Source organism: Hemicordylus capensis, chromosome 7 (genome assembly GCF_027244095.1).
Source record: "Hemicordylus capensis ecotype Gifberg chromosome 7, rHemCap1.1.pri, whole genome shotgun sequence".
NCBI lineage: Eukaryota > Metazoa > Chordata > Lepidosauria > Squamata > Cordylidae > Hemicordylus > Hemicordylus capensis.
The window spans coordinates 37,511,883-37,640,345 of record NC_069663.1 but is presented as its reverse complement, the minus strand read 5'-3'; the positions used below and the strand labels follow the sequence as shown (position 1 = coordinate 37,640,345).

The window sequence follows — 128,463 nt, the reverse complement described above, 5'->3', positions numbered from 1 at the left end:
GCCAGGGAGGGAACTTGGAACCTTCCGCATGCAAGCAGGCAGGTGCTCTTCCCAGAACAGCCCCATTTCCTAAGAGGAATAACTTACAGTGCTCGCATGTGTAGTCTCCCATTCTGATGCAAACCAGGGTGGGCCCTGTTTAGCACAGGTGACCATTCAAGTTTGCTACCACAAGGTGTACCCAAGTAAATTTGTTGTACAGTAGGCAGAGCAAAACAGCTCTTCAGGACACACAGGGATTGTGAAACTCATGGGAGTCCCTAACAAAGGAAGCAACTGCTTTTCGCAATGCGGCTGGCGAGCTTTTACATAGGGCATGCTATATTTTAAATCTAGAACATTATAGCCACAGAGCGGAGAGGTTCTCAAACTGTGGTCCTTGGACTCCCATGGTCTGCAGGCTCCATCTAGGTGATAGGAAGCTGCCTAATTATACAAGCAGGAGTCCTTCCCAGTCTTAGGAATTGAATCTGGGACTTTCTGCCTGCACATCAGATGCTCTGAGCTCTGGTCCAATCCCCTAAAGAGAATGCTGAACAGTGTTCATATATAGTTGCCCAACCAAATGCAAACCAGCACAGATCCTGCTTAGCAAAGGGGACAATTCATACCCACTACTACAAGACCAGGTCTCTATGCCCAAGACTGGCAGAAAGGTTGCAGAGCAACTGAAAATATCTGGAATTTGCCCTGCACTTAATTTTTTAAAAATTTTTTATGAGTTGTGTCCTTTGATTTGTAGAACAAAAAATTGTTATTAAGAGTTCCACTGAAAGATTGCAAGCAATGTTCAAGTTGTCCATTACAAAAAGTTTGAAAATCTCTGCCCTTGAGGAAGAAACAACAACAATATTAAGTTGTGGTATGCAAGCTTTTGAGTTACACAGAATTATTTCTCAGGTTGAATGTTTGGCTAACAAACATTTCAGAGGGGGAAAATTATTTTTGAGTGAGAGCATGGTATTTAATCCTCACCTGCAGACGGTTTTCAGTCATGGAACCAGATCCTATGCATATTACTTGGAAGTAGGTCTCATAGATTTCAGAGGGACATGAGTGATTAATTGATCAATTGATTAAGTGCTGTCAAGTCGGTGACTCTTAGCGACCACATAGATAGATTCTCTCCAGGACGTTATTTCTTCAGCTTGGCCTTTAAGGTCTCTTAGTGGTGGTGCATTCATTGCTGTCGTAATCGAGTCCATCCACCTTGCTGCTGGTCGTCCCCTTCTTCTCTTTCCTTCAACTTTTCCCAGCATTATGGGCTTCTCAAGAGAGCTGGGTCTTCACATAATGTGTCCAAAGTAGGATAGTTTGAGCCTGGTCATTTGTGCCTTGAGTGAAAATTCTGGACTGATTTGTTCTATGATCTATTTGTTTGTTTTCCTGGCTGTCCACGGTCTCCTCAAAAGCCTTGACTGATTCTTCTTCTGTTGCCTGCCATATTTTTCTAGCTATTCCATCAATTCCTGTAGCCTTTCCACGTGGTAATAACCAGAGTGCTGATCTAACTTCATCTTCCCGTACTAGAGGTTCTTGGATGTTGGCATCCCTGCTGTACAGATTTTCAGTATACTCCTCCCACCTCTGTTTATCTTCTCTGAATCAGTTACTGTCTGTCCGTTGGCATCCCTTAAGATATCAATTTGAGGTTGGAACCTCCTTCTGAGTTCAGGGATTTTTTTGAAAACCTTCCTTGTTTTTCCATGTGTATTTCCATCTTCAAGATCTTGACATTGTAGTACTGCTCCTTGTCTCTTCTAACAGCTTTCTGAAATTCCCTATTAAGTTCCTTCTTGAGGTCTTTATCTTTCTTGACTTTGGCTTCTCTCCTCTTCTTGGCAATTTCTACCATCTGTTCTGACATCCATTTTGCTTTCTTCTGTTTCTTGGTCTTTGGTAGTCTCTTTTCACATTCATCCTTAACAAATACTTTGATTTCATTCCACAACTTCTCTGGCTCCCTATCAATGAGGTTCAGAACTTCAAAGCGGTTCCTGATGTTCTTCTTGAAAATGGTGAGTACATTCTCAAGATCATATCATGGAAGCTGGATAGCTTTGTTTTTCTGCTTTAGCTTGACTTGGAACTTGCACATGAGCAGTTCATGATTGGTTCCACAATCGCCCCCTGGCCACGTCTTTGCTGTTTTAACTGAGCTCTTCCACCTCCTTGCACCAATAATGTGATCAATTTGATTTCTGTTTACTCCTTCTGGTGAAATCCATGTGTATAGGCACCGCTTTGGTTGTTTGAAGAATGTATTAGCATGAAGAGATCATTGGCTTGGCAGAAACTTCTGCTTCATTTCATTTTCCTAGGCCATATAGGCCGACTGTGTTTTCCTCCTTACCTTTTCCAACTTTGGCATTCCAGTCTCCAACCACCAGCATCACATCTTGCTTGCATGTTTTGTCAATTTCAGACTGAACTTGAGCATAAACTTATCAGCTTCATTTTCCTCTGCATCAGTTGTTGGGGCGTAGAAAAACTGTTATGTTAAAGAGTTGTCCACAAAGTGTAATTGATATTAGTCGGTTACTGACCGCATTGTACCCAAGTGCTGTCATTGCTATATCCTTCATGACTATGAAAGCAACACAGTTCTTTCTTTGTTTTTCTTGTCCTGAGTAGTAATCAGTATGATTTTCTGACTGAAAGTGCCCCATTCCAGTCCATTTTAATTTGCTGATGCCCAAGATGTCAATCTGTAGTCAATTCATTTCATCTTTCACTGTGTCGAGATTCCCCATATTCATGCTTCTTACGTTCCCACTGTAATTATGTCTTTGCAGCTTTGGATTTCCTTTTCCCACATGGCAATATCAACCACTAGAAGTCCAAAAGGGAACCTGCTCCCAAATAAATGTGCTGAAGATAGCAGCCTTGAGTGTTAGATGTTTTGTTGTGCAATGTCTATATTAATCCACAATAGCAATAATTATCAACAATAAACAAGCTTATACTTGGCTAAACTTAACCAAACTAAGATAGCAGGCCTCTTCTCCTCAAGAGTGACCTTACAGATGCTTCAGAGCCGGACGCCATTTAGATGGGGAAGTTAAAATATGCAGATGCTACGAATATTAGCAGGGTTTTAACAGAGGGCAGAAGAAAAACAGGAAAACAGCTACACCGTAAACATCATGTGGGTATAACTCATAGGGTTTTCATGATCATGGTGGCATGTGTGGTCATAACATGCACGAGCTGTGTGGCGCTGCCAATCGAATTTTGGAAAAAAACCCACAACCGTTGTCCTCGAATTGTAGACGGTATAAAGTGATTGTATTATGTTTGTTCTGTGTCTGACTGGATCTCGAATAAGATCTGTCAGTCCTAAATGGCTGGTTGCTTCTATACTTCTATACTTCTATAGGTGGTGGTAAGACCAAATAAAGCCTTGCAGAACTTTTACCTAAGTTTCTCCCTTACTTTACTGGGGTTGGTGGTAGCTACTCGGAACAGGTTGCCAAGCCGGGGAGTAGCTAGGGGAGAGGTGGCCCGCGTTCGCCCCTCTCCTCGGAGGCCCATTGGAGGGAGGGAGATGCTGATGGAAATAAGGAGGGGTGAAGCTGAGGGGCCCTCGGGAGCTGGGCCCCCCGAATTCTTTGAACCCATCTGCTCAATTATAGCTACACCCCTGTTGCCAAGGTCTTATTCATTACTGGAGGATCACTCAGGAGAAGACTACTCAGAAGACCCTAAATTTTTGGACTGAATGCTTCATTTGGATAATCATTTGGATAATACGTTAGTAGGATTCTCTGCTAACTAAGCAAAGAGGCACCTTTTGAAAGTGGCAATTCTCTTTATTTGGCAGGGGGAGAGCAACTGACCCTATCCACCCCCAGCACAGCATCCCTCCAGTGGCTGTTGCTGGTGTCTATCTTATGTTTCTTTTTTAGAATGTGAGCCTTTGAGGGGCAGGGAACCATTTTATTTATTTCTCTACTTATATCTATGTAAACCGCTTTGGAACTTTTTGTTGAAAAGTGGTATATAAATATTTATATCATGTCATATCATAAGACCAAATTCATTTGAACCATTTCTTACATGTGATTAAGTTAAAATCCTTTTTACTGCTATTTCTCAAATCTAAAACTGGTATGGCACAAAGCCCTATCTCCTGCGCCCACAGAAACTGTACAATATTCCAATATACATTCTGTCATCGTGTGGACTAGAACTGGGGTTCTTAACCTGAGGTGCATGGAGGTAGATCCTGGTGATTTGGGAAAAACTGAATGTATAATTAAAGGTAGCTCCCCCAAATGATCATTTATAATCAAATATGGTACATCCTCTAATTTTCTTGAATTTTAATTATACCTTCAGTGTTGACTAGAGACACCAGAGTGTAAGAAGCTCCAGTTCTCACCCTCTATGCCCAGCAATGTATATGCAAAGGGCCCTACTCCTCAGTCAAGAACAGCCCTGCTGGATCAGGCCCAAGGAGTCCTTTCTATTCCAGCGTCCTGTTTCACACAGTGGCCCACCAGATGCCTCTGAGAACCCCACAGGCAAGAGCTGAGAGCTTGCCTTCTCTCCTGCAACTGGTATTCAGAGGCATCTTGCCTTGGAGGCTGGTGGTGGTGGTGGTGGTGCCACACGGGGGCGGCCTGTGCCAGACTGATGCCCAGCTTGCTGCACCCCTACCCCTCTTTCCCCCTCCATCCTTTTCCTAGCCCCCAATCAGAATTCTCAGCCAGGAAGTTGGCTCAGAGCACAATATTTTCCTGTCTCACCCAGAAGTTCATTGGGTTTCGCTCTCATGAGTTTTCACTTGGCTTGTGGAACTTTGGGCAGAAAGTTGGGTTGGGCACGTTTCTCTCATTAAGTGGGAGCAATCTCCATGGACCATCTGAGGATCCACATTTTGCTGTGGGCCTGTCATGGTTGTCTGGCATTTCACCCCCACTCCCCTCATTTGAACGACCTGAATTAAAGGTAGCTCCCCCAAAGCATAATTCATAATCAAATATGGTACATCCTTTAATTTTCTTGAATTTTAATTATACCTTCACTAGAGATATCAGAGTGTAGCTGCCTATCTGTCATTTCCTGCTTTGCTGTCAGTGCCCTCCAGCTCACAGGCTCTTCTCCAACTTCTTCAGTCTTCTTCCCTCTCACCTGGGCGTTTTTCATACCTGGCTTTTAGTTTGCAACTCCTCGAAGTTTTTCACACAGGGATTTTACAGCCCTTTAGCTCGCATCTCCTCTGGAATGGAGCGGGTGGGAGGGATCCATATATCAGCCAGATTTACTCTGAAGTCCCCGTGAGCTGTTGGGGAGCACTTCACACACAATTTCATTGCGTGTTAGAGTGTAGCCCAGTTTATATCCAGGGTAAAAAATCCACTTTTTGCATCAGTATCTTGGGGCAAATTTGAGTTTGCTGTAAACTTGCGGTAAAGCCTGCTGTGTGAAGAATGCCCAGGTTTCCCCCCAGCCATGTAGAGATAATATGGGGGAACAGATGTCCATGAAAGACCATTAGAAATGTCATGGATGCTGGGGAAAAGTTGAAAGCATTTCTGGACAGGTTGTCCCTCTGGAAAAGGCAGCTGGAGAAGGAAATTACGCAGATGTCTCAAGCATGGAAGGTCTTCTTCTGACACATGAAGAAGCTGAAGAAGCATGGATGGAGTTTTGAGTCATTTGAACTGGCAACCCCTGAAAAATTCACTTCAAAATTATCATGGCTCAGAAGAACTATGCTCAAGAACTTTATAGGTCAGCATCCTGAATTGTGTGTCCAGAAACAAGCTAGGAATGCAGCTCATTCTCACAATGAAAAGCTGGGTTGGAGTGTGGGAGTTGGAGAGCTTAGATTACTTATCTACCCCAACTGTAGTGGATTGTGCACAGGGTGTTTTCCAGATTAGGAGCTTTGCACCAGTAAAAGTATTGCAAAATACAACAGTGTGAGGCAACGGCTTGAAGCTGTGAGTACAGCATTTTTCAATGTGTTTTTCATTGCATTGTGACAGGGTTGTGGCCGTTCATATTGCCCACCACTGCAGTGGGTTTTCCAGGCAGGGGCTGTCCATATTCCACCTGAACTGCATTAACTGCTTCCGCCTCCTCCTTCATTTTGGGCCAGTGGGGTCGCAGAGGGGGCGGGGAACTGCTGATGCGATGAACTCTTAAAAAAAAATGTTGGTGCCTTTGTACAAAGCCACCAGCAGGGAGAAGTGCAGCAGGGAGAAGTGTAGCTCAATCTTTCCTGCTTTGTGCACCAGCAATATGTGGGCCATGATGACGGCAGATGGACCAAAGGTCTGATGGGCATGCCCTAAGAAATGGGGCGATAATATATTTTTTAAAAACATATGCGGCTTTACATATCAAATTGCAGAGACAAATGTGACCAAAAGCTAGGGCCGAAAGCTGAAATGGAATTGAGAGGAGACTGCAGCCTTGTGCAAGAAATTGAGATATATATCTGCTTTAAAAACCAACAACACTGGCCTCCACTATTAAGACAGATTTGCTCACCTAGCACCCTGTACCCTGCATTCGAAGAGCCTGCATCCAGGTTCAATTTTAAAATCAACACAGGTACAGTCATTCACACAAACACATGTATGAGTGTACAGATATTTGTAAACTTGTTCAGCATAATGTCTGAATTAGGCTCATGTCTCTTCTTATTTCTCTTCCTGCCGGTAACCTCCACCAATATAAAACATCTGCCATGATATCACTGTCCTCCAAGTTTCCCTGGGCTTCCACGCCTTCATTGATGGTTGTTTGGGAGCTGTAAGAATTTGGAGAGTAATGAAATCCAATTTCCCACCAGACCAATGCAAATCTCAAGACTAACTGGTGAATGTCAGAATTCCCCACTTTTCTGAGAACACACACAACACAGACCCGGTAGACAGAGTGCCAGTTGGGAAGCAGCGGGAGCAGGTCTGTGTGGTCCCCCCCCTTCCAGATGCTGGCCACACCCTCTGTGTTGGTGTGCTGATGCCAATGCCGGAGGTGTGGCCAGCAGCCAGAAGGGGGCCACACAGCCCATCTTGCACTCCTTCTCAACTGGGCGCTTTCCAGATTACCTGCTACAACCGTGGTAAAATGTTTCGGCTTTGCAGGATCGTATTCACAATGATCCCCAGAATTAAAAAATCCTACAACGGGAAAATACAGCAACTTTTTTGCAATGCACATACAATGTTATAGCACTAAATTGCAGTGATAAAATCCGAAACAAGACATCCGAAATGTGAATGGCACCCTGTTGACAGCGTAGGGACTGCGGTGTCACAACACAGGAAGTACGGAAGCACACTTAGCAGATATGCCATGACCTCATTGTAGGGTCTAATCTTGAAAGTGTCCAGGTGAACCAAGTGCTGGCTGAGTGCATCCTTCCTCGTTTCTAATGAGGGAGAGAAAGAAAGCACCTAGTGGGTGCTTTGTTTGCTGGCTGGGAAGGAGTGGATGAGGCCCGCCTTGTGCTCTCAGACAGTGAGCACTTGGTTCACCAACTGGGTGCAGGAGGAGGACAAGGGGAGTTCTGGGGGAGGGGAGAAGGGGCTCCAAGGTGGCCCCTTGCAGACCTGGTGGCCCAGGGACATTTGTCCCTCCTTGTCCAGTGGTGACTATGCCACAGGCAGGGAATGATACATACATCATGATGCATCTGCATGCCTGCCCAGACAAGCAGGCATGATAGTGCTGGAAGGAATTTTTGACACTTTTCACAAGGCCACGGTCTGCTGGGAAACCTTCCTAGTTTAAGCAGATCTTAATTACCTTAAGGAGCATGATAATCATGCCAGCAGCAACTTTAAGTCAGCAGAAACTTTGTTCCTTCGAAGCAGCAGGAAACCTGACCTTGTGAGAACTCATGAACCTCCATGTGATGCAGGAGGACATGGTGCCCTGAGCCAACTTCCCGGCAGAGAATTTGAAAGAGGCCATGATTTGGAGGTTGGAAAAAGGATGGAGGGGGAAACCTGGTGAGCAGGAAGAAGACTGAAGAAGGAGTTGCAGAAGGCCTGCGAGACTTCAGTGGGATCCCAGTAACTGGAGCAGGAGAGCATGGCAGCAAAGCAGCAAAAGCTTGAGAGGCAGCTCTGGGCCTTTTGCATATGCATTGCTGGGAAAGATTGGGAGCTAGGGAGTTGGGAAGGTTACTGGTGGCAAAGTACCAAATTACCAGGGCTGTTCTTCTGCTCGGTAAAAGGGTACAAGGTTTCCCTTATCCTAATTTGGGATCCATGTATGCTCCCGATTGACTATCATGAGAAATCTAGAAGCAATGGAGGAGGGGTGTAAAGGCTCATTTGCAAGCTGGGTACGGAGGTGGACAGTAGAGACGTGCAAATCAATTTGACTCAAATCTATCTGAGCTCGAATCGGGGTGATTTAAATGATTCAAATTTGAACTGTGTTGCCCCTAAAATAAAGGGCTGATTTGAGTTTGAATTGAATCACCACCCCATTCGAGCTCGAATTGATTTGAGTGATTCAAGCACCATTTTGTTTCCACGTCTTCCCCTTGCTGATTGGTTTTCTGGAACTGGCTTCCGATCGGCTTGAGCTCTCCTTGCTTCTTGGTTGGCTTGTTGTCATTCAAATCAAGTGTTGGCATGGGCAATTGTGCCCCCATTGGCAGTGGGGAGGGAGCAGGGAGGGAGGAGGCTAAAGGATGGATTTTCAAAATGTATTTAAGGGACTGTTTGGAGGCAAAGAGACAGACAGCCATTTTGTGCCTCAAGAGAGAAAGATCAGAGAGAAGAGAGGAGAGACTGGTGGTGGAGGTTCGGGCCTACATGCCTGCCTGGCCCAGTGAATGGATGGCGATGGTGAGAGGAACCTACTCCCCTAGTCATCCCCACTGCTGTGGTGCTGTGCAGGCTCCCCTTTCTGGAGGACCCTGGTCCCGCAGCACCCTGGTCCCGCAGCAGTGGGGAGGTCCTCCCCTGTCAGGGAAGAAGCTCTTCTTCCTGTGGCAGCAGAGAAGGAGGTGTCGCCAGCTGCTAGCCCAGACAGATCGCTCTCTCCATCCTTCCCATTCCCAGTTGGCAGTGCAACCCACCCCCCATCTGAGACTGAAGAAGAGCAGGAAGTACCTCCGCTTCCTGGACCTTCTCTCAGCCTCGGACAGAGGGTGGTGGCAGCCCCCAGAAAGAACCAGCAGCCCCAGTACCACCACCACTAAAACCTTGGTCCTGGACCAATAGCAGCCTGGTGTGGGACCACTTTGAGCTCTGCCATGGTGTCCTGTACCATGCTGCCTGCATCCCACTGCAGGACACAGGAGGAGGAAGGACCCCAAGCATCTTGGGATGCAGCAGCCCCTGCAACAGCATCACTTGGGGGTCCCTACTCTTGCTGGCAGCAGTAAGCCTGTGGTGTCCCCGGGTAGCGGCAAGGCACCTACTCTTGCTCCCAAGCAGGGGATGTAGTCAGTGGGCAAGCGACGTGACTGCCTAGAGTCTCATCTCATCATGCGGGCCATTGGGGAGATGATTGCTTTGGACGACAAGCCATTCCAGGTGGTGAACACCAGTTTCCACCAGCTGCTCCGACTGCTTGCCCCCAGCCATAACATCCCCTCTCGCACCACCTTCAGCAGGCGGGTGGTGCCCTCCCTGTACCCGGCACGCAGGGCGGCCGTGTCGGGGCAGCAGCGCCACCTGACACCAGTGTGGACTTCACTGCGGATCTGTGGACCAGTCTCAGTGGGAGGCACACTGCTTTCTTGTCCCTCATGGCCCACTGGTTGGGGCAGGAGAGCGAGGGGAGATCTGCTGCTGGTCCTGTGGCCAGCCCCTCCCATGCAGTGAAGCTCAGGTGGGCTGTGCTGCATTTGGAGGTGCTGGACCCGACCACATGGCCGGCGAGCCATCAGAGGTCATGGAGTGACAGGTGTTGGAGATGGCTGTCCAGGCAGCCACGCCTCCACCGAGGGTTCGTGGTCACCAACAATGCTGCCGACATAATGAAGGCAGCTGAGCAGAGTCAGTTTGTGTCCATCCACTGGGTGTGTGGCACACACTCTGAACCTGGTTGTGCGGCAAGGCTGTAGCTATGGGAGAGGGGGCCTGTGTTTGCCCCTCTCCCCAGTGGCCCCTCGGAGTGAGGGAGATCATGAAGAAAATGACTCATGCCCTTGTTATCTCCACTTAGATTATCGTAATGTGCTTTATCTAGGGTTACCTTTGAAGACAATCGAGAAGCTTCAGTGGGTCCAGAATGCAGCGGCTCGCCTACTTATGGGTGCCAGAAAATATGACAGGGTAACATCTCTCCTGCAGTCGCTGCACTGGTTACCCATTCACTTCCAAATCCAATTTAAAGTCCTGGTTCTTACCTTTAAAGCCTTGAGGGGCTTGGAGCCTGTTTACCTACAGAACCGCCTCTTTCTTACATCTCATCCTGTTAGATCATCTCAGATGGCCCTTTTGTCGGCCCCTGATTTTCAAGAGGTTCGGAGTTCTAGGACCCGTGAAAGGGCCTTTTCAGTTGCTGCCCCACTTCTTTGGAACTCTCTTCCCCTTCAGATTCGTTTGGCCCCTTCCTTACTGATCTTCAAATCTCTATTGAAGACTTTTTCTTTTTCACCAGGATTTTGCCCTGTAGTTTACTTTGTTTTCCGTTATCTACTTTAGTTTTTAATTTAGAATGCAATCTTTAATGTTGCCTTGTTTACGTGTTTTTGTGCACCGCCCGGAGTCTTTGGCGTGGATGGTATATTCAATGTTTCTAATAAAATAAATAAAATAGAAAATAGGGAGGGGTGGAACTGTAGACCCCACAGGAGCTGGGGGTGGTGGTGGTGGGGTGGCCCAGGTTCTTTGAATCCATTAACTCAATTATATCTACACCCCTGTCGTGTGGGATGTGCTCTGTCCTTCTGGGGCTGAGGCCAGGAGAGACAGCCCTGCTGCAGGCACTGGGCACCATCCTGCTGCTGGAACGACTGCTCCTGTGGAGGAATGCTGCAAAATAGCAGCTTTCTTTCACCGTTGGGAAAAGGTGTCTGCTCAGGGAGAGGCAGCTGGAGTTCCCGCAGCCCTACCCCTCCCTATTTTCTTCATTATCTCCTTCACTCTAGGGGGCTTCCAGGGAGAGGGGCGAACATGGCCCCCTCTCCCCTCGCTAAGCCCCTGTGTGAAGCAAAACTTTGGCTCCAGTGCTTGGCTTAAAATCCTGCTGGTGTTATTGATGAAGGTGGAAGCCAAAACATCATCATCTAAACCATTTTAAGCGTAGCTCTGTTTTGCAGACACTTATTTACATGTCGTGTTTTGTGGCTGACTGAAAATAAGTTGGCCAGGATCATAATGCCTTAATAGAACTCTCTGGTGCGGCTGCAATTTGGAACACAGTGTACAGTTCTGGTCACCCCCATCCCAAAAAAGGATATCATAAAACTGGAAACGGTACAGACAAGGGAAGCCAAGATGGTCCACGAGAGCTCCTTCCCTACAAGGCTAAAGCTTTTGGAGTTTTTCAAGTTCAGAAAAACGACAATTAAGATAAAGCATGACCAAATCGTGAGCTAAGTATCATTATAATAAGTAAATTATGTATGATTTTGACTGACTTAGATTCCTTGAAAGATACAGCGATGGCAATATTGCTAGCCTGTAAGAACTATTCTAATCAATGTGTATATGCCCCTGCAAACTAGATATGATCAGATCAAGGGACAATCGTCTGCCCTGGAAAGATAAGTTTATAATTTAAAAAAAAATGTTTATAAACACACTCGCAACATTTGTCTTTGGTGGACAGCAAGAATCAAGGTAATGTTTTCTGGGACACTGTGGGATGGAGGCATTTATCAGCAATGTGACGACCAGTTTGCTTATTTGTATAATTTATTCCGCTTCTGGGAGTGGAACCATTTTGCTGCATAGAGCACTGAAGATGCACTGCTTGAGTCTGGCAGTCCCGCTCACCTCCTCCTCCAGCATCTGAGCATTTGGCAGGTATTACCCAGGCATTTCCGAGCTCATCTTTGCAGGCACACACATGCTAAAAACTCACCACCACCAGTTTCTTCCAATGCTTTTAAATCTTTGAGTGCTGACTTCTGTGGGAGAAGAGACGAAAATACAGAGTGCTACTGCCCCCTGTGGTCTCCAGCAGGAACTTCAGTGACGATGCTTGGTTTGTCCCAAGAGACGGCCCACAGTTGTCTGCCTAGTTAGCAAAAGTCCAAAGGAGCCGCAGTGCTGCATTTTGGGTTTCGGCTCAGCGTGTTGCTGCCTCTCATTTGGTCTGCCCATCTCAGCCATACGGCAAGCCATGGTGACCTCAATTACTCTTCTCTGAAATCTACAGGACGGATCATCATGGCGGTCATCTTGAGATTATGGCTGGGACCTTTCCAATAGTGCCACTTTATGCCGTTGTATCTGATCATGGTGGGGCTAGGTGGGTAATACATGCCGTTCAAGTTGGAGGGGCCACAAGCATCATACCACCAGCCTGAGAAATGGCAGAGGAGGGGGGAAGAGAAGGAAAAAGGAACAGTTAGGGTATTCTGCTCCAGCCCCCATCACGATTGCTTCCCAACTTACTTTCAGAATTATTAGGCTTGTTCTCATGACTGACAGCTGGGTAGGAGGAGCATCCAGCCAAGCTCCAAGCATTGTGTGCGCTCCCGAAAAACGGTAAAAATCGAGGCGGGAGGCAGGGGAAGTGATCGTGTGTGAGCTGTGATCTGGGTCATCCAGTGGCAGCCAACCTGTACCATTTACTCAGCACTGTACTGAGGGTGGAGGAAAAGCATGCCCCATGCTGTCCTAATCAGATTGCAGTTTGCATATGATCACTTCCCCTGCCTCCAACCTCGATTTTCCCCGAGACGTAACCGTTTCTCAGGCACACACACAGTGCTTGGAGCCTGGCTGCACGCTCCTCCCACCCAGCTGTTGGTCATGAGAATATTTCACTCTTGTTGCTGATGTCTTGACAATCCTGGGATTGCAGTAAAGTGCCAAACGAGACAATCAAAATCCCCACGTTTTGAGAACTAGGACATGCAAATACGATAGTGGACCCTTGGAGGTTCACTTGAAGAGGGTTGCAGCTGAGATCAAAGCTGAGATCAACAGAGATCAAAGTCCAGGAGATACATTCTTGAAGGCCGTGAATTGTGGAAAGAGGGTTGCTGGGTGCAAGCACCTGTGGCTTCACTAACCATGAAACCGTTCAGAGAGAGCCATCATGTTGCTCTCGGTAAGTCTGGGATACTGACTAAAAAACAAAGGGCAGAGCTGCTTACTCCACCCATAGTTTTTGGATTGGCTGAGGGAGAGGAAGCTCCCCAGGAGGTTTTACACACAGTAGTTTTACCGCGAGGTTTTTGCTTTTAGCTCGCATCTCCTCCGGAATGGAGGGTGCAAGTACACATATGGGCCAGATTTCCCCCGAAGTCCTTGCAAGTTATCAGGGAGCAGTCCACACATACAATTCGGGTTTTCCACGGCACCCGAGTGTAGCCCGATTTATCTCCGGACTATCTCCACAATTTCCAGTGGTTCGCAGTAAAGCCTCCTAGTAAACCCGTGGTAAAATCTGCTGTGTGTAAAACCTCTAGGTAAATTCCTGTTCACACAACTAGGTGTTCTTGGCTAATTCAATGTTTTATGGTCTAAAGCAAGCCTACTCAACTTTGGCCCTCCTGCGGATTTTGGCCTACAGCTCCCAAAATCCCTGGCTATTGGCCACTATGGCTGAGGATTATAGGAGCTGTAGTCCAAAAACAGCGGGGGTGGTGGTGGTGGCAAAGTTGAGCAGGCCTGATAAACCACACAGGTTTGTGGCCAAACCACACAGCAATAGTGCATTGTGTTCTAAAAGGATAATATATAACAGCCGTGCTCCCTCTAACAGGGATTCCCAGATGTTGTTGACTACAACTCCCATAATCCCCAAGCAAAAGTCATTGTCATTGGGGATTCTGGGAGTTGTAGTCAACAACATCTGGGAGTCCCTGTTAGAGGGAACACTGATAGCAACTTGAATCCCTAGTCTGCATGCATTCTAAAACCCACAATGCTCTTGTGGCAAAATAGCGACAGCTGCCACTCATTCCACCCACATCAGCCAAACGTTGTGTCCCAGGTTTCTGTGGCAGAGCCCAGAGCAGCCACCCAGCTGGGCAACTCACAGGGCCTGATCCTCTGCGTTTGGGCATAGTGCCCCCAGGCCATTCTCTGGTCCGCACACATCTGCAGCGCACCCCTGGGGTTGGGGCACATGCTCCCCCCCCTTTCAGCTCACGATTACCTCCTGCTGCCATCTGGGCACAGTTGCAGGTGCAGCGATCATTGTCAACGTCTTTCGTGCTGAAGTCTGTTCCCGAGGGACTGAGACTGCTCATGCGTCCGGCCGTGCCGCTGTACCTCCTCACGTAAAGCCTTTGGGGGGGGGGGAGTGCAAACATAGAGCTGTCAACAGCCCTCGTGTGTAGTCCGGAAACTACAGCCGGTCCAGAATGCGGCAGCCAGGTTGGTCTCTGGGTCATCTTGGAGAAACCCTATTACTCCTGTATTGAAAGACCTACACTGGCTGCTGATAAGTTTCCGGGCAAAATACAAGGTGCTGTTTATAACCTATAAAGCCCTAAAGAGCTTTGGAATGCACTCCCTGCTGAAATAAGAGCCTCCCCATCTCTGACAACTTTTAAAAAGTCTTTAAAGAGTCATGCACCTATTCACCCAGGCTTTTAATTAAATATTGTTCTAACAGTTTTATCATCGTTTTAAAATGTTGTTTTGAAAATGTAAATTGTTGTAAAGTTTTAACTTTTACTATGTCATTTATTTTGTTTTAACTACTGTTTTGAATTTTGTTGTCGTCATTTATTTTAACTAATGCTTTAGCTTTTTGTTTGTTTGTTGTAAACCACTTGGAGACGTGAGTTTTGGGTGGTATAGAAGTGTGTTAAATAAAATAAATAAAATAAACATAAAGCCAGTGTATTGCAGTGGTTAGGGTATTGGACTAGGACTGGGGAGACCTAAGTTCAAATCCCCACTTACCCATGGACCTCACTGGGTGATTCTGGGTCAGCCACTTCTCTCTCTCAGCCTAATCCACCTCACAGGGTTATTGTGAGGATACACATAACCTTGAACTCCTGGTCTCCTTGTAGGAAGAGTGGGATATAAAAGTAAAAATGAGTGCTGGACTAGGACCGGGAAGACCCGAGTTCAAATCCCCATTCAGCCATGAGACTTGCTGGGTGACTCTGGGCTAGTCACTTCTCTCTCAGCCTAACCTACTTCACAGGGTTGTTGTGAGGAGAAATTTAAGTATGTAGTACACCGCTCTGGGCTCCTTGGAGGAAGAGAGGAATATAAATGCAAAACAACAACAACAACAACCAAAAACAAAAACAAAAACAACAACTGTATCCTCAGGGAGTTATTCGCACTTGGCTTATGGCTTCGGGGTAAATGTTGAGCGAAGCCACTCCAAAGTACACTCGCGGCATTGAGGGAAGCAGCCCCTCCCCTCTGCTCTCGGTTTTCTTTTGAAACAAGTCCACATGGCAGGCGTCAGTGTTTTCCTTCTAGCCAATGGGAGGGGAGGGGAGAGACAGAGATCTCCCTGTAGAGCTACACCTGCATTTCTGAAGAGAACATCTCTCTTATCATGCTAATGATTCTACGTCAGTGCGTCTCCCATTTGCTCCGCCATTTTCAGAAAAAGTAGCTTAAAACCAGCATTTTAAAAACCTGGACATACATTGAGATAAGCTAGAATTGGCATCACAAAGGGATGAGCAGAGTTATAGATCCGGTGTGTGTGTGTGTGTGTGTGTGTGTGTGTGTGTGTGTGTGTGTGTGTATCTGCCTGAACAAGGAAACAGCTCATCCAAAACAAAGGCTCACCGGTAGTTCTGCTCTTCAGGGCCCAGCTGGAAATGCTCATACAAGGAATAGGCCTCGTTGTTTTCCCAGTCCCGGAGCTTGATATGGAGGGAGGAGGCACTCTGGGTGGTGAGCAAGTGGATGAAGTCATTGCCCAACCAGTATTCGCCAGGTGGGGACCCAAAGCCCTGTGAGGGAAACAGAGGAATATCAGAGGAAGTGCAGGTGAGTGCAGGAAGTGCAGCTCTTCCCCTCTGTGATGAATAAGGAACTGGGGATTAGGAACCAATTTCAGCATTCCATTAGAAGCATCCCGTGTGATTTAGCGTGTCCCTACAATATGTCTGCTGATGCTATTGGAGATGCAATATGTGCAGCCTCCCCACAATTCTGCCGGGAAAGCAGAGGCAGGGCAAAAGTCTTATGCCAAGGCACCACGTCCTGATTTCCCTCCTCCCCTCCTCCTTCCTTCCCCTCACATGTCTCTTTATTTAGTTAGCAAGCCTACAGGCTGGATCTTGTGAACATTAATTTTATGTCTGTACAGGACACCAACTCAACGGCACAACTTGACTCTACAGGGCATTGTTTAGACACTTTAACAGAATAATAAATATTATTATTATTTTGCTTTATTTATTCACAGTGACCAGATTGACTCTTTGTGGAATGGAATGTACATATTTTCAGGCAGCTCACTCTGTTGTGTGTTGCAGAGTCTGACAAATGGAGTGCGATTCTTGAAACCCAGCTGGAGCAGGATTACAGTTAACTGAGCGGGAGCCGGATTATGTCTTGGCCTGATGCTCTGGAATCCATCCAGCATCTGGCATGTTCATTCTTGGGCACCTTGTTGTTTGTGGACTACAACTCCCATCACCCCCAGTCATCAGCCACTGTGGCCAGGGATGATGGGAGTTGTATTCCCAAACAAACAATTTACCCAAGACTGGGCTGTTAACTTAGGACAGCTACCCAAGATGGTAGAACTTATGTGTCGCCAAATGTGAGTTTACCCCAATCATATCTAAGTTATAGGGCAGGGCTAGGCAATGCTACCCTTGCTCACTGAGCTAAGAGGCACCTTTTAAAAGTGGTGATTCTCTTGATTTAGCAGGGGGAAGAACAACTGTGCCTATCCAACCCCAGCATAGCATCCCACCAGTGGCTGTTGCTGGTGTCTATCTTATGTTTCTTTTTTAGATTGTGAGCCCTTTGGGGACAGGGAGCCACTTTTATTTATTTATATCTATGTAGACGGCTTTGAGAACTTTTGTTAAAAAGCAGTATATAAATATGCATCATCATCAATGCACACTTCTCATAGGAACCTAGGAAGCTGCCATATACTGAGTCAGACCCTTGGTCCATCTAGCTCAGCATTGTCTACCCAGACTGGCAGCAGTTTCTCCAAGGTTGCAGGCAGGAGTCTCTCTCAGCCCTATCTTGGAGACACTGCCAGGGAGGGAACTTGGAACCTTCTGCATGCAAGCACGCAGGTGCTCTTCTCAGTCCCTCAGGGGAATATCTTACAGTGCTCACATGTAGTCTCTCATTCAAATGCAAACCAGGCTGGACCCTACTTAGCAAAGGGGACAACTCATGCTTGCTACCACAAGACTCCAGCTTTTGTTGGACAGCCGGGCATTGCCTACTCACCTCTGCCCTATGCTTTAGATGTGATTGGGGTAAACGTGCATTTGAAGACTCCCTGGTATTGGGAGTGCAGTTTAAAGTGGGCATCCTGAATCCACTCTCCCAGCATGCTTCTGAAGTGTTTGCTATCCACCCGCTGCAGCTCTGTGTCATCTGTGCTCCCCCCCCCGCCAATACAAGCTATTCCAGGGTCTTTATAGCAATCTTTACTACCTTGCATGGTGTCTGGATTTCTGGCCCTCTCCATCTGGCCATGGCTCACTTGAGACTTTTAGTCTGTCTTCTCCTCTCATGTGTGCTAACCTCGGTCCAGGGCATGCTGACTTCCTGGTAGGGTTGCCAACATTGCGATGGCTGAAATCAGGACACTGGAGGAGGGCGAGAGCTCTGCTCACCTCCCAAACTATGAGAGGTGAAGTCGGGGCTGGCATGCTGGAGACAGGCGGGCTGGAGGAAGGCAGGAGAGAAGGCGGCAAAAGAGCTCCTCACTCGGGCCCGCCTCCCTTCTGAATGAGGCTGATTGGGCCGATTTCAGTGTGCGCAGAGGCCTGAAATTGGCCCAATCTGCCTCATTTGGGAGGTAGGCAGGTCCGGGGGAGGAGCTCTTTCTCTGCCTTCTATCCCGCCTGCCCCCAGCGCGCCCACCCCACCCCGACCTCACCTGTCGTAGTTTGGGAGGTGGGCAGAGCTCTCTCCTCCATCCCGCTCTGCCACTGCAGCTGTAAAAGGTTGTTGTTGTTTTTTTAAAGTCAGAAGTCAAAAAGCGGGAGAAATTGAGTCCCAAACGGGATGAGCATTTCCACACAGGAAATAGGGGACATCCTGCCCAATGCAGGACAGTTGGCAACCCTCCTTCCTGGCTTCCTACCATCCTTGGTTTCTGCCCAGGACCAAGACGCCAGCTCATTGGAGCAACATGGCAGCCAGCTTGAGTGTGACCGCCTCCTCCACAGCCAGGCTATTCTTGGCTCTCGCTGTACTCTTCCTGCCCGGGCTTGGGTAGGGACTCCTCCCAGCACTCCTCCTCAGGGGACTCCAGGAAGAGCAGGGGACACCTGAGGGATTCCGGCCCCCTCACCTGTTTATATTCCTTCCAGGTGCGTTGGAAATCCACAGAGCCATCCTTCCGGTGCTGGATTAACGTCCAGCCTCCCCCGCTGGTCTCCATGTCACAAAACACCTAGAAGGATGGAGGGACCCAAGGTCAGCAGGCAGTGCAGGCAGCTCCGTCCTTAAGTGCTCTACAACTATTACTCCACACTGTTCTACAACTATTAGCAGTCCACATTCACAGCCCAGCCCAGCCCAAACCTTACCGGTTCCCGAGGTAGCTTGGTGAGCCGCCACCTCCCCGCATCATAGGAACATAGGAAGCTGCCATATACTGAGTCAGACCATAAGTCCATCTCACTCAGTACTGTCTACTCAGACTGGCAGCAGCTTCTCCAAAGTTGCAGGCAGGAGTCTCTCCCAGCCCTGTCTGGAGATGCCAGGGAGGGAACGTGCAACCTTCTGCATGCAAGCAGGCAGGTGCTCTTCCCAGAGCAGCCCCATACCCCTGAGGGGAATGTAGTTCCCCATTCAAATGCAAGCCAGGTGGAGCCTGCTTAGCAAAGGGGATAATTCATGCTTGCTACTACAAGACCGTCACCTTAAGTGGTGCAACGGGGAAATGCTTGACTAACCAGCAGAAGGTTGCCGGTTCGAATCCCCACTGGTACTATATCGGGCAGCAGCGCTATAGGAAGGTGCTGAAAGGCATCATCTCAGACTGTGCGGGAGGAGGCAATGGTCAACCCCTCCTGTATTCTACCAAAGACAACCACAGGGCTCTGTGGGCGCCCGGAGTCGAAATCGACTTGACAGCACATTTTTCCTTACCACAAGACCAGCTCTCCTCCTCATACTTGTGGCATACAAAGCATACCATGGAGGAACGTTCTCCCTGCAGCCACAGAGACCCTTCTCTTCCCCCTACAAAATTCCTTTCCTGAAGAATATTCCTCCTCTCCATCCACAAGAACATCTCTCCTCCCTCCTGCCCTTAGGAACCCATTCCCTATGGTGTACAAAGCATACCATATGGCCCTCCTTCTCCTTTTTCTCCCCCGCCGCCGCACCCCCAATCTGGACACAGGAACATACGAAGCTGTCATATACTGAGTCAGACTATTGGTCCATCTACCTCAGTATTGTCTACCCAGACTGGCAGCAGCTTCTCCAAGGTTGCAGGCGGGGTTCTCTCTCCGCCCTATCTTGGAGATGCTGCCAAGGAGGGAACTGGAATCTTCAGCATTCAAGCAGGCAGGAGCTCTTCCCAGAGTGGCCTCGTCCCTTAAGAGGAATATCTTACAGTGCTCACATGGTGTGCCCAAAACGGTCAATTTTAGTCGCTCCCCCCTTTCTTTCTCTTTAATTTTGTTTTATGCAATACTATTTTATCTCAATTTTCTATGTAATAGATTCTACATGTGGATATGCACATATGTGTTTATATAGATGTCTACCTTCAAGGTTTCTTTTATTTGATTTGGATTGCATATTTGATCAAAGATCGCAATAAAACTGGACTGAACCATGCTCTCATGTAGTCTCCCCGTCAGATGCAAACCAAGGCAGACCCTGCTTAGCAAAGAGGCCAATTCATGCTTGCTACCACAAGACCTCTCTCCTCATCCCCTACAGCATCTTCTCTCAGCCCTTTCTCCCTGCTATGACTTTCCTCCTCCAACATCCTGTTCCTCTCCGTCTTACCTTGTGGTGGCAGTAGGTGCCGCTGCAGCTCCTTGGTGGCTGAACTCCCTGCTCTCCCTGTGGTGGGGAAATGAGGAGCAGGAAGTGTGGCCTCACACTTCCTTCTCCTCCAACCCCTCTTCCAAAAGCAAGGAGAGTGGAGTGATTAGCAGTGCAGGGCCAGCAGTGGGGCAGCAGAGGCTGGGGGGTGCCACCTCCACCTTGACCAGCCTGCCACTGGAGGCTGCCACCTCACCACGACTCATTGGTGGAGCGGTTCATACTTCATGTTTCATATTGATTGTTCATAAAACAAAATATTGTTTTAAAAATTTTAAATGGTTGTAATGTTTTAAACTTTTCATTTTTCTTTTAACGAATGTTTTACTTTTTTTTTATTTTGTTGTAAACTGCCCGGAGACGGAAGTTTGGGGCAGTATAAAAATATGTTAAAAAATAAAAAAATAAAAAAAATATTATGCTTCATACTGGAGCATAGAACCCAGGAGGTCTGACTACCATGAGAGCCAGACCAACTACTACCTGAAACATGTTATCTGGCCTTGGCATGCTTGGGCAGTTTTGCTGTATCAGTCCCAAGGCCTATCTAGACCAGCATCCTGTTTCCCACCGTGGCCCGCTCTGGGAAGCCCACCGGCAAGAGATGAAGGCTTGCCCTCTCTCGTGCTTTTGATCCCCTGCAACTGGTATTCAGAGGCATCTTGCTTCTGAGGTTGAAGGTGGCCTATAGCTAGGGTTGATATATGCAAGCTCCCCAAATTTGGCTGTCCTAATCTGCATATTATGCAAATTATGCAACAACTAATTTGCATTTTTAAAAATTTATTTGACAGATTTGTATACTGCCTGCCACCACCCAAGTCTCTAAGTGGTTTAGAACAATAAAACAGACCAATGACTGTGGAGAAACTGTGGAGCCAATGGCAGTAGGCATAGCCGCAGACCCTTCCTTCCTTCCCCCTCCTTCTCTTTCCTCCCATGTGATCAGGTCCAGGGTAAAATCCAGGCAAACTGGGTGGCGCATTTGAAATCTGGGTTAATCCGGGTGGAATTTAGCAGCCAGGTGGAGGAGCCAAATTCTGGGGGCTGCCCTAAATTCCGGGGGACATGGCAAGGCCACCTATAGCCCTTGGACTAGTAGCCATTGATAGACCTGTCCTCCATGGATTTATTTAAACCTTCCTTAAAGCCGTTGCAACAGTCTGGTCCCGGGCCCCAGATCCTTTGGAGGCGTAGCAATGCTCCTGACCCAGGGCTGCCCCAGACCAGGGGTTTCCACCTTGGGTCCCTAGATGATGGACTGCAATTCCCATCATGCCCAGCTGCAAAGGCCTTTGGCCATCTGGGGAACCAAGGTGGGGAACCCTTGGCCCCTAGACGATGTGTATCAGCCTGCCCAAGAAGAGAAAGAACATGGGTGCTCACACTCACTTCAGCAGTGGCTGTGATATTGGGGAAGCGCAGTGTGTAGACCCCACTAGCCGTGAACCCTGCTTTGTAGGCGGCTGCACAGTCTTTGAATGTCTTCTGCTCTTCAGGAAGGACGAGGGGGATTTCTGTGTGGGTCAGACAAAGAGACCTTGTGCGTAAGAGGTGTGAGTTTTCAGCCTATGCCGTATTTTTGTTCTTCTGAACCAGGCCTGCTCAACTTTGGCTCTAAGAACATAAGAAGAGCTCTGCTGGATCAGGCCCAAAGGCCCATCTAGTCCAGCATCCTGCTTCCCACAGTGGCCCACCAGATGCCTCTGGGGAGCCCACAGGCAAAAGTTGAGGGCATGCCCTCTCTCCTGCTGATGCTCCCCTGCAACTGGTATTGAGAGGCATCATGCCTCTGAGGCTGGAGGTGACCCACAGTAGCCATTGATGGACCTGTCCTCCATGAATCTGTCTAAGCCCCTTATAAAGCCATACAAGCTGGTGGCCATCACAACATCCCATGGCAAAGAATTCCATAGATTAATTATGCACTCTCCTGTAGATGTTGGCCTACAACTCTCATAATCCCTGGCTATTAGTGACTGTGGCTGGGGATTATGGGAGTTGTAGTCCAATAAACAGCTAGGCAGGGGGCAAGGTTGAGCAGGTGTGCTCTAAACTCCAGCCCTTAACAGATCATTACACTTAGTTGAAGCAGGATCTCTCTATCCCCTCCCTGGCCCCAATGAAGTCTTTGGAGCACAGGCAAAGTGGTCTGAGATATATAGACCTCGCCTGCAGTGGCCTCGTGCAGTGGTGCACTCGCCTTCGCTGGAGGTTTTCAAACAGAGGCTAGACAGGCATCTGCAAGGGACGCTATAGCAGTTTCCTCCAAGGTCCCTCTCAACTCTCACATCCTATCCTCTATAATAAAGCCCTTGAGTGTAATCCCGTGTCCCTGCCCGTGTCTTTCTCGGCTGTTCTGGGCATGCGCAGAGCGCATGCCCAGAACGTCCGAGAAAGATACGGCTGCAGGGACACAGGTGGCCATGTTGGAAAGAACGGCGGAGAACGAACGGGCTAAGGGGAGGACAGAGTAGCAGCGTGGAGAACGGGATGGCAGAGGCGGCTGCGAGGGGACCAGGAGGGCAGCGGGGGCAACGGAAAACAGCCGCAAAGACTTAGAGAGCGGCGGGCGCAGAACGGACAACGGAGAAGGCAGAGACGGCAGCAGGGGGATCAGGAGGGCAGAGGCGGCTACGAGGGGACCAGGAGGACAGAGCCGGCAGCAGCGGAAACAAAAAAACTAAAAATAAAAACAGCACTGGCGGAGAGATTAAAAAGAAGAGACGAGAAGCGGCAGAAACAAAAAAGCTAAAAATAAAAACAGCAGTGGCGGAGAGATTAAAAAGAGGAGACGAGACCGACTGCACCCCAACAAGGAACACAAAATGGCGGCCATAGCGGGTCAGAGATAGCTCCTCTTACCCTGATTGGCCACGCGGTTCCTGAAAAATCGCTGCTTGCCACGCCAGCCCTTTCTAGGGCAAGCCCCACCTTTTCTGTCAAAGGCAGCGAACCGCCCGCCCCACTTTGGTGTTTGAAGGCAGCCTATGAAAAAGCTAAGCGTCGCCAGCCAGAAGCTTGGCGAATCGGACGCATCACGTGAGACATCCTTCTCTCCTCTCCACCGCTCCCCCTCCCATCTTATAGGAGACGCGTCACTACTTTGACGTAGACAGAGGAGTTACTAGGAAGGCGGGGCGAACCGAGGAGAGCGAGATTCCAGCATTGCCTCCCCCACCTCTCCTCCCCTAGGAAGGCTTGGAATGTTCTTAGCGGAGCTTCCGCTTAAAGTATGCACGTGGAAGGAGCGCGCGGCGGCGGAGCTGACGGCGACTCCTCCGACAATGCAATGGCGGTCACTGGTGCTGGCGCTGCTGGCGACGAGAGAAACCGGAGAAAGCACTGGGCCCAGCCAAAAGGAGGAGGACGCGGTGCAGCCAGAGGAGGCGGAAATAGGCGGCACCAAAGGTCTACTAGCTACCATGGGCCAGGGACTGAGGGAGGAAGGCAAAGACAGAGAGAGAGAAAGAGAGAGAGAGAGAGGAAGGAGTGAGGGAGGGAGACAGGACAATAGAAAGATGGAAAGAAGGAAAGAAGGAAGGAGAGAAAAGAGAGAGAAAGGAAGGAAAAGGACAAAAGAAAAAAGGAGGGAGGGAAAGTAGGAAAGAGAGAAGTAAGGAAGGAAGGAAGAAGAAAGAAAAAGGAGAAAGGAGTGAGGGAGAAGGAAAAAAAAAACAGAAGGGAGGAAGGAGCAGCCAGCCCCAAAGAACGAGCCCGTTAAAGAAAGAAAAGAGGAAAAGAAAAAGAAAACAGAAAGATGGGAGTGAGAAGAGGTGGAAGAAAGGAAAGAAAGGAGAGAGAGGGAGAGAGAGAGAGAGAGAAGAAAGGAAGGAAAGGAAAGAGAGGAAGAGGGAGAGAAAAGGAAGGAATGAAAGAGAGAGAGAAAAAAAGAAAAAAGAAAAGGAAAGAAAGGATGGCGAGAGAGAGGGAGAAGGAATAAAGGAAACAAACAAACAAACAAAGGTACTAGCGCCCGTTATTTTAACGGGCTTAAAAATACTAGTGGTTATCTCAAATATCACTGGTATCTCAAATATCATCATGATTGGTATTATTATTACTTAATAGACACTTGAGGGTCAAACTACATGTTAAGCTAAGAGACTGTTCTCACATGCACCGTAAGCCAGGCTAGGGAAGCCCGGCTTGCGTTAGGCTTCACATGAGAACCGCTGGAATTGGGCCTGATCCCGGCAGAGCGCCCCCACCGAGCCCTGCTTTGAAACCCAGCTCTTAGCCAGGGTTAAGGGCTTGAGTGAGCCCTTAACCTTGCTTCAGCTAAGCGTAATGATCTGTAACGGGCTAGAGTTTAGAGCACGCCTGCTCAACTTTGCCCCCCGCCCAGCTGTTTTTGGACTACAGTTCCCATAATCCCCAACCACAGTGGCCAATAGCCAGGGATTATGGGATTGAATGTTTGCTGGGGCTGTGTTTATCCCCAGCTGACACAGAGACAGGTGCCTAGAGTGCCCGTCTCATGGGGCAATCCCCCAATGCATCGCACATGTCGCGCTGTGCATTGTGGGATATTCGCAGGCCGGAATACGTCGTCTTAGCTGTTGGAAGTTAAAGGACTTTGCGCTGTCTCTTGTCTCAGACAGTGGAGGACAGACTAGTAAGTCAGAGGGCTAGAGGGTCAAGACATTGGTCATCACTTCTCCACTGCTCTGATGCTATCCCTTTGAAATGTAGATTGCTAATCTCAGGGATTAAATTCCTTCTCTCTCTCTCTCTCTTCCCTACCTGCCCTTCTACCTTGCAACATGGCAAGCCTCTCTCCCTGCACCATGTGTGCAGAGAAGATGCAGAATCCATCTGCATCCAGCTAGATAGAGAGATTAGAGATCCTAACTCCTCACTTTCCTATCTAGAATGGAGTTCCTTAATAAATGCCTTCTATATTGACTTGAAACTATGAATTGGCTCCAAGTTACTTTACTCTCAGCATACACACATGCCTAACTAAATTCCGCTGTGTTGTGCCTCTGTGCACTCTGCTATAATGAGAAAGGGATTCTCTCACCACAGAGGATTTCCAACATGGCCTCCGGGGCTCTGGGCTGCGCCACACAGCACAGCTTGTCTGGGAGCATGGCCCGCGTACCCAGCAAGGTCAAGCGCTCGGCTGGTGGGGAAGCTGAGTTCAACCAGCCTTTCCCCCCACCCACTTGGCCATGTGAATGACTTCAGTGACTTCCGTCATCAGTGCTGACGGTTGTAACTTTCCTTTTAAAAATAGCCACTGGATCAGGACCACGGCACGGGGTTACTGTACCCCTCACTATGGTGCGAATCTGGCAGGGCGCAATCTAGATTGAGACCATGGTGGAGGGAGGGTGAAAGCCATCCCCAAGGCTGCCATTTGGCAAGGGGAAAGGTTCAAACGGGCACATTTTCCCTTGCCAAGTAGTGGTTGTCAGGGGCCAAAGGAACATAGGAAGCTGCCTTATACCGAGTCAGACACTTGATCCATCTAGGTCGACATTGGCCCCTCTGAATGGCATGTGGGGGGTCTCCCCAAGCCCTACCTGGAGATGCTGCCAGGGAGTGAACCTGGGACGTTCTACATGCAAAGCAGATGCTCTACCACTGAGCGACAGCCCCATCCTCTAAGGAGAATAACTTACAGCAGACAGTGCTCACATGTAGTCACCTGTCCAAATGCACCATGCAGATGCTCTTCCACCACTGAGTTATGGCCCCGTCCTTTAAGAGGAATATTTTGCAGCACTCACATGTCGTCACCCATCCAAGTGTAAACCAGGGCAGACCCTGCTTAGCAAAGGGGACAATTCATGCTTGCTACCCCAAGACAAACATTTCTTCCTCTTGATCTGAACTGTGACCATGGTGAGGGGTACTGCCCCCGCCCCACTCCAATCTATGCCTTTCCCTAATCTGTGAGGGCTACTAACCCGGCTGGCTTCGGTAAAAGAGAAGTGTGTGAGAGATATTTTTAATAAAATATGTAGATTGGCCAAGGGACGGCCCTTCCACGAGGCAGGGCGAGTTGGTTGCCTTAGATGTGGGCAGGAGTATGAACATGAGAACATATGACCAGCCCTGCTGGACCAGGCCCAAGGAGGCCTATCTAGTCCAGCATCCTGTTTCCCACATTGGCCCACCAGATGCCTCCGAGAAGCCCACCGGCAAGAGATGAAGGCATGCTCTCTCTCCTGCTGTTACTCCCCTGCAACTGGCATTTAGAGGCATCTTGCCTCGGAGGCTGGAAGTAGCCAATAGCCCTCAGACTAGGTAAAGGAGGCGGGTGCCAGGCCCCACAACCATGGATGCCACCCTGCCGCCACCCTTACTTAACCCACTGGGACACACAGTTCATTTCCCCCTCCTTGCCACACTGGGATGTGCCTCTTCTGCCTCACCTCCAATGTGAGCCAGGAAGGAACACCCCTGCCAACCCTAACTGGCTTGGGGGCATAGTCTGGGGAGTGCTTGTCTGTTGCTGTCACTTCCTTGGCAGCATGACCTGAGAATGCTAGGCAGATGCACCTGCAGGAGATACAGGTGGGTATCATATTGTCCTTTGCCTCAGGCATCAAAACGACTTGGACCGCCTCTGACTTGGGCCCAAGGTGAGGTCCTCCAACTTGGGTTCCCAGATCATGGACTACAACCTCCATAATCCCAGCTACAATTGCCCATTGTGGTTGGGGTGGGTGGGTGATGGGATTTGTAGCCTAGCAATGTGAGAAGCCCTGGCCTAAGGTGGGGAGGATTGCTGGCCTTGTGGTTGCCTTTGTGTATGGTCCCCTTTGCTAAGCAGGGTCCACTTTGCCTTGCATTTGGATGGGTGCCTACATGTGAGCATGGTAACATATTCCTCTTAAGGGATGAGGCCATCGCTCAGTAGAAGAGCATCTGCATGCTTGCACGTCAGAGGTCCCAGGTTCAATCTTTGGCAGCCTCTCCAGGGTGCTTTCCAGATTAGACCCTGCAACGAGGTGATGGCCAATCTCTGAAGTGTGCTTCCGCACTTCCTGTGTTGTGATACCGCAGTCCCTATGCTGACAGCAGAGTGCCGTTCATATTTCCAATACCTTGTTTCGAATTTAATTGTTGCAATATAGTGCTATGACGTCATGTATCCGTCATAGGGTTAAAAAGGTTTCTGTTTTTTTCGGGTTGTTAGTTTCCGCGAGACTGCTCCCCCTGCTGTTTACATGTTGAAAGCCATTTGCCCGAACAGAGGCATTTTGCTGCTGTTGAGCGGCTAACCTGGAAAGCACCCAGGTAGGGCTGGGAGAGATGCCTGCCTGAAACCCTGAAGAGTTGCTGCCAGCCAGTGCTAGTCTGACTTGGTATAAGGCAACATCCTATGTCCCTAAGGTGCAACATGCAACCAGGCCCCTCTCCCCCCGCCCCCTGGGACTCCCCGCCCCCTGGGAGATCTGCCAAGGGACCCCAGGCCTTTGGGAGCAGTTACTCACGGTTGCACTGGGACACCAGGCCTGTCAGCTGCTTCACCGTCTCTGCCAGGGAGTTCTGCTGCCTCTGTAGGGCTGTGTTGTTGGACAGGGCCGTGCCCAGCCGCTGCTCCAGGTCCCCAATGAAGTCCATTTGCTTGGAGAGCAGCCTCTGCATGTCCACCTTCTCAGCCCTGAGCCCTTGAAGGTCTTCCTCCCGCTTCCCCTCCATCGCCAGCACCTTCTTCTCTAGGCAGCTGGGGGAAGGAGAGGAGGATGAAGTACTCCGCAGAGAGAAGAGCAAGCCGGAGTTTACTATTTATCTAAAGCAGTTCTACCTGGCTCTTCGATCTTACAACAAACAAAGGAGCCCAAGGCATGCATTCTCTTTGTTGGCTTAGGAACGTAGGAAGCGGCCTTTCTACGGAGTCAGACCCTTGGTCCGTCTAGCTCAGTATTGTCTACACAGACTGGCAGCAGCTTCTCCAAGGTTGCAGGCAGGAATCGTTCTCAGCCTTGTCTGGAGATGCTGCCAGGGAGGGGACTTGGAACCTTCTGCAGGCAGCAGGCAGATGCTCTGCCCAGAGCAGCCCCATCCCCTCTTAGGGGAATATCTTACAGTGCTCACATGTAGAAGCGATCCTCACGATCGCTGCAGGAGGCTACCGCCTTCTGTGGGGAGGAAGCCCGAAAGCGCTTACCTCCCCGCAGACGATCACTGCCTCCTCTCTAGGCAGCCGAATCGTCCGCCCACATGGCTGCCGACTCAGTCACTGAGCCGGAGAGGGCTGCAGGGATAGGGGGCCACGTGGCTCCCGGAAGTTCCAGGATGCCCTGCGTGAGCGTGTGAGGCATCCTGGAGCCTCCTGGTCGGGAGTCTACTCGTGTGTTGCCATGCGCCGCAGCGACACATGAGCAAAAAAATTGAAGTTAACGGAGCGCTTACTCCATTAACCTCATTTAAGGGGAGGGGGACTTAGGCGGGCTAGCCGCCTTGGGAGCACCGGGCTCGCCTGCAAGCCCTGTGATTCCCACCATCCCTGGAAATCCGGCTAAGGGAGCTTAGCCCGCTTTCCAAGGATCGTGGGAATAGCCTCGTAGTCTTCTTCTCCCACTCACATCAAAACCAGGGCTTACCCTCTTTAGGAAAGGGGGCAGTTCATGCTTGCTACTGCAAGACCAGCTCTCCTCCTCTTGATTTATTCCCAGCAATAAACACATGAAAGAGCCACATTGCCAACTGGGGAGACCAGGGTTCAAATCCTCACTCAGCCCTGAAGCTCCCTAGATCATCTGGGGCCAATCACTATCTCTCAACCTAAATTACCTCACAGAGTGAGGATTAAAGAGAATGTCTCATGCCTGCTTCCCGGAACTCCTTGGAGGAAAGACGGGATAGAAACGCGAGGAATCGTAATAATGTACTAACCTGTTCCTCTCTTGAAGTTTGCTTATCTCTTGCGTCTGCAACAGCAGCTGTTTCTCAAGCTTGTTGGTAGAGAGGGAATTCTCCAGTACTTGGATTTCCAGCCGGGAGGTCTGGCTGAGAACCTGGTGAGAAGGAAAACAAGCAGCTCAAAAGACTGGGTGCAGAAACGTCTAGGAAAGACTCTGGATTGATTCTTGCATAATGGTGGTCCGGCAGGGATGTAGCTATAATTGAGCGAAAGGGTTCAAAGAACTGGGGGACCCCGGTTCCTGAGGGCCCCCCAGCTCCATCCCTCCCTATTTCCTTCATTATCTCCCTCACTCCAAGGGGCCACCTAGATAGATAGATAGGCCACCTAGATAGAGGGGTGAATATGGGCTCCCACTCCACTAGCTACGCTGGGTTGGGTCTTGGTAAAAGCTGGAACAGGCCCGAATGGACCCTTAAACGTCAAACTGGATCCCCAAACCTGTGGCTTTTACCAGTACCCCAGAATGGTTTCCTCCACAGCAATGCTTCCAGAGAAAACAACGTTGTAAAAATATTGTGCCAACAGAAAACTCCCTCTGATGCCGACTTCTGTTCACAGCTCTGACTCAAGCTATTCCTGGATATTTCCCCCACAAGTACTTCTTCCGCTATTTTTCATAATATCAAGTGGTTAACATATCCAGGGTGGCTTTCACTGGAGATGCCAACTCCTGGAGACCCCAGGCCAGTCCTGGGGGGCTGGCAACCCTGGATCCCACCTAAAATCAGAGAGCAAGCGTTGGAAACAGAAAGCCTTTGCTAGGGCCCCAGGATTCCCGATTCTTCTCATGGTAATGGGCCACAAGACCATTACCGTGAGAAGAAAAAGTGACAGGTAGGGTTGCCAATGCTCTAGGATTGGCCTGGATTCTCCAGGAATTGGCATAAGTCTCCAGCAGCATTTCCAGACAGCAGGCTTTTCTCCGAATTTAATGAGAGTGCAAATTAGCCCCCCAAAACTGATGCAAAAAGTGGATTTTTAAACTCCAGATATATAAATTGGGCTACACTCTAATGCACAATGAAAAACCGGAATCATGTGTGGAGTGCTTCCCAATAGCTCGCAGGGACTTTGGGGTAAAGTATGGCCGATATGTGAATGCATGCCCTCCATTCCGGAGGAAAAGCGACACAAGCGAGATAAAAGCCCTGTCTGGAAACCCTCCGAGGGCTAGAGATTTTAATGGCTTGATATTATGGGAAACATTGGGGGTAGAAATCTGCAAGCACAGCTTCAGTCAGCAATTCTAGGAACAGGAGGCTACACAGGCAGAGTCATCGATATGTCATGCTGAACACATTTACAGAAGTTCACTTGCTATCTGTACCATGCAGCTGAAGGGCCTGGATCCAGATTCACTTTTAAAATGAACACAGGTACAGTCATTCCCACAAACACATGAACGAGCATAAAGACGTCTGTACACTTGTACAGCATAATGTCTGAATCGGGCTAAGGTCTGAAGGGCATTCCTCAGCAAGCTACTTAAAGCATTCCTTCTGCCATGTTTGGCTATAAATGCAAGAGCCCTTTCTCACGATCGGTGCTTGAAATGCTAACCTGCCCGTAGACAATCTGGGCCGCTGGTCTGGGCATGGAGACCGTGCGCCCAGACACAGCCAGCACGGAAGGTCGGTAGCCAGGGCACGTTGCCCTGTCCCTCAGAACTCCCACAATGCATCGCGCAAGTGCGCAATGCATTATGGGTTTCCCCCCAATGCTGGCTGGGAGCCCCACAGTCTCCCAGTTTGCAGTCTGCAAGCAGCCGGGGCTGGCAGATGATCTAAAAAAGGAGATTAAGGAGCACTTGCCCCCTTAACCAAGTTTTGATGGCGGGCCCCCGGTGGTTCTCATGCACAGGGGAAACTGGGCTGGGCATCCTTAGCCTGATTTCTCCGGTGCGTGAGAACAGCCTCCAAATCTGGCAGCCAGAAACGTAAGGCATGCAAAGAAATTGAAAGACGAGAAGCTAAAGATCACGACTCAGCCCTCAGTTTATCAAACGGAGAGGGCCTGTCGTGGGGCAAAGTGGACCCATGTCACAAGTTTGCATTAGGCCAAATGGGATTATTCATGCACTGACCAAAATATCCAAGCAGACCTTTTCCATTTCAACATAAAATTTCCCCCCGTCCCTGCCACAACTGGCTCTCCAGGGACATTATTCTAAAAGTAGGGGCTCTGGGAGAAGGCCTTACATGGAAGCAGGCTTTTTTTGTAAGAGGTCCAAACAAGTTTCATCAGTGGGAAAGATTCTGCAGGGTGGTATTCACTGAAGGTGCTCAGCACCTGGTTCTCTGCAGTCTCTCATCATATCTTGCCTGCAGCCGGCACACCATTCCAACTTTCAATGAAGGGGGAAAATGAATTCAGGGTCAAGTCAAACCCAGTTATTGCTGTTCCAGAGGCAAGATGCAAAATGCCGCTTTGCCCTATACCCTTGGTGGGGGCCAGCCCCCTTTCTAAACCTACCCTTGAAAATGCACAGAGATTCGGGGAAAGGGAAGGTTGCCAGCAGCCTCCTTTTCTCTCCTTGCGTTTCGTGCAAACTTTGCAAAGAGTGTGAGGAGAGGCATTCCTTGCAAAATTGCAAGGGTAAAATTGACCCCAAAGAGCTGCTCCGAGGGCAAGGCACACTTTGTCACTCGGCTGACACCCCAATAATCTACCAGCAGCATTCGCAGACAGCGGGCTTAAACATGGGAGAGGGGTATCCTAGAGCAAATTATTTGCCAACCAAAAACAGAACAAAACATCCTGTGCAAAAAGTGGATTTTTAAACCCCAGACATAAATCGGGCTAAGCTCCAATGAGCAATGAAAAACCTGAATCATGTATGGAGCTCCCCAACAGCTTGCAGGGATTTTGACATAAATCTGGACAATATGTGAACGCACACCTGCCCTTCCGTGGGGAAGCAAAGTAAAACCGCCGTCTGCAAATGCTCCACCTGAGGTAACAACCTCGATCTGCCTCATGTTAGGGCCGCCCCCGAATGAACTTCAGCAAGGGAAAGAGCTCAGTTCTCAGAGATTTAAAAATGGGTTCTTGCGTATATTCAAGATTAAAATGGCAAAAGAGCAGAGCAAAAGAGCAGTGTGTTTTCAGCAATGGGATGCCTGCCTCTGGTATGCATGCCTAGGATTTAAGCCCCTTAAACTGTTTATATTTTCTCTGAACTCTATTTTCTTTTAAAACTGAGAAGTCACTTTTTGTGATAACCCCAGAGCGGTTACAGCATAAAACCCAGAAATGAAAACAAATTCTTTCCAACTACAGTCAGCATATAGAATGATGTTGGCCAGAAATATAGATGCTCCTGAAAGAAAACAACACGTAATCCGAAACACGAGGGAGTGGGGAAGAGCTTGAAATGTCCCGCTTTGCCCTTCCCAAATGGTGTTACTGCATCTTACCTGCAACTCTATGTCTGTGAGCTTCCGGGTCTGCTCAGCAGTTTGGTTCAAGAAACTGGTGCCCATTTCCAACATGGCCGCTGTGTGATTCTGCACAGTGCTGAAGTGGACGTCAGACATCTCAGTTCTTACATTCTCCTGGATGTAATTCTCCAGCTGGTTATAAGGCACATCGAAACAGGGAAGGAAGCACAGAATGTTGCATTTGGAGGGGCAGCTAATGTCAGATGCTGCAAAATATCAGCTGCCACCGCCCAAAATTGCAATCAAATATTATTTGATATCACAAACCAATGTCAAATCTCTGGGGGATATTTGCCATCCAAACTGGCAAAGGAAACGTTAGAGGAGAATTAGGGGGAGAAGGTTCATTCTATTTATTTATTTATTCAATTTATAGATCACCTTTCCAAAAATGGCTCAGATTTTGACTGCAAACCTGCTTCTAACCTTTGTTAACAACTGTGATTTGCAGATAACGGGAGTTGCTGGGAATGTATGTTCAGAGACATTGCTAACCACGGATTGCTCCAAGAATGAAAGGGGGGGGGGATTCACACACAAGAGGGAAGGGGGAAGGGAGAGGAGAATGTGAGCCTGTGAGATACTCTCAACCAGCTAACATGGTTAGGCAATGGGGCATATATCTTGCCCATATGTCTGCGGATGAAGAAGGGTTTGAACAGGTTCAGAGAAGGTCAACAAAGATGGTTGGGGGTGGTGGTGTCTGAAAACCAAGTCCTATGAACAATGGTTGAAGGAGCTGGAGGTGTTTAGCCCGGAGAAGAGAAAACTAAGTGGGGGATATGATAGCCATCTGAAAGGCTGTTACATAGAAGGAGGAAAGGATTTGTTTTCTGAGGACAGGACTAGAATGAATGGGTTGAAATGGCAAGAAATAGATTTAGGCGAGTCATTAGGCTTGGGAGGGGAGATGGTCATGTGGCAGCAAGCATGAATGCAAGCACGAAGCAAGCAGGAATTTTGCTAAGCAGTGCCCACCCTGGTTTGTATTTGATTGGGAGTCTGCATGTGTGAGCTCTGTAAGATATTCCCCTTAGGGCAGGCCTGCTCAACTTAGGCCCCCCAGCTGTTTTTGAACTACAACTCCCATAATCCCCAGTGACAGTGACCAATAGCCAGGGATTATGGGAATTGTAGGCCAACAGCTGCAGGAGGGCCGAAGTTGAGCAGCCCTGACTTAGTGGAGGGGGCTGCTCTGGGAAGAGTATCTACATGGAGAAGGTTCCAAGCTCCTTCCCTGGCATCTGCAGATAGGGTTGAGATCTTGGCGATCTTGGAGAAGGCACTGCCTGACTGTATAGAGACAATACTGAGCTAGATGGACCAATGATATGACTCGGTAGAAGGCACAGAAGATAATTACCATCCTCACAAGTTAGCCCACTTCACACGCACACCATTTTGAATTGGGGTGGATAACATCACCACAAACTATGCCATTGAGGCATCCCTACGTGTCCCTATACCTTAGCAAATTTGGTTCAAATCAGTTACATGGTTCACACATTAGCCCACTTGTGCCTCAAACGTTCATGTACCTGCCATCTTGAATCACGTTGGATGACATCATTACAAACTATGCCATTGAGGCATACCTATGTGTCCCTACACCTGTAGCAAAATTGGTTCAAATCAGTTAGGCAATTCACAAATTAGCCCACTTGCACCTCAAACGTTTATGCGTCCACCATCTTGAATTTGGTGGATGACATCATTACAAACGACACCATTGAGGTGTCTCTCTGTGTCACCCACTACAACTGTACCAAATTTGGTTCAAATCTGTTTGATGGCCCACAAGTTAGCCCACTTGAGCCTCAAACATTCATGTATCTGCCATCTTGAACTGAGGTAGGTGACTATGCCATTGAAGTGTCCCGCTGTGTCCCTACAACTAGACCCAATTTGGTTCATATTTGTCCAGGCATTACCAAGTTTATGTGTGGGATACACACACACAACACACACACACACACACACACACAAAATGCTGGGTGATCTCATAAACTTACTTTATTTAAGGAAAGTAGTTAAAAAAAATTTTTTTTAAACCAGATTGGAATTAAAATTAAAGTGATACAATTAAAATAAAATAAAAATTTAAACCAGATTGAAATTAAAATTAAAGTGATATTAAATTTAGATGATATTAAAAGCCAAGCTAAAAAGATGGGTCTTTAAGGATCTCCTGAACGCCTCCAAGGAAGACAATAATCTTATATCCATGGGGCGCACATTCCACAACCCGGGGTGACAACTGAGAAGGCCCGATCCCAGGTTGCCACCAGTGGCACCCGAAGATGGACTCCTCCTGATGGTCCTAATAAGTGGTCAGGATCTTGTAGAGAAAGATCCTCTTTCAGGTAATCCAGACCTAACCATCCAGGGCTTTAAAGGTCTAGCACTTTGTCCTTTGCCTGGTCGGCAGTCAGTATATCGGCACAAACATATCAGCAGTCAGTATTTAACTGCAGACATAACGTGGTCTCTCCGGGGTACCCCAGAGACCAGTCTGGCTGCTGCTCTGTTTCAAAACAGCAGTAGTGTATGGGTGCATTCAGCAATGTCACTTCAGGAACATGGAAATAGGGTTTCTCTTTATTGTTTTTTGACTTCTTTTTTGTTGTTGTTTTTGCACACAATGAGGGGAGTGTATATGTTTTAATCTCTCACAGGCTCTTTGCCTAATGTTTTCCCTTTCCTCACTGTTTATGCAGATAATTCTACCAACACATGCACAAACATGATCGCCCCAGCAGGTTTGTACTGGACTTCCTAGAATTGTACATTTGTCTTTCTTTTCTCAGTGCTATGAATGCTTTTATAAGCTTTTATCCTGTCCCAACTCAGTCATCATTTTTTTCTAAATGCAAAAGTTCCCAAAGCCTTTCTTTGTAGCAGCAAATGCCTCCAGCAGCCTACAACAACCTTGGTATTGGGGTGGGGACTTTCAGTGGGGGAAAGGCACATAATTAAAGGGTTAAATACTCCCTGCTTCCATGCCACAGTCCCTATCTGGATCAGGAGCCTGCAGGGCTGCTGTTTTAAGAGAAAAAGCCTCCCAAACTAGATAATGGCACATTTAAAATCACATCTATATTGGCTCATCTGAGAACTTATCTTGATTGATTGATTAAGTGCCATCAAGTCGGGGTCAACTCTTAGCAACCACATAGATAGATTCTCTCTAGGATGGTCTTTCTTCAACTTGGCCTTGAAGATTTCTCAGTGGTGCATTCATTGCTGTCCTCATTGAGTCCATCCACCTTGCTGGTGGTCGTCCTTTTCTTCTCTTTCCTTCAACTTTTCCCAGCCTTATGAACTTCTCAAGGGAGCTGGGTCTTCGCATAATGTGTCTGAAGTGTGATAGTTTGAGCCTGGCCATTTGTGCCTCAGGTGAAAATTCTGATTTGTTCTATGATCCATTTGTTTGTTTTCCTGGCTGTCCATGGTCTCCTCAAATGTCTTCTCCAGCACCAAAGTTCAAAAGCGTCAATACTTTTTCTATCTTGCTTCTTCAAAGTCCAGCTTTCACACCCTTAAAGTGTCACGAGGAAAACCACTGTCTGCACGATTCTAATCTTTGTAGATATAGACACATCATGGCATTGAAATATCCTTTCCAAGGCCTTCACTGCAACCCTACCAAGTGCTAGTCTGCAGCGTATTTCTTGACTGCTGGATCCTTTACTGTTGATGGACGATCCTAAAAGGCAGAAGCTATCCACCACTTCAATGTCTTGATTATCAGTTCTGAGACCCATTGTCATCAGTTTAGTCTTCTTTACATTTAGTCGTAGTCCCATTTTTTCACTGTGTTCCTTGACTTTAAGAAGAGGAGACTGGTCTAAGAGGAGGAAAACTGGTCTAAGAGGAGGAGAACTGGTCTTGTGGTAGCAAGCATGACTTGGGCTTTTCTGTAGTTAATAAAGCACATATTGACTTTTGGTATTTTTTGGCTTTCTCAATTATCCAGCATGCATCGGCAATGATGTCTCTTGTTCCTTGGCCTTTTCTGAAACCAGCTTGAACATCTGGCGTTTTCCTTTCCACATAGGGCTCTAATCTGCGTTGGATGATCTTGAGCATTATTTTGCTAGCATGTGAAATTAAGGATATTGTGCGATGGTTTGCGCAATCTGTTAACTCTCTTTTCTTTGGTATGAGTATGAAGACTGACCTCTTCCTATCAGTTGGCCACTGTGTCATTCTCCAAATTTGCTGGCTCTTTTTCAATATCTTCACAGTATTAAGCTATTGAAATCTCCAGAATGTCTTTTTATAGGCCCCTGGAGATTGATGCCGATCTTGGACACTCCAAGGCAACCCTGAAGGGTGGGCACTCCTTCCCTTGATCCAGTTAGCAGAGGCAACGTCTATGTAACTTAAGGCAACATATCCTGTCTTCTGGGGATGAGAGAAATATAACGAGAACAGAGCCTTCTCCGCGGTGCCCCCTCCATTCTGCAATGCTCTGCCTCTTGAAAGATGTCTGGTGGTTGGTGTAGCCACATCCCTTCTGGCCTTTCAGCATCTAGTCCACCACCCATTCCACCAACCAGCATCTAGTCCACCCAACACTGCCCATTGGGGTCATCTGAGGAGGTCCATCTCCAGTTACCGCCAACTCGTTTGGTGGCTACACAGAGATGGGCCTTCTTAGTCGCTGCCCTGGGATTGCGGAATGCGCTCCCTGCTGAGATACGATCCTCCCCATCTCTGGCAATTTTCAAAAAACACTTGAAAACCCATCTTTTTGCCCAAGCTTTCTCAGCTTCCTAAAAAATTTTGGGGTTTTAATCTTTGGTTTATTTTTAAATTGTTAAATTGTTTTTAAGGTTTTTTGTATATGTTTTTAACTGGTTTTATGCTATTGTTAACCTCCTAGAGACAAAAGTTTGGGGCGGTGTACAAATAAAATAAATAAATAAATAAATAGATAGATAGATAGATAGATAGTCAAAGTGTGGATTTCCAGAACACGTATGGCTCTCCGGTAAACGGCAGCTGGAGTTAGTTTCTTGCAGACGGGAGTGTTTGTTGACATCTTTGGCTGTGTTTTACTGGTGGTTGGCTTTAAATTGCATTTTTATATTTTAAAGCATGCTACTATGGGTATCTGTTTCATAGTGATGCTTCTCCAGCTGCCATCTGTTCGGCAGTGAGTGTGGTACGTACATTTGAAAGAAATACATAAAATAAAAGAGTAGTCAGGACACTTGGTGGCTGTCTAATAACAAACGACACAAAGCCAAGACAAGTCCCAGAAACGACTGAAGAAAAGAGAGCCAAAACTAGACTCTGACACACCTACGCTATATAGACATATTACTTTGGTGTTCCCTAAAATAGCTGCTGCTGGCTTCATCTTGTCGCCCTTATCTTGGACAGGCTGTGAGGCAGCTTTTATCCCCGGGCCCTGTGAGGCGCTGCCAGGCTTTAGGAAAAGCCGGAAGAGGGCCAGGAAACTTCAGAGTGGGCCTGCGGTCCTTCTTCCCCACAAAATGGCTGCCAGGGGTGGGATGTTTGAACTCCCTGTTCCTTTGCTGACAGGCTGTCGATATTTTAGTTAGAGTGCTGTTTTTTCCTCACCAGCTACAATAGCAGCATAAGATTTCTAATAAAGTTTGTGCCCTCGAGTCGGTGTCGACTCGTGGAGACCACAGAGCCCTGTGGTTGTCTTGAAAGAATACAAGAGGGGTTGACCATTGCCTCCTCCCATGCAGAATGAGATGATGCCTTTCAGCGTCTTCCTATATCGCTGCTACCCGATATAGATGTTTCCCATAATCAGCAGGGATTCGAACCAACAGCCTCCTGCTCTCTAGGCAGGTTGCTTCTCCGCTGCGCCATTAGGTGGCTGGCAAGATTTCTAATACTGAGCCCTAAAATGGACTGGGCACAGGGTATTTAAGAGAACGCCTTCTTCATTTTTTTTTTACATGGTTGTTTTTATTGCTGCTTCTATGTGTTTTTACCCGTTTATAGTTTTTATGCTTGTATTTTATAGATATTAAATTTGGTTTGTTTTTATATTTTTTTAGCTTAATATTCTTATTGTCATTTTATTGCATTTTTTTTTAACTTTTGTAAACCGCCTTGAGATTGTTTTTAATGAAAGGCGGTATATAAATTCAACAATAAATACATAAATAAATAAAATTATGAATCCCGCTGCCTATTAAGACCAGCAGGGGAGACCATCGCTCCGTTAACCTCGTTTAAAGGGAAGGGTATTTAACAAGGCTAGCTGCCGGGAGCTGTGCAGCTTCCATTGCAGCACACGATCGCCCCAAAGATCGCCCCTTTGCCCGCTTTTGGGCGATCGTGGGAATACCCTCAATGTCTACATTGCTAAGGCAACAAAAATGGAATTTGAAGATGTCCAGGCTAAGATTGTGGACCCTGAGGATTGAGCTTGCAGACAAAATATTAGGATAAGTGGGACAAAGGAAAGCGCCGAAGCCAACTTTCCAATATCCAAAGTGGCGGAACTACCAAAATGCCTAACATTGTATAAAACATACACAGGGCAGGCCTTCAGGAGAACTTTAAAGACCCATCTTTTTAGCCTGGCTTTTAATGATATCTAGTTTTGATTTTAAAGAGGTTTAATGTGTTTTGAATGATTTTTTATTTTAATTGTTTTTATTATGTGCTTTGGATTTTAATGTAAACTGCCCTGAGCCACTTTAGGAAAGGCAGTATATAAACTGAATGAATGAAAAGATTAAGCTGGAAGAAGAGTAGTAAATGAAATGCATTCAAAATATATTCTTAAAATATATTCTTTAAAAGGTTTTGTATTGTAATTTGTATTTTGTGTTGCAATTTGTTTGACTTGTTTTATGAGTTTTTATTTGATGCTTTTTTTTTAACCTGTGGTGGTGTTGTGAGTCACCCAGAGAACAATTTGTTATGGGGCAGCTAACCAATAAAGTTTATTTTTATTTATTATTAAAAATAGGATCATCTCTCCCTTCTCGCGTCTACTAATCTTCTCCCTCCATCCCATTCCGCTCCACCAATATGCCTCGTGTGCACAAAGCGATAAGGCAGTTACATTATTTTAAGAACAGAAGCAGCCGTGCAATCATTAACATGCTTGGAGAATGACAGGGACGCACGCACACACTCATTGTGGGGAAATTGCCTTGTCTTGCTTAATCATTGAAATGTTCGCCAAAATTCCGGACAGAGGAGTCACTGCAGTCATCATACTGTGTACTCCTGGGCCACGTCCGCCACTGTTTGAGAATTCAGGGTTGCCAGCTACTCAGATAAAAATAACCTGGCTTACTCTTGTGCCTTGAGCAGCAGAAATTAGTGAAGTTTTCCCCAGTATGGAGATAAGCATTATCTCCACCATGTCATCATCAAAGCTGGCGAGGGGAATTAGGGTTGCTAACCCTGACGGAAACTATTCCTGGAGCTCCCCGCCGCCGCTCCCACAATATTTTCCCACAATCCACAAGATTGAACAAATAATTACCTGGAGGTTTGTGATGATTCCTGGAGACACCAGGAGACACCTGGATGGTTGGTAACCTAGGGATGTGCACGGACCTGTTTGGAGGCCCTTTTACGGGCCTCCAAACAGGTTCGAACACTGGGCGATTCGAAGGGTTCGAAGGCAGGGGGGCTAACTTTATGGGTCGGGGAGGGTGCACTTACACCCCCCCTGGTGTTTCCCCCGCTGGTGCTTGCTTAAAAAACAGTCCGGAGGGGTGACAGCGTACCTCCCTGATGCCCCGTCTGCTCCTCGGACCGGAAGTGAATGGAAGTAGCATGTGCGGACCATTTTTTATGTGAACACCAGTGGGGCGGGGGATGTGTGCACACATGCACCAATATGTGCATGCACACACGCTACTTCCTGTCACTTCTGGTCCAAGTTGCAGATGGGGCGGCCCATCAGGCTGGTTTTTAAGCGAGGAGGAACGTGGCAGGGTGGGGTAAGTGCAGCCTCCTCTGCCCTTAGAGTTATCCCTCCCTGCCATCGAACCATCCGCCATCAGTACCATGCACATCCCCATGCTAACCCAGTGAGTGTGCGGGGTCTAGAAACCAAGTCCTATGAGCAATCTAGAGCAGGGATTCCCAACCTTGGATCCCCGGATGTTGTAGGGCCACAACTCCCATCATCCCCATCAACAGCCATTTTATGGCTGGGGATGATGGGAGTTGTAGACCAACAATATCTAACTCAGTCTGGAAATTTCTGTGCTATAGTGTGGGACCAGCAGCATGAGATCTTGGGAGTACCTCCTAGTGAGTTATCTGAGACTATGCGTAAGCTTTGTACAGGCATAGGATCAACCTGTATATAACTGTTTAGTCCATAAGATAAGTGTATAAAATGACACACGTCAGAAATACCAACACGATTATTTTTCATAAGTGGTAGGCCTGTCCAAAAAGCATTTCTTTTTTGAAAGCAATAATAGCTGTATTAACAGGGCAACCTCCATCTTATAATCCTGTGATTATCTTGTCAGGTTACAGACACACAAAAATGGTAAGGCAGGGAAACAGTAATTGCTTATTAGGCTAATTATGGTGACAACTGAAATTGCTCCTAAGTGGAAAATTGAAAGTCTAGTGAACAATGCTTGAGACAAACACAGAATGTTGTTCACCGTGAAACGTAATCTTCTGATCAGCTTTGAGAAAAGGATGTACATAAATTAAGTGTCTATAGCAAAGAAACTGACCAGTTTAAGACAGTGAGCCATGAGTCGCAACAACAGAATAGGAGAAGTTTCCAGTCTTGAGTACCCTGAAGGATGTTGGCCATATTTTATTTCATTTCATTTTATTTCATTTCATTTTATTTTATTATTTTATTTTATCCATATCTATACCACTCCATACTGATTGCAGGTCACAATCTAAAAACAACAATTTAAACATTAACGTGATTAAAACAATTTAAAAATACAAATAAAAACTATAAAAACCAAGGCTTTAAAAAGGCTGGGTAGGATGGGTGGCAATTGTAGTCCAACAACATCTGGGGACCCACGTTTGAGACCCTCCTGCTTTACAACAACCCTATGAGGTAGAGTCAGGCTTATTATCTCCATATTGCCACTTGAGGGCCAAAGCTGAGACAAAGTGGCTTGCTAAAAGTCACCTAGTGAGTTACTCCTGGGAGAAGCAAGATTAGGACACAGAGACCTCCCAATGCATAGTTCAGTTTCTTGGTCACTACGTGACACCAGGTTCCAGATGCACTTTTTCCTGTCCCCATGAGGCCTTAATTCCACACTGCACCCTTGCAGAGTCTCTTCCTGCTTTTGCACCCCCCTATTCATTTCTATAGGGCTTGTGCAGAAAAATGTCCCACTGGCAGGAGTGGTCCTTCCGTGAGCGAGGTGAGGCGGACACCTCTGGCAGCAGATTATGCGGGTTCCTAGAGGTAGCAACATACCCTCTTGCCCCTGCTTTTAAAAGGGGGTGGGGGTGGAGGAGGGTGCATGCATGGGGTGCATTTGGTGTGCCCCGACTCACGTGCACAGAGGTCTTGAGTTGCCAGTGCCCATTGGGCTTTTTGTGCATCTCCCCGAAATGACTGGGATACAGAGGATCTCAGACTCTGTATAAGAGGATGTAGGTACATGATTTAGACACTACCTTTAGCGTCTAAATGTAGATGCCAGAGCAATCTTGCTGAAGCTAAGAAAGCCCGGGCCTGCTTTCTTAGGGGTGCCCAACTTGGCATTCCCAGATGTTGTTGGACTACAACTCCCATCCTCCCCTGCTGCAGTGCCCAAACACTGTGGAGGATGGGAGTTGCAGTCTAACATCTGCTGTTGGGAACCCCCAGTAGGAGACCACCTGGGCATTACATGCATGCTTCCCTGAGCTCCCAAAATAGAAGAAGAGTGGAAGAGAAGTGCTGCAGTGTTTTTAGAGACTTGGGAAGCTGCCTTATACTGAGTCAGACCATGGGTCCATCTAGCTTAGCATTGTCTACACAGACTGGCAGCAGCTCTCCAAGGTTTCAGGCAGGAGCCTCTCCCAGCCCAACTTGGAGATGCTGCCGCGGAGGGAACCTGGGACCTTCTGCATGCAAGCATGAGGATGCTCTTCTACTGAGCTACAGCCCAATCCCATAAAGGGAATATCTTACAGGGCTCCCATGTAATCTCCCACCAAATGCAAACCAAGGTGGACCTTGCTCAGCAAAGGGGACCAGCAAAGGGGACAATTCAATACAAGACCAGTTCTCCTCCCCTCCCCATTAATTTGCAGTCCAGTTCCTATATAAAGTGGTACTTTCCTAATTCTTTCCTCTGCACATGCAGTTTAGTGCCAAAACTCGGAACCAGGAGCATTTCCAGACAGCAGGCTTTACTGTGGGTTTACGGCGAGTTTGAGTTTGTCCAGAAAAAACTGATGCAAAAAGTGGATCTTTTTAACCCAGGACATAAATTGAGCTACTCTCTAATGCGCAATGAAAAACCCGAATTGTGTCTGGAGTGCTCTCTGATAGCTCACAGGGACCTTGGAGTAAATCTGGTTGATATGTGAATGCACACCCTCCATTCTGGAGGAAAAGCAAACTAAAAGGCCCATCTGGAAATGCTCCATGGGTACGGGAAGTCCTCCTTGCAGAGAAGAAGTCCTTGGTCTTACCTTCTGCAGCCACAAGGTGTTGTTCTCCATGATGTCCTCCAGCTGCTGAAGCCTCTTCACTGGCCAGTTGGCTTTGGCTAGGGGTGGGACATCCCTCTGGAGTGAGTTGGAGACTTTGTATTCTGCAGCAGGTGGGTCACAGCCCTCTACTTCAGGCAGCAGGAACGTGTACGTGCAGGACCCATGTTGCACATGATGCTGGGACCTTTCGGTCCCTTTCCCATGGGGGGCAAGCCCCAAAGCCTCCATCTCCATCCCTGCCCACAGAGCCAGCAAGAGAGATGCCAACACTCCCCAGCTCCCCATATTTCAGTCCTGTCTTGAAACAACTTTCTCGTACACAAGAGCTTCAACTCTCCTTCCTAATGTTGTTCTGACTGTTGAAATGCAATTCCAGGTAGCTCTTGAAAGGAGACCTCTCACCAATTCTGTGCCTTCACACTGTGAAGCCTCTTCAAATGCTTCCCCGATCTCTGGCTCATATCCTTCTGACAACTGCAGGAAGTTTTATTATTATTATTATTTTTAAACCCTCCCACCATCCCCTCTTCTTGTCTGTCCGTTCCCTCTTGCCCCCTGCAGCTTTTTGGAATGCAGCCGGCCTTCGCTTAAAGATGCTTTGTCTCTCTGCTCGCTGAGTCAAGTTCCACTTCTGATGAGATAATTAGACCGCAAGAATGTACACTCCCAAAGTCAATGGTGCTTGGCTCTTGCTGCTTTTCTCCAACACACTCCTCGGTTTCGGCAGGCCGGCCAGCTGGGCAGGAGAGTGAGACAGACGAAGAGCCCGTTTGCTCCTCCAAACCAGCACTTACGGCGTGACTGTGCAGAAATGTGCTGTAGTTTCACTCCAGTGTTAAAGCAGAAATGTTGGAAGAAATCCCTGAACAGCAGAAATGATGCAGAAATGGAAAACTTGATGGTGTATTTGAAAGTTTTGTTGGCTGTCTCATGAGGACTTGGTTCTGAAAGGCAGAATAAATCTGCATTAAATGGACAATAATTTTATTTATTTATTTATCTATTTATCATATTTCTATATTGCCTGGAGGTCACCTTAAGTGGCACAGTGGGGAAGTGCTTGACTAACAAGCAGAAGGTTGCAGGTTCGAATCCCGACTGGTACTATATCGGGCAGCAGTAATATAGGAAGATGCTGAAAGGCATCATCTCATACCGCGTGGGGGGAGGCAATGGTAAACCCCTCCTGTATTCTACCAAAAAAAACCCCACAGGGCTCTGTGGGCGCCAGGAGTCGAAATTGACTTGACATCACACTTTACTTACTTTACTTATATTGCCTGGAACATAGGAAGCTGCCTTTTACTGAGTCAGACCATTAGTCCATCTAGCTCAGTATTGTCTACACAGACTGGTAGCAACTTCTCCAAGGTTGCAGGCAGGAGTTTCTCTCAGCCCCATCTGGAGATGCCAGGGAACTTGGAACCTTCTGCATGCAGATGCTCTTCCCAGAGAGGCCCCATCCCCTGGGGAGAATATCTTACAGTGCTCACACATCAAGTCTCCCATTCAAATGCAAACCAGGGCAGATCCTGCTTAGCTAAAGGGACAATTCATGCTTGCTGCCACAAGACCAGCTCTCCTCCTGACATACGCATCTCTAGGCAGTGTACAGAGCTAAAGCATAACAAATGTAAAACTGAATCAAAACAATTAAAATTCACAAGACAAAAACAATTTCACAAGATGAAAAAACACATTAAATCATTTAAAATTAATTTCAGTTAAAAGCCTGGGAAAACTGGTGCATCTTCCTAAAGGGTCTTCCTAAAAGAAAACAGAGAAGGAGATGCTCTTATTTCAACAGGGAGTGTATTCCAAAGCCCCAGGGCAGCTACAGAGCAGCAGGGCCAGTTCCGAGTCGCCACCAAATGAGCCAGCAGCAACCATAACTAGACCTCTCCAGATGATATTAATTGGCTCCAGGGTTCATGACAAAGAAAGTGCTCTCTTAAGTACCCTGGACTCAAGCCGTTGAGGCTTTATAGGTAATAACCAGCACTTTGTATTTTGCTCAGAAATACTGTATAATGGAAGCAAGTGCAATTCTTTTTAAATTAGTGTTATATGGTCCCTTCGGATTGTCCTCGAGACCGGTCTGGCTGCCGCATTCTGTACCAATTGTAGTTTCTGGACTATGTACAAGAGCAGCTCCATGTATTGTGCATTGCAGTAGTCAGGCCTAGAAGTTATCAGCATATGTGCAGCACTGTTTTAAGGACATTTACCTCCAGAAATTGATGTAGCTGACGTGTCAGCCAAAGCTGATAAAAAGCGCTCCTGGCCAGTGCCTCAACTTGAGAACTGAGAGAGAGAGTTTGGGATCGAGGAGCACTCCCAAGCATCCAGTCTTCTTATCTGTTCAGTCAGCATGGTGCAGGAGCCAGCGTGGTGCAGTGGTTAGAGTGCTGGACTAGGAGACCCGAGTTCAAATCCCCATTCAGCCATAATACTAGCTGGGTGACTCTGGGCCAGTCACTTCTCTCTCAGCCTAACCTACTTCACAGGGTTGTTGTGAAAGAGAAACTCAAGTATGTAGTACACCGCTCTGGGCTCCTTGGAGGAAGAGCGGGATATAAATGCAAAATAATAATAATAATGTCCGATTCTTGGTCACTCTATGGATCACTGCACTCCATGCCATCCTATCTCGTACAGCTTCCTTTAATTCCACCATGGTCATTCTGGTGTCATTTTTAATAATATCCAGCCACCAAATACAAGGCTGTCCCCGTCTCCTCCTTCTGCTGATCATTCCCAGCATAATTGTCTTTTCGAGTGAATCAGCTCGCATGACATGACCAAAATATGTCAGTCTTTGTTTAGTAATCTTGGCTTCTAGCGATATTATTGGTTTAACTCAGTCTAAAACTTCCTTATTCATGATTCTTGCTGTCCACGGCATACGCAACAGTCGCCTCCAACACCACATCTCGCATTCAGTACCTCCATCTTATTCAGATTCCATTTTTGTTATCCCTTATCCAGCCCATTACTGTCTCCAGGCAGGCATTTAGGGAGGTTATGCCATTTCCTGATGAAGTTGATATGGAGAAATAGATCTGGGTGTCATCAGCATATTGATAACACCCTGCACCAAACCTCCTGATGATCTCTCCCAGTGGTTTCATGTAGATGTTAAAGAGCATTGGAGACAGTATGGAGCCTTGTTGGACTCCACACTTTAGCTCTTGCTTTGCAGAGCAACAGTCTCCAAGGGACACCATCTGGAATCTATCAGAGAGGTAGGAATGGAACCACTGTAAATCAGTGCCACCCAATCCCACCTTCCTCAAGTGACCCAGAAGGATACCATGGTTGATGGTATTGAAAGCTGCCAAGAGATCCACAAGGATCAGCAGAGTCACACTCCCTCTGTTGATAGCCAATTGGAGGTCATTCATCAGGCTGACCAAGGCAATCTCACTTGAAAGCCAGTTTGAAATGGGTCTAGGTAATCTGTGTCATCCAAAACTGCCAGGAGCTGAGAGGCCACCACCTGCTCAGTTACCTTGCCCAACCATGGAAGATTAGAAACGGGTCTGTAATTAGCCAACTCTGAGGGCTCCAATGCCGGTTTCTTCAAATAAGGTCTAATAATAGCCTCTTTAAGACAAAGGGGCATCCTACCCTCCCTCAGAGACGCATTTATAATATTTACCAGATCCTCTCTGATAATACAATTACCAGATGAAATAAGCCAATTTGGCAGGGGTCAAGAGAACAGGTTGTAGGATGCACAGTCCGAAGCAGTTTGTCCACTTCCTCAGGAGTCACAAACTGAAAGTGATCCAATCTAATCTTATAAGAGGAGTTGCTGGACAGTGGACACTTCTATGAGACTCTGCAGTAACTGTAGAATCCCGCTCGCCCCAAATACGAGAGGTTTTATCTGTAAAAAAAGTCATTGAAGACATCACAGAGTGATGAACCGTCAGAATGACTGATGGCTCAAAGTTCCAATAAAAAGGCGGAGGGGGCATAAACGAGCCTCTCATAACCCTAGACAACTCCACTGAATGTGAATTTGCGGAAGAATTGCGGGCAGAAAAGAACTGCTTCTTTGCCACCCACACTGCCAGAGCATAGATCTTCAAATGTGCTCTGTGTTGCAATCTCTCAGATTCATGCCGTGTCTTCCTCCACTTGTGTTCTAGTTGTCTACCTTGCCACTTCAGCTCCCGTAGTTCTTCCAAATACCATGGGGCTGACTTTGAAGCAGGTCGGAGAGTATGCTTAGAAGCGACTGTGACTATTACTCTAGTGATTTCATTATTTCATTATTTATTTTATTTATTAGAAACATTTAATATATTGCCCACTCCGAAGACTCCGGATGGTGCACAAAAACCTGCAAACAAGGCAACATTAAAAATTACATTCTAAATTAGAAACTAAAGTAGATAACGGAAAACAAATAAAGTAAACTGCAGGGCAAAAGCCTGGCGAAAAAGAAAAGTCTTCAATAGAGATTTGAAGATCTGTAAGGAAGGGGCTAGACGAATCTGAACAGGAAGAGAGTTCCAAAGAAGTGGGGCAGCAACCAAAAAAGCCCTTTTGCAGGTCCTAGAGTCCTGAACCTCTCGGAATTATTCCATATTTGCACCAGAGCATCGACAGAATCACTAGCAGAGCCAACTCCAAACGCTTTCAAGGCTTCTTGGAATCCCATTGCATCCAATAATCTTATCGGGTGGACCAACGTAATTGGTCCTTCACCCCTGCAGAGGTGAGTTGTGGCTGCAAGTCCTACTTTAACCAGATGGTGATCTGTCCATGACAATGGGGAGATAACAGGAGTCCCCACCCACGGAACACCACCCTGATCAGAGCAAAAGACCCAATCGAGCATGTGACCAGCATCATGCGTCAGTCCAGAGAGCAACTGGGATAAGCCCATAGTTGTCATGGCCGCTATAAACTCCTGAGCCGCTCCCGACAATCCGATCCCAAGATAGACATTGAAGTCCCCCACCAACAACAACCTGGGTTACTCCAATGCCAACTCCGCAACCAGGTCTATCAGCTCAGTTAGGGACTCCATTAGGCAGCGGGGTGATTGGTACACCAACATAAGTCCCAGTCTATCCTTGGCCCCTAGACTTGGGTACACACATTCAATATAGCCAGTTCCCTGACAGGGATCCTGGTAAGGGAGATGATATTCTTATCATCAGCCACCCCACATCCTCTCACCTGCTCCACCATGCAGTAACCCAGCCTCTCCCGACGAGGTCTCCGTAATGCACACCAGGTGGTGGGGCTCCAGCAGGCGAGGGGTGGGTGGTTCCAAAGGCCTTTAGGTCCAGGCTCCAAAATTACCAAGGTGTACCTCTGCCTCTTGCCTGTGGGCTTCTCAGGGGCATCTGGTGGGCCGCTGCGGGAAACAGGAAGCTGGAGTAGATGGGCCTCCTTGGGCCTGATCCAGGAGGACTCTTCTTATGTTCTTATGACCCATGTTTGAGAATCTTTGTTATAAGTCATATGTACTATATATGTACTATATATAGCATGTTATATATTTTAAGTTATATACCTAAAGGAGATTCCAAAGGCTTACCATTTATATATAGCGGCATACGTATACCAGACCACTCCTTCCCAATTCTACATCCAGGCAATCCAAATCAGAAGTGGAACTCAGCAGACAAAGAGACAAGGCATCTTTAAATGAAGCTGGATTGTCTCCCAAGGACGTTTATAGAGATTGCATCAATTATGGAAATTGAGGAACCTATGTTTTCTTTTGTGGTTTAGCTTGTTCTGCAGTTTTTGCTCCTTTGCATAATTTATTCTGATTTGGCTGCTTGTGGAACAGGGCAAGGAGCTCTTAAGTCCTGCCTTCTGATCACCACTAATCTTGTTAATCTTGTTCTGCCTCTTTTGGCTTTGGAGATTTCAGCAATACTTTTCAGAAAAGCATACCTTTCCAGCCATAAGGACTAGAAACCTGCTTTTAAAAAGACAAGGTAGGCAAGCTTCTCAGTAAACTGCATTCTAGCACCCAATTGTGTGCTTTGTTGGTATTCCTCTGAAACTGCAATTTACAAAGAACCCTTCCTTCATACAGGATGTTTCAAATCCGCAACACACTCCATGTACATTATCTCAGTCCCTAAGTCAGCCTTGTAAGGTAGGTCAGCTTGCCCGAGATAGGGTTGCCATATTCAAGCTTCCCAAATCCGGGTGGCCTAATTTGCATATTATGGGGGAAAATTATTATGCAAATATTATGCAAATTATGTGGCAACTAATTTGCTGTTTTGTTTATTTATTTTACAGATTTGTATACTTTCCCCTCCTTCTCTGCCCTCCCATGTGATTGGATCCAGAGTAAAATCCGGGCAGCACATTCGAAATCTGTGTAAATCCGGGTGGCATTTAGCAGCCGGGTGGAGGAGCCAAAATCTGGGGTTTACCCTAATTTCTGGGGGATATGGTTGGCAACCCTAGCCTGAGAGCACCAAGCTGAGCTGACTTGAGCGAGCTTTCACGCCGTGGCTAACACTCCACTGCACAACAACTTTGTAATATCCCTATTATCTGTGAAAGTGCTTATCTTTAACTGGTAATATTACGAGAAACTAGGGGTCCTAGACCTTTGAACCTGTCACTTGTCTCTTTAACAACAGCTTTTCCCGGAGCAAAGAGCAAGTGATCCTGTTTAGCTCCATGCCATAAGAAGTGTCACCACCGACTGGTTTCCACCCCCATATATCAAACCTCTGTACAAGGGCAGTGATCTTTATAAGGTACAATGTACAAGGGCAGTGATCTTCACTATTTTTCAAGTGGGGGCAACGTCAGAAAAAAAAACCTTTGGTAAGAAGAGCCATGCCAGTCCCACTGAGCTGACTTCTGCAAAGTCCTGGGAGCCAGCGTGGTGTAGTGGTTAGAGTGCTGGACCAGGACCAGGAAGACCCGAGTTCAAATCCCCCATTCAGCCACGAGACTTGCTGGGTGACTCTGGGCCAGTCACGTCTCTCTCGGCCTGACCTACTTCACAGGGTTGTTGTGAGGAGTAGCTTAAGTATGCAGTACACCGCTCTGGGCTCCTTGGAGGAAGAGCGGGATATAAAATGTAAATAAATAAATAAAGTAAATAAAAAGTCCCGAACTTTTCTCAGTGCTGGGAGGGCCCTTTAAGAGAGAGAGACGGAGCCCCTAAGAGCTCTAGGAGGAAAGTGTTGCAGAGGGCTGCCCTTCCCAGAATTCTGTGCACGCCTTCCAAGATGGTGCAGGGGCTCCAGAAGGCTCCGTTTCCCTTAAAGGAGCCGCACCCCCTGGTGCTGGGCAGGGCACAGCACTGCACAGTGAGCTTGTGGTTGTCTCTGCATGCTGCCAGCGGGGCTGTGCAGACTATTCAGCTTCGACCAAAGCCACACTTATTTGTTTGTTTGTTTTTATTTTGTTTAATACATTCCTATACCGCCCACTACTGAAGTCTCTAGGCAGTTTACAGACAAAACAAACCAAAGAATAAAACAAACCAAGAATTAAAACATGTAAAAATCAGATTAAAATATCCATTAAAATGCACCAACTGACTAAAAAGCTTGGCTGAAGAGGTATGTCTTTAGTGGTTTCCTACAGGCTACCTAATGGCGCAGTGGCAGCGGGAAAATGACTTGACTAGCAAGCCAGAGGTTGGCGCCGGTTCAAATCCCTGCTGGTATGTTTCCGAGACTATGGGAAACTCCTATATCGGGCAGCAGCGATATAGGAAGGTGCTGAAAGGCATCATCTCATACTGCGCGGGAAAAGGCATACTGTGAGGGAGCCAGCGTGGTGTAGTGGTTAGAGGGCTGGACCAGGACCGGGGAGACCCGAGTTCAAATCCCCATTCAGCCATGAGACTAGCTGGGTGACTCTGGGCCAGTCACATCTCTCTCAGCCTAACCGACTTCACAGGGTTGTTGTGAGGAGAAACTTAAGTATGTAGTACACTGCTCTGGACTCCTTGGAGGAAGAGCAGGATATACATGTAAAAATAAATAAATAAATAAATAAATAATAATAAAATGGTCAACCCCTCTTGTATTCTACCAAAGACAACCACAGGGCTCTGTGGTCGCCAGGAGTCAACACAGACTCCACGGCACAACTTTACCTTTCAAAGCCAGCAGGGATGGAGCAGCTCTAATCTCAGCAGGAAGCGTGTTCCACAGTCCCGGGGCAACCACAGAGAAGGCCTGCCTTTGAGACGCCACCAGATGGTGGCGGCACCCTCAGACGGACCTCCCCTGAAGATCTTAATAGGCGGCGGGGTTCATAGCAAAGAAGGCATTCTCTTAAATTCCCTGGGCCCAAGCCGTTAAGGGCTTTAGAGGCAATAACCAGCATTTTGTATTCTGCCAACTTGGGGTTGCTGGGGGCTGTCACGGGCCCCCAGGCCTTACAATTAAGAACGTTATTTGCCCCCCCCCCGCCACCTGGTTAGTTGACATCCTTTGTTGTGACCTGAGACAGGCTGGCTTAGAACCAGTTCTTCAAACTCCCTTCTCTGAGCAGAATCTGGTTTTGAAAAAGCTAAATTTTTGAAAAACGGTTCCTGGAAGATATACCGCTCTATCCTTGAAGGGTCATTTAGAGCAGTGTTTCTCAACTGCCGGTCCGTGGACCGGTGCCAGGTGGCGGCTCCCACCGGCTCAAAAGTATTGGGGGGGGGGTGTGCCTGGGGGGTGGGGGCAAGGGGGACGACCCTTTTATGAACTGCTGGTCCGGGAAACTGTGCACAAAGAATGTACCAGTCCATGACTCCAAAAACGTTGAGAAACACTGATTTAGAGCATATTTGTTCCAGTAAGCATTTTTTGGCTCCATTCCATGAAATTCCCAACTGACTGGGATGTTTCCGCCCGCCCGCCCCCCCCCCCGCTTTTATTTATTTCTTTATTTCCTTACATGAGACTTCTCTGTATTCCTGCAATTTTCCAATAGCTTCTGTTCATTCTGATTTCTTCTGCATGTCCCTAAAGAAACCTTGAAATGAATGAATAAATGAAATAATAATAATAATAATAATAATAATAATAATGATGATGATGACGACGACTCGATGTCTGGATAAAACAAACCAGTCAATAACACCTGTCTGACTGTGTAAACAAGAAATAATAATAATGCAATACGAGCAAAAGTCGAAAAATCAACAACAAACAGCAAGTGCCGCCTTTGTAAAGAAGCAGATGAAACAGTGGACCACCTAATCAGCTGTTGTAAAAAGATTCCACAGACTGACTGCAAACAAAGGAATGACAAGGTAGCAGGGATGATACATGGGAACATCTGCAAAAAATACAAACTACCTGTAGCCAAACATTGGTGGGACCATAAAATTGAAAAAGTTGAAGAAAATGAAGATGCAAAAATAATATGGGACTTCCAACTACAAACAGACAAACATCTGCCACACAATACACCAGATATCACTGTAGTCGAGAAGAAAGAAAAACAAGTCGAAATAATCGGCATAGCAATACCAGGGGATAGCAGAATAGAAGAAAAAGAAATAGAAAAAATAAAATAATAAAATACAAAATACAAATAATAAAATAATAAAATACAAACTGAAATTGAAAGGCTGTGGCAGAAAAAGACCCAAATAATCCCAGAGGTAATTGGCGCCCTGGGTGCAGTTCCAAAAGACCTTGAAGAGCACCTCAACACCATAGGGGCCACAGAAATCACCATCAGCCAATTACAAAAAGCAGCTTTACTGGGAACAGCCTATAATCTGAGCCTATAATCTGCAACGATATCGATAACAACAGCAACAACATTGAAAATAAAATTCAGCCATCCCAGGTCCTTGGGAAGGACCCGATGTCTGGATAAAACAAACCAGTCAATAACACCTGTCTGATTGTGTAAATAAATAATAATAACAACAACAACCACAATAACCCTAACGCTAACATCTGCAAAAAATACAAACTACCTGTAGCCAAACATTGGTGGGACCACAAAATTGAAAATGTTGTAGAAAATGAAGATGTAAAAATATTATGGGACTTTCAACTATAAATAGATAAACATCTACTACACAATACACCAGATATAACTGTAGTCAAAAAGAAAGAAAAACAAGTCAAAATAATTGACATAGCAATACCAGGTGACAGCAGAATAGAAGAAAAAGAAATTGAAAAAATAACAAAATATTAAGATTCTTCAAATTGAAATTGAAAGGTTGTGGCAGAAGAAGACCAAAATAATCCCAGTAGTAATTGGCACTCTAGGTGCAATTCCAAAACACCTTGAAGAGCATCTCAACACCATAGGGGCCACAGAAATTGCCATCAGTCAATTACAAAAAGCAACTTTACTGGGAATAGCTTACATTTTGTGACGATATTTATAACAACAACAATATTGACAATAAAATTCAGGCATCCCAGGTCCTTGGGAAGGACTCGATGTCTGGATAAAACAAACCAGTCAATGACATCTGTCTGACTGTGTGATAAACAACAACAACAACAACAACAATTTAATCTGAGATTCACTTATGTAAAGTATCTAGTGCCATAAATCCAAGTCCTCTGGACGTAAAATGAAATGCAGAAGGGCTGTTTCAGATGGAAGCCAGCATGGTTCAGTGGACAGAGTATTGGATCAGGGAGACCTGAGTTCAAATCCACATATAGCCATTAAACTCACTGAGTGACTCTGGGTCAGTCACTTTAACTTTCAGCTGAACCTACCAGGGTTGCTGTGAGAATAAACATAACCATGTACACCACTCTGGGCTCCTTGGAGGAAGAGCAGGAGATAAATGGAAACATGAAATAATGAAATAAAGATGTTGTGTGTGTGTGTGTGTGTGTGTGTGTGTGTAGTAGGGTATGGTGAAAGAAAGAAGAGTGGTGTGGCCCAGCAAAGGGGTGGCTAATCAGAGACTGGACAGAGTACTGGAGAGGCTCTAGAGAGGGAAGAGGATCCGTGTGCTGAAAGGGAGGAGGGCATGCACATGCTACCAGAGGAGAGCTGGCCTTGTAGTTGCAAGCATCAATTGTCCCAATTGCTAAGCAGGTAGAGCCCTGGTTTGCATTTGAATGGGAGACTACATACACAAGCACCATAAGACATTCCCCTCAGGGGATGGGGCTGCTCGGAGAAGAGCATCTGCACACTTACATGCAAAACGTTCCAAGTTCTCTCCCTGGCAGCATTTCCAGATAGGGCTGAGAGAGACTCCTGCCTGCAACCATGAGAAGCTGCTGCCAGTCTGTGTAGACCCGGGATTCTCAACACTGGGCCCCCAGATGTTATTGGACTTCAACTCCCATAATTGTTTTTAAAAGTATTTTAATTGGCTTTAAATAGTCTTAATCATTTTTGAATTGTTTTTATATTGTTTTTAGCATTAGTTTTATGTCTTTTAAAAAGGCCACTGGGGCAGGGGATTATGGGAGTTGAAGTCCAATAACATCTGGAGACCCAACGTTGAGAACCCCTGGTGTAGACCATGCCTGCACAACATAAGGCCCGGGGACCAGAAATGGCCCACAGGGATATTTTTGCTGCCCCAGAAATATCATGCAGCAACTGCAGAAGCCATGAAGAGTTTGTGGCAGCCCTGTTGATGGACTGCAGTGGCTCCATGCAGTTGCGTACTGGGTGATTTCCAGATTAGCTTCTCAACAGCAGCAAAATGCTTCCGTTCAAGCAAATCACTTTCAAAATGTAATCAGCAGGGGGAGCAGTCTCACAAAAACTAACAACCTGGAAAAACAGCAACTTCTGGTACTCTGTCTCTGAGGTAGAGGCAGGTGTGGCTTGTGAATTCTCCTCCGGGGGGGGGCAGCTTCTTTAAGGTAAACGGAGCCGGTGCTCCGTGCTGCCCAGAAGCCCCCACGGTGGGGAATCGCCTCCGCCACTCACCTGGCCGCTGGCGGGGGCTCGCTTCCACAGGAACCAGGTGAGTGGCGGAGGCGATTCCCCACCGTGGGGGCTGCTGGGTGGCACGGAGCACTGGCTCCGTTTACCTTAAGGAAGCCGCCCGCCGCCCCTCTGGAGGCGCGTTCATGAGCCGCGCCTGAGTAGAGGTCACACTCAGCTACCCGGTACAGTGCGGGCCAGCGGCATGGCACGAAGACCACACCACCCGGGACAGACTAAGGAGGATTTGGGGGCCTCCAATGGGTGTGGAGGCCCTGGTCTTCGGCCCCAAAGTCCAGGGGTAAGAGCGCCTCTGGTCAGACGTGTCCCTGGTTCTCCCAGTAAAGTCCTGTATCTCCTCATAATCTGTCTAATAAGGACATTCTGGCTGTGTCTAGTTCTGTTGGGGAGTCTCTTGGCCCTCGGAGAAAGAATCTGGTTGGTGTTATGCGATTTCATGATAGGAAGACAAAATCTGTTTTGACTTTCACCTCTATCTTCTTCCAGACCAAAGACTCACTCTTGGTTCTTCGCCCAGGCCTCAGGGGAGAGAACATTTGCAAAGAAGATCTTTCTTCTGCTGCCTTTGGCCTTCAAAATCTATGCTTGATGTCACCTCATCTCCGGCCAACGTCTGGGACGTGTTCACAAAGACCAAACAACAACAACAACAAATTTGGGCTTGGTAGAAACTGAAAAGAAAAGGGGGAAAGTTGGCGGTGACTACGATTATCAAAAGAATAGAACATGGATACCCAACAGGGGGGTTCTAGTATCCCTACAGGTACTTGAAGGGCTTCCAGGGGGATACTCAGAAGCCTCCTGCAGCCACACTGCAGCCACACTGCTCATAATCAGCCTTATTGAAATTCACATGACAAGTTTACTTCAAATGGGAAAAACTTCAAAAGGTTTCTTTCAATAGGAGTAAAGGTAAAGTGCACAGAGCCCTGTGGTTTTCTTTTGGTAGAATACAGGAGGGGTTTACCATTGCCTCCTCCTGCGCAGTATGAGATGATGCCTTTCAGCATCTTCCTATATTGCTGCTGCCCAATATAGCACCTGCAGGGATTCGAACCAGCAACCTTCTGCTTGTTAGTCAGGCATTTCCCCGCTGCACCACTTAAGGTGACTTTCAATAGGAGTACTCATGAATAATTTAATCTGGATGTTAGCCATTGACTGGGGTAACCTGTGACATGACCGTAACATTTACTGAGGTCATTCACACCATCAAAAACTGTGTTTTACCCAGGTCTGGGAGCTGTGTGTGTTCCCTATTTTTGATGGTGTGGAAGCAAGGTAGGAGGAAAACCTGGATAGAAGTGATTGTGTGGAAGCAAGGTAGGAGGAAAAGCTACCCAGGTATTCCTTCTCCCTTGCTTCCACACAGTCACTTCTATCCAGGTTTTCCTCCTATCTTACTTCCACACAACTGAAAATTGGGAGCACGCATAGCTCCCAATTCCAGGTAGAACACAATTTCTGATTGTGTGAAGAACCTCACTGTATTGATCCAAATCAAAGACGACTTTGAATTTAATACGACTCCCTTAAAAAGTAGAGGATAAATACGGAATAAATGCAATACACTTGTTAAAAACGGTCAGGAACCCCTAGACTAAACCAACTAGGCATCCTTTCAAAAAGGTCAAACTAGATATGATGCAGGTAGGTGCCCCAGTTACCGGGAGGGGGGCACCTCTTTTTCATGATGGCCCAGTCCAGGTCCTAATACTGCTGCTGCTTCCTCCTGTGTTGCTGCTGCTGCACCAGTGACGAGGCCCAACAGGGACGAAAACATCGGCGGGACCCGCTTTCCCCACCTCAGCTGTGCAGGAGAACTGACTTAATGACGTTTCTGTTTAACTTCTAAAAGACAGAGGAGCCTTGTACAAATAATTTAAATGTGCAGAAGGAACGGATGCTAGGATTCGACAGCTCCTGGGACTGTACAAACTGCCAACGCAGATGGTCAAAACGAGATTTCTTCTAGAAGATCCAGCATCCTTTACATTTTGAGCTGTTTTGCAAATGTTCATTAGCTGTACATTCAGTCCAGATAATAATCCTTTTAATGGAAAAATTCTCTGGAGCTAGAGAGAAATATTGCTCTAGTGACCTCTAAATCAAAGTGATTAAGCTGGTCAAAATATTTGCATTTCAGGGATATTAATGAGGATAGCTACACACAAGCCTTGTGCAAAATCTGAAATATGCAGGGGCAAGTGGTCTGGATCAGATGACCTATTCAGCAAGATATTTCACACAGCCAGGAGCTGGGGCAAGAGAGAGGGATGGATTGTTTAAAATGAGGACTGTCAAACCAATTAAAGAATTCTTAGTCTGCCATTTAATGTTTCAGTTGAAATATTTTCATTTAAATAAACTGCAGATTGCCAACACCTTGATACAGATTCCTTGTTATGATACTGAAGGAAAGGTGAGGTCACATGCAAGTGGTAATGGGCTAGATGAGGGATAATAAACTGAAGCTCTGCTCATTGTTGTGGGTGGAAATCTGAAAGATGGGATAGAATGTCTTGTTCTGAACAAGGTTAACCTCCCCCAGAAAGAACAGGTTCATAGCTTGGGAGTGCTCTTGGACACGGGTCTCACTCTGGGGTCTCAGGCTGAGGCTGTGGCTAGGAGCTTCCCCACACATAGCTTCCAGCTCTCGGGGTAAATGTTGAGCAAATCCACTTCGAATTACACTCACGGCATGAGCGAAGCAGCCCCTCCCCTCTGCTCTCACATTTTCTTTTTGGGCAGGTTCACATTGCATGCCTCTGTATTTTCCTTCTAGCCAAAGGAGAGAGAGAGAGAGAGTATGTGTGTTGGCAGTAGTCCGGAGTGAGTCACTTTGGTGGCGCTGCCAACACAGCGCGGGCCGATTTTGGTCCCAAATGGGGCTGTGCGGCCCCCTTTGGAGTAAAATAACGCCCCCCATGTATGATGTCATACGTGGGGGTGTGACTGGAGCTGCGAGGCATGGCCCCTTGGGGCAGTGGCCTGGGTTCTTTGAACCCGTTCACCCAGTGGTGGCTCCACCGCTGAACACAGGTACAATCAATCACACAAACACATGTACAGATATCTGCACTCTTGTAAAACATAATGAGGTCATTCACACAGTCAAAAACTGTGCTTTACCCTGGTTTGGGATCTGTGTGTACTCCCAATTTTATTTTATTTATTTATTGTTAAATTTATATACCACCTTTCATTAAAAACAATCCCAAGGTGGTTTTCAGTTGTGTGGAAGCAAGGTAAGAGGAAAAACCACCCAGGTTTTCCTCCTACCTTGCTTTCACAGAATCACTTCTACCGAGGTTTTCCTCCTCCCTTTCTTCCACACAACCAAAAATTGGGAGCTCCCAAACCTGGGTAAAACACAGTTTTCGATTGTGTCAATGACCTCAGTGTCTGAATGGGGCTTGTTCCTATATTGTATGTGCATTGCATTGAACCTAATATATAAAGAGGGCTCATTTTGACCAGAACAGGGCAAAAATGAGTGTACTTACCGTGAGAAACTATAGCTGTGTCACTCCATTTTCAACTTTCTGGGGTGGGGGTCAATTATAGCCTGACTCCCTCTCCAAATGCTAAGCGAGCAATGCCTTTTTCTCACTGTGTCCAATGGCACATTCTCCTCTTAGCAGTCATCAGTTACCAGACATATGGACGGTCATCTCTAACAGATGCCAATCCAAGGTCCAGAAAAACACTGACTGGAGGATAATCTTCCTCACTTGAGCCGGATCAAATCCAGGTCTTTGTTAGAAACTGAAACAATGATTAACTTGGGAGATTATGTCATGTACATTGAACATATAAAATTTCTATACGTCCTGGCTCCCACTCCTAGTTTGGAAAGTGAGCCTTAGTTATGATGAATTGGTTTTGGCTGAAGGATTTCATCACAATATGGATACATCTGTGGAGTGACGGTCTAGTTTTTCAATAGACACTGCAATCATCATTGCTGGCAATGGCCTTGCTGATTCCATTTCTGCAGGAAGGAGGTCTGGAGGGTACACTGCTAGCCAAATGTGAGGAGGAACAATGGTGAAATCTTTTCAAGAGAGCGGCGAAATCTCTTTAGGAAGCATTGCTAGGTGTGGAAGGAAAACTCAGGGGTACATGGGAGAGCAGACCCCAGGCTGCAGGGAAAGAGAAGCAAAGCTAGCTAGGAGAGAAAAAGATTTATGATACCTGTACTCACTGGCCAAAATCCTAATGCTGCTTTTGCACAATGAACAATGTTGTTAGTGTTGCCATCTCCCCTGATTTCCAGGGTAGTACTCAGAGGGGAAATGACTCGTCTAGCAAGCCAGAGGTTTCCGGTTCAAATTCCCTGCAGCAGAGAAATGACTTGACTAGCAAGACAGAGGTTGCCGGTTCGAATCCCTGCTGGTATGTTTCCCAGACTATGGGAAACACCTATATCGGGCAGCAGCTGATTATACTTCGGTCAAGCTGGATTATTTGTACGGTTGCTGATGTGTTTAATTTCTTTGCCAGTTGCTGTTTTTGCTTCACAGGGTTTTGCTATTCTTGGAGCATTTGGTGTTCTAGGATTGCCTTTAATTTCAGTATTGTTTGCAGCCTTAAGTTTTCTTGTCAAAGAAAGACAGGATGTAATTTTTGACAAGCAATAAAACCAATAACGAGTGTTTTATGTGTGGCAGCATTTAAACAGGGCTCTGGTTACCTGGCAAGGCAGAATCCCTTCAGCACTAGGATCCCTCTTCCTTTGAGCCATCAGGCCTGATATCCTTACTGCAACTCTACGATGATTTGCCCCCTGTGAAGGATGAGCCTAATCCTCCATTTTGCTGAAGTTTGTATTATGTTGTAAAGTGCCTGCCTCTGTATATCGTTTGAGTTCTAAGGTCAAAAGTTCAAAGCTTCTCTTCGACAGTTCCGTCTAGAAACAGGAAAACATTTTGTCTAGTTTTCGTTAGTTCTGATTGGGTAACTGCAAAATAAGTGGGTGGAGTTAAGAGTATAAATAGAGAAGCTTGTAGTCAGCTGGGAGAGAGGTGTTGGGTTAGGAAGTGTTGCTGAGTGAGTTGCTGAAAATCACTGAAGAGCTGCTGAAGAAAGAGCTGAGAAATCACCAAGAGAGTTGAGCTGAGAACTCTCTAAAGCGCTGGATCACTCTCAGGAGCGGGAGGAGAAGAGAGAGGAAGAGCAAGGCTTGCTGCAGAGCTGATGGAGAAATCTGATTATAAGAAAGTTCTTGCTCTGGCGAGAACTTTGGTTTTAGGCTCAGTATTAGGCAGGTTGGAGTGGGCGTCCTTATCTCCTTTTTTATTCGTTCCTTTGTGCTCATATGGTTGCTGGTTTTTTGGTCTTATGTTTTCTGAAAGTCTACGGATTTGAACTGAACTATGTTTTCTAAGCAAAACTTTGCTTTTGGATGCAAATCTGTAAAGACTCTGAGGTGCTCTTCTCATGTGCAGCCTAAACCAGGCTAGGGAAACCCAGTCTGGGATAGGCTGCGTGTGAGAACTGCCGGGATTGGCCCTGATCCTGGTGGGGCAGCACTGTCTAGCCCGGCTTTTTAGCCGGGCTGTTAGCCTGGATTAACAGCACCAACACACTGTTAACCCAAGCTCTGGGATCGTATGTCTCCTTGGGCTATGTTTAGCCCGAGAATACACAGAGATGGGTGCCTAGAGTGCCTGTCTTCTGGGGGAATACCCAAATGCACTGCACTTGGTGCACAGTGCATTGTGGGATACCTGGAGGCAGGGACATGTTGTCTTAGCCTCTGGAGATCCATGCTGCCTGGTACAACAGCAGAACATCTGGGATCATTGTGGTCCAAGTAATGTTCCCTGGCTTGTCAGTGGGGAAGGTAAACTTTGTGCTGCCTTCCCCCCTGCGTGTTGGGGCTTGTTAATTTTTACCCCCGGTAGGTAAAACAGCAGAGCACTAAGGAATGAACACACACTCCAGTTACAAAGTAGGTAGCAGAGGATGGTTTAGTTGTTGCAGCTATTTAGAGAAGACACATGACATGGAGATTCTTGTAGAACTAAATACTAAGTATTTATTGGTTAAGTAAATGCTTGACCAACAAGCAGGAGGTTGCCGGTTTGAATCTCAGCTGGTACTGTATCAGGCAGCAGTGACATAGGAAGATGCTGAAAGGCATCATCTCATACTGCACAGGAGGAGGCAATGGCAAACTCCTCTCGTATTCTACCAAAGACAAACACAGGGCTCTGTGGGCGCCAGGAGTCGAAATCGACTTGACAGCACACTTGACGTTACACTTGGATAGGAAAGCCTAAACCTAATCTAAAGTGGTTGCAGTGGTTCCGGTCCTTTCTTGGGGGGAGGGTCCAGAAGGTGGTGCTGGGGGACTACTGCTCGGCCCCGTGGCCGTTGGCCTGTGGGGTCCCGCAGGGTTCGGTCTTGTCCCCCATGCTGTTTAACATCTACATGAAGCCGCTGGGAGAGGCCATCCGGGGTTTTGGACTGAGTTGTCAGCAATATGCGGATGACACTCAGCTCTATCTCTCCTTGTCATCTGATCCTAGGGAGGCGGTGGATGTCCTGAATTGGGGGCTGGAGGCCGTGATGGGTTGGATGTGGGCTAATAAACTGAAATTGAATCTGGATAAGACGGAGGTACTGTTGGTCAGTCGGAGAGCCAATCGGGATGTGGAGATTTTACCGGTTCTGGATGGGGTTGCACTCCCCTTGAAGGAGCAAGTACGCAGCTTGGGGGTACTACTGGACCTGGCTCTGCTTTTGGAGGCTCAGGTGGAGGCGGTGGCCAGGGGTGCCTTTGCACGGCTTCGGCTGGTGCGCCAGCTGCGTCCCTTTCTCGAGAAGGCAGATCTGGCCACGGTTACCCACGCCTTAGTCACGTCGCGGCTGGATTACTGTAACGTGCTCTACGTGGGGCTGCCCTTGAAGAATATCCGGAAACTGCAGCTAGTGCAAAATGCGGCAGCGAGGGTTTTATCTGGAGCTGCCCGTTGGGAACATATCACCCCCATTTTGAAAGAGCTGCACTGGCTGCCGGTTTGTTTCCGGGTCCAATTCAAGGTGCTGGTTTTGACCTTTAAAGCCCTAAATGGTTTGGGCCTGGGGTATTTGAGGGACCGCCTGCTCCCAAGGGTTGCTGCCCGCTTGACAAGGACATCTGAGGGGGCCCTGCTCCGGGTGCCGACAATGAGGGAGGCCCGGCTGTCGTGCACTCGGGACAGGGCCTTCTCTGTTGCTGCTCCTAGACTCTGGAATGCTCTCCCGGTGGCCATTAGTTCCTCAGACTCCATCACAGCTTTTAGAAAGATTTTAAAGACTTGGCTTTTTACCCAGGCTTTTACATAATTGTTTTTTACTGCTGTTCTTGTGTGTTTTTTATCTGCTGTCTTGTTTTTATGTATGTTTTTAGCTTGATGTTTTTACTGCTTTTATTGTATGTTTTAATTTTTGTAAACCGCCTTGGGGTTTTCTTTTAACGAAAGGTGGTATAAAAATGTAAAAATAAATGATAAATAAATAAATAAATACATAATGAATAGGTAAGGAGGGAGACAGATGTTTCTATCTGTTCTCTAAGAGGAAAGCAAGGATTGTGACTCAGCACAGGAAGTGTGGAAGAGTCAGATCAGGTGTCACAGAGTAGGGACAGATAGGGAGACTCTTACTCACTGTCTCTACTCCCAGTGCCCCTAGTGGTCTTTAGGATAGTTGGTGCAGGGGAGTAACAGCAGAAGAGAGGGCATGCCCTCAACTCCTGCTGTAGGCTTCCAGTGGCATCTGGTGGGCCACTGTGTGAAACAGGATGCTGGACTAGATGGGCCTTGGCCCTAATCCAGCAGGGCTGTTCTTAAAAGGTCAATGCACTGGAACTCCATCTCCAGCACTGCCCTGCCCACTCCCCTGCCCACCCAGTCATGTGAATGGCCCCTCTGTCTGTCTTCCCCACCCCATGCTTAGAGGCCTTACACCCCTACTCATTTTCTGAGTTGGAGACAGAGTTCTGGAGCACAGTGAAGCGGACACAGCCAAAGAAAATGAACAATTCTACTTGGTGGAAGCAGTGAAGCTTGATGGATCACAGGGCTGGTTGAGACCAGACAGTGACCTCCCCACTTGGCTTGACTGCATATAGAGAGTGAAGATGCAGGCACCTGGCTTCTCAAGTGTCTGGATGGAAGAGAAGGCAGAGGCTGCCTGTACCTTTAACAGTGGTGTAGGAAAGGGGACACATGTATTTCTTTTGGAAATGTATGTCCCGCCCATCCTCAAAAATATTATCTTAGTCCAGGGTGGCTACCAATGAAAATAATACAAGCAATATATTTTTTTAAAAAAACAGTGCAATATACAATAACAGTGCTTAAAGACATTCAGATGAACAACGCAAAACATCAAAACTTAAAAGGCTTTAAAGGTGTTATGGAATAAAAATGTTCCCTAAAAATGGCAAACAGGGGTGCTGTTGCACTTCTGGGGGAGAGAGAAAGTTGCATAGTGTGAAGCTGTCAGTGAAAAGGCCCTGATCCCATCTCTGCATATAACCAGCCATACCAATTTCAGGCCATGTTCCAGCCACCTTGCTACACCGAAGTGGTCAAGCTCTGACAAGTGCCTGGATAGGACACCACCTTGAGTTCCATCATGGAAGATAAGACGGGGCTGTAGCTCAGGGGTAGAGCATCTGCTGTACATGCAGAAGGTCTTAGGGTCCGCCCCTGGCAACACCTTGGACTGCTGCTACCAGTCAGCAGGGGCGTATCTAGGGCAGGGCAGGCAGGACACGTGCCCTGGGCGCCACTTGAAGGGGGGCGTCATTTATAAAATGAAAAAAAAAATTTAAATGGCCACCAAAAACAAAATGGCCACCACGCATGCTCAAATGGCCTCTGCAAGGCCCTAGTATCTGGGAAAAGTCAAATTCTCCATTTATTTTTAAAACTTATGTAATAGTGATGCTACAATGCATAGTAGAGAATCAGACAGGCACTTCTGTTTAGTTTTCCAAGTACACCTACACATAGTATTTGGGTATTTCATGAGCCCCAGAATACTGAAATGTGTAGTTTTCGAGCATTTTTTGGTCTGTCTACATCCACTGCTAAATAGTTTTTGAAATATTAAAAGATTAACGAGCTTGACTTGTATTTTTGAGCTGATATTATGGTAAAGTTATCTGAAAGATGGGTATCAGATGTTTGGACAGGTGGCGCAATTTCAGTGCTTGCCCCAGTCGCTATTTCCCCTAGATACGCCTCTACCAGTCAGTGCAGACAATACTGAGCTAGGTAGACCAATGGTCTGTCCCGGTATACGGCAGCTTCCTCTGTTGAGTGTCCACAGGTGTAGCTTTTGTCTTCTTTTTTGCACAGTGCTAAAGGCACAGGGATACTGGCTGATATCCAGACGAATGCTGCTCTAGCGTCGTGCAATGAGAGAAGTTGTGCACACTTGAGACGTTCGTGGAGTTGAGCAGAGTTGAGTGACTGCAGTGTTGCAGGACCGCCAGTGGGAGATCATCTCCACACACACACAAGGTTGTGCAATCTCTTGTGCAACCTGTCAACAGCTTCTGCTCGCACAAGCACTAGTCTGGATCAGACATTCCTTTCTTTGAACAATGCCATTGCACTATATCGGACACATGAGCCAGCTGGGGTGCTCAGAACCATCTGGAGGCTCTTTGTGACTTTTGACAAGGTCTGCACCCAAGAGATGTAAAAGAAGTGAGAGCACTGCCAAACTTTCAGCTTCCAGCGTGTTCTCATGCCTTGATCCAGGAGTGGAAGGAGGTCAGTGGCGGCCCAGGTTCTGCCGCCACTGTGGCCCCCGTAACCCCACCCTCTGCATCTGACATCAGATGCAGGGAGCATGGTTTAGCTCTGGTTGTGCTGCAAATGCAGTGCTGGCCGATTCAGCTCAAAAGCAGGGCCGCATGACCCCGTTTGGGAGCTAAACCATGCCCCCCACGTCTGATGTCAGACGTGGGGTGTGTGTCTGGGGCATGAGGCGTGGCCCCTGAGGGGCAGCGGTCTGGGTTCTTTGTACCTGTCCGCTCAACGGTGGCTCCGCCTCTGCTTTGATCATCATGACTATCAGACCTGTGGCAGCAGCCAATTTTGCAATGGTATTTTAAAAGCTCTTACACATTTCGAAAAAACCCCAGACGACTCTAAAATTGTATCGAATTGAAATGAAAATGGGCGGGAATGTCCTCCAAGGATTTCTCTGTGGAGAAAGTAAAACAACTTGCCCATTGTTACTGTAATCCTGACCCTTTCCTTTGCTCTGTGCAAAAAATGACTGCAATTTTACCCTAGTCATTTGGGGCAGGGGCGGGGTTAGGGTGTCAAGAAGGGGTGATAACGCAGAGAAAGCTGTAAGTACAACAATGTTTTCACTCATTTCCCACCTCTAGGGAGGCAGCAAGTGCCAGAAATCACTATGAGCATTCGTCCCCCAAGATAGTACCAATGGCATAAAATGTTGGGGTCTGGCTCATGGATTAAGGCAGCTCTGGTCCGGATGTAGCCACTGTCCCTCCTTCCTTTCCCACGCCTGCATGTAGCAACAACATGATTCAGAGAGCAACACTGAGGATCTGAGGCACACAGGAAACATGGACAGAAGAGCATTGCTTGAAGCGCATGGTGGCGCATGGTGGCTTCCTGCTTCTGTGCTACCATTCATGTGAAGCTCTTCTCCAAATGCCAGTTTGGACAGCTGGAGAGTGTGCCAGCACATGAGCCCTGACTGAAACCCACGTCATACACCTAACGTTGACTCTAGCCAAAAGAGTCCGCTGGGTCAGCTTGGGTCTGATGGCACCACCGTTCCCTGCCTTCTGGTTTTTCTCCATGAGAGGAAGCAAGACTGAAGATGAAATAATGGATGGACAGACAGCAGCAGACAGAGGAGCGTCCTATTGGAAGGCAGCTGGTGCTATGGGCAAGCTGCAGCTGTTTGGAAAAAAAACTCCTGACATCCAGCACTTGCTGAAACTCTCAGTACCTCTGCTGGGTGCTTTCCAGACTAGCTGCTCGACAGCAGCAAAATGCCTCCGCTCAGGCAGGTCGTATTCAAAATGTAAACAGCAGGGGGAGCAGCCTCGCTGAAACTAACAAGACCCCCCCCCGCCCCAGCAACTTTTTTTACGCCGGATATACGATGTCCTAGCTCTATATCATAGTGATTAAATTCAAAACAAGGCATTGGAAATGTGAACGGCACCCTGCTGTTCGTGTAGGGACTGCGGTGTCACAACACAGGAAGTGCGGAAGCATCCTTCCGAGATCCAACATGACTCTGTTGCAGGGTCTAAACTGGAAAGCGCCCAGCCCTAGCTGACAGCTAACAGAATAAATTATTTCAGCCTGTTATTATTTCAGACAGAGGAGCCATGACAAAAAGTCACGGTTCAGTCTCAGCACTTTTTATGCAGTGGTTCTCAATCTCAGACGTGGTTGGACTACAACTCTCATCATCCCCTGCCACAGTTGTTGGAACCTTTGGTTTATACATGTGAAAGGAGGATTTCCTCCTCTGCAGAAAGTGTTGGAATTTCAGTAACGGTTGGATCATTCCTAGCCAGAAAGTAACATGAACCCTTTACTTAGAATTCGTAGTAAGAGAGTACCTGTATAGTTAGATTTCATGAGGTTTATGAATAAATATCTGGATTAGTTATTGTTACTGTTTGGACTGTATGTATGTTTTTTTCTGGTCAGCAACCGCAAATAAACTGAAATGGACTGAACTGAATATTACCTTTAGACCTGAAGGGAAGGGGGATTCATATGCTAAATGGATTCTGAATATATTGTGTACAGTATAAACGGTTTTGGTTGCTGGTTCAAATCTCCTCTGGTACTATATCGGACAGCAGTGATATAGGAAGATGCTGAAAGGCATCATCTCATACTGCATGGGAGGAGGCAATGGTCAACCCTTCCTGTATTCTACCAAAGATAACCACAGGACTCTGTGGGCACTAGGAGTTGAAATTGACTCGACAACACACTTTACCTTTATACAGATGTAAACCGCCCCCGGCTAGGGTGTAGTAGTTGGTTCAGGCTGGTGGGTATGGTCAGGGAAACAGGGGTTGTCTGTCTATATATGATGCAAGAGACGGAAGCTGAACCAGCCCTAACCCCTTGCTTAGGTGAGCAGATGTGTATTTAATTATTGCGGGTGGGGGGGCATTTTTTTGGCTGTTATTATGTGTATGTATTACTTAATTACAGGGCTCTCATTCTTGAGTTTGTCCTGCGGGCCTTCTTGGAAAGCTGCACGTAAAGTGCTTGAAAACAGAAAGAGCTGGATCAAGTCAGGAGTTCAAGCTGGACAGTGGTGTGTATTTCCTTCTTCCAAAGGCATTCGGATTAGTTGGACATTGGACTTTCTAAAGTCCAAAGGCGGGGAGTGGGGAAGACATGTGTTCACTGTTAAGTTAAATGTTTCTGTTAATGCATATTTGCATAAATATCCTTATGCAACTTGTTTTACCTTTAATGCTCTCTTGCAAATTGCATTGCTGTCTGGGCCCTTCAGAACCCACATGTAGCACAGACACAGACTTCTCTCTCTCAGACGTGTAACCCAGCTAAATTGTTCTTATTTAGAGTACAGTTTCTTATAGTTATGAATTATGATTCTGAGAATCTTTCTTCAGAACCCAACTCTGCTAACAGAAAAGACTGGAAGTCTTCCAAACAGCGATTTACTCCAGCTTTATAACACTTAGGGGAGGGGTGAGATCATATGAGGGAAGTATTTACAGTGCCTTCAGTCTGGTGCTGTTCATATAGCCAGTGGCATTATTCAGCTTTTCCCCCCCATGATGACTGACCCTTAAAGCATAACATAAACATCTTTTTAAAGTGGCACTTTAGCCACTTAATGGCGCAGTGGGGAAATAATTTGCCTAGGGAGCAGGAGGTTAGCGGTTCAGATCCCTGCTGGTATGTTTCCCAGACTATGGGATACACCTATATCAGCCAGCAGCGACATAGGCAGATGCTGAAAGGCATCATCTCATACTGCGTGGGAGGAGACAATGGTAAACCCTTCCTGTATTCTACCAAAGACAACCATAGGGCTCTGTGGTCGCCAGGAGTTGACACTGACTCAACAGCACAACTTTACCTGTAAAGCGGCATTTTGCTGGAGTGTTGAAAATGGTTTTGTAGTATACTCCGGAAGTTTGTGGAGCCATGTGGAGAAACCCTGCTGAAAAAGCAGATAAAGCAAGTGGAAAACAGTGCCTAGGGCAAGCACTGAAATTGCGCCCCCTGTCCAAACATCTGACACCCATATTTCAGATAACTTTACCATAATATCAGCTCAAAAATACAAGTCAAGCTCGTTAATCTTTTAATATTTCAAAAACTATTTAGCAGTGCACGTAGCCAGACCAAAAAATTCTGGAAAACTATGAATTTTAGTATACTGGGTCTCATGAAATACCCAAATACTATGTGTAGGGGTACTTGGAAAACTAAAGAGAAGTGCCTGTCTAATTCTCTACTATGCATTGTAGCATCACTATTACATAAGTTTTAAAAATAAATGGAGAATTTTACTTTTCCCAGATACTCTGAAAATAATTAAAGGATATGCAGACTAAACTGTGTCACTGCTTGGAATATATTCTAATATTTCAGAAAGACAGTTAAAATGAGAGAAAGGGAGCAAGAAACTCCCAGTGGGCCTTAATACTTTCACACTGATTCAAAGACAAACTCACCATTAATAGCCATATTATTAAGACATCACATTTAACTCACTTATCACAAGAAATAAAGTAAGAGCAAATGAATACAATCCTAGCTCATAAGCTTCAGCTCAGTATTCACAAGCCCTGATTCTCTGAACATAGTGCCAGTCTGAATATGTGCACAGTGACTTATATAATATATATTTTTCAAATTACCTGTAGCCCCTTCAAGGGGCTTCCTAAAGGCCGTGGGAGGGGGTTCTGCAAAGGTTCCCTCTCCCCCCACTGGCCTCTAGGGCCTCGCAGGGACCATTTGAGCATGTTCGCTGGCCATATATTTTAAAGTCTGCTGAAAACAAAATGGCTGCCACGCATGCTCAAATGGCCTCTGCAAGGCCTAGGACCTCACAGAGGCCATTTGAGCATGCGTGGTGGCCATTTTGTTTTCGGCAGCCTTTTAAAAAAATTAATTTTAAAAAATGGCGCCCCCTCAAGTGGTGCCTGGGGCACGTGCCCTGCCTGCCGTACCCTGCCTGCCGTACCCTAGATACACCCCTGCAGCAGTGCACTCAAACAATGGACAGGCACACTGCACAGGCAAATTCAAAATCCATAGCAGCTTTCTTTCTCTGTAGTATGGTAAAATTCTTGATTAAAATATTGGAATAGAAAATGATGGCAGATATACAAAATGGCACCTGCAGCAGCTTTCTGGAGGTCTAGCAATCCATCCCGCCCCCCACCCCATCACAGCTGCAATAACTGTTCTCTGAGCTTTCTCTCTCGCTATGGCAAGGTGGTCTTGTGCACCTCTACTATTGCAGAAGGAAGAAAACAAATCAGAAATCCCTTTGAAGTGGCACAGTTGTGCAAGAGCACCTTCTCAAATCAAAAAACAGTTGTCCATGGGGAAAAGATTAAAAAAAAATCCAGAGCACAGTAACAACAGGACAGAGAGCTCTGCAAGTTGACACACAGGTAGTGGAGGATGGCAGGATTCTGTGTATTGAATTTCAAGTAAGTTGGTCCATCCATTGATTTTTAATGATTTTTTAAAATGGTGATTCTCGGATGTGAAGTTATTTTTTGTTGTATTTTACTTTATTTATTTATTGTTAAATTTATATACCGCCTTTCATTAAAAACAATCCCAAGGTGGTGACTTTAATGCAATTTCAGCCAAATCTTTAAAAAAACCATTAAATATAAATTGATGGCCTGACACCCCCACCCCCCACCCTCAAAATAGCTGAAGGCTGAATTAGCAGAATTTAACACTAGAATATCCTTGGGAACATGTTTAAAAAATTTTTCTCTTCGCAGAACTTCTGAATTAATCCTCACATTTTAACTGTTTAACAACAGATTTTTAACAGTCAATAATCAGATCAATAATTCAAAAGCAACATAATGCCCAAGAAAAGGTGAAGATCCTTCTCAGATTCAAACTGACTATGATTCAAATTTACCACATATGGTCATTATCCTATACCATAAAAGCCTTCGGCGTGCGGCCGTGCTGCCCGTGTCTTTTTGGCCCATTCTGGGCATGCGCGGAGCGGAGCGCATGCCCAGATCGGGCCAAAAAGATATGGCCGCCCAGAGACGGGCGGCCATGTTGGCTCTAAGCAGGGAAAGGCGGCGGTGGCAGGAAGGACTGGCCCTGCTGCCGGAGAAGCCTGGCCCCGCTCACGGCAGCGGCGGCCGCCGAGAAGACTGGCCTTGCTGGCGGTGGTGGCGGCCGCCGAGAAAACTGGCCCCACTGGCGGCGGTGGTGGCCGCCGAGAAAAATGGCCCTGCTGGCGGTGGCCGCCGAGAAAAATGGCCCCTGGCTGGCGGCCGAGAGGAGGAAGAAGGGGGGGCCTGATCCAGCGCCCCGGACCGACCGGGCGCTCTACAAACGGGTGGGCGGCACAGCAGCGGGATGTACGCCCGCCCCCTTCCCTGCCATGTCTCTGCTCTGCAAAAGCGTTTTGGAAGGAAGCCTTCTGCGCGTGCGTGCGCAGAAGGCTTCCTTCCAAAACACTTTTGCAGAGCAGAGACACGGCAGGGAAGGGGGCGGGTGGCAGTACATCCTGCTGCCGCGCTGCCCACCCGTTTGTAGAGCGCCCGGTCAGTCCGGCCCGAGACTTAAGGGGGCGGCAGCTGCAGGGGGCTTCAAGCGCGGGAGGGGTAAGTAAAGCCCCCCCGCCCTAAATAGAACCCACCACCCCCATGCCGAAACAAAACCACCCCAAGTCCAGGGGACTGGGCCCGCTGGCAGCCCAAGGTGAGGCTGAGAGCAGCACCCCCCCCCACTAGAGCCCGTTATTGAAACGGGCTTAAAAATACTAGTTCTTCAATAAAATTGCATATGTTGAAATCCTACAAATTTCAAACTGTTCTTTTACTTCCTTTCTGCAAGCACATTAACACAAAATTATATTGTATTTAAGTCCTTGAACTCTCCTAGTAGCGTGCATAATCCTTTCAAAATGATTTTGCCTGGGCAATGACGGGCCTCGCCTACTACTAGTATGTTGCTGTGTTGCCCTGATGCATAAACCTGGAATTGCACAGACAAAATCAGTTCACAGTCCATACCTATCCAAGCTGATCTGGACTGTATTGTTTTTCCCATTGCTATTTGCAATGTCAACAAAGCCCAAGTTGTATCTGGGTTTTTTCTAGGTTTCAGCCCCCAACCCATATGAGATGCCATTTGCCCATTCAGCTCTTCTCTCTGTAGAGAAAACAGATGGGTATGGGTGTGTGTGTGTGTGTGTGTGACAAAAACACAGAAAGCTGCTAATGTAAACCTACCTCCTGCCTGTATTGCAGTAACTTTTCATTGGAGTATAAATTCCACTAATCTGGGGGACTGTGGTGGATGCTTTCCTGTGCCCTGATTCTTATGGTATTTTTTTAAAACACACACACAAAAGACCCCTGCCCTACTTAGTAAGCCCCACAAATTACAAGACCTTCTGGATATAGTCATGGTGGCTTAGGGCCTTCAACAGCTCTTCAGAGAACATTCCTTGCCTGTAGGTAGAGAAAGGGACTGCTGAGCTGTTGTTGATTTTTGAAACCCTGAAGTGTTCTGGGTTAAGACCAGTGATAAACAAGCAAGTGCTTGAGGTTAAGCGTTTGGAATTCAGAGCCTCTATTAGGTTAATTGCCATTTGCAGCTTGGATAGCAATGAGGCACTCTTTGGGGTATGCAGACCCGTAGCCCAGGGCAGGCTTCTCCCCTATATTTCTTTTACAGATAATTTTTTAAATAACTGGATGTTGCTTACACTTAGGATTGATGGAGGGCAGATAAGCTGGGCCCTCTATTTTCTTTTTTTGGTGCCCCTGCCCCCACCCCACCGCCCACCTCAGAACTGATAATGAAGACATTGAAGTGGTGGATAGCTTCTGCCTTTTAGGATCGACTATCAACAGTAAAGGATCCAGCAGCAGTAAAAAAATATGCCGCAGACAAGCATTCGGTAGGGTTGCAATGAAGGCCTTGGGAAGGATATTTAGATGCTGTGACGTGTCTACACCTACAAAGATTAGAATTGTTAGGACCATGGTTTTTCCTGTGACACACTATGGATGTGAAAGCTGAACTTTGAAGTTGCAAGATAGAAAAAGTTTGATGCTTTGAACTTTGGTGCTGGAGAAGACTTTTGAGGAGACCATGGACAGCCAGGAAAACGAACAAATGGATCATAGAACAAATCAATCCAGAATTTCCACTTGAGGCACAAATGACCAGGCTTAAACTATCATATTTGGGACACATTATACGAAGACCCAGCTCCCTTGAGAAGTCTATAAAGCTGGGGAAAGTTGAAGTAAAGAGAAGAAGAGGATGACCAGCAGCAAGATGGATGGCCTCGATTAAGACAGCAATGAATGCACCACTGAGAGACCTTAAAGGCCAAGCTGAAGACCGATCATCCTGGAGAGAATCTCTAAGTCTCTAAGAGTCGACACCGACTTGACGGCAATCAATCAATCAATCAATCAATCAATCAATCAATCCACAAAAGCTGGAGGGCCAACCCCCTGCTAACTGAGCAAAGAGGCACCTTTTAAAGTGGTGATTCTCTTATATTTAGCAGGGGGAGAGCAACTGGCCCTATCCATCCCCAGCACAGCATCCCTCCAGTGGCTGTTGCTCGTGTCTATCTACCTTATGTTTCTTTTTCAATTGTGAGCCCTTTGGGGACAGGGATCCATCTTTAGTTGTTGTTATTTTTCTGTGTAAACCGCTTTGTGAACTTTTGTTGAAAAGTAGTATATATATATTTCTCGTTGCTGTAGGTGTTGTGCAGCCCTGGTCTACAGTGAAACAAAGCTGACACACGCAGAACTGCCTTTCGCTCCCGGTAACTTCTTGTGACCCTCAACTCTCTCATCCCTACCAACTCTCCGCTTTCTCCTCCAAAACAAAATGTAGACTGTAAGCTTTTGGAGCCGGGATCTGCCTTGTGTCTTGTTTTGCTTATGGAAATGCTGTCAAGAACGAGGTGCATTCATGGCCCTGCGTGCAATCCTAGAGAGGTTGCGAAACCGCCTTCCGATTCGAAGACCGAAACAAGCTCCAGAGAGGAGGCTGCCTGCCAGAGGATGTTTTCTGTTCGCCCAGCCTCCTCACCTCTAAAGCTTTAGCCGTCTCCACATCGTGCAGTTAGACGGTACAAGTTGCACAGTCAACAGTATCACTCTGTTGGGTAATGACGGATGATGTTTATCCATGAAGGAGAGAAAAGGACCGACTTGATGGCACTTAATCAATCAATCAATCAATCAATCAATCAAATCAATCAATGGGCCTGGAGGTATGCCCCTCATCTGCAGGACAAATAGGTAGTTTTTCTACCCAGAGCAGAAAGGCTTTAAGAATATGAAAGGACATGGGAATCTGTGGTGGGGTTTGGTTTAGTGCACGGCTGTGTAGTATAGTGCAGGGATTCTCAACGTTGGGTTCCCAGATGCTACTGGACTTCAACTCCCATAATCCCCAGCCCCAGTGGCCTTTGGTTGGGGATTATGGGAGTTAAAGTCCAATAACATCTGGGGACCCAATGTTGACAATCCCTGGTATAGTGGATAAAGAGCCAGCCTTGAACTGGGGAAACTTGGATTCAAATCTCCTCTCAGCTGATTCCCAATACAGCTGCCACCATCCCCACCCTGATGGCCTTTAGTAACTTGAGTTAGACTGCTCATCCATCTGACTGATCAGTTTGGTCTCCTCTGACTGGCAACAGCTCTCCTAGGTCCCAAGCAAGGAAGAGTCTTTCCCAAACCTGCCAGTGGAGATTCTTAGACTGGGGGTCGAACTCTGGGCCTTTCTGCGTGCAAAGCCCACAGTGCCCTTCCACAATACATTCTGGTCACGGAACCTAGATTTCCTTGGTGCAGAATTTGGATTATTGTCTTGACCTGAATCCAAGACTAGTCCCCCCCCCCCAAAGTTTTGTGATATTAGAAATCGAGAGGTTGTCTTAAATTCAGAGCCCTGTGCCTTTTGAGTAATTGCAGGCATAACTTGTATGTAACCTCTACTTTAAAGGGGTTGTCTTAAATTCAGAGTTGTCTTTGATTTGGGTAAATACAGTGGTATAGTACTTAATATGCATAGCTCAAACCACAGCCTTAGATAAATCCATGGAGGACAAATCTATCAATGGCTACTTGTCTGAGGGCTATAGTTTACCTCCAGCCCCAGAGGCAAGATGCCTCTGAATCCCAGTTGCAGGGGGGCAACAACAAGAGAGAGGGTGTGCCCTCAGCTCTTGCCTGTGGGCTTCCCAGAGGCATCAGGTGGGCCACTGTGTGAATCAGGATGCTGGACTAGATAAGCCATGGGCCTGGTCCAGCAGGGATGTTATTAGCCTTCTGCCTCTCTTTTGGCACCCAGCATCCTGCTCAGAAACCATCAGCATGTGAGGGCTTGCACTAGGTTATCGCAGCCACGGCATGAATTTGCAGCCTCTCACCACCACACTTTATTAATAGAGGCAGCTTCACCTCTCCTATCTTTAAGAGGCAGTTATACCCTGGCCAAGCAAACAGTTGTCACATAAAGTTATGGCATGTGTCAGCTGTCAAATACTTGGCGATAGCTTTCCTTGAAAACGGCAAGGAGCAGTGTTCCCTCTAAGGCATGCGCATGTGCATGCGCTCACAAGTTGTTTTTTTTAATGTCCACTCAGTTAATTTTAGATCCCGCTCAGGTTGAATCAGGAAAGCCCCATTCTGAATACACATGCACACACACTGCCTTGATACTGCCGCCTAGAACAAAACTCATTTTGCACATAGATTAAAAAAAATAAAAATAGACAGCACCTCCTTACACTGGCAAGAAGGTGCTGTAAATATGTTCCAGGATCCAGGAGGTCTACTCATTAAAAAGAAAAAGAAAAAGGTGGCAACCCTAGTATAGCAGATGGTTGGGAATTCCACTCTTTTGGTTTTGTGCAGAGCCAAGCTAGAAACTGTGAGAGAGTGGCCATTGCTTCATGTCTCTCTACTTCTCGTAGCAGCTAATGCAAATAGCAGATTATGTGATGTCACTATAATTTGCATGTCTGTACCCATATCTCTCATCCATAGTGAGTAAGTGGTGGTGGTGGAGAAATATACACTGACGTCATATTGCGGAAGAAAAGCCCAGTTTGCAGGGAGTCAAAAGGCCCATTCACACATTATGTTTAACACTTGTATGATGAGCATACAGTGTATAGAGGTACAGAACTGTACACAGGTACAGTCATTCACATGTTATGCTGAACACAGGTACAGAAGTACACTTCCTCTCTGTACCACACATTTGAAGGGCCTGTATCCAGGTTCACTTTTAACATGAACACAGGTACCTATTCACACAAACATGTGTATGGGTGTACAGATATCTGTGTACTTGTACAGCAGATTGTTTGAACTGAGCTAAACTGAACCCCCAAATCATTTCAGAGATTTCCCCCCCAATGTACCAGAACTGAACCAAAACCTAAAGATTCTTGGTTGCCTTGAACCAGAACTGGAATTCATAGGGCTATTATATTTTGAACTCGAAAAATGAGGACACCAATCTTGCCACTTTACAAAAAAACTGAAAAGTATGGAGGCCAGGACTACCAACTGACTACAATGAAGTACCCACAATAACATGGTGGATTCACCTGCTGGTGTGATGGAGGCCAATCCATTTGAGGGAGCTAGCAGCAGCAGCAGCCCTGGCTTCTAGAGTGCTCAAAGGGGTCCAAGTTTGCCAGGCAGCTCACACGTGGGGATGGACAAATACTGGACCCACTTCCTATCCACAAGGACATTCCTCTTTTTTCATGGAAATGAGGACTGGTCTGGAAGAAATAAGGACTTACGGTCACACTAGGAATTCCTAAACACAAAATGAGGTTTTAAAACAAATCATTCAGTCATCATACACTTTGGTTTCAGGGTATGTTGGATGTTTTGTTTTCCTGTTTTTATCCTGCTGTATGTATATTGTTTGCAAAACCCACAAAAATGGAAAGATAAACAGTTTAAAAATAAATATTTTTTCTCAAGTTAACTCGTTTTGTATTTTTTTTGTATCTGTGATAAATGAAAACAAAATTTTAAAAAGAAGAAAAATAACAAACAGTGCAAAAGTAATACCCGCAAAAAGCAACTCCAGGGTGTCTTTGAGTGGTACAAAATGAGCTGGGAGAAAAGATGCCCCTAAACCAACTCGACGGCACACTTTACCTTTAATTCTTGAAATAATGCCCTTGCTACAGTGTTACAATTAACATGGGAGAGCATTCCAAAGTCTGGGGGCAATAGCAGAGAAGGCCCTATTTTGCAGGCATGATTAATGAGCCTCCCTCTGTGTCTGCACGTCGAGCAAACTAAGCCCCCTCTGATGACCTTGTTGGGTGGGCAGAATCAATCAACCAATCAGTTTTTATTACGGTCATAGACCAGCATAAAGTATAAGGGTGATTGCATGTTAAAGGTGTGAGTACATAAAAAGTGATTATATATGGAATAGTACTTAAGGTACATAATAATGCTAAAAATACTGAAAGTAGTAGAAAGTACACCAGAAGCATGAGGGCATAAAAGCCTGAAAAGTCGTAGAAGTGCATAAAAGGCATAAAAAGGGAGGCATAAAAATGGATGTAAAAAGATTAAAAGACATGAGAAGACAGAAATACATAAAAGCCTAAGTAAGAAAACTGGATAACAGCCAGACTATAAGGCTATATGGAGCAGTTTTTAAAAAGGGGGAGAAGTGAGGGTGGGCAGAATTGAACCATGGAGGAGCAGGTGGTCCTTCAGGTATCCAGTTTCATTTATAGGCATTAAAGGCAATAGCCACCACCTTAGTGTGGATCTGCAAACAAATTGGCAGCCAGTGAAAAATGGGTTTAATACACTCACAGCGAGCGGCTCCAGAATGAACCCTAGCTGCTGCATTCTATTCTGTTAGAACAGAATAACAGAACCATAGAATTTTATTCATTTATTTATTATTTATTTATTTTAAAATTATTTTTACATTTTTAATATCCCGCTGTTCCTCCAAGGAGCCCAGAGCGGTGTACTACATACTTAGGTTTCTCCTCACAACAACCCTGTGAAGTAAGTTAGGCTGAGAGAGAAGTGACTGGCCCAAAGTCACCCAGCAAGTCTCATGGCTGAAGGGGGATTTGAACTTGGGTCTCCCTGGTCCTAGTCCAGCACTCTTAGTCACTACACCATGCTGGCTAGAAGCCCTCTAGTCCATCTCTCTTGCAGGGAATTGCCGCAGCATCAGCAAACGGCTGTCCAGCCTGTTTGAAAACCTCCAGCTAAGGAAAGCTCACCACTGCTCAAGGCAGACGGCTGAGTCCATGCACGCATTTCACAGTGAAAGAGCTCCCACTTCTGGAACCAACTTAGCTCTGCTAGAGACGTAATTTTGCACAGCATGCTGGGAGTTGAAGTCTTACCAAGAACTATCATAGAGACAGAGAGAAAAAAGAGTGACACAAAGCCTTCATCTCTGATTTATGATTTAATGCTGCCATACACGAGTCAGGACTGTAATGCAAAATGGAAACCCCCGCGAGCCCTATTCATGTTATGTCCAATGCATGTATAAACTGTACAGTGTATGCACATATAGATCTACATGCATGTGCAGTGATTCAGATGTTCAACGCACACCTCTCTAGTGCCAAACATGAGGTGCACATGCTCTCCATCTCTGTCTCACAAACACACACGCACAAGTACCTTGACGTTTTCCAACCTTGGGTCCCCAGCAATGTTCCCTCTATTTCTCCCCCACCCCCCCTGCCCAATCTGTGCACGGATTAAGTTTCGTTCTGGCTGGCGGTGTGTGCACACATGCATTCAGAATGGGGCCTGCCTGAGTGGACATCAAAAAACTTGTGCACACACACACACCCTTAGAGGGGCCACTGAATCCTCAGCTGTTGCACAACTCTCATCATAGATGTTGTTGGAGTAAATTTTATTATGGTCTCAGACCAGCAAAAAAGTAAATAAAAATTGATTGATAAGTGCCGTCAAGTCCGTGTTGACTCTTAACGACCACATAGATGGATTCTCTCCAGGATGATCTGTCTTCAACTTGGCCCTTAATGTTTCTCAGTAGTGTATTCATTGTTGTCGTAATTGAGTCTTTCCACCTTGCTGCTGGTCGTCCTCCTCTTCTCTCTCCTTCAGCTTTTCCCAGCATTATGGACTTCTCAAGGGAGCTGGGTCTTCGCATAAAGTGTCCAAAGTATAAATAAAATCAAGAACCCCAATACTAAGTTATATAGGTCATACAGTTCATGAACAGACATAAAAAGCTTTAACTACATTAAGGCTCTCACACACTACTTAATAAACTGCCTGAGGCAGGCAGAACAGAAGCAGCAGCTGCAGCACAAAATTTAGCAACTCTGCAATACATTAATTCACATCCGAGAGAAGACAAACAAAACGCATCTGGCACTTTTTGTCGAATTATTGTCAAATCTGTCAATAAACCACAACAAATCCCCATTCAGCCATGAAACTAGCTGGGTGACTCTGGGCCAGTCACTTCTCTCTCAGCCTAACCTACTTCACAGGGTTGTTGTGAAAGTGAAACTCAAGTATGTAGTACACCGCTCTGGGCTCCTTGGAGGAAGAGCGGGATATAAATGTAAAAATAAAATAAAAATAAAATAAATAAAACCACCAACTCCAAGTTTGGGAGCCCCTGCCATAGCGTCCCGCGCACTCCTCCGTCCATTTCCGTTTTGTACCGGAAGTCTAGCCTACGTGCCCCTTTAATCTTCACAACCTGTAGTAACACGAAGTACTGAAATCGGATGAGCCTATCAGAAAACCATACAGTGTACCACTCGTTAATGATTATGGCAAAGTGTTACTACACCCCCTCTCTACAGGACGCCGTTCCTGGCAAGCCTTTCCGCTCCCAGCATGCCCTGAGGGCAGCAAGCGCGGGCCTGCTTGAGCGGGGCACTCTGGGGGTTGTAGTTCTTCTCCTTCTCTAGGCAGGCCGGGCCTACTCCTGGTCGTCCCGCCTCCCGGGTGCTTTTCCCGTCGACTGAGGAAGTCGTCGAGAACGGAGCCGGCGCGGAGGGAGGCGGCAGCGGCGGGATGGCGCGGCAGGGCAGCCGAGGGGGAGCCGAGAGCAAGAAAATGGTAACAACGGTGGTCGAGGAGGGGGAGCGAGCAGCTGAGGGGATCATGGCGGGTGGGGCGTTGTTGCCAAAGCGGGGCAGGGAACCTGCTCTGGCAGCCGCGGAGTGGATGGGGAGGAAGAAGCCCGAAGAAGGGGCAGGCAGGCAGGCAGTCAGTCAGGCTCTCCTGCCCCGTGAGGCGGAGGGCAGCAGTAGGGCAGGGTCCCCCCCCCCCCCATGCTGTTCAACTACAACTCCCAAGGCTCTTGTGGCAGGGGGTGATGGGAGTTGTAGTCCAACATCTGGGGACCCAGGTTTGACGCCCCCTGGGGTTAGGGGTTCCCAACGTCGCCCCCCCACCCCAACGTGCCTGACTACAACTTGCATGTAAATATTCATCATGATAATAAGCATAAAACAATAATACAATGAGCTAGCAGAACATAATCACACACAGGAAAGTATTTTCATTTCAGTTCTCCTGTCCTGAAGTTCCTTCCCTTCTTTCTCCATCTGCAGTATGGAGGTGAGAATACTGCCCAGCTTCACAGGGGGGTGTTGTAGGGCTGACTAATGGATGAGAAGTGCTTTGGGAGCTTCAAAAGCGCTATCTAGCAATGATAGATAGTGTGGTGTAGTGGTTAGAGTGCTGGACTAGGACCTGGGAGACCCTAGTTCAAATCCCCCATTCAGCCGTGAGACTTGCTGGGTGACGTTGAGCCAGTCACTTCTCTCTCAGACTAGCCTACTTCACAGGGTTGTTGTGAGGAGAAACTTAAGTATGTAGGACACCGCTCTGGGCGCCTTGGAGGAAGAGCGGGATATAAAATGTTAATAATAATAATAATAATAATAATAATACTCCACATTATCTTGGTTAACCTTGCACTAACCCTTCAAACCTTGCCATGAATGCACTGGTTGGCCTTGGGCAAGCCACTCACTCTTCCAGGCTTAGCTCTCTTTCCATTCGTTGGTGACATGGGGGTATGAATATAGCCCTACTTACAAGGCTGTTTTAAGGATAATGGAAAATATGAGGAGCTCAGTGAAGATCTATCTTTAAATAGATCCAGAAATACTAAAAGTTGCTCATTAGCAAGAAGAACCTCCCCTATACTAGAGAGCCGAATCGGGCATTAAACCTTTACCTTAACGTATTGCTTGTATCTTTTCTCGGCCGTTTGGGAGTTGGCAGCAGTGGCCCCAACTCTCCAGAACTTTTGATTGTGCACTCGATTGCCAAATAGAGAGTAGGGAGAGGTCACATGCATTCTAAGACTGACAATGGGAGAACTCATTTGCCTGTCTTCCATTGTCTGCCCTCGAACAAGTATGCATTGCGGCCTCTCCATGCTCCCTGTTTGGCAGCCTGGTGCACAGTCACAAGTACTGGGGTGTGGGGACTGCTGAGCATCATTCTGGAGCATGGTGGGCTGCCACTGGTGCTCTCCCCTTGAGGGTCTTGATGTTGGTCAGGTCTGGCATGAGGGGGGTCAGTTGCAGTGGTCCCTCTAATTTTTTTCCAACTCTGTGTGGAATGAGTTTTGTTCTGGGTGGGGAGTATCAAGGCAGTGTGCGCACACCTGCATTCAGAATGGGGCCTCCCTGATTCAACCTGAACGGGGTCTAAAATGAACTGAGTGGACATCCAGAAACTTGTGAGTGCGCACATGTGCGCATGCCTTAGAGGGGACAGTGGTCAGTTGTATTGTCGGGCTTTCCTTCCACATTGCAGTAAAAGAGGGAGCTCTCCCTGTTTACTGAGGGTTGACCAATCATTTTCTGTAAAGTCTGAAGGGTGTTTGCGTGTCTGAAACACTTGGTCAATCATGTCTCCCCAGGGATGTGTTTTCTGCACTCTTCCAGGTAAGTGGATGTCCTTCAGACAGATCAAACCGTTGTTGACCTTTGGAGGAAATATAAAGTGTCCTTCTGCTATATTGCATGAAGGGGCCCTTGGTGTACCCAAGTTCTCTGAGAAAACTGAACAGACCCCTTTTTAATATTAATGTTGATTGCCATCTGATTTTTAAGTAAAATGGATTGTAACTGTGTTTAGTAGCGAGGTAATGCTGCAACCTGAATGCTTCCTGGTAGTAAACAGAGATGCTTTAGGTTATATAGAAATGTGCTGTATGATGAACTACAACTCTTCCTTAGCAGAGTGTGTGCTTTTACGCTTCCAAATGCTTTTGCCACACTTTTGTGTTGTGATTCTTTAACCTGGTTCTATGTTATCAGTCCGTCAAAACTTCCGACTATGATACTGTGAGAAATTGCAAAAGGGCCTTGTCCTGTTCATGGGAATGTAGTTTCTGAATCTTCTTCTATTTTACTTTTCATTAGGCTCGAATCCCACAAATCTCCAGATGCTAAGATTTTTGCAGAGTTGTGGCCTCTGTTGTTAATCTCTGGTATAATTAGTGGTTGACAACATGTACAGAACCTGTCTTTAATTTGTGCTAGTATAGTTCAGCCGAGGTTATTCATGTGCTTTAGGGTTTTCTTGGGATAGGATTTTCTTGCTGACAGATCTCTTGACTTTAGCCATGGACTTAGGAAATACCCAGGTGCTTCCCTCATCAACAGTAATGCATTTATGCAACCAGCAGGATCTAACAGGGCAGGGAAGCGTCTGTAAAATACTACTTTTACTATGTTTTCCTGTCAATTGCCGGTGTTTATAGCCTTACAACTTGTATACGTTCTATTTTTATCAGGTGATAATCTTAGATAGCAATATTTTGTTTGAGCTTTCTTCACACTTGTTTCAAACTCCATGTTATTTTAATTGCATGAAATGGCTTTTTGTAATGTTATTCAGATTATTAAACAGTGAATCCAAAACAACAAACTTGTATGTGCATAAAATAAGTTATTAATAGCTAGTGATAGGCAAAATTCTTAGCATTTAAAGCAATTACTAGCTATACTTTGGACTGGTAGCAGCCGGGTATTTTCCATTCCTTCACATGCTGTTCTGTTCAGCTGCCTTGCGTATGCGTTCACTGAAATGCTGTGATTCTTTACCAGGGTGGATTTGATTTAAATTAAACTGATTTAAATCACAATTTAAATCACGATTTAAATCACTAGCAGGGTGGATAAAAATAAAAAAAATCTGATTTAAATAAAAAAAAATCCGATTTAAATAAAAAAAATCTGATTTTTGATTTAAATCGGATTTTTTTTACTTAAATCGGATTTTTTTTATTTTTATCCACCCTGCTAGTGATTTAAATCGTGGTTTAAATCAGTTTGATTTAAATCAAATCCACCCTGTTCTTTACTAACATGTTAAACCTTTTCTTTTTGACTGAATTTCTTTATCTGCACATGTACTAGCTTGGTTAAAAGGCATCTTCTGACTTGTCACTCTTCAAGCCAGATAACGCTATAAAGCAGACCCATCTAATTTCAAAGATGAATCTGGGGCTGCCGAAAACCTGCTTTTTCTGCCTCTCTCTAAAATCAAGTAAAACCAAAATCTCTTAGCCTTTTAAGATAGATGTTAGATATGTAAACTGAGTGCTGGCCTCATCAATTGCTGCTAGGTGGAAGCGCCATGCTGGAATCGTATATAGCATCTAACAAAACATAGTTCCAAATGTGACGGCTCTCTTTTCTGCAGTTTGGCTTTGTGTGAGCTTGTGAGAACGTGGTGTAATCTGTGTTGTCTCACTAAACTCTGACAATGTCTTTTTTTTTCTCCCTTTCTGCTTGCCTGCTGCTTTCATTCTGTAGTATTGGTATTTGCCATTCATTTCACCTTCCGCATCTATGCATCTCATGGTAGGTGATAGGTTTCTTAATCTGAGACTAGATATTTCTGCTGTATAAAATGAAACCATAAAACCTTAAGCAGAACATGGTCAGTTTATAAAGTTGACACCTATTTAAGAGGCCCTTTAAAACAAACCTTGACAGATTTCAGTCCAGGAGGCTATATGTGAAACTACAGTTTTAAATAACTGAATAACTTAATTTGATAGCATATTTCAGTGGCATTAGGTTTGGGAAATGTTGTGGAGATATAGCAGCTTGTTCTTTCCTTTGCTTTGTTGATGCTCTGCACAGCTCTGCTGCATGTTCATCTTATCATCAAGGAGCCTTTGCTGGTCCTTCAAGCTCTTAAACAAAATAATGCTGAATTGGTGCAAGTGGAAAACCGGTCCTCTGTATGAGCACTTGGAGACTTCCAGACTTCCATTGCTGTCAGGAGTCCTTTCCATCTCCAGAGCAAGGATTTAAATTTCATGAAAATATGTTTTACTCTTTTAATAAACAAAATGCACCGAAGAATCAGATTTAAATATTTGATTTATTTTCCACATTTCTATACTGCCCCAAACTTGTGTCTCCAGGTGGTTTACACAATAAAATGTAACTTAAAGTAACAAAACATTTTAAAACAAGTCACAAATCTAATTAAAAGCTTGGTTGAAAAAATACGTCTTTAGAGTCTCTTTCAAAGCTCTTGGAGAAAAGGAAGCTCTTATATTGACAGGGAACGCATTCTACAGTCTCGGAGTGATAGAGAAGGCCTGTCTCTGAGTAGCCACCAGGCGAGCAGGTGGCAGTTACAGACAGACCTCCTTGGACAGTCTCAATAGGTGATGGGGCTCATGACGAAGGCGGCATTCTCTTATGTACCCTGGGCCCAGGCCATTTAGGGCTCGGCAGAAGGTAGCGATGGTAGTTATTCTTTGGAAAGCATGAGACAATCTCACAGTGGTGGGTGTATTGTTAATAATTACAGAACAGCTGTAGCCAGCCTGTGCCCAAGAGTGGTTTTGCTTGTAGTCTGCTGAGCTGAGGAGTTGGTAGTATTGTTTTGCCAGAGGGGCAGGCCTGACTTGGACTTATCCAGACCTATGGGGTGCCCCCTTCTTGCTCCAGATTGCCTTAAACTCCTGCTACTTGTGGGGTTCATTCTCCAGGTTGGCCATTAATGATACAAGGTGTCTCCTTTAACTGCTAGAGGCTATGGTTTTCTCGCCATCATGAGCCTATGCGATGGAATCTATTGAGGTGTGGGGCAAACTGAACAGCTGTGGCCATAGCTGAATATGGGTTGGGGAGTTACTTTTGCTTTTTGGTGCTCCATTTAAATCCAGTTTGTATAGGCAAGAACAAGGAATAACAATTTAGTGTTATTCAGCAGATTGCTAAAACAGGAGGGTGTGTTTATTCCAGCTCTTTGGTAGGCTGATGTGACAAGTGTAGGTAGGAGCGGGTGATATACCAGTGATACCAGGAATTGGATAGATACTATGGGCTGAAGAGCCTGTAAGTGGTTTTCCTCAAGTCAGGGCTGAAGTCTTGAGGAAGGGAAACGGAGGCTATCTGTCAACTCTCTAGAGATGTAGCATTTCCTTTCCAAGGCTGTCAACTGACATTTGTGGGCAAGTTGATTTGATGTATTGACTGCTTCCCCCACAAGATGAATGTTCTTTCTTGAATGTATGGACGCAGAGACGCCGCCAGAATCCACTGCACTGCATGTCCCTTTGAGGCAGAAGCTTTCTTGCCCCTTTCATTTCTTCTTCAGGCCAATCCAAATCAAACTCTCCCTGGGGACAGTCCCTAACCGGTTGTGGGCAATTCTGTGTCGCCGATGCTAAATGCATTTTGAATTTGTCTAGAGCTCGGAGCTCTTCACTCTGACCTATGGGGCTTTGGTCACTCAGCTGTGTAAGGACTACGAGAACGACGAAGACGTCAACAAGCAGCTCGACAAAATGTAAGTAAGCTGGTGACGGAGAGGATGGAGCCTTTCTCAAAGGTCACTGGTCCTGGTGGCTTCCGTTCTGCTGGATACTGCTTGTACATAATGAACCCCATCTTTCTGAATTCTGTGGAGTTAGAGCGGGTTAGATTGGACAGAGATTCACCCTCCTATTGCCAAGCGAGAGCCGAGGATCTTTTCTGGAGCTCTCTTGTGCAGATCTGGTTTTATAGCTTGCTACTGTTTGAGTCCCCTTAAGTGGCACAGCGGGGAAATGCTTGACTAACAAGCAGAAGGTTGGTGGTTTGAATCCTTGCTGGTACAGGGCAGCAGTGATATAGGAAGGTGCTGAAAGGCATCATCTCACACTGCACAGGAAGAGGCAATGGTAAACCCCTCCTGTATTCTGCCAAAGAAAACCACAGGGCTCTGTGGGTGCCAGGAGTCGAAATCGACTTGACGGCACACTTTACCTTTACCTTACTGTTTGACTGCCTCAACAGGGGCTACAATATTGGCGTGCGACTCATTGAAGACTTTCTGGCCCGGTCCAATGTGGGGAGATGCCATGACTTCAGAGAAACTGCGGATGTCATTGCAAAGGTGATGCCTGGCTTGGATTTATGTTTCTCTGTCTGCATGTATTTGCCTGAGTTTCTGAGAATTCTGTTGTGGAGAAGTAAATATCTATTAAGGACACAATTTTCTTGTTGCACGACAAATTTTGTAGTGCCACACTGGCAACTTGTTGCATGAATGCAGTGCAGTCTGGAAGCTTGTGTAGTGTGCCAAAGTTATCTTAAGCATTTCTTGATCAGCCGCTTCATCCAGCGAGCCCTTGGATTGCTGTGTGACCTCCTTAGAGTTTGAAAGCCATTTGGCATGAAAGGTGCTTCTGGCACATGCAGACTGCTGGATCTTCCTTCTCTCTTTCTCTTTACCTTTGCCCAGTGAGCATCTCTAATTTCAGCTCCTACATTGAACCACAAAACTGCTCTTTGAACTGGCTCTCTCATAAGCAAGCACATTAAAATAATTTGATTGCAGTCATTATATCTTTGAGAGGACTTCTCCCTAGTTCTTGAGATGGTTCTTTTATTGTCTGTCTTACCCCTTAAAAGGGGTTTAACAGGATACTTGCTATCCTGTTTTAGAGAATTGTTGCTAAGCTTTGTTTTTAAGTCAGATGTTCAGTGATGCATGTTAACACTGCACTGTTTTCAGTCTATTCTTTGGCTCATGGTTGTCTTGCTTGGCAGGTGGCATTTAAGATGTACTTGGGTATCACCCCGAGTATCACCAACTGGAGTCCAGCGGGTGATGAGTTCTCTCTTATCCTGGAAAACAACCCCCTGGTGGACTTTGTGGAGTTGCCAGACAACCACTCGTCTCTGATTTACTCTAACCTCTTGTGTGGGGTGCTGCGGGGAGCCCTGGAAATGGTGAGGAGAGGAGAATGCTGAATGAGGCAGTGGCTACACATGCTTTCTGCCTGGTGAATTACCTGGGAAATAGGTGAAATATGAGGCTGAGTGTCTTCTGTATCCCCCCAGAATGTTCAGACTTGGTGATTAGAGCAAATTGGTACCAGGAAAAGGGGATTTTGTTTTATTTTTGATTGTTATTTCTATACTGCCTTTCATTAAAACAAGCTCAAGGTGGTTCACACAAAAGTTAAAAAAAAGACTAGAAAAATTACAGAATTAAAATAGTAAACTGGAGTATAAAAATACAGATCTGATTAAAAACAAGCACACTATAACCATAAAAGATACAAAGCAGCAGCAATTGAAACAATTATATAAAAGCCTGGGTAAAAAGCCAAGGTTTCACAGGCTTTCTAAAAATTGTGATGGAGACTGACGAATGGATGGCCACTGGGAGAGCATTCCGGAGTCTGGGGGCAACATCTGAGAAGGCCCTGTCCCGCATGCATGACAGCCGAGCCTCCCTCATGGTTAGCACCTGGAGCAGAACCCTCCCAGGCGACCTGGTCAAGTGGGCAGCAACCCTTCACAGCTAAAAACATTCAAAGAATTGGAGGTGTGGCGGGGGTTTAAATGGAATGATGACCAGGGAGATTAGAAGGAAGGGAGACATACGATTTGGGACCAGCAGTCTCAAGGGGCCGTAGGTGGTAGCTGTGTGAGGCACAGCAGAGGGCTGTGCTTGCTGACGTGCATGTGGACCAACAGAAGCACTTTCCAGCATTGCCCTACTGTCATAGTATCCACCAGCTACTTCCCCTGTGTGTGCATTTTCTCACCTGCAACTTGTCTGTGTGTGCTTTATTTATTTTATTTATTGCTATATTTATACCCTGCCTTTCATTAAGAAAATCCCAAGGCGGCTCACAATGAAATTTAAAAAACACGATTATAAGAAAAGGCACATTAAAATGTTGAACTAAAAAGTATAAAAACAAATCTGATTTAAAAAAATTAAAACTTTAATGAAAGCTGCCATATTTTTTTGCAAACGTAGAAAACATCCAAGCCCTGGTATCGATATTTAGGGTTTTCTCTTTGTTTAAAATATTTATTCCCCACCCCTCCAGCGCACTCCCACTCATGGAGACTTGCAACACTAGTAAAACAAATAAAATAATATAAAATTGATACACTTAATAGAACCCAGATTCATAGATATAGCCTTCTGTAAGGGGTCATATAGGGGTCACCTAATGGTGCAGCAGGGAAATGACTTGACTGGCAAGCCAGAGGTTGCTAGTTCGAATCCCCCCTGGTGTGTTTCCCAGACTATGGGAGACTATGGGAAACACCTATATCAGGCAGCAGTGATACAGGAAGATGCTGAAAGATCTTCACAGAGCAGAGTCCCCTCTGATGAGCTTGTCAAGTGGGCAGAAACCCTTGGGAGCAGGCAGCCCTTCAGATATCCAGGGCCCAAACCGTATCTGGAAACTAATTGGTATCCAGTGCAGCTCTTTCAGAATGGGTGTAATACGATCCCATTGGGCAGCTCCAGATACAATCCTAGCTGCCGCATTTTGCATTAGCTGTAGTTTCCAAATATTCTTCAAGGGCAGCCCCACGTAGAATGTGTTACAGTAGTCCAACTGCGACCTGACTGTCGTGATTATGTCGGCATGTGCCCTTCTGTAGTTGCTGCTGCAAAAACACATGAGTTGTTCAGCTGCCATTTAGCATGTGGAGAGCTGAGGAGAACGTGGTGGGAGAGGAGGATGAGGCGGCAGAGGAGGATGTTGAGCAAAGCAGAGAGGGCGAACCTGCAGAAGGCAGTGATATGAGTGTGGAATGGAGGGAGAAGGTGTGGGGCACAGACGCCATCTCTGCTGCTCATTATGAGCTTGAGAGGAGGGCGGGCCAGGTGCAATCCTGCAGGTCTCCTCTGCCCCCCTCCCCCCCCGCCACCAGGGATGCACCCAGGCCCCTTTCCTCAGGTCTGAGTTGGGTATGCAGTGTGCACACACCATTACTGCTTGTCCCCCAGCCCAAGAGCCCAAGAGCCTGCTGCTGCGGGCTGCACATTTGAAAGTTCCAAGCACCCGCTCGTGTGACTTTGAAGCGGACTCACCTCCCCGATCCTTCTCCTCTCCTCCTCCCTTTGCTGCCACTGCTGAGGTCTGTGAGTCTGAGCACCGCCTCCCCTCTCTGCCCCCAGCTTAACCACTTGCAGCGTGATAAGGAGAGAAGTCTGCAAAAAAGCAGTTGCAGGAGACAGTTTGACAGCTGCAGCCGCAAACCCTTTTCCCAGTGGTGAGAGAGAAGTCTTTTCCCCTTTCCCTTTCTCCTCTTGTTTATCCCCCCATCCCTGCAAACCTAGTCAGAGCTGCAGGTTGACCAGCAGACGCCTGGCTGTTCTTTGGAATGTAAATGTATTGGGAGGAGTAGCCAGCCGGACATTTAGTGAAAACTGGCAAATGCAAAAGCACCAGTTTGTCTCAAGGGGAAGGAGTGTGTGTGTGTGTGTGTGTGTGACAGACAGACAGACAGGAGGAGTTTGTGACACACATGGAAAGCTTGTTTTTACACACACACACACACACACACACACACACACACACACACACACACACACACACAACACACACCCTTCTGAATAAGGGCTGTTGCAGACAGGAGCCTTATCCAGACATTATGTTTTATGAGTGTACAGATCTGTACGCTTGTGCATGTGTTTGTGTGACTGTACATGCATTCCTTTTCAAAGACATTGTTTACACAGCATTAGCAGGCTGGTGAAGTTTCTTCCCAACAGCAAGCATGTTCCACCGGGTATCTCGAGGAACAAACTGACTTGTGAAACTTTTGTCTGGCTGCTGAACTGAGCCAACACTTCTTGACGCCTGTGCCTGCTCTTATGGGTTCTGTCTTTCTCGTGTCATTCTAGGGTTAGGATTCTTGCAGCTGTCCCAGAACAGTACTTTAAAAAATGGGCTTCTGTCTCCTCTACCACACAGGTTCAGATGGCTGTGGATATCAAATTTGTCCAGGACACATTAAAAGGAGATGGAGTCACAGAGATAAGGATGAAATTTATCAAGCGGATTGAAGACAATCTCCCTGCTGGAGAGGAGTGAGTCCCAGATCAGCCTCCCTACTGAACTGGAGGGGATGAGCCAACCCCACCTGGGATTCACTAGGCACGTAGTGCCTTCTGTACATTCGGACACTCTGACTGGTTAATTAAGATGACGATCTACTTCATTTCCTTAGGAAGCAACTGTTTGAATTGTTCTGTTTTATTTCCACAGATTTGTATTATAGCCCTTTGTAGGGTGTAGAACACTTTTTTCATACTCACTGGACACAAGCACCTGTTTCTAGTTTCCATGTTTTGGCTCCATGCAGATATGGAGCCTATGTTAAAACCTTGTAAACTTGAGTTGTGGCACCAAAATCGGATCCCAGCCACAGACACCCTTCTCGTTTTGTGGCATCTGAAGAGCATCGGCTGCCCCCCCCCTCCTGTTCATAGAGATGGGAGCCAGAACTCCTATAAATCTAGCACATAACACAGAATATAATTTGAAAGAGGTTGGGGTTCCCAGTAGAATGCACCCTGTCTTGCTAGTTTAGTTATGCTATGAATAACATGATCATTAAGGGTATAACGTCTGTAATTTCATCAGTGTAGCAAAAAAGCCATTCAAAAACTACTGTTGGTTCATTTTTGGTATGAACGATCTTTCTGTGGGCATCCTGTGTCAGGCAGTGCTGCTTGCTGAAGACGGCGAGGGAGTGGTTCATACCCAATTCCTCCTAGGCTGAGGGAGATCTCGAAGGAGACTTGTCCACAGCATGCCATTTGAGCTTGGCAGGATAGAATCCCAATTGGGATAGAATCCCAATTGCTCCGCACATTGAATGTGTCGTGCTGAAGGCCTCGGTTTTTAAAAATACAGTCAGAAACTGCTTTCAAACCATCATAATCTGGGGAGGGTCAGCGTTCCTTCTTGCAGCAGGCTTGATTTCTGTAACTAATTGACTTGAGTAACTTAAATGCATGGTTCCTTTCAGAGAGACCAGCCAGGCAGGGCTTCCGAGGTGTTATAATGGGCTGAGAAGACGCTAAGAGGATATAGTCAGTGATGGAAGATCTTCCTTGCCTGGTTGATGTGTTTCCCTCCTTCCCCCACCTCAGAAGACAAGAATTCTATTCCAAGAGGTTGTGGAAAGAAGCTTATGATAGACTGATCCATCTGTGTGAGCTAGGCTTTTTGTGCTGGGTCACTGAAGGGGTATTAGAGAGCACTCTAGGATGAATTTTTAATAGGGAAAACTTATATGGTTGAATGGGCTTGGGAATTAAATGCATAACCCAAGTTTAATTTCCACTGGCTCTGTTTAGATGGGGGATCTCATCTGTGTGTACCTCACGAGGCACAATATATCCGTCAGTAATATCTGCCCGTATCTGGAATAACAAAATGCATCTGGCACAAGCGGACACTTGTGCTTTTGCATCATGAACAATTCTGAGTGCAAAACTGTAAGAGAAATGCAGCAGTGGGACCTGGAGCATGGGTTTTATGGCTTACATGTGCACCAGTTGAGCATCTTATTAATAGGTCCCTACCCTTGGGTTCCCATTTGTTGGACTACAGTTCCCCCCCCCTCCTCCAGCCATTGAGGCTGAGGTTGATGGGAGTTGTAGTCCAACAACATTTGGGGACCCAAGGTTGGGAGCCCCTGTTAGACGTTGTGGGCCACAGCTATGGGTAGGCAGTGACTCAGTCTTGGAGACTTTGCGGACTAATCTGTGCAGGACGGTGGAATGAAGCAGCTTATCTTGGATGTGGGAGAACAGAAGTTAAATTGCTGCATCACCAGGATAGTGCAGTGTTCCCTAAAAAGCTGGATGCTTCATGCTGATGACATTTTTTTTCTAGTTCTGCCCTTTGAGTCCTTTCACCTGAATCGGCCTCTAAGGAAGAGGAGCAAAACTTGAACTTCTGCCCTCGGCTGACTTTGGCCAGATTTGTAGTGTGTGTTGCTGTGGAGGGGTGGTGAACTGGGGTTTTTCTAAATTATGTGAGTTGCATATAAAATGTTGATGCTCCAAGCCCTGTGTCTGCTCATTGAAAACTTATTGTGAAAAATGCATTCCTACAGTCTGAGGGAAGATTGACACCCCGAAAGAGCATCTCATCGTTGTTCCTTCTGTGATACTCTGAAACTTGTTCAAACACAAAAAGAGTTGCACTGAGTGGTCGGCAAATGGGTATTAGATGTATATAATTGAAACATTTTTGTCATAAGGGGTCATTCATGTGTGTTTCCATTTGTAAAGCTTTTGAAGGCGACATTTTAAAACAATTACATTAAAAGGAGCTATAACTATCTTGTTAATTGTCCTGCCATTGAGTCATGGAGCATGGCGGGAGATGGTTCATTTTTTATTTTCATCCTCTCTGTCCTTCAAGAAGCTTGAGGTGGTTCTCCTCTCCCCAACCACCCCATTCATGGCAGCGTTAAGACGTAAACCTGGGAGGCCCAGATCCAAGTTCCAGCTCTGTGGTTCTTGGGTCCATACTGAGTTGCTATCCAGCTTCATGCAGCAGCAGTCCGGACACACAGATGATCTTCCAGTGTTTGCCCCATCAAGTATGGTTGGGAGATGGGCGCCCCCCAATACACAGGGACAAGCAGCAGGCATTCACTGGAGAGCTGTAATGGTCCATGGCTCCCTCAACACCTCCCCGGCAGGTTCAGAGTACTGTGACTCCCCTTCACTCTTGGTGTTTATCACAGCAACCAGTCTCTGTGCATGAGCTAGCTGGGCTGGTTGGTGCCATCTAGCAGGGACAATGCTCACTGTGCTTTTGGACAAGTTCGACACCCCTAGAGAGAGAGCATTGCTAGACTGTCAGCTTTCTGTGTGCTCTTGTGCTTTTATTGCCCTGACCATCGGGCCTGCAGTGGCCAGATTTGCAATGGTATTTCAAAGCTTTAAAAACACAAAAGCTGCTATAAAATCTCATCAAGTTGTCAGAAGAATGGAAATGAAAACTGGCAGGAATGTCTTGTAAAGATTAGTTCACAGAAGGCGTACAACAATTTGATCCTTGTTACCTTAATCCTCTGTGCAAAAATGATTGCCATTTTACCCCAGTTGTTTGGGCATGGAGATAAAGAAGGGGTGATAGAATTGTGTGTGATCACCTGTTACAGCTTTGTGTGTGATCACCTGTTTTCCATCTCTAGTAGAGTAGACGTTGCCAGAAATCATGATGAGCATTCGTTCCCTGACATGGTACGGATGGCTTGGCTCCTGGATGAAGTGTGAATCTGTTCTCTCTGGATCCCTGTGACTCGCTTGCCCTGAAGAAGAGCTGGCAAAACTTTACCAGATGTTCTTCTTGGCCTTTTATTTTGTCTTGGGAAATGTGAGGTGACTTTACCATGAAGCAGTGGGGAACAACTTCAGTCACTGCATTGTGGCCACCACTGAGAGCAGCAGCAGAACAGATCTGGATTATAGGCTGCAATTTGTCAAGAGGTTCTGTGGGAGATCCATGGAAAGGAATGAAAGCTGTTAAAGAGCTGAGTTGCCACATCACCCACTTCAATTAAGCTTCTGTAAGAGAACTTTCTACTAGACTCAACCCCAAATTAGTGGTGGGGGTGAGGAATGCTATTTGGTTTTTCCACTCCAGACAACAAGTAACTTGGGCCACCCTTGAGGACAATAGAGCACCAGAAGCAGCCCATAGACACTTCATTTTCAAAAGTGTGTGTCGAGTTGATTGATTGAGGCTGACTTCAGCCGTCTGTGATGTTTCCCTCCAAACAGCTATTTGTGTCATCCTTTTGAAAAAGCCAGATCTGAAAGTGAAATGGATTGCCACCCTGCCTTCGCAGCCTGTCTCAATAATTAATATAAAACACAAATACTGAGAGAGATTCCTGTCTGCAACCTTGGAGAAGCCGCTGCCAGTCTGGGTAGACAATACTGAGTTAGATGGACCAATGGTCTGACTCAGTGTATGGCAGCTTCCTATGTGTACATGGTTTATGTTTGTCCTTGCAACAAACCTGTGAGGTCGGTTAGGCTGAGGGAGAAGTGACTGGCCCAGAGTCACCCAGTGAGGTTCATGGCTGAACAGGGATTTCAGAGCACCTCCTATTGATTGCCGCCCTGCCCCAGATGTGCCCCTCTCCCAATCTTGATGGTGACCAGTGTCCACCTCTTGTTGCAACCACCACACTCTGATTCAAGAAAGGGCATCTACATTTTCTGCAATGGTGCAAAATCTTGCACAGTCAGTTGGAAAAAGATTTGTTAGATGGCAGGAGACACAACCCCTACCAGGGACATTGGCCCAGAGGTGTTGATGGTTGAAGAAAGGAGCAACCAAGTTTTACTTGATTTTTGTTTCACCAATTGCCCCGAGGGCTCTTGAAATAAAAAAAGTGATTAAAAACATTTCTAAGTTTAAAAGATTAAAAACATTTCTAAGTTTCTTCCCTGAATTTTCATGGTTTTAAACCTCAAGTTCTTTTGCTTGGGGAAAGGTGAGGGAAAACACACAGCCCGTATTCTGCTCTCTTACAGAATATGGTGCACCTAGGTAATTTTGGAGCCTGGATCTAAAAGCCTTTGGAGGCCCCCCTCCCCTGAAAATTAAGCATCATCATGCCCCAATGGGTGACCACACCACCCAGAACAAACTAAAGAGGATTTGGGGCCCCCCAGGAGCTGTGGAGGCTTGGACTTCGGCCCCAAAGTCCAGGAGTAAGAGTGCCTCTTTCCCTTACTCAGTAAAAAGTATACCTATTACGTGTGTGTGTGTGTGTGTGTGTGTGTGTGTGTGTGTGTGTGTGGTCATCATGTTGCCGAATATGTGTCTGGTGGTGCCAGCCCTACATAGAAGTACTAGCATTCCTTAAGAGCAATCAGATGGTTCTAATTTCAAGCTGTTTCCAGTCTCCTGCTGTCAAGCTGTGTGGGGTATTCCAGCCCATGAAAAGTTTTACAGTCCACACACTTGGTTTATGGTGCTGTGTGGGGCTGACCCAGAACTGCTACTTTGCCTTGGCCATTTTCTGTACTTCTTGGTGTCTGCGACAGGAATAGGTGCTTTTCTCCATATGTTCATCCCATCACTGCCAGAATATTCTGGAATAAAAACCTATTTTACCAGTTTCAAAAAATTCATTGTTGCATATTACAGCTAACACAAGAGGGTGCTGTTAGAACACTGATCTATCAACAAGATGAAGCTGGTTCTGCGGAGTAGCTGGCCTGTGTCGGAATTATCTCCACGGCCTCACCTGAACACTAGGAAGTTTTTTAGTGCCAGCAAGATCAAAAACAGACAACCCTGGAAGTGTATCTCATGAGTTAGAAGACCACAATAAATTTGGTCCTTTATGCATCTTTTTTTTTTTTTAAATGCATTTTATGTAACCTGAGGAAGTCTGGATATGGCCAGGACAGCAAGCCTTAGAGTGAGACAGAGCAATGCTGGCTTCTCTTGAGTCTGTCCCCTGAAGCAACAGCAACTCTGGCGTAACCTGAGCTGGGGTTCAGCTTTGCCGCACCAAGGTGGGTGTGCACTAAGCAGCCTGCTACCTGCGCTGCAGAAGCTCTCTCAGCCCTCTGGCGGATGCGTTCCCTCATGCCTGTGGGATGGAGCAATAAAGCTCTTCAAATGCTTGGCTCTGCTCTGGAGCCACCTCCTAAATCACCAGCCCTGTTTCCTGCTGGCGGGTCTGCTGCTTGCCTTGGAGGCCTTCCCGCTCCTCTTATCAGAGCAGACAAGGGAGGGCTCCTGTTCAGATTTGGATGGGGAAGGCAGCGTGGGTTCCAACAACCTCCTCCCTGCACCCTGGATCTTTTGTGGCTGCATCAGACCTTGGTAGACTGATGATCCGGGAGATGATTGCAGCACAGTGCCCTGGAGACTGTCCCGAAAAGCCTTGGCTATTTATTCTGCAGAGCTTTTGCTGAGGCTGGGCTTGGGAAAAGGGACGGGTGCTAGGCCAGCATTTAGATTAACAGGCTCTGTGGAGCTGATCTTGTGCAGAGGCCAGGAGTGTGAATTGCAGAGTCCCTAGTTCAGATCTTGCTTCCAATGGTGGCCTTAAAGTGGCCCCTGTGTATTTGATGTGCAGTATGGGAATTGTAATACTGGTTCACCTCGCAAGGCTGTTGTTCTGATGTGACGTATAGTATATGGAGCACTTCCAAGAGAGTGCTATGTAAATGCTAACTATTTATTTAAAGCATGCAAATGCCACTTACAGTTCAATTTGCACCCTCCAAGTAGTTTATACAGAAATAGTTGAGACTGCAGTCAAGGTTCACCTATAAAATAAATGAAAGCAGACAGAGCTTCTCAGATGAAGCTTGAGTCAGACAGTCTAAAATGAAGCAGCACAGAAAGGTAACAGTGGTACTGCAGAGGTCCAAGGTTACAATGGACATAATATGATTATTAACTTTTCTTTTCAGTAGCTTTGCAAATCCACAAAGGATGATATCTCTGGCCCACGCCAAAAAAAACTATGCTTTTATTTTAATTTTAGTTATCCTCCCACTTTGTTTCTGTTATTGTTATAAATAATGAAAAACCTTACTGATAAATTTATCAAGAAGGTTAGCTGTAGTAGTCTAGCAAAAACAACAAAGAGAATTGTGACGCCACAAAATTAACAGATGTATCGTGGTTTCAGCTCTTGTGGCCTAAAGTCCACTTAGTCAGATGTATGTTGAATGTTGTCCACATTTAATAGATTTTATATAGGCACAGGAATATCTATAGTTCATGTATGCTTTATAGCATTCTGCCATTATAAAGCTTGAATATACTATTCATCATAGAATTAAGTCAATGTGTCGTATTCATAGGAAATTTGGCATAGAGAATCTATCTTGTAAGGGAAATGATCTGACCAAATTTTGGAACATGCTCTTGAAGAATGGCTAAGTTTATAGCAGTTTTAAAATGTGTTCAATCAAGTTGCATTTATGCTGTTTACAACTTTTTTTTTGTCCTCCCCAAAACACATTTTATTTATTTTTTTCCTTCTCGCAGTTTAGATTATATTTCAAAAATTCAAGTATTTGCAATGAGTGTGTGCCTTCAGCTACTTGAAAAAAGGTTAGGTATTCTCATGGGCGCTTTCCAGATTACACCCTGCAACGGGGTCACGGCGTATCTCTAAAGTGTGCTTCCGCACTTCCTGTGTTGTGACACCGCAGCAGGGTGCTGTTCATATTTCATATTCATATTTCTGATGCCTTGTTTCATTCATATTTCTGATGCCTTGTTCATATTTCTGATGCCTTATTTCAAATTTAATCACTGTGATATCGTGCTAGAACATTGCATATCCGGCACAAAAAAGTTGTTGTTTTTTCGGGTTGTCAGTTTTCGTGAGACTGGGTGCTTTGCTATTTACGTTTTGAATGGGATTTGCCTGAATGGAAGCATTTTTCCGCTGTTGAGTGGCTAATCTGGAAAGCGCCATGGTTGTGAGATTTCAAGGCTCGTATTCTAAATCACCCATTTAATTAAAGGTATTGCAAAATTTCTGTTTTGTTGACTGAAGCCGTCCTAGTGGAGTGAGTAGGCTGTAGAAGTTATGTCTTTGTAGACAGGGGAACTTCTGTATCTGTGTGTGTTTTGTGTGGGATGGGCTCCTGCACATGTTTAAATGTCAGCTCACAGTGTTATGTATTTATGTATGTACTTTAGTATTTCATACCTTCCTCTTCTGTCTGAAGGCTCTCGGAGTAGTAGACCATAAAAAACCACAATAATGCCACAATTTAAAAAATAGAATAAAGATCTATGTATATATATGAGAGAGTGAGTACACGCAATTGTAAAAAGTGGACTGAAAGACCTTAAGCTACAAGAGGTCCAGTAGGCTTCTCATTTTGCATGATGGATGTACATACCAGCAAATCAAATGTTGTTCCAAATGTCAGTTTGCCCCTCCCACCATGCATTAGGTAGCCTGCCCACCTTTGTGGCCTGTCCACCTTTACTTAATCAAAATATATTTTAAATAAAACAATATTAGATTATTAAGGACATCCCTGCAAGCCTCCTTCTTCCTCTTTTATCCTGCTCTTCTTCTTCCTCTTGTAAAATTGTTCTGGGAAAGGGGTGGGACTTGGGAGGGAGATCATAGCTCCAGCCAATAGGAGTCTTTCACAGCTGGTTCTTCCCCAGTCCAGCTCAAAATCTGGCAGCAGTTACCATGTACAAAATAAATTTTTTTGATGTCATGTCTGTAATGACCCCAGAAAATACATTTACTAACACACACTGGGGGCATACTCCTATTTCCTGGTTTGTAATCCTGCTCAACTCTGTGAATTCCTCTGTCCAGAAGGATGAGAGCCTAGGACAGGTCCACCAAAGATGAAAATAGGTTCCCTTCATCCTGCAACCACTCCAGCAAAGTGGAGAACAGTCTTCTAGGGTGTATTCTATTTTTACTGGGGGCAGGTACCATCTATGGAAAACTTTGAGAAACTTTTCCTTAATTTGGGCCGAAGAGGAAGTAACTGACGTCCATTTCCACATGTTCATCCACTCCTGATCTTTGATTGGAAGTCATTTCCCCATGGCATTTTAAGGCTAGGCAGTGGGTTGAATGTGTGGTTTTTAGAATCAAATCATATAATTTTGAAACCACACCTTTTGAGGGTGTCCAGGGCTTCCAAAACCAGTACTTCAAATTCGTCTTCAGACGAAGGGCGGTATAAAAATATAAATAATAAATGATAAAGTAAGCAAGCCTTAACTACAGCCAGGTGTTTATCTCTTGATCAAGACCGAAGAAAGGGAAAAGTGACTGTTTTGCTGTGGCTAATATTTCTATGGCCAAGCACTACGGTAGTTTTGGGGCAGGCCAGGGGCGTGTGCAGGAGAGAGAAGTGTTAAAGGAAACAGGAGTACATAAAGATGTCTATAAATATTGTTCTCGTTTCTTCCACACTTCTCCCAGCCTTGTGTTTCATCCAAATGGATTATTTATGCCCCTCTCCCTGACAGAGGGTTCCTTACAAGTCGCTGCCAACCCTTTCCCTCCTCCCTCCTTTCCTTCAGGGCTCTGCAGAAGCAGGTTCGGTGACCCGCAAGCTTTCCCTTTTCTTCCTGCTGCTCGGAATGCCAAATTGGTGGGTCAGAATTGGTCCAGCCACTCTGCAAGATCAACCCCCCCCCCGCAAGTGCACTAAATAAATTAAACGTCTCTTCTAACAAGTAGCTTTATTGCAGACGAGGGAGGCTGCGTCCAGAGCTCTCTGCAGCGAATGGCTAAATGATCCCATGTGCTCTTTATAGGAAACAAATGGCCAAAGGCATGCTGCTGCCACACAGCGTTGGGACTCAAGCTATTCCACTGCTTGTGGTGATGGAATACCCACGGCTTTCATGTCCTGCCAGCCCTGACCCATGGAGACAGAGCGCAGGGAAGGGGAGCAGCAGGCTTGTGGGAAGAATGGACGTGCCTGGTCAACGGCTCACAAGGGCAACATTTTCACCCTTCTTATCGCTGTGCAGGATTCGAAATGACAGCAGCACTGGAAAGGTCGACCTAGTGTGCGGCAACTGTGAGGAAGGCTAGTGCCATGCTGGGGATCATGAGGAAAGGGATTGACAATAAAACTGCCGCTATGGTAATGCCCTTTGGATAAAAAGAAACTGCCTTCCGAGTCAGACCATTGGTCCACCCAGCTCAGTCTTGTCTACCCAGACTGGCAGCGGCTTCTCCAGGGTTGCAGGCAAGAGTCTCTCTTAGCCCTATCTTGGAGCTGTCAGGGAGATAGGGTTGCCATGTCCCCCGGAATTTGGGGTAGCCCCCAGATTTTGGCTCCTCCACCCGGCTGCTAAATTCCACCTGGTTTTATATGGATTTCAAATGCGCTGCCCAGATTGCCCGAATTTTACTCTGGATCCAATTACATGGGAAGGCAGAGAAGGAAGGGAAAGTATACAAATTTGTCAAATAAATAAATAAAATGCAGATTAGTTGCTGCATAATTTGCAAATTAGGCCACCCGGATTTGGGAAACTTGAATATGGCAACCCTACAGGAAGGGAATTTGGAACCTTCTGCATGCAAAGCAAATGTTCTAGGGAATGTAATAAGATGAATGATAGAGAATGCCCACTGAAAAGGCTTGGTTCCTTCCAAAGGACCTTGGAATGCATGGAATTTCCCAATGGCCAATAGCCATTCAGAAATTCCATGCATTCCTCCGGCCCTTTGGAAAGAGGAATATAGAAACATAGGAAGCTGCTTTATATCTAGTCATACCATTGGTCTGTCTAGCTCAGTATTGTCTACACAGACTGGCAGCAGCTTCTCCAAGGCTGCAGGCAGAAATCTCTCTCAGCCCTGTCTTGGAGATGTCAGCAGGGGTACTCGGAACCTTCTGCAAGCATTCAGGCGTTCTTCCCAGAGCAGCCCCACCCCTTAAGGGAAATGTCTTACTGTGCTCACACATGTCTCCCATTCAAATGCAAACCAAGGTGGACCCTGCTTAGCAAAGGGGACAATGCAGGTTTGTTCCCACAAGACCAGCTTCCTCCTCCTTTCTGCAAATCTGAGGTTTGGCTGCACTTCTGGCCACCACACCTTAAGAAGGACTTTGTAGGGCAACCAAAATGATCAGGTTGGAGTGTGTTCCCTGTGAGGAAAGACGCCAGTGTTTGGGCCTTCTCATTTTAGAAAGAAGGCAGGTAAGTGGGGACAGGAAAGAGGTGTATACAGTTATGCATGGTTAGTTAGTTAGTTGTTTATTTACGATCTTAGATCAAACATCAATATACACAGAATATACACAGTAAAAAGAGAAAACAATAATGGAAACAAAGTCTAAAATGTCGTCAAATATATAAAATCAGGAATCTTTGGCAGTAACCGATTGCTGTGCTCTAGCTTCTCTTAGTTTGGTCAATGTATAACAAAATTTAGCATCCGCCAGGGATATTATGCATGGTGTGGATCAAGTAGACAGAGAATTTTCTCTCTTATAATATTTGAGCCTGGGATCGTCTGTTGAAGCGAAATGCTGGGAGGTTCAGGATAGACAGAAGCAAGTACTTCTGTATATAACGTGCAGTTAAGCGATGGGATTTGCTGCCACCAGATGTGGTGATGGCCACCGATCTGGTTGGGTTTAAAAGGGGATGGGACAAATTCATGGAGGACAGGGCGCTCAGTGGCTACTAGCCTTGGAAGTTGCATAGTTCCATCAGGATCAGAGGGGATCTGCAACTGAACGCCAAGTGCTAGGGACTGCTGGTGGGAGGGGGCAGTTGCCTTCTTCCCCCCACTGGAGGGCTTGGTCCTCAAGTGGTTGGCCATGGTGTGATGCTGGATGCTGGTCTGGATGGGCCTTGGCCTGATCCAGCAGGACTTTTCTAATCATCTTATCAGTGGGAGAAGCTGGTCTGGGAGGGGATCTGGAAGATGGGAAGGAACAATTTTAAGACTGCAAGCCCTTTGGGGCAGGGAATTGGGGAAAACCATCATTGTAAGCTGCTCTGAGCCTATGGGGTAGAGCAGGAGATAAATAAATTAAAACAAACAAATAAGAAGGCCTTGTGGGCGAGGAAAGAAACCATGAGGAACGCTGTCAATAGAGCCGAGAATCGGAAAGATCTATTCTCCCAGCACTTTGTAGCACCTGTAGAAGGGTCCTCAAGAAAGCCTCAAGAAAATTTTATTGATTGATTTGATTTATATACAAAAAATATAAATTTTATATTCCAAAAAAGGCTCAGGGCGGTTTACATCAAAATAAAAACAATCAAAATCAACTAACAGTCAAAATCAAAACTATAAAAACAGCATGAAACTAATTTGCAGTTAAAACATTTAAACAGTTAAAAAGCCTGGAAAACCAGGCCGAACACTTACAGCAGCTAAAAACAATTTACAACAAATTAAAAACCCGGGAAGGCCAGGCCAAACAGATAGGTCTTAAGGGCTCTCCTGAAGGCCGACAATGAATTCAGATTATGGATTTCTGCCGGGAATGCATTTCACAGCCCCCGGGGCAGCCACAGAGAAGGCCCCGCCTCTGAGTCGAGAGTAGTAGAGGACAGCTGGACATCCATGAAGGACGGAACTTGGGGCAGGTTATTGCTTGGGCCATATACGGCTGAGCTGGGGACGAGACCAGGGACCTCCCAGCTCACGCTCTGTGCAAGTGATTGCTCTCCCATGTGGTTTGCGCCAGCATCTAGTACTTGGAGGCTCATCACCAGCAGATATTGAGGTTAGTGTAGAGATGGGAAAGGTGGGATCGAAATTCTCAGGGGGCTGGGGCACCTTTCTTCCAGTCTAGGAAAGGCCACAGTGCTCAGTACCTTTCTAGTATAAAGAAAACCATGCAGCTCTACCTAATGAATGGCCAGCCTGCAGGTAGCAGGGCTCTCGAGCGGGGTGGGAGAAAGAGGAGCAACCTGTGCTCTCTCCTTTGGCGCCCCCCCCCCGTTAGGGTGAGCCACTCCTGCCTACCAGACAGGTACCACCTCGGGGGCTAGTTGGCATTGCTACCTAAAGTCTTCTCTGTGAAAGTGCAGTGGAAACTGCGTATCGTAACACGGCTGCATACCAAGTGCAACCTGGCTGCGTTTATTCAGCTTCTGTCTGGGTTAGCATTCCCACTGCCATGGGGGCCTGCGCTCCCTCCAAACTCCACGGCCCCCTTTGCAGAGCCGTTCAGGGGGAACGAAACAGCCCCTCCTTCGGAAAGGGCAGGCAGGCTGCGACTCCTGCAAGGAGAGCTCCAGGGGCCCCACACCTCCGCAGATGTCCGATTCAGCAAGCCGCTCCACCTGCCCGAGTGCCCCGGCACGCCATAAATCGCCTGCTGGAATGGGTCGTAAGCGGCGTGACAGGGTGCAGATTGTGTCAGCCTCCTTGTGTACCTGGGCCCGGGTCCAAAGGCCTGGCGGGATAAGCCTTGCTGCCAGACCCCCAAAACGCGAATGCCTGGCTTTGGAAAATGCAAGCGCTATTAATGACTCACTCAAGGTGGCAGGACTTTGACCAAACAGATGGGGAGGGATCCCCCCCCCCGCCGGTTGTTATCCCCTTCACATGTCGCCAGGGCATCTGAATAACGGAAGGCCGTGATGGGCTTGGAACAGCTTCTGTACAAAAAGGTTAGGCTGTGTGAAATGCCACTCTTCCAACTTCAGAGCTGTGTGTGAGTGGAGAGTCCCCCGTCTCTCCCCACGCCTGCCGCCCAAGCCTAATTTGAGAGTACAGATCAAGTTAGGGTGAAGACACTCAGCACAGGCTTGGAGCAGTGAAGCTGTTTAAGGAACTCGGAGGCGCTTCACTCGATGCGTGCGAAGCGCCTCGAGGTGGTTTGCGGGGAGAGAGGGCTTCGCCTGCTCTCCCCACAGACGATTGCCTGCGGAGCCCTGGGCAGCTGGATTGGCTGCCCACACGACTACCGGCTCCATCAAGCCGGGGGGCTGTGGGGTTCGGGGGCCCAGAAGCCCCAGGATGCCCCACACAAGTGCACAGGGCATTCTGGGGGGACCGCAGTGGCACCGCATTGCAGTGGCACACGAGGAGAAAAACAAGGTTAACAGAGCACTCACTCCATTAACCTAATTTAAGAGGAGGGGGAATGAGGTGGGCTAGCCGCCTTGTAACCACCGGGCTTGCCTTAGCCCACTTTCTGCTGATCATCAGAATAGCTTCTCAGTGTTCAGAGCAAACGTGCCTCTTTTCTTTCTTGGGCACTGATGCTACCAACACTGGACCTGCAAATTTCAAGCCCTCTGTGATGTTGTCAAGAAACCTCCCCTCCAAATCTCCAGAGCATTTTTTCTGGGTTGGAATTCAAATAAAAATGTATGACAATGCATGAATGGGTTGCCAGGCAGTAGTTGGCTTTTTCTTTTTTAAGGTCGGCAACCTACCTGAAGCGTAGCAAGTGGGGCAGGAGTGAAGGTTGAGCCGGTGTTTGGTTTGCTAGTGCGCACGTCTGTAATTTCATGTGCAAGTCTTTCCTCATGCCATGGCTGAGGGATGTGCCATGAGTTCTTTTATGATTCTGTTTGTCTGCCCTCTAAGCAGAGGTAGCCTTTGAATGAGACCCAGGGAGACTGTTGTCTCAGGTGGCAGGTTAGGAGGGGTGGCAAATGTGCCTCTTTCCCCTGCTGCCACCTGGGTGAACTTGGCTGCTCTGCCCCTCCCTGCCCTGCTCTTTTGCAAAATCGAGACACTGCTGTCTAGCCTCCCAATCAGCCAAACTTGCTACACCACTGTCTTTTTGTTTATCCCACAATCGCCTGCCCAGCTCTGCCTGATGAATGGCCAGCCTGCAGACAGTGCAGCTTTCAGACAGGGGGGAAGAGAGACAGGTGCAATCCAAGTGGCCATGATGCAGAGGCGCCTCCTTTGGCCCCTCCTTGGCCGCGTAGCAGTAGTTGATACTGAGCGGTAGTCTTCCAATAGGTGACCTACAAATCAAAACACACAGAAGCTGCTGCAGGGTGAGAAAGGTAAGGCTGTGTGCAGTGCATGGTCCCTTAGTGCTCATGCCAACTTTATTTATTTATTTATTCATTCTATTTTTATACTGCGCAAAACTTATGTCTCTGGGCAGTTTACAAGATAAAAACAAAAGTAAAACATTAATTAAAAACAAGAACAAGAAATTTAAAACACAAAAATTTTAAATTTTAAAACAATATTCTAAAAACAACATTTGAACAATCGAAACAATATCATTTAAAAGATGCGTCTTTGAAGACTTTTCAAAAGTTGTCAGAGATGGGGAGGCTCTTATTTCATCAGGAAGTGTGTTCCAAAGCCTCGGAGCAGCAATGGAGAAGGCCCATCCCTGAGTAGCCACCAGACGAGCCGGTGGCAACTGCAGACGGACCTCTCCAGATGATCTCAATGGGCGGTGGGGTTCATGACGAAGAAGACGTTTTCCTAAATACCCAGGGCCCAAGCTGTTTAGGGCTTTATAGGTTATAACCAGCACCTTGTATTTTGCCTGGAAACATATCGGCAGCCAGTGTAACTCCTTCAATACAGGAGTAATATAGTCTCTCCTAGATAACCCAGAGACCAGCATTTGCCTGCACGTCGTGCACTACGGATTCCACTCTGCGACTTAAATTTTAGGGAGGGAGCTGAATTCTCAAGAGTGACCGAATTATGTTTTAGGGGCTCTGTAGTTTGGAAAAAGGGTAACCACAGGGTGACATGAGAGAGGTTTATTTACTCTATTTATTTATTATTGAATGTATATACCACCTGGTCGGACTCAGTATAAGGCAGCTTCCTATGTTCCTCCTTCCAAATGGCCATGGAATGCATTGAATTTCCAAATGGACATTGGCCATTCAGAAATCCCATGCATTCCTATGGCCCTTTGGAAGGAACCAGAAAAGCTTTTCAGGGGGCATTCCCTGCCTTGCCTTTTAGTGCATTCCTAGAGCAGCTTCCTATGTTCCTATGACATGTTGGGTGACATGAGTCTCTTGGGGCAATGGTACCCCCCCCCCGTATTCTACCAAAGGCAACCACAGGTCTCCGTGGTTGTGACTCAAGGGCACAACTTTACTTTACTGGAGAAAGACTGATGGGGCAGGCTGTAAGCTCCATGGTAGAGCATCTGTTTTGCATGCAGAAGGTTGCAGCTTCAGTCCCTGCCAGCATCTCCAGGTAGGGCTGAAAAGTCTCCCATCTGAAACCCTGGAGAGCCACTGCCTTCAATAGCCTATTGCTATGTTTCTGTTTAGATTTGTTTTGTAAGCCACTGTTGATGCACTTGTCCAAAAAGGTGAGGTATAAATCCTGTAAATATATAACGAAAGAGGCAAGCCACCTACCGCTCAGCCCTGGTGCCTCCACCTGTGAATTTGGGGGTGTCATCATTGTGACTTACCTTGTAAGATTGTTGACAGGATTGCCACGATAATTTACATTAAGCCCTTTGATTAAGTGCCGTCAAGTCGGTGTCGACTTTTAGCAACCACCTAGATAGACTCTCTCTAGGATGATCTGTCTTCAACTTGGCCTTTACGGTCTCTCAGTGGTGCATTCATTGCTGTCGTAATCAAGTCCATCCACCTTGCTGCTGGTCAACCTCTTCTTCTCTTTCCTTCAACTTTATGGATTTCTCAAGGGAGCTGGGTCTTCGCATAATGTGTCCAAAGTATGATAGTTTGAGCCTGGTCATTTGTTCCTTGAGTGAAGGTTCTGGACTGATTTGTTCTATGATCCATTTGTTTTCCTGGCTGTCCTTGATATCCTCAAAAGTCTTCTCCAGCAGCAACGTTAAAAAGCATCAATACTTTTTCTATCTTGCTTCCTCAAAGTCCAGCTTTAAACGCTGTAAAAAGAATACATGAATGCTATGAATATTAGAGAGGCTGATAGAAGGGCCAGCTTCAGTCGACTGATTAAATTCAACAGGAGGCCGTGACATTTGTTTTTGTGAACCGCCTAGAGCCTTTGGAGTCAGGTGGTGTATAAATTAAATACATAATCAATATTTACATCAATTTGCTTAGTTGGGCGTAGGCACCTAGGAAGCACTTTGCTCGATCAGACCCAAGGCTTGTCTAGCCCAGCATCCTGTTTCTCACATTTATTCTCCTTCGTAATAGCTGTCAATGGCTATTAGTCTGGCTGGGGGAGCAATGGGGAAAGTGGGGTCATGCCTTCGTCTCCTGCGGCTGGGCTTCCCAGAGGCATCCGGTGGGCTGCTGTGAGGAACAAGATGCTAGACTAGATGGAAGGGTGGGCAATCAGCATTTGAAGCAAATGACACATCCAATAACAGATGGCCATCATGGTCAATGATTCCATTAGGCCAGACATTCTTGAGCAAACTCTAGGTTGGAAGAGCCCAGAAGGACCAGGGAGTTATTTGCACATGGCTTCATGCTGTGGGGTAAATGTTGAGCAAAGCCACTTTGAATTACACTCGCGGCACTGAGGGAAGCAACCCCTCCCCTCTGCTCTCGGGTTTTGTTTTGATGGAAGTTCACACAGCAGGCCTCCGTGTTTTCCTTCTAGCCAATGGGGTGCAGAGAGAGATTACTAACGAGCTAAATCTGCATTTCTAAAGAGAATATCCCTCTTATCATGCTAATGATTCCACATCAGTGCCTCTCCTGATTTGCTCCGGCGTTTTCAGGAAAAGTAGTTTAAAACCAGCATTAAAACCCCCCAGAAATACCTCGAGATAAGCTAGAATTTGCAAGACAAAGTCCGACGTGTGTGGAATGGGTCCAAGGATCTCGAAGGGACTTCAGGGAAAGTTTGGCTGGTGTATGGACGCACACTCTCTCTCCTGAAGGAGATTTGGGATAGAAGCCCTGTCTGTAAAGCCTCCTGGCGGTGCTTGGGCACAATACCGTTTCATTTCAGAGGAAGGTTTTGATTTTCTTCTCTGCTTAAAAGGTCGCTTCTCGCATACTTGGCCAAAGTCGGAATCAGTGCTTCCAGCCCTTTCCTTCCTTGATCGCTGCAGTGCTGAGAGACGCTTCCTTCCTGTATAAGGTCAGGACGGCTCTGGCAGAAGGTGCAGAGTTTTCCGGGTGGGAGGCAGAGGTGCGTGCAGGACAGGGTGTGACTGAGGCAGTACGGCGGTTCCAGGCCATGATCCACGGCACTACTTTAGCCACACCCGGGAGAACGTTTGGCTTCAGTTTCTTCTGGAACAGAAGACCTCAGTTCTGATATCACAAATGGCTTTGTGAGAGAGCTATTCCCCCTGAGTTTAAGAAGCAGTTTCTCGTGTGGCATTGGGAAGGTGGCTGCCGTTGAGGAGGCTGATCAGGAACACAGGAAGCTGCCTTATGTAGAGCCAGACTGTTGGTCCATCAAGCTCAGTATTGTCTACCCAGACTGGCAGCAGTTTTGTCAAGGTTGCAGGCAGGAGTCTCTCTCTCAGCCCTATCCTGGAGATGCTGCCAGGGAGTGAATCTGGGAGGGCCTTCTGCATGCAAAGCAGATCCCCTGAGCTATGGCCTCCTCCCCAAATCCTTATACCTAGTTAGATCACTGGCCCATTAGCTCGGTATTGTCAACACAGACTGGCAGCGGCTCTCCAAAGTTTAAGGCAGGAGTCTCTCCCAGTCCTACCTGGAAATGCTGCCAGGGATTGAAAGGGGGCCCTTCTGCAAGCATGCAGATGCTCTTCCACTGAGTTGTGGCCCCATCCCCTAAAGGGAATATCTTTCAACACTCACATGCAGTGTCATCTATCCAAATGCAAACCCAGGTGTACCCTGCTTAGCAAAGAGGACAATGTATGCTCAGTATCACAAGGCCAACCCTCTCCTCCCCAAGGAAAACAACAACAATAAATAATTATATACTCCTTTTCAACAGATGTTCCCAAAGTGGTTTACATAGAGAAATAATAAATAAACTAGTGGGCCCGGGCACAGAGCATCTGTGCCTCTAGTGCGGCCGGGCCCACCACCGCCTGTGCTGCGGCCGGGCCCGCCGCCTTACCTCCACGGCCAGGCCTGAGAGTGCCGCCTCCGGGCCCGAGGGTGCCCCCGCCGCCGGGCCCGAGGGTGCCCCCGCCGCCGGGCCCGAGGGTGCCCCCGCCGCCGCCGGGCCCGAGGGTGCCCCCGCCGCCGCCGGGCCCAAGAATGCTGCCGCCGCTGGGCCCGGCCAGGCCCGCCGCCTCGTCTCTGCGGCCAGGCCCGGCCAGGCCCGCCGCGCCTCCGCAGCCGGGCCCTTCCAGGCCCGCCGCCTCGACTCCGCGGCCGGGCCCGCCTGGCTCCCCGGCCATGGCCGCTGCCGCCATTGTCCTGGGTGCGCCAGGACCAATCAGGCGCCCCAGCAGCCCAGCCAATCAGCTGGGCTGCCGGGACGCATTTCTCCTGGGCACACCCAGGAGAAATATATATATAGATAAGATGGTTCCCTGTCCCCAAAGGGTTCACAATCTAAGAACATAGGAACAGCCCTGCTGGATCGGGCCCAAGACCCATCTAGTCCAGCGTCCTGTTTCACATAGTGGCCCACCAGATGCCACTGGAAGCCCACAGGCAAGAGGTGAGGGCGTGCCCTCTCTCCTGCTATTACTCCCCTCCAACTGGTACTTGGAGGCATCCTGTCTTTGAGGCTGGAGGTGGCCCTCCGACTAGTAGCCCTTGATTGACCTCTCCTCCATGAAGTTATCCAAGTCTCTCTTAAAGCCATCCAGGTTGTTGGCTGTCACCACATCCTGTGGCAGAGAATTCCACAAGTAGATTATGCGTTGTGTGAAAAAATACTTCCATTTGCTGGTCCTAGATTTCCCGGCAATCAATTTCATGGGATGACCCCTGGTTCTAGTGTTATGTGAGAGGGAGAAGAATGTCTCTTTATCCACTTTCTCCACAACATGCATGATTTTATAGACCTCTATCATGTCTCCCCGCAGTCGTCTTTTTTCTAAACTAAATAGCCCCAGGTGTTGTAGCCGCCCTTGACTCACAAGAAAGGTGCTCTAGGCCCCTGATCATCTTGGTTGCCCTCTTCTGCACCTTTTCCAGTTCTTCAATGTCCTTTTTTAGATGTGGTGACCAGAATGGTACACAGTACTCCCGGTGTGGCCGCACCTCTTATGATTCTAAAAAGAAACAACAGCCACTGGAGGAATGCTGTGTTGGGATTGGATAAGGCCAGTTGCTCTCTCCCTGCTCAATAAAGAGAATCACCACTTTTAAAAGGGGCCTCTTTACCCAGTTAGCAGGTTAGCTAACTGGTAGCAGGCCAACTGGGGAATTCCCATCCTTACCTTCAGGCGCTCTGAAACACACACACACCCCGCCCCACCCCCCACACAATTAAGGAATGGCACACTGCTGGGGGAGACAGAGATGCCCACATTTTAATCATGAGAGAGCAGGGCTGGTTGGACAGTCTTGCTGGAAGCATCTGTTGCCTTTGCAATATGCCCTGTCTGTTTTGCCATCTGTCCAGGTGTCATGCAGTGCAATCCTATGCATGTTAACTTAGAAGTAATTCCCATTTAATTCCATAATGTCACTCCCAGAGAACTGTTCATACATAGCTTTGCAGCTGTGGGGTGTCCAGGTTGTTTGTTCTCAAAATCCTCTCTTAGACTGTCCACTGTACTTTTCATTTTACAGAGGGGGAATGGAGGTTGAAGAGCAGTGGTTTGTTAAAACCACTGGATAAATATTATCACCATCATCATCATCATTATTTTATTATTATTTTTACATTTATATCCTGCTCTTCCTCCAAGGAGCCCAGAACTACATACTTGAGTTTCTCGTTCACAACCACCCTGTGAAGTAGGTGAGGCTGAGAGAGACGTGACTGGCCCAGAGTCACCCAGCTAGTTTTCATGGCTGAATGGGGATTTGAACTCGGGTCTCCTCGGTCCTAGTCCAGCAGTATTGGAATCCCGAGTTAGTCTGTGCTGGCTGATGGCAGCCACAGGGCAGGATGTGAGGGTGGGCGCTGGGTCCGCTCCCCTGTGCTGCCACGAACGCACACTGCTGCCGGGCCTGCAAGCCGACGGCCATGCTCCTTCTGCAGGGTTGCCATATTCTGGCTCTCCAAATCCAGGTGCCTAATTTGCATATGATGTAAATTGGCTGGGAAATAATTTCTGAGCAGAATAGCAAGTGCACGTTTTGTACCATAACTGCACTTCTACAAGGGCTAGAGCTTAGCTTTTTGCTTTTCTTCTTCTTCTTCTAAATGAAAGCTGCAATCTGGAAGAATCTGAGTGGGCTAAGCAAGCTGGGTGAGATGCTTAAAATCCAGGCGAAAACCAAAATTTTGGGGGAATGGTAACTCTATCTTTCTGCCTATGTTAGTGCTGGGGGTTATTTCTACCCCCAGACTAATTAGCAGAGGACTAAAGCAGCTACCCACGCCAGTTAAAGAGTAGAATGCAGGTAGAATGCAGCTATTTAGAGGAGATACATGGAGATTCTTGTAGAATAAAATGCTAAGTAGATTCATTGGTGACGGACACCTTTGGATAGGAAAGACCTAATCCTTAATCTAAAGAACTACGTACTGAAGAGAGAGGGAGGCAGATGTTTCCATCTGCTCTCTAAGAGGAAAGGAAGGGATTCTGACTCAGCACAGGAAATAAAAGTCAGGAGAGGAGTCAGGAGAGGAGAGCTGGTCAGGAGAGGAGAGCTGGTCTTGTGGTAGCAAGCATGACTTGTCCCCTTAGCTAAGCAGGGTCTGCCCTGGTTGCATATGAATGGGAGACTAGAAGTGTGAGCACTGCAAGAAATTCCCCTTAGGGGATGGGGCCGCTCTGGGAAGAGCATCTAGGTTCCAAGTTCCCTCCTTGGCAGCATCTCCAAGATAGGGCTGAGAGAGACTCCTGCCTGCAACCTTGGAGAAGCTGCTGCCAGTCTGTGAAGACAATACTGACCTAGATAGACCTATGGTCTGACTCAGTATATGACAGCTTCCTAGGTTCCTATATCATATCCTATATCAAAGAGTCCCTGGTGGCGCAGTGGTAAAACTGCCGCCCTGTAACCAGAAGGTTACAAGTTCGATCCTGACCAGGGGCTCAAGGTTGACTCAGCCTTCCATCCTTCCGAGGTCGGTAAAATGAGTACCCAGAATGTTGGGGGCAATATGCTAAAATCATTGTAAACCGCTTAGAGAGCTCCGGCTATAGAGCGGTATATAAATGTAAGTGCTATTGCTATTGCTATATCAGGGGGTCATAGAGTAGAGACATGTAGAACAGCTCGGGAGACCCTTACTCACTATTTCTACTCCCAGTGCCCCTAGTGGTCATTGGGATAGTTGGTGCACAAGGTCAATGCACTGGAACTCTAACAGTTAGCATGCTGATGCGGGCGGCGTAACTGGTGCCAACGGGCACATACGTGAACGTGGGGCCCATGCAGCCGGCAAGCACTTTAGTTGCTGGCCCGTCTGGGTGCTGCTTTCCTCTCCTTTGCTTTCCTCTCCTTCGCTTCTGCCACTGTGGCAGAGTGGGGTGGATGTGGTGCGTGGGCGCTTTCCAGATTACACGTTGTTCAGCAGTGAAATGCTTCGACTTGGCAGGATCGTTTTGAAAACGTAAATAGCGCAACCCTCCTACAACAGGAAAATACAGCTCTCTCTGTGTGTGTGTGTGTGTGTGTGTGTGTGACACACACGCAACGTTATAGGACTAAAACGCAAGGATAAAATCCGAAAGGAGGCATTGGAAATGTGAGCGGCACCTTGCCGACAGCGCAGGGACTGCAATGTCGATGCACAGGCAGTACGGAAGCACACTTAATGGCCACGTAGTGACACTGTTGTAGCGTGGGATGTGGAAAGCGTCCTGGCAGCAGCGGAGGAACAGGTACAGCGTTCACTTGCAACGGCGGCTGCAGAGGATGGAAGAGAGGGGGAAACTGAGCTTATGGAGCTTATGTGAAGAGCAACAGCAGGTATGCTTAAAAAAGAGAAAGTGTGTGCAAAGTTATCATGCTGTTTATCAACCTCGGTGGAGGGGGGCAAGGGGTGAACATAGGAAGCTGCCATACACTGAGCCTGACCCTTGGTCTATCTAGCTCAGTATTGTCTTCACAGACTGGCAGTGGCTTCTCCAAGTTGCAGGCAGGAATATCTCTCAGCCCTATCTTGGAGATGCCAGGGAGGGAACTTGGAACCTAGATGCTCTTCCCAGAGCGGCTCCATCCCCTGAGGGGAAGATCTTGCAGTGCTCACACATCAAGTCTCCCATTCAGATGCAACCAGGGCAGACCCTGCTTAGCTAAGGGGACAAGTCATGCTTGCTACCACAAGACCAGCTCTCCTCATGTATCGATGGCATGGGGTGGGGGTGGGCGTGGGGCATCCTTGCAGCCACCACACACATATGTGTTCACCCTGCGGTCCAGAGATGCTTGTCCCATGGTGGCTGTACCGCTGATGCAGGCTCGCTCTTCAGGAAACATGCCCAGTAATGCTCTGCAGGTCAACAGAACAGATGGAGGGTTTTCATCTCCAAGAATAAATCCTGCTCTTCCACTGGCATGTATAGTCTTAATGTTTTTTGCAATGTGCAAAATGCAACTTATTTTGCAAAGCTAATAAGTAGCTTATTGCATTTCATTCATTCCTCAGTTCTCGTAACGCACATGAATGCATAGTGGATTTCATTCATTAGAGAGTTCTTAATGTGATATCAAAGCCAGCTACTGATATGGAGACAGGAACTTTGAGGGCCTGCAGTTTGGCTGCATCAGCAACAAAGGTGCCTGGCATGGGAAGGGATCGTAGTAGTTACTGTGCCAATGCAACACTACAAAGCATTGCATTGGGCCAAAGCTGCCGGTAACATAGGAACACAGGAAGCGCCATATACTGAGTCAGACCATTGGTCTATCTAACTCAGTATTGTCTTCACAGACTGGCAGCGGCTTCTCCAAGGTTGCGGGTAGGAATCTCTCTCAGCCCTCTCTTGAAGATGCTGCCAGGGAGGGAACTTGGAACCTCCTGCTCTTCCCAGAGTGGCTCCAACCCCTAAGGGGAATCTCTTTCAGGGCTCACACTTCTAGTCTCCCATTCAGATGCAACCAGGGCAGACCCTGCTTAGCTAAGGGGACAAGTCATGCTTGCTACCACAAGACCAGCTCTCCTCTCATTAATGTTGCAGGCAGACATGCCAATGGAAAATGTCCAGGCCTGGAGTTCTAGCTAAACATATGAAATGACAAAATTATCTGTACTGCAATATTCTAAGGAGTTTTGTGGTGGCAGTGAAGCCTCTATCCAATGATAGGATGAAGAACCCTGATGTCACAGCAGGCGGGGCAGGCAGAGAATCTTTAGCTGCTATTGGTTGAGCTGCTGTGATTGTAGATAAGGGACAGAGCAGGAAAGAGCAGTAAAAGATGCAGGATCCTAAGGAGGGCTTGGATGGCTTTAAAAGGGGCTGAGACAAATTCATGGAGGACAGGTCTATCAATGGCTACTAGTCTGGTGGCTATAGGCCACCTCCAGCCTCAGTGGCAAGTTGCCTCTAAATACCAGTTGCAGGGGAGCAACAAAAGGAGAGAGGGCATGCCCTCACCTTTTGCCTGTGCACTTCCCAGAGGCATCTGGTGGGCCACTGTGGAAAACAAGATGCTGGACTGGATAAGTCTTGGGCCTGATCCAGCAGGGCTTGTTCTACCCGATCCAGGTAGCAAGCCCAGAAATGCACTTCTGGAGAGAATATGCTTTGCGTACAGTTTCAGGTTGGGTCCTTGTCGTCAGTTTTAGGAGTGTGTGACCAAACAGGGTGTCATGCTTCAGGGGTGCTGTGCAGCAATGCCCCTGGGGCAGAACCTGGCAATACTTGCATTTTTCACCGGAATTTTAGTCTTTGTACAGAGCATCAATTAGCCCAGAGCAGTGATCTCTGTACCAGGGATTTCCAGATGCTGTGGACTACAGCTCCCAGAATCCCTAGCTGCAATGGGGCTCTGCAGAATCCCCAGCTTTGACTGAGGATTCTGAGAATTGTAGTCAACCACATCTGGGAATCCCTTTTACAGGGAACACTGCCCTGAAGTAGACAGTAATTTATTTATTTTTTTGTTAGATTTCTATAGTATGTATGTATGTATGTATGTATGTATTGTTAGATTTCTATACCGCCAGTCTTTAAAACAATCTCAAGGCGGTTCACCCAAAACACACCCGGTCTTGTTTTAACACACAAGTGGTCTTGTTTTAACACAAAGCTAAAATAAGACTACAAAAATTACACAATTAAAATATTAAGTTAGAATATAAAAATACAGATCTGATTAAAAGATTTTTAAAAACAAGCACACGATAACCATAAAAGATACAAAGCAGCAGCAATAGAAACAAAAATATTATAATAGCTTGGGTAAAAAGCCAAGATTTCACATGTTTACTAAAAACTTTGATGGAGACTGAGGAGCGATTAGCCTCCGGGAGAGCATTCCAGAATCTGGGGGCAACAACTGAGAAGGCCCTGTCCTGCATGTATGACAGCCGAGCCTCCTTCGTTGTTGGCACCTGGAGCAGAACCCCGCAAGATGACCTCATCAAGAGGGCAGCAACCCTTGGGGGCAGGCTGTCCTTCAGGTATGCTGGGGTCTAAGGCTAATGGACAATGACCTGACTGAGTATAAGGCAACTGCATGAGAAGGCAATGAGGTGACTTAGGAATGGATGGAAAGATGAGTGGAGAAGGGTAGAAGGAAATGGGGAAGGCAAACTGGCTGGATAAAGGGGAGAGGTCTATTCAGTCAGGAGCTCTGGCCAACTGAGCCAAGAGGCCCCTTTTTAAAGTGGTGGTTCTCTTTATTTAGCAGGGGGAGAGCAACTGGCCTTATCCATCCCCAGCACAGCATCCTTCTAGTGACTGTTGCTGGTGTCTATCTTAGGTTTCTTATTTAGATTGTGAGCCCTTTGGGGACAGGGAGCCATTTTCTATCTATCTATCTGTCTGTCTATCTCTCTATCCATCCATCCATCTATCTATGCTGCTTTGGGGACTTTTGTTGAAAAGCAGTAATATAAATATTGAAAAGCTGTAATATAAATATGAATATGAATATTCATCATATTCGTCGTAAGGAAGCCTGATGTGCTCATATTGAATTTAACAGCCAATTCAATTGTTCATGTTCCTGGGATGCAATGATAATCTGAACTAGAGCAGGCGCATTGTAAACTTGTGAAACTTGGACCAGCGCTTCCTTTTTAAAAGGCCCTCCAACTTGTTGACGTTTGAACGTGCAAAAACTGGAAGAGAAGAATTCTTCCAGCCCAGAATCTACGTGCTGTTGTCTTTTAACCAGGGAGGGATTTTGGCTGATACTGCAGGCTCTATCTAATTGCTTTGAAAGAAAGAATCAGGTTGGCGTTTTTATTCTTTCATTTCTCGCGCTTGTCCCAGTGGGCCTCGGTGGAGTTTCTGGCCAAACCCTGAATTGCTCAAAGGTTGTTTATCCAGTGACCTGATTGGGTGGGGAGGGAGGGAGCTGTAGACAAAACATCCAGTAGTTTTTGGCAAACACTCCTTCCTCCATGTCAAACAATGAAGGCCTTGGAATGGCTTCCCTTCTCTGGTAAGTAGCCCCCTTTGCTAACCGCACCCACACAGCTTTCACGCCTCTTGGAAGCCTTGGGTGTAGATGGAGTTGTGAAACCAAAGGGGAGCGATCGGATCTCATCCATTGTGTTGAAGCTGGGAGGTAGCCTGCCCGATTCCCCCTACTGAGTCTTGTGAAATGGGTTCCACATTGAGCTACGAGAATGGGGATCTAGAACAGAACACCTTTTAACGTGGCGATTCTCTTTATTTAGCAGGGGGAGAGTAACTGGCCCTGTCCACCCCCAGCACAGCATCCCTCCAGTGACTGTTGTAGGTATCTATCTTATGTTTCTTTTTAGATTGTAAGCCCTTTGGGGACAGGGAGCCATCTTATTTATTTATTTATTATTTCTCTGTGTAAATCACCCTGAGCCATTTTTGGAAGGGCGGTGTAGAAATCGAATAAATAATAATAAATAATAAAAATAATGTCAGGGGCAACCGTAGAACAACTAGTCTGGGAAAGAAAAGGGGTGGCAAAAAACCTCATTAGGGGAGCGAGGATTTTGCTGTACGTTGAGGCAGTTCATACAACCAAAAATTGGGTAGGCCAAGTATCCTATCCAGGTTTGGGAGCTGTGTGTGTGCTCCCATTTTTCAGTGGTGTGGGGGCAAACAACTAGGTAGGAGGAGGGAGAGAAAGTGGATAGAAATTTCTCTCCTGCTCTCACAGCACTAGAAACAGGGGTCATCCCATGAAACTGATGGCCAAGTAATTTAGGACTGACAAAAAAAAATTCTTTTTTCAGTGTATAATCAACCTATGGAATTCTCTGCCACAAGATGTGGTGACAGCCAACAGCCTGGATGGCATTTTTGAGGGATTTAGATAAATTCATGGTGTATCCATGGCTACTAGTCTATAGGCCACCTGCAGCCTCAGAGGTATGATGCCTCTCAATAGCAGTTGCAGGGGAGCAACCAGGAGAGAGGGGATGCCTTCAGCGCAAGCCTTCATTTCTGCCTGTGGGCTTCCCAGAGGCATCTGGTGGACCACTGCGTGAAGCAGGATGCTGGACTAGATGGGCTTTGAACCTGATTCAGCAGGGCTGTTCTTATGGAGAAGTGACTGTGTGGGAGATAGGAGTGGGTTTGGATAGTTTTTCCTCCTACCTTGTTCAAATTCTGGGTATGAAAGCCGGGAGGACAGCCTTGGTTGGACCCTGAGCCCTCCTGCACAAACGGTCTCACCTGGTCCTGTTTCTGGTTGGGAAGGAAGCGAAGGGGTTGGCCTGGCTCCTGGGAGGCTGGAGGAGTCTCCTTCTTATCTGGCTGCACTGGCTTCTGCTACTTGTTCTGGAATGGAGAAGTGAGTGGATGAGACTTCTTTACATAGTGGAGGCTGCTTGTGCCAGACTGCATTGACTAAGACCTTGCTTTAAAGTTCCAGACTGGTGGATTGGGGAGCAGGAAATATTTCTGGGGGACTGCCTGTTACTGCTTGGATGGTCTCTTGAGTCATCCCTGTAGCTGGCTTTAGGGCTGCCAACTCCTTTTGCACTCCCTGTTCCTGCACCTTGAATAGTAACCAGCAGTGTAGGGAGGCTGGCAGTGGCTTGTGTGTGGCCGCCGTGGCCCCACCCCCTGCATCTGACATCAGATGCAGGGCCCAGCTAGCCATGCCCCTGCGTCTGATGTCAGACACGGGGGACGTGGTTTTCCTCCCAAACGGGGCCGCTCGGCCCCTTTTGGAAGGAAGGTCGGCCCACGCTGCGTTGGCCAGCGTGGGCCAGAGCGACTCTCCCTGCCTTAAAGGGAGGCCCTGTTTGGGAGGGAGATCAATCAGCCCCGCTGCATTGGCAGTGAGACCAAGAGTGGCTGTCCCTGCCTTTAAGGCAGGGAGAGTCACTCTGGCCATGCTGCCAAAGCAGTGCAGGCTGATTTTGGCTTCAAATAGGGCCGCATGGCCCTGTTTGGGACAGAAATAATGCCCCCTCCGCGTCTGACATCAGATGTGGGGGGCGTGTCTGGGGCCGGGCTCGCAGCCCAGTTGGTGGCGGCCCGGGTTCTTTGAACCCATTCGCCCAATGGTGGCTCCGCCCCTGATTGTGACTTGATCTGCAGGGAGGAGCTGTGTTGGTTCATTGTGTTGGTTCTCATGCTGAGAAAAGCTTCCAGTACTGATTTCTGCAGATCAAGATGCTACTAAGGGCATAAAAGCATAAGATATCTTGCCAGATCAGTTGGCACCCCCAGCTTGTTCCCTTTTAGGTAAATTATGTAGAATCCAAGGGAAAGAGCTGTGGTATGCAAAGACAAGGCAGTGGAGTAGAATCAGGAATATTAACAGTTTAATGAAATAGATATTATGCACAAAGAGGCAAGTGCAGGCTGCCTTCAGTGCTCTTGCTGCTGGCTGTTTCTTAGCTCCACCTCTACTCCAGGACTGGAATCCAAGTCACTAAAGCCCCATTCAAAAGCTGGACTGGATCAAGGAATGGTCCTTGATCCAGTCCAGCCACAAATACACCACAAATTAGTGCTCTACCACTGGAGGACTCTCCCACTTCATTGTTAGAAGCAGGCTGTTGTTCAGGGGTGGGAGACCGGAATTCCTCTAGATTTATTATCACAGTATAAAATGCTGTAATTTTTAGGGCTGTCAACCAATGGAAGAATCTTTAGTTGCTTAATCAGTTGCCTGTTACTTTTTTGACAGAATATTGATCCATTGATTATGCGTAATGGGCAGCATTCAGACCAGTTAGTAGTGTCTAAGTACCATTGAAACCAATGAGACAGTTTCGTCATCAGACAAGTTAATGACACAGTTAATGAGACAAATTGGTCACAACTAACGTAAGCCCAATTGCTTCAACTGGATGTAGTCATAACTAACTTCGTCGGGATGCTGTCCAGTTCTTGTGGCCCAGACCTCCACCCAGGTGCCTTTTCTGAGATATGGCTGGAACTGCAAGCAAACTGACAACTTCATAAACAAAAGCTGCCGCTCCTTGTTGGAAGGAAAGGTCAATTTTAATAATATTCTTGCTTTCATTCCTTATTATAGCAGCATGCCAAAACCAAAACAACCTCAGAAAATATACAAGTATGTCCTTAACTTACCTTGAGCCAGTCTGGTGTAGGGGTGTGTGTGTGTGTGTGTGTATGTGTATACTAATTTGTGTATTCATCAGGATCAAATTCCCACTCAGTCCTGAAGCACACTGGAAGCAAATAAACAAAAAACAAAACCCAGGGGGCAAAACCCCCCAACTTCACCTATATGCTGATGAGGTCTTTGCTGTCAATGGCTGACCAGCAGAGAGATCTTGGGGTCATGGTGGACAGCTCGTTGGAAGTGTCGACTCTGTACGTGGCAGCTGTGGAAAAGGCCAATTCCATGCTAGGGATCATTAGGAAGGGGATTGAAAATAAAATGGCTAATATTATCATGCCCTTGTACAAATCTATGGTGCGGCCACATCTGGAGTACTGCGTACAGTTTTGGTCACTGTATCTTAAGAAGGATTTTGTAGAAATGGAAAAAGTGCAGAAGAGGGCAACCAAGATGATCAGGGGCCTGGAGCACCTTCCATATGAGGCGAGGCTACAGCATCTGGGACGCTTTACCTTGGAAAAGAGGCGACTACAGGGGGACATGATCAAGGTGCATACAATTATGCATGCAGTGGAGAGGGTGGACATAGATAAATTTCTCTCCCTCACTCACAACACTAGAACCAGGGGTCACCCCCATGAAACTGAAGGTCAAGAAAGTTAGGACCAACAAGTGGAAGTATTTTTTCTCACAACACATAATCCATGGAATTCTTTGCCATGGGATGTGGTGATGGCCTTAGACAAAAGGGCTTAGACAAATTCACAGAGGACAGGTCTATCAATGACTACTAGTCTGGTGGCTGTGGGCCACCTCCAGCCTCAGAGGCACGATGCCTCTTAATCCCAGTTGCAGGGGAGCAACAGCAGCAGAGAGGGCATGCCCTCACCTCTTGCCTGTGGGCTCCCCAGAGGCATCTGTTGGGCCTCTATGTGAAACAGGATGCTGGACTAGATAGGCCTTGGGCCCTGATCCAGCAGGATTGTTCTTATATTAAATAATAATAATAATAATTAATAAAAGTGGAAAATCAGACATCACCAAGACCTGGCAATGGCTTAAGAATGGCAACTTGAAGAAAGAAACAGAGGGTTTAATACTGGCTGCACAAGAACAGGCACTAAGAACAAATGCAATAAGAGCAAAAGTAGAAAAATCCACAACAAACAGCAAGTGCCGCCTTTGTAAAGAAGCAGATGAAACGGTGGACCACCTAATCAGCTGTTGTAATAAGATCGCACAGACTGACTACAAACAACGGCATGACAAGGTAGCAGGGATGATACACTGGAACATCTGCAAAAAATACAAGCTACCTGTAGCCAAGAATTGGTGGGACCAAAAAATTGAAAAAGTTGAAGAAAATGAAGATATACAAATATTATGGGACTTCCGACTACAAACAGACAAACATCTGCCACACAATACACCAGATATAACTGTAGTCGAGAAGAAAGAAAAAGAAGTCAGAATAATCGACATAGCAATACCAGGGGATAGCAGAATAGAAGAAAAAGAAATAGAAAAGATCACCAAATACAAAGATCTACAAATTGAACTTGAAAGGCTGTGGCAGAAGAAGACCCAAATAATCCCAGTGGTAATTGGCGCCCTAGGTGCAATTCCAAAACAACTTGAAGAGTACCTCAGCACCATAGGGGCCACAGAAACCACCATCAGCCAATTACAAAAAGCAGCTTTACTGGGAACAGCCTATATTCTGCGACGATATCTATAACAATTGACAATAAAATTCTGGCATCCCAGGTCCTTGGGAAGGACTCGATGTCTGGATAAAACAAACCAGTCAATAACACCTGTCTGACTGTGTAAACAAGAAATAATATATTTCATAATAATGATTAAAAAATAATTGTTCTTATGTTCTTATGAAGGCCAGTCACTCTCTCATAATAATGATAAACTAGATGGGCTGGGCACAGAGTATCTGCACCTCTAGTTCTCCCTGCCCGGCTGTTTCCTTCCCTCCCCCTGCCCAATGCAGCTTTCTCCCGTCTGCCCCCTCCTGCCCGGCCACCTACCCCCTTCACTGTTTACTTCTTCCTCCTCACCCACCCACCTCCGCCGCAGTTTCCTCCCAGTCCCTACCTGCCTCCGCCACCTCCTCCCCACCCGCCCGCCTCCGCTGCCGTTGCTCCTCGCTCTCCCATTGTCCGGCGCCATAGTTTGCTCGCCTGCCACTGCCGTTAACTCCCAGCCTGCCGGCCCGCTGCCCATCGCCATCGCTATCATCCCTGTCGCTATCCGGCAGCTCCCCAAACTCTCGCGAGAGCTGCCACATGTGGGATTAGCGACGGGCACATCTAAGAGAAATAAATATATAGATAGATAAAGTCCCGAAAACAATTTTCATTCCTCCATCATGGACTTCAGGAATTACTGTCCCTCTCTGCCAATGTATGCCCTCCTTTCCTTTGTTCAGAGAAGCTCTGACAAGACATCAGCTCACAATTTGGAGTGGGCACTTGGAGTCAAATCGGAGTGGAAGCTGCCTTATACTGAGTCAGACTGTTGGTCCATCGAGTTCAGTATTGTCAACACAGTCTGGCAGCAGCTTCTCCCAGGTTGCAGGCAGGAGTCTCTCTCTGCGCTATCTTGGAGATGCTGCCAGGGAGGGAACTCAGAACCTTCTGCATGCAAGCAGGCAGATGCTCTTCCCAGAGTGGCCCCATCCCCTGAGGGGAATATCTTACAGTGCACACACGTGTAGTCTCCCCTTCAAATGCAAACAAGGTGAACCCTGTTTAGCAAAAGGGTCAATTCATGCTTGCTTCCATAAGATCAGCTCTTCTCCTTCTTGGCTTCCGTGGTGGTGGTGTTGCTCTGTCCCTTAGGAACCTTGGCCTTAATTGTATCCATCCCGTTGGAATAATCCAAAATCAATAATGTTGTACTATTCATCCCTGACTTGGCCAGCCCTGGGTTTCCGCCATTCTCCCATGTATCAAATATTAATTAGCTGTCCACTTTCTGCCTCTCATGCAACATGTCTGATCTTGATATTTTTGCTAGAATAGTTCTGGGTTGATCTTTATCCACTCAAACAGACCTAATACCCGATTAATCCGGCAAGCATTCTCGGCGTGGTTTCCCCTGGTTGTTTCCAGTGCAACAGGCTTCAAGAATTATGGGTTTTGGAGGGTTGGGTGACCCACAGAAAATTCCTCCACGTTTTTCATAACCGCCTGCCTTGCTTTGATGGCGGCTCCGCTTTCTTGCAAACATATGAGCCGTTTTGTTTCTCTGGCAAAAGAAATGTTTTACTGAGGTCAGGACAGCTTTCGAAGTCGGATGCTTTGCTTTTTTACATGGAAAAAACCAGTTCTTTATTGATTGTCCTTAAAAATGTGTGTATTACATATACAAACTTATTTTGGAAATTTAGAAAATACATCTTTAGCTTTACATGACAGAACCGTCCAGATTATTTCTGTCACATTCCATAAAGAGCTGTAAACCAAAGAGAAAATAACGAAGTCAGATAATTAACAATACCAGCCAATGTTTCAGGGGCACCTAATCCTAAACAACACTTTTTGCCTGTCGTTTTCCTTCAGGTTGATCTTATCCTAATATAATATGAAAGTCTGTCAAATCTCCAAAGACTTCCTTACAGACCGAACTGAGCCATCCCACAGATGTTTATAGTACGTGATCTTATTCATAAGCATGCATAATATTCCAAACCTTTCTCCCTCATCTTTTGGTTGTCGTCGTAGGCATGGGTTTTTCCTTTCCACTATTTAGCACGCACAACATGTGCCATCATTTTAAGGTTACCCACCCAAACTCCAGAGTCTTCCCTTCTGACATCATTCCTAGTGTAACCCAATAAGATTGCCAGTGGGTTCATTGATATTACATAACCTGTTATCTTTTTAATACCGTTGTTTTGCCAGTAGTTCTTGGCTAATTTGCAACTCCATAAGAGTCTTGCCGGATTAGAGCAAAGGCCTCATCCAGCGGCCTTCTCCAGCACCCCACCACCCCCGTAACCATCCAGATACAAACTTCAGAGAAATCCAAATGCAGTTCATGAAAGCAACAGTCCTCCACTATTGCTTGGCCACCAGAGCAACTGGTATTCAGAGGTATACCTGGAGGCTCTTTTTGGCGAGTGTGACTTGAAGTTGATAAGAGACATCCACTAACATGTCTAATCTCCTTCTAAAGCACCTGTGTTGTTCTCATTATACACTATCATTGCCTAGATGATGGGTACTCTTTTAAAAAGTTGCAAGTGTGTGTAATTCCAGTGATATAATATTTTACAAACATTGGGCCCATTCAGATGAACATTAGCCCATCACCCCTTTTACAAGCTCGAGCCCTGTCATGTCATGAACGTGTCCTCCTCTACATCATTCCAGGGCATGAGGATGCATTCTCGGCATATCCTTTAATCGCGTGTGAGGGGGGTGAGCATCCAAATCGTCCCTCTGCATGTGCTACAAAACCCTGCAAAACATGTAACCAGGCACTTTCAGAATGGCTCTGCACTTGAGGAGTCAAAAGCAGCTGTTCCAGATAGTTGTCTTGTAATGCCCGCTTGCAGGATTTTGGAGCGCAGCAGCAGCAGCTGAGGTCCAGCAGAGCTGATCTTATTTGCTACCTAATGGGCTCTGTTGCTCGCAACTTGAGGACCCAGATTTGAATTTACACAGTAGACTCATGACATGAAATGTAGCAAGGGAGGAAATAGGGCACAAATCTGCGGAACTGGTGGACCTGAGCAGGGTCTGGAGGCCTCTTCATTGAGGCCTGACGCAGGCCGTGCCTGAGCCTAGCTCTTGATTCTAATATGACAACTCTGGGTTCCACTTTGCCAGCAGCAGGTCTTTATGCATGGCCAGTGATGCAATGAAAGAGTTACTGGAAGTGGCATTGCTTACTTCTCGAAATGCATCCCTAACTCAGCTCTCTAAGAACAAAACCAGACATAATGCAATATGTAGATGAAGTGTCTTTCTCCGCTCCTTTAATGCAGCTGCAGAAGCTTCAAATTTGATTAGGGCAGTGGTGGTGGTGGTGGGGGAACTGCTTAACCCTTTCTCTGCATGTTGTTTTCCTGCTAAAAATCCCCTCTACCCAACCTACTTTTCTCTCTGTGGGACAAAAGCTATGTGGACCCAGTAACTTTTCCTGCTTAGGGAGAAAAGTAGCTGTGGGGCAGGTTTTAGTGAACAAACAGCCTGGGCAGAGCGCTTTCCAGGCTAGCTGCTCAACAGCAGTAAAATGCCTCCGTTCAGGCAAGTTGCACTGAAAACGTAAGCAGCAGGGGGAGCAGTCTCGCAGCAACTAACAACCCGGAAAACCAGCAACTTCCTTACGCTAGATGTACGACGTCTTAGCTCTATACCGCAGCGATTAAATTTGAGCCAAGGCATTGGCAATGTGAACGGCACCCTGCTGTCCACGTAGAGACCGTGGTGCCACAATGCAGGAAGGGTGAAAGCACACTTCTGAGATCCGACGTGACCCTGTTGCAGGGTCTGATCTGGAAAGTGCCCAGGAAAGTTTAAGCACCCACTTTCCCCAGTCCTTTTCTGATGAAATTTGAAGCTCTGTGAAAGGAAGGAAGGAAGGAAGGAAGGAAGGAACATTGTTGAACTGGAAAAGGTACAGAAGAGGGCAACCAAGATGATCAGGGGCCTAGAGCACCTTTCTTATGAGGCAAGGCTACAACACCTGGGGCTTTTTAGTTTAGAAAAAAGACGATTGTGGGGAGACATGATAGAGGTCTATAAAATCATGCATGGTGTGGAGAATGTGGAGAGAGAGAGAGATTCTTTTCCCTCTCACACAACACTAGAACCAGGGATCACCCCATGAAATTGATTGCCGGTAAATCTAGGACCAACAAACAGAAGTACTTTTGCACACAACGCATAATCCACTTGTGGAATTCTCTGCCACAAGTTGTAGTGACAGCCAACAACCTGGATGGCTTTAAGAGGGGTTTGGATAACTTCATGGAGAAGAGGTCTATCAACGGCTACTAGTCAGGGGGCTGTGGGCCACCTCCAGCCTCCAAGGCAGGATGCCTCCAAGTACCAGTTGTAGGGGAGTAACTGCAGGAGGGAGGGCATGCCCTCAACTCCTGCCTGTGGCTTCCAGCGGCATCTGGTGGGCCACTGTGTGAATCAGGATGCTGGACTAGATAGGCCTCCTTGGGCCTGATCCAGCAGGGCTGTTCTTATGAAAGAAAGAAAGAGAAAGAAAGAAAGATTGGTTTTGGTTTTAGTAATCAAAATCACCATGTTGGAATTCTATCCCGTGCTTGTGGAAACCTGAGAATGCCTAGGAAGGAGAGGTTGACCCTCCGCATGCCCCTGTCTCCCCTCTGAAAATACCAGCGTGTGGTTACTGGGTTTCTGAGTGTGCTGAGAGGGTGCAGAGTTGCTTGTTGCTGGAGACGGTGTCCATGTTTCTCCCCTGCATGATTAAATAAATAGCAAACCAGTTGTATGGAATGGGATCTGATAGAATCGCAGTTCAAATAAATATGCACATTTTTCTCCAGGGGAACTAAGCTGAAACCATCTGACAGGGGGATGTGTGGGGGAGGGCTCTCTCCCTCATGCTGTTTGCTAAAACTTCTAGCTTTTTTGACATTTTCTCTCTCTCTCTCTCTCTCTCGAACAAGTTAGAGTCACACTAGATGTTGCTTTAAAGCTCATGTCTGGACATCTTGCATGCTTGTTCCTGGTGCTTTGTTTTTGCTTGGTAGGGACCAGGATGGTAGCATGGGTGGGTGGGGAGGCTCCGTGCTTGAGCACTGCCATAATGCTGACCCATATTTGGGCCCCCAACTTCTGCTCTTTGTCCTGTCTGGGAACCTTTTCTTGACACTTGGTCTAGAACCAGTCAGACCAAATAGGGCCAAACAAAGCAGGATGCACAAGGCATGTGAAACATTTCCTGGCTTTAAAAAAAACAACTCTTCTCCTTTTTATTATCTTATTTATATCATTGCACTAACACAACTGCAGGAAGCTCCAAACTTGATCAGAACAGAGGTTAACGAAGGAGGTGCTTTGTGCCCTCTCCCTAGACTGTCACTCAAAATGGCTCTGCAGCTACTTTTCTCCCTGGGGGAAAAAGATACTGGGGACACATCGGGTTTCTCCTCTTGGGGAGGGGAATGTTTAGTTAGTCTGTAAGCAGCCTTACAGGGGAAGGGTTAAGCAGTCCTCCACCTCACTGTTGCTCTCATATACATGTAATTTGAATTCTCCACAGCTGCATTAATGATGAAAAAAGGGAGACACTTCATATGTCACCTGCATTGTGTCTGGTTTGGTCTTCAGGGAGCTGAGTTAGGAATGCATTTAGATTGCCTTACAGCTACTTGCTGTCCCGGGAATCTAGGATTGATGCCAAGAGGAGTTTCTCATCTGAAGGAAATAGCAGGTGTGAGGAGGCCATCTGGACTGGGATTGTTGTGAAGCAAACGGTTAACCGCCCCGCCCCCCCCCCCACCTGCATGCAATTCCCAGTCCCAATCCGGATTGTTTTCTGCCTCCATGCCTGCTATTTAGCAAAGCAAAACAAAATAAAAAAGCACACAAAGGCTAATTGTGTGCTTAAAATAGCAGGTAGTTTGACCCTTAGAGGAAGTACATGTGGACAGCCCTGGTGGATAAGACCAAAAGTTCATCCAGCATCCTGTTTCCCACAGTGACCAGCTGGCCAGACCCTTCTGGGCAGTTCACAAGCAGGTCATGAAGGCAGGTTGGACACCAGCAACTGGTATCCAAAGGTACAGTGCTTCCGAACATGGAGGTTCCATTTAGGTGGCATGGCTAATAGGTGCTACTGTTCCTCCAGAGTTTAGGCTAGTTCTTACAACCTAAACCTAAGTAGAAGGAGTATCCAGCCAGGTTCCAATCTCCATGCGTGCCCCCAAGAAAAGGTCATGTTTCAATAAAAATTGAGGTAGAAGTAGGGGGAAGTGATTGTGTGCTAGCTGTGACCTCGGTAGGATGGGGCAGGACTCCCCACCCCTCCACTCTCGATACAATGCTGGGTGCTGGGGCAGAGCCACCACTGAGTGGGTGGGTTCAAAGAACCCAGCTGCAAGCCACAGAAGGGCCACGTGAGCCCTCTGGAGTTCATTCCTTCTAGCGAGGGAGAGAAAGGGAAATAAATGAAGCCAACCAGCAAACTCCAGAGGGCTTGCATGGGCCCTCCAGCGATCAGACCACACCCACATGTGAGTGACATCACGTGCAAGGGGCGTCACTGGTGCACATGCAGCATGCACCACAGGGCCGCCAAGGATGCAGCAAAACTCGGCAAAAACTTGGTTCCACCACTGCTGGGTAGATGATGAGGGTTAGCTGCTGCCGCCGTCCTACGCCGATCATGACTAGCACATGATCACTTCTCCCTCCTTCTACCTCAATATTTGCCAACACCCTGGCAGAGCTGCGGACGGGTTCAAAGAACGCAAGCCACTCAGCTAACTTGTTTGCTTTTCTCCCTCTCTCTCTCTCTCTCATAAATTTGTATACCTCCCACTACCGAAGTCTCTAGGTGGTTTACAGCATAAAACAAACCAAAAATAAAACAAACCAAGAATTTAAGGGTTAAAACATAAAACCAGATTAAAATATCCATAAAAACACCAACGAAAAAGCTTGGCTGAAGAGATGTGTCTTCAGTTGTTTCCTCAAAGTCAACAGGGATGGAGCAGCTCCAATCTCAGCAGGAAGCGTGTTCCACAGTCCCGGGGCAACCACAGAGAAGGCCTGCCTTTGAGTTGCCACCAGATGGTGGCGGCGTCCTCAGACGGACCTCCCCTGAAGATCTTAATAGGCGGCGGGGTTCATAACAAAGAAGGCGTTCTCTTAAATACCCTGGGCCCAAGCCATTAAGAGCTTTAGAGGTAATCACCGGCACTTTGTATTTTGTCCAGAAACATATTGGTAGCCAGTGTAGATCTTTTAGAATCGGAATGATATGGTCTCTACGGGATGTCCCGGAGACCAATCTGTCAGCAGCATTCTGCACCAAGTGCAGCTTCCGGAATACGTACAAAGGCAGCCCCCGCTTGGCTTCTGAGAGCCATCTGGCTCATCCCCTTGCCCCTCCCTATTTTCTTTGTTCTCTTGCTTGCTCTGAGCGGGGGAGAGGACGAAGAAAACACCTGGCCGGCATGGAAGCTGGCTGGGAAATGAATGCAGGAGGGAACGGGCTGGCCTTTCTGGGTGCTGGCCATACCCCCTGTGTGTGATGTCACACTCAGGGGGCGTGGCCAACACCAAAAGGGCCAGTCCAGCCCTCCTGAGTTCATTTTCCAGCCAACAACGAAGCAGGCTGGGTGTTATCTTTGTTTTCTCATGAAGGCATGAAGAAAACACCCAGCCCCAGAGGTGCACCTAGGTAATTATGGAGCCTGGGCCTAAAGGCCTCCCCCCGCCCCGCTTCTCCACTGCAAGAAAAGCTGCAGTGAACTTGTGTTTTTTTTTTACACCAGAACATGCTCCGGGAAAGCTGAAGACTTTTATTTTTGTGTATCT

General features: G+C 46.8%; 2 protein-coding genes across 16 annotated transcripts; one reads left to right on the top strand and one right to left on the bottom strand.

Moving 5' to 3' along the window:
* Window positions 1-11,683: 11,683 nt before the first annotated feature.
* Window positions 11,684-78,186, bottom strand: LOC128332903 (angiopoietin-2-like). 13 transcript variants are annotated; one of them, XM_053267695.1, is made up of 15 exons: window positions 77,317-78,186; window positions 76,071-76,250; window positions 68,331-68,414; window positions 55,667-55,867; window positions 52,197-52,274; window positions 48,489-48,669; window positions 43,272-44,236; window positions 32,607-32,762; window positions 29,160-29,281; window positions 27,755-27,987; window positions 21,690-21,820; window positions 18,589-18,690; window positions 15,876-16,042; window positions 14,266-14,396; window positions 11,684-12,459 (listed from the first exon to the last, which is right to left on the bottom strand). In XM_053267695.1, exons 7-15 carry the CDS (start codon window positions 43,575-43,577, stop codon window positions 12,290-12,292), a joined length of 1,518 nt encoding a protein of 505 aa, XP_053123670.1. In that variant the 5' UTR covers window positions 43,578-44,236; window positions 48,489-48,669; window positions 52,197-52,274; window positions 55,667-55,867; window positions 68,331-68,414; window positions 76,071-76,250; window positions 77,317-78,186; the 3' UTR covers window positions 11,684-12,289. The 13 variants fall into 13 exon arrangements, with proteins under 13 accessions (XP_053123670.1, XP_053123669.1, XP_053123671.1 ...); XM_053267694.1 differs by lacking the exons at window positions 48,489-48,669; window positions 52,197-52,274; XM_053267696.1 differs by lacking the exons at window positions 48,489-48,669; window positions 52,197-52,274 and having other exon boundaries at window positions 55,696-55,867.
* A 1,043-nt stretch (window positions 78,187-79,229) lies between these two features.
* On the top strand, window positions 79,230-92,118 carry TRAPPC3 (trafficking protein particle complex subunit 3). 3 transcript variants are annotated; one of them, XM_053267708.1, is made up of 6 exons: window positions 79,230-79,581; window positions 83,307-83,354; window positions 85,208-85,305; window positions 85,794-85,893; window positions 86,550-86,732; window positions 89,735-92,118. In XM_053267708.1, exons 1-6 carry the CDS (start codon window positions 79,537-79,539, stop codon window positions 89,852-89,854), a joined length of 594 nt encoding a protein of 197 aa, XP_053123683.1. In that variant the 5' UTR covers window positions 79,230-79,536; the 3' UTR covers window positions 89,855-92,118. The 3 variants fall into 3 exon arrangements, with proteins under 3 accessions (XP_053123683.1, XP_053123685.1, XP_053123684.1); XM_053267710.1 differs by lacking the exon at window positions 83,307-83,354 and having other exon boundaries at window positions 79,242-79,581; window positions 85,114-85,305; XM_053267709.1 differs by lacking the exon at window positions 83,307-83,354 and having other exon boundaries at window positions 79,243-79,581.
* The last annotated feature ends 36,345 nt before the right edge of the window (window positions 92,119-128,463 follow it).

Coding starts and splice junctions, on each gene's coding strand:
- LOC128332903 (XM_053267695.1), bottom strand. CDS start 43,577: ATGGGGAGCTGGGGAGTGTTGGCATCTCTCTTGCTGGCTCTGTGGGCA. Junction 32,763..43,271: donor ACACCTTGTGGCTGCAGAAG/GTAAGACCAAGG, acceptor CCTTATAACCAG/CTGGAGAATTACATCCAGGA. Junction 29,282..32,606: donor TCACAGACATAGAGTTGCAG/GTAAGATGCAGT, acceptor CCTTCTCACCAG/GTTCTCAGCCAGACCTCCCG.
- TRAPPC3 (XM_053267708.1), top strand. CDS start 79,537: ATGGCGCGGCAGGGCAGCCGAGGGGGAGCCGAGAGCAAGAAAATG. Junction 83,355..85,207: donor CCGCATCTATGCATCTCATG/GTAGGTGATAGG, acceptor GAATTTGTCTAG/AGCTCGGAGCTCTTCACTCT. Junction 86,733..89,734: donor TGCGGGGAGCCCTGGAAATG/GTGAGGAGAGGA, acceptor TCTACCACACAG/GTTCAGATGGCTGTGGATAT.